The sequence below is a fragment of the Phocoena sinus genome, chromosome 3 (assembly GCF_008692025.1).
Source record: "Phocoena sinus isolate mPhoSin1 chromosome 3, mPhoSin1.pri, whole genome shotgun sequence".
Lineage (NCBI taxonomy): Eukaryota > Metazoa > Chordata > Mammalia > Artiodactyla > Phocoenidae > Phocoena > Phocoena sinus.
Genome location: NC_045765.1, coordinates 19,232,232 through 19,359,362, shown reverse-complemented (window position 1 = coordinate 19,359,362; position 127,131 = coordinate 19,232,232). Strand labels below are relative to the sequence as shown.

Here is a 127,131-nt window from a genome sequence, read left to right as displayed (position 1 = left end):
CTCCTACAGCACTGCCCCGACTAGGCTCTCGAGGGCCACTAAATCCACTCTGTTCTCATGTTTCCTGACACCTCAGCAGCATTTGATCTTGCTGACCAGCGTATCTCTTTCAAAACGTGGGCAACCCTGGCTTCTGGGGCATCTGCTTTTCTGCTCTTCCTCCCTATCCCTGCTGTGCCTCTTCCTGTGTCCTCCCTCAAATGTGGGTGCTCCTCTGGGCTTGGCTGGGTCTCTCCTCACTGTGCACACTCTCCCTGGGGGCACCTTCACCTGAGGCCACTCAGGCAGGAAGCCAAGTCACGCTGCGCCCTGAGGCTGTGACAGGATGCTGGTCTTTGGGCTAGCAGGGGTAGGATTTAAAAGGAAGAGGGGTGACATGGTGAGGTTTGCATTTTGGAAGGCTGGCTGGCTGCTTTTTTGGAGACTAGATTGAGGGGAGCCATCAGAGAGAAAGGCTACTACAATAACCCAGCTGAGAGATGGTGGCCAGACCAGGGAGGGGGCAAAAGGATTAGGGAGCTCCCAGAAAAGGAAAATTGGGAGAATTGGGGGATGAATTTGAGACCAAGAGGTAGAGAAGAAGCGCGTGTCGAAGATGCCTCCTCCATGTCTGGCTCCGTGTCTGGACCACACGCTGCTCGCTGAGGTTGGAACATGCAAGAGGCCCCATTTGGGGAAAGGAGAACATCGCGTGCTTCAGACCCGCAGCTCCAACTGCTCGCGCCAGAGACACCTCAGACACAGTGGTACAGTTCAGTACAGACGGATCTTTGCATCTTCCCTCCAAAACTGCTCCTCCTCCTGGGTGCCTTTCTCAGTGTGAGACACCACCAGCCACCCAGGCTCCGGGCCCAGAGGCCGTGGCCAGAGTGCAGGTGAGCAGACAGGGCAGGACTCACCATTCAGGGGAATACAGCGTCTGTCACAGACAGAGAGGAGGCAGGCCATGAGCAGGAGTGGGCTGAGATGAGCAGAGGGGCTGAAATGCTTGGGGTCTGGGGTGTGGCCACCTTCTCCACTGCTCTCAAGAGTCCCAAAGGCAGCTCTGGTCAGCTCCCAAGTCTCCATGCTTTTGCTAGGGCTGTGGCAGCCCCACTCCCCACAAAATATTTTTGCAAGTGGTGGAGATCCATAGCATTATGTAATTGTTTCTCTTGCGATGCATTTGATTAATAACTGCCTCTCCCGCTAAACCCTGAGCTCCACGAGGGCAGGGAAGGTAGGCTTCAAAGCTGTCAAAGATCCAACCCTTATTAAAAAGGAGACACACCCCCAGCTCATAAGGAGTGCCTTGGATACCTCTGCTCCTGCCCGGGGTCTGACTGGAGCAGGCAGGGGAGAGGACCATGCCTGTGGGCAGGGGTGCACGTACCCAGACAATCTCTGAGCCCATCAGCTCAAGGATGAATCCAACACAAGAACTCAGTAATAATTGCATTTCCCTGGATCAGCAACGCCCCTCCCACCCGTGCATGAATGCCAGTATTACCAAAATCACTCCCTCCAGGTAGGAGAGGTTCTAGGACACCCAAGGGTTCACCATGTAAATTAGGGTTCATGACAGAATGTGATGCAACCATTAAAAAAGTGTAAAGACACAGGAAAAGGCTTATGTTATAATGTTAGATGAAAAAAAGCAAGATGCAGTCTTCCACAGACAACAAAGTCCAAAGTAGATAGAAAAGGCACAGGGAAAAGGACAAAAGGCGGTGTTTTAAACAACACGGTGATGTTTTTTTTTTTTTTTTTTTTTTTTTTTTGCGGTACGCGGGCCTCTCACTGTCGCGGCCCCTCCCGCTGCGGAGCACAGGCTCCGGACGCGCAGGCCCAGCGGCCATGGCTCACGGGCCCAGCCGCTCCGCGGCATGTGGGATCCTCCAGGACCGGGACACGAACCCGCGTCCCCCGCATCGGCAGGCGGACTCTCAACCACTGCGCCACCAGGGAAGCCCGACGGTGATGTTTTTGAGAAGCAGGATTGTCTTTATTTTCCTTTTTGATATGAATGGAGACCTTTCTAGCAAGCACTGGGTAGCTGATTCCCTGCCTTATTTCCCCAGAATCTTCCAGAACAAGCCATAAGACTATAATGGCTTATTGTCCAAACCAGGGCACTTTGCAGAGTGAAAGGGGACTCTGGGCCAACAGTCATAAACCTGGACTTGGCCAGGCAAACCAGGACTTACAGTCACTCTCCTCAAAACCAATCCCAGCTGCACCTCCGCCTCCGCAACCCCTCTCTCCCCTGTGGGTTCTGTGGCCTAAACTACCACGGCCACAATGTGCTGGCGCTGGGATCCAAACCCAGGCTGGCCTGTTCTCTGCTCTTAGCCACTTCGACAGAGTCTGTTGTCTGTGTCGCCCTAAGATGTGTAAGATGTTGAGGAGTAAGATTTGTAGCTCAGGGGACCCTGAGCAAACAGAGTAGCTGGTGAGCCAAGAGTTGTTGACCTGAAACAGGGCTGAGAATCTAGAGGAGATGGGGCCATTTCTTTGGCGGGGACACTTCAGCCATCCTGGAGACAGTGAAAAGGGCATGAGGGCATGAAGAGAACAAACATGCTGAGGGACTTTGTTCTAGGCACTGAGATGGGTCATTTATCTCATTGAATCCTACAACTCACTGAAAAATTCATGCTCATTGCCATTTTATAAGGGAAGGGACTAGGGCTCAGGGAGGTGAGTACTTAGAATCCCAGGCCGACTCAGGGACTGGACCATTTCTTGGATCAGGAGAGAAGCTGGCCTTGCAATCTTGGCTCAGCATGGAATAGGAACTCAACTACTGTGCTTAGAAATGGATGGATAGACACAAGGCTGGCTGGCTGGCTGGCTGGCTAGGTGGATGGATGGAAGGATGGATGGATGGATGGATGAATGGATGGATGGATGGATGGATGGATGGATGGATGGGCCGATGGATGTTAGGTCACTCAGACAGTTGCCCAAGCTAGATCTTGAATGGAACTCACCACTCCTGGATCTGAGAAAATCTTAGTCCCTTAGAAGGGAAGCTCCCTTCTCATCTCTCTGTGAATATGGGCCCCAACTCAGGCTCCGAGGTCCTGTAAATAGAAATGAGCTTCTCAAAGACTCCCTAAGACCCCTGTCTGGGTTTCAGGCACTCTACAACAGACCTCATGTTATCATCAACTTCCTGATCCAGAAGCCCAACTGTGATATATTTCCTCTCCCTCCCACCCTCCCAACACCAATTGTCCTGCCCAAGTATCCCTGGGATGCATCTTCTCCTCTCCATCCCTCTTCTTCCCACTTAGATTCAGACCTCATCCTCTCTCACCTGGACCATCTCATCACCCTTTTAACCGGTCTCTCTGCTTCCAGACTCACTCCCTTTGACACATCCGAACCCCACACACCTGGGACCATTCTAAAATGCAGACCAGGCCCTGCCCCATCTGGCCAGGGGCAGATTCTCTCAGGCTCACATCCTGGATCTGTGGTCTTGGACCCTCCACAATTCAGCGCTACATAGCTTCTCTGGGTTTGTCTTCTGTTGCTTCCTCCATCACACACTCCCTCTCCTCTAAATGCCCCTCAAGACACACAGAGAGACCCACAGACACTCAGATGCAAGGCAAGGCTGAAGAGTTTTTGTGTTACTCCTTGCAGAGTACTGTCAGGCCAAGAAGGAGGGAAAGGGGCCAGAGCCATGGAATCTCTGGGGACCCTGGGAACGAGGTGCCTGAGTGGCATCAGGGTCTCTGCCTGGGGGCATGGGATGCATCTGTGCCCTCCTTGCTGGGTCTGGGTCATGGTTCTAGCTGAGTATCTGTGTGGGGGAGGGGAGAGCCTGTCCACAGACTCCCCCTGCAGAGCTGACGATTAGCAATTAACCGGGAGGAATCTAGGGGGGTGAGGTTAGTTGGGGAACAGAGGGAGGGCAGCTAGGGTTCCAGGGACTTTGCCCTTTACCCGAGGGTATAAAGAAGAGGATCCCAGGTTCTCCTCAGGCCCCTAGGGCTTCCCTGAGCATCTGAGCAGGAGCTGAAACACAGAACACCAAGGTGAGTCCAGGGTCCCCACATCCCAACCCCATCCCCAACTCTTAGTAGGAAACAGGCTCCTCACCTCTGTCCCTACTGTGCCTCTTGTTTCCTGTCCCCTATAACATCTCAGTCCCAGCCCAGCCTGGCTCACTGCCCCAGAGTAAAACGGACTCATGCTCTTCCAGGGCTTGGAATTCAGCTCTGCATGCCCCACAACCCCACAGCCAGGGTCCTTGGAATAAGGTTGGGGGTGAAGTGTGGGGTGCTGAAGCAGACTGGGGCACTCCCACCCCAACAGCCGGGAACTCCTGTGGCAATTCAGGGGCAGCTAAAGCAAGTCAAGGGCTTCCCAGACTTGGGGACAGGATGGGGGCCCTCCTTAACTAAACGAGTCCTGGTCTGAGCCTCATTCATGGCAGAAAGGCCCATCAGTGCTTGTTTATTGCTGGGGGGTAAGGGTGGATGGGGAAAGAAGTTCATTTGTGAGGATGAACCCCTGTGCCCCAGGGGCACTCTGGTGACACCTGTATCTGTCATTAGAACACTTGCTCCCATTGCCATGTTCCATCTATTTGAGGGATCATTTCATTGACATCTGATTCTCCACTAGACTTTGAGCTTCCTGGGGGAAGGAGCTGCATCTGTACTTAGCCAGCTGTACCCCAGCATCAAGCTCAGTGCCTTAGATAGAGTAGATGCTCAATAAATACTTGCTGAATGAATGAATGAATGAATCCCTAAATCTGTGTTGAGACCTGAGTGTGCAGCTCTGGGTGTGTGTGTGTGGGGTTGGAGGGTGTGCTTCGCTGGAGGTATGTTTGTGATCACACACCATGGGTGTGAGTGAGCACGTGAGTGTATGGGTGTGGGTGTGGAGGGATGGGTGTGTGAGTGTGTATGAGTTTCCAGGACACAGCAGTTCTCACTCAGTGTTGCTGTGCCCCTGATGTGCAGGGCCCACAGTGTGTACCCAGGATGATGTCCTATGGAGAGAGGCTGGAGGGCCGGGCTGTCTCCCCACTCTCAGTCTGTGGGGGGCACATGACGTGTGGGGCGGCGTTTACCTATGTGCCCAGCCCACAGGGTGAGTGCTGCTCCCACCCCTGGACCCTGCTTGCCCTCAGTTGCCCACGTCCTGCCCCGGTGGGGAGGCCTCCACCCCTCTGCCCACCCCTCCCAACCTCCCCAGGACCTGGGGCCTCAGGGAACTCCTGACCAGCCTCGCTCCCCAGTCCTGCACAGGATTCCAGGGACCTCAGCCTATGCCTTCCCCAGCCTGGGCCCCGTGGCCCTCGCCGAGCAAGGCTGCCCCTACGGGGAGGTTCTGGAGCACCATGACCCGCTGCCTGCCAAGCTGGCCCAGGAGGATGAGCAGAAGCCAGGTGGGCCTGGGTCGGGGTGGCAGGGGTGTCGGCAGTCACTGGCAGAGCCCTCCAGCCACTGTGCTCATGACTGGCCTCTCTCCAGAGCCTGGGTTGGCCCAGAAGCTGTGCCGGGCTGGCTTGACGCTCCTCAAGGTACCACTGATCCTCGTCTTCCTCTACCTCTTCGTCTGCTCCCTGGACGTGCTCAGCTCAGCCTTCCAGCTGGCCGGAGGTAGGGGAACAGAACCAGAGGAATTATAGAAACAGAACCTGCAGGAGATATATAGAGATCTATGATTTATTGCAAGGAATTGGCTTACGTGATTGTGAAGCACGCTGGGCCTCTTGGGCAGAAGCCAATACTGCAGTGCACAGGTGGAATTTCTCCTTCCCCAGGGAAGCCTCAGGGGAGAGGTAGGGCGGAGGGGAGGGGACCAGGGAAGGGTTTTGAAGGGTCTCGGACAACGCTGGCTCATGCTCCCCAGGGAAGGTGGCTGGCGACATCTTTAAGGACAATGCCATCCTGTCCAACCCGGTGGCGGCGCTGGTGGTGGGGATCCTCGTGACCGTGCTGGTGCAGAGCTCCAGCACCTCCACATCCATCGTAGTCAGCATGGTCTCCTCCGGCTGTGAGTAAGCCCACCAGGGCCAGGGAAGGAGTTGGGGGCTGGGATGCTGGACGCGCGGCTGGGGTGGGAAGAGCAGGAGTCGGGGCAGGGACCGCGGGCAATGGGCAGCTCTGGTGTCTCCCACTCTGTTCTCCAAAGCACGGCCTGGAGTCTCAGCCAGGAGGGGCGCCCCAGGAGCTGGGAAGGGTGGCAACTAGGGAGTACAGCCTCAGGAAGGCTCACCTTCATGTCGCCACACAGTCGCTCATTCCATCCATCAAGGGAACAGAACCAGAGGAATTAGAGAAACAGAACCTGCTTGAGATATATAGAGATCTATAATTTATTGCAAAGAATTGGCTTACGTGATTGTGAGGCAGGCTGGGCCTCTTGGGCAGAAGCCAATACTGCAGTGCATAGGTGGAATTTCTTCTTCCCCAGGGAAGCCTCAGTTTTGCTCTTAGGGCCTTTAATCTCATGAGATGAGGCCCACCCAGATTATTGAGGTTAATCTTTTCTCAAGGTCAATTGATGGTTGAGGCAAATCCATCCGCAAAACATCTTCACAGCAACATCTAGGTTAGTGTTGGACTGAATAACTGGGTACTAGCCAAGCTGATGCATGAAAGTGACATCACACTTGTGTACACATGTACACACACAAGCACAGAGACACATTTGAATTTAGGACCCATGCCCTCGTGGACATGCACCCACACACTCGTTCACATATACACAGGTGCAGTACACATATGTGAACATCAGTTCACATGTACGCACACATGTAAACACACAGCATGTGCCCCCATGTACCTGTGGTGCTGAGGCTGAGCGGAGTCAGCAGCATGGCAGGAATGCCTGCTGGGGGCTGGGATGAGGGCAGTGGGTCTGACAGGAGAGGTTGTGGGGCAGGACCTGGGTGGCCCTTATCCAGTTAGTTAAGAGGCGCCCTCTTCTACCAGTGCTGGAGGTAAGCTCTGCCATCCCCATCATCATGGGCTCCAACATCGGCACCTCCGTCACCAACACCATCGTGGCCCTGATGCAGGCGGGGGACAGGACTGACTTCCGGCGGTGAGGGGGTGGAGCAGTGAGGGGCCTGTCCTTGTCGGGGGAGGGTGGTCCCAGACGCCAGGAGCCCCCAGTCTGAGTGCCTCCTGGCTCCAGCCTGCACTGCAACGTGGCCTCCCTGCCCAGGGCCTTCGCGGGGGCCACAGTGCACGACTGCTTTAACTGGCTGTCAGTTCTGGTCCTGCTACCCCTGGAGGCTGCCACCGGGTACCTGCACCACATCACTCGACTTGTGGTGGCCTCCTTCAACATCCGCGGCGGCCGCGATGCCCCTGACCTGCTCAAGATCATCACAGAGCCCTTCACTAAGCTCATCATTCAGGTGGAGGCAGGGCTGTCATGGGGTGGGGGCTGGGGGACTGTAGGACCCCACCCTCACTCCCCCCTCCCACACCTTACCCACAGCTGGACAAGTCCGTGATTACCAGCATTGCCACGGGGGATGAGTCCCTGAGAAATCACAGTCTCATCCGGATCTGGTGCCACCCAAACCCCATGGAGGTGAGTCCCAGGTCTGGCTTCAGTGAGAAGACTCCTTCTTCAGACAGCTGACTGCCAGTGTCGTCTGTTCAAAAGCTCTATGTAGACCTAGGGGATCATTTACCCTGGGAGGACAAATATGGGGCACTTTTGCGGTGATACTGTGCCTATGGCAGATGTTGCTACACCCTGCCAGCCTCACACCAGCTTCAGGCAGCCATTGCCAATCAATTAGAGTTAGCATGTCATCGATCTAGCCCAGAGATTGGTTCTCAAAGTGTGGACCAGTGGCACACATACCACCTGGGAACCCATTAGAGATGCAAACTATCTGGCCCTCTCCTAGACCCACTAAATCAGAAAAAAACAGGTGGAGCCCAGCAGCCTACATTTCAACAAGCCCTCTAGGGCTGTTCCACGCTCAAGTTGAAGAACCACTGATATGGCTCAACCCTGTGGTTTCATGGGTAGAGAAATTGGCTCCAAGGGGCTAAGAAACTCTCCAGAGCTTGTCCTACCGCTTCAGGGCCCCAAGCGCAGGTCTTGCAATCTAGGGCTCTCTCTTCCCCTGGGGGCCAGGGGGGTTAATGTCTCACTTCTGCCGTGTTTGGGGGCCCAGGTAATGTGCGGAGGTGGGCGGGGAGAGAGTGCTATAAGGGTGCCTGGGAAAAATAGGACCAACAGGAAACTGGTCCAGGAGCAGGGCAAGTGGGCCATGGACACCTCACTGGAGACACAACAGCCACTTGTACTGATATTGGGCTCCTTCCCCTGGAGACTCCCACAGGCCGGTGTCCCCTTGTCCTGCTGTACTCTTCCTGCTGCTTTCTGGCTTCTAATGCCTGGAATGAGGCTCCGTTTGGATCAGCTGGACACTTGTGGACCAGCCATTACACCAGGCTAACATGGAAGCTAACTATTAGCACACTTTCTCATTCAGCCATAAAAAGGAAAATGCTTCATCAAAACCATAATCCACAGTATTTGCTCCCTCTTGATTATGACATACAAGAAGTAACACCATTTAGAATGAAAGACAAGGAAACCGGAAGCCCAGCACACCCTCTTCACTTGCTACTTGATGTTCCCATACTTTATCCCAGTGTGAACAGAGAACATTCTTTCAACTGGCCCTGCGAGGTTCCTTTGCATCTGAGTGGCACACAGCTCCAGCTCAGTCCTTCTGAGTGTTCAAGGCAGTTTGACATCAAAAAGCCCATGCAGACAGCTTTCACGCTGGCTTTGTGACCCCTCTAACACATCTCCCCTTCTCATGAGCAGTCTGGGCCCTCCCCAAGCTCTCTGAATGGCCAAGATCCCATCTGCTTCACAGCAAAACCTGAAAGAGACCAAAGTCACACACTTTGAACTTCACAGAAAGCAAGCTGTGGAAGGGAGCTCCTCAGCCGTGGCGATCCTCGTGTCCTCTGAAATCCCTGCTGCCTGCCTGCAGCTGCACTCACCTGGTCTCCCCTTGAAGGATGCACCGGCAAATGTAGCTCTCACCCAATGGAATCCTCAGTGATGCTGGTCCTGAGGCCAAGGGACTGGAAGCAACCCACCCAAGTTCACTGGGCCGGGGCTGTCCTCACTGGTTCCTCCGCTGCGCCTGCTACCACTCGCCTGAGCACTGTTTTCTCGTCCCAGCTCTCCCGGGAAACCTTCCCTTGAGAGCAGGGTCCAGACTGGATTTCCTTGGCTTGGAGAGTAGCTGGGGCTGGGATGTGAGCTCCCTGTTCTGGCCCTCTCTCTGGGACAGTCCCCTTTGGAAAGTGGCTCACTCAGCCACGCGCACTGGCAGCTCCTGCACTGAAGACTCACGTTTTTCCTCTGGCCACCGAGTCTCCTGTGGCCCCTTCCAACCTGTTCTCATTGCTTCCAGCTTTCACCAAGCTAGGCCCAACCTCGCCTAAGCCAGCCTCCAGGGCACCTATGTGACTGACAGTCTGGGGTTTTCCAGATGGTGAAAGAAAAACCAGAGGCAGTGTTTGTTAGCATCCTAACAATTCTTGATGTTCCAGGGTCCTGACACTGTCCTGGGAATTACCTTCTTGTGTGGTCACAGTGTGGATTGTCAACCCTACATACCTGGTTTAAACCAGCTTCTTCTGAGGACCTGCATCCTGGGAGGCAGGGATTGTCACAACCCCATTTTAAACAGGTTCAGACAGGCTTGTCCAAGTCTATGTGATTGAGGTAGGACAAAAATCCTGGTGGAATCTGGAGCCCACACTCTTGACTCTCCATTTCGCTGTCCCTTCCAGATGTATATCCCACCATATGTGTCCATTTCCCACTCTGCCTATCAGGCGTGAATGCCTCCAGGTGACCACAGCCACTTGAGAACCTCCAGGGATGGTAGGTGTGGCCGTAAATATCAATTCTCCTCTTTGCCACCAGATGGCGCTGCTAGCAGAGCACTCACGCTCTGCTTCCAGAAAAGCAAGGACCCTAAAACACCTCTTCTCCTGGAGGGGAGACTACTGCGCACACCCACCCACATCCTGCACGGTTTTCCCCAGGGGAAGGATTCTTGGAGCCCACATTCCTCTGTGAGCTTAATCATATGCTTCAGTTCCCAGAGGTGTCTCCTGAATTTGCGTTGTCTCTGCAAGCACATAAATCCCAAACTCTTTCTTCCCAGATTCCTCACGACTAGCCCCTGGGGAGAAGTGGGCAGCATTATGGACCTCATGCTTCAGACAAAGAAACTGAGGCTTAGAGAGGTTACCTGTTTTGTCCAGTGTCACACAGCAGGGAGTGCTCAGCTGGGGTTGAGCGCAGGGCTAAGGCACCCCCTCCACATGCCCCTCCCTCTCCTCCACCTCCACCTACCCCAGGCCCAGGAGGAATGGGCATATCCTGGGGCTATGCCCCAGACCCTGGGCCTGGCAGCTCTTTATCTAGGCTGGAGCTCCCACCTTCCCCTCTGCTGGCCAGGGAAACCCCAGGGCCTGCTCCTTCCCCTCCCGTCTCTGCCCACCCAACCTGGCAATGCAGTTGACCCCCTCTCTGCCACTCTTGCTGCCTCCACACTCCTCTCTTGCGCTTTAGGGTCTCTGGACTGGCCCTTTGAGCTCAGCCAGGGCCACATAACCCCAGGCAGGAAGGTCAAGTTTCCAAACCTCAGAAGTCCTAGCCTCCAGCCTTGCCCTGCCCCGACATTGTCAGCACTGAGTGGGACCCCAGTGGAGCTCCTCTCCTCCTCTTCCAGCCTCCCCAGGTCCCAGAGAACCCTCCCCCAAGAGACCCCTAGACCCAGTGCAGTGCAGGATGGTCCACCAAGTTCCTTCCCAGCAGGGCCAGGATCTTCAGGCATGTCTGCAGGAGCCATTGACCCTGACCTAGGAAGTCAACCTGTACCCACACACCATGTGATACTAGATAGGCCCAGGGAAGGAGGGGGTCTAATCCTTATTTGGAGGCACAATTTATCGAAGGCTTGTCATGATCTAAGCCCTGTCGTGAGTGCTTCACACATATTTCCTCCTGTAACCTTTGCAACAGCTCTTTACTTTTCCTGCTTTAGAGAAAACAGGCTCAGTGAGGCGGCATGACTTGCACAAGGTAGCTGAGATAAAAGCAGGATTTGAACTCAGATCTGCCAGACAGCAAACACCCGGCTGTCTCCCAGTTACCACCACTTTCCCAGCCGGCTTTTCCAATCAAGCCCATCAGAGACTATTTTCTCCTGGTTTCTCGGCCTGCAATTTTGGCCCAGGCTTGAGGATGCCCCAGGGCCCTGGTATGGCCAACTGGGTACACAGAGGAGCACGCTGCCCCCCCTCAAGGGAGTACATGCCATTAAAATAAACCCCGATTTAAAGTCAGGTGCCATAAATGGTTCTTATCTCTAACACACATTTTTTTTTAAATGACACAGATTAGAATAAAACATAAAGGAGCTGTAAATCCAAGTGCCAGCACCACACCTGAGCCCTTACCCTCAGCACCCAGGAAGGTCAGAGGGATGTGAGATGGAGACCCCACAGGGGGAACGGGACCAGGGTCCATATCAGCTCCCAGAGGAGGCAGATGGTGGTGACGGGGAGAAGATGTGACTCTTTCATTTTGCCTGGGGCCCAAGGAGTAAGGGCCCCTTTCTGCGGCTCAAGTCCTCCTTTGTGACATGGCTTCTTCCTAGCCAAGGCTGGCCCGCTCTCTACTTTCACTGATGGGACCCTGGGGGAAAGGTAAGGAGCCCAGGTTGCATTTTTAAAAAGAACTCCTTAGGGAATTCCCTGGCAGTCCAGTGGTTAGGACTCCGCGCTTTCACTGCTAGGGGCCTGGGTTCGATCCCTGGTCGAGGAACTGAGATCCCACAAGCTGTGCCAAGGAAAAGGAAAAAACTCCTTAACCCAAGAAGGCTACGAATGAGTGGTTCCAGACTGGCCAGACTGGCCTTCACAGAATTGTAAAGTATGTCTTAAAGCGGTTGCCAACATTTACAGATTGGGAGATTTTATCTAAACCTTCAGAGTTGTGGTTTCTCTTGTAGAATCAGGCCCTTTGGCTAAGCTGGGCTAAATCCCTGGACAGTGACAGTGGCCTGGAGCTGAGTAGCTGCTGCCCCTTTAGGCCCAGGACACTCCCCGCCACCCCCACGCAAGGCTGAGCCCCTCACTTAGGCTACCTGCTTGGTCCTGGGCCTTCTGATTTAAGGGCCCTCTCCAGGAACCCCCTCTTCACCGATAGTAGGTGGGGGAGGGAAGAGATGTTGGTCCTGGGCCCTCTGCCCCACCCCCTCCAGATAAGGAAGTGAGCAAGAGGAAAACAGAACGTGGGCTACGTGCCTGAGGGGAGAGGACAGGGCAAGGATGCTGGTGAAGAGGAGGCCCTGAGACAGGGATTGATAATAAAAGATGGGGAAGGGAGAGTTTTCAGAAGAAGTGGGCCATGGTCAGCAGCCTCCAATGCCAAGGAGAGGTAGAAGAAAACATGGACAAGACACCATCAGATCAGGAGGCCCCTGCGGGCCCCCGTGAGAGCCAGATCAGTGGGTTGATGGGGCTGAATATTCTGAGGGCCGACTACAGCCAGATTCTCCTGTGGCAGATATTTTCAACTCCATTTCATCATTGGAGGAAACAGACTCAGAGAGGGCAAGCAAAGCATTCAAGGGCATGTAGTCAAGAGGACCATCTGAGGCTTCCCTGGTGGCGCAGTGGTTGAGAGTCTGCCTGCCGATGCAGGGGACACAGGTTCGTGCCCCGGTCCGGGAAGATCCCACATGCCATGGAGCAGCTGGGCCCGTGAGCCATGGCCGCTGAGCCTGCGCGTCCGGAGCCTGTGCTCCACAACGGGAGAGGCCACAGCAGTGAGAGGCCTGCGTACCGCAAAAAAAAAAAAAAAAAAAAAAAAAAAAAAAAAAGAGGACCATCTGTATCCCCTCCATCCCCCATCTCTCCCTAACCCCTACCTTAGCCCCCATCCCAGGCTGCACTTTCCTGAATTCTCTAAGTCACTCTCCTCTTAATCTAGGTTCCCTCCCGCAGGCCCAGGGCAGAGGCCAGCACCAGCCGGATGCTCGGAAATGCCACCATGGAGAAATGTGAGTACCTGCAGTGTGGGAGATGTCTGGCATGGCAGGGCAGAGTCTGGCAGAGGCAGGGCCATCTCCCACCTGGCCACTGCTGCTTCCAGCCCCAGAAGGACAGCTGTCAGCCAGCCCAGCTCTTGGGCTTTGGTCTGGAGGTTCAACCTGCTCTAGAGGTTGAAGAGACATGAGGCAAGGCCTTTGGCTCTGAGCCCAAGAGGGTGGCAAAGGTTGGGGGCTAGGAGCTGGATTGAGGGAGTTAGCTCTCAGAAGCTTGATACCACTACCACCACCCTCCCGCAGGCAGCCACATTTTCGTGGACACAGGGCTGCCTGACCTGGCTGTGGGGCTCATCCTGCTGGCTGGCTCCCTGGTGCTCCTGTGCACCTGCCTCATCCTCCTCGTCAAGATGCTCAACTCTCTGCTCAAGGGCCAGGTGGCCAAGGTCATTCAGACGGTTATCAACACCGGTGAGCCTCGAGCAGTGGGTGGGCAGGCCCCAGGATGGGCCCTTCTGGATCTTGCTGAGTCCTGCCACTGCCTTGGTGTGTGATCTGGGTAAAGCCCTACCATCTCTGAGCCTCAGTTTCCCCATGTGAACACAGAAGAGATTGGACGAGGTGATTTTTGAGGCCCCTGAGGTGCTGACAGCTGGGGATCTGTGGCTGCTTCCGGCTGTGGTTCCATTCTAGCAGGTGGCTCCAAAGAGATTCTCAGAGGCCATTGTTGGATTCAATTAATAGTCATTAAGCCCCTACTGTATGCCAAGCATGGCGTGGTGCCAGGGATACAGAGGTGAGCCACACAGAGATGGCTCCTGCCCTCAGGGGACTCACAGCCCAGAGGGAGAGACAAGCAATAAATAAGTGATTGAGGGGGGATAAATTCAGACAGAGCAGTAACTGCCAAGGAGAAAGCAAAACACAGCAAATAGAATATGGAAGAGGCTGCTTTTGATGGGTGGTCAGTGGCTTCTGTGCAGAGGTGACATTTGAGCAGGGACCTAAATGTGGAGCAGTCAGATGTGGCTGAAGAGCTTTTCGGGTGGAGGGAACCTACCCGAAAGTGCAAAGGCTCCAAGGCAGGACTCAGCTGGGCAGGACTGTGGCACAAAAAGGTGGCCAGCAGTGTGGTGGGAGCTCAGTGAGGTGGAGAGAGGTAGGGAGAGGTCAGCGAGGTAACAGGGACAGAGCAGGTCCCAGGCTGCACTCAGAGCCTAGACTTTATCCAGGGTAATAGGGGCACTTGGGGGTTTGGGCAGGGCAGTGATACCATCTGACTTCCATTTAAGCCTCATTTTGAGCTTTTGGGACACTGCCTGGCACTGGCAAAGGCAGCATGACAAACGCTGGAATAAGGGGCATCCATGGATCTATGGGAGCTCAGAGGAGGGAGAAGCAACGTCTGCCCAGGGGCTGGGGTCAGGGAGAGCTTTCCAGTGGCAGTGATATCCACGCTGAGTCCCGAGGATGAATATTTAGGAGTGAGGAGGATGTCCCAGGTAGAGGGAACAAGGGAGCAAAAGCATGATAGAAGCAGGCTGAGAAGGGCCTTTAATCCAAGATCCAAGAGGACCAGGAAAAGCCACCGCAGTCGAGCAGGGGACTGACAAGGTCCCACTTGGAAGCTGACATGGATTCCTCCTCCCAAAGGAAAGTCCCCGCCCCCTCCCAATGCCCTCCCACTGACCCTGCTGGGACCGTTTGCTCGCAGACTTTCCCACCCCCTTCACCTGGGCCACAGGCTACTTTGCCATGGTGGTGGGCGCTGGCATGACCTTCGTTGTCCAAAGCAGTTCTGTATTCACCTCGGCCATCACCCCACTCATCGGTAAGTCCCCACGCCGAGGCAGGGTCAGGTGGGGCAGGGCTGACAGGAAAAGGGCTGAAGGAAGGAGCTGGGGAGACCATGTCCTCTCCTCTACCCCCAGGCCTGGGTGTGATCAGCCTTGAGCGTGCCTACCCACTCACACTGGGCGCCAACATCGGCACCACCACCACGGCCATCCTGGCTGCACTGGCCAGCCCCCGGGAGAAGCTGTCCAGTGCTTTCCAGGTGCGCTTGGGAGAGTAACCCTGCCAGAGGCGGGACAGGGCTAGGACTGGTGCCTGGAGCCTGACCCAACGTAGGACAACACGTACAAATTAGTTTTTGACTGCCTACTACGGGCCACCTGCTATGCCAGACTCTATGGGAACCATACGGACAAAGTATACCTGGTGCTGCCCTCAAGACCTTAGTGTTTAACAGGGGAGAGACATTACTGAGAGCCACACCAATCAAACAAGAGGGAGAGGGATTTGTACTCTGAGGAAGGGGTGCTGGCTCAGTTTGGGGGATCAAGGACTGGGGGGCAGACAGCAAAGGGGTTGCTGTTCTAGGAGCAAAGGAGTAACTGATAAGCCAGGATGTTGCCCACTCAGAAGGCCAGAGCTCCTGAGCCAGAAACTGATGTGAATCTTTTAGCTACTGGATCTGGACAGGATCTGCTGGGGAATTCCTGAGAGGGAGATCAGTGGGGGAAATGTGGGGAGTTCAGGGCGGCAGTTACTTACCTACTGGTCCAGAAGTGTTTCAGTGTTTTACTGGGGGAATGTCAGCCCTAAGTGCTGACTTTCCTGCTGCCCAGACCCTGTAGGGCCACTGCTATCTATCCTGACTCAGGAGCTGGCGCCCCTGCCCACCTCCACCCCTCCACCCTCTCCCCTGCAGATTGCCCTCTGCCACTTCTTCTTCAACATCTCAGGCATCCTGCTGTGGTACCCAGTGCCCTGCACGCGCCTGCCCATCCGCATGGCCAAGGCGCTGGGCAAACGCACTGCCAAGTACCGCTGGTTCGCCGTCCTCTACCTCCTCCTGTGCTTCCTGCTGCTGCCGTCGCTGGTGTTTGGCATCTCCATGGCAGGCTGGCAGGCCATGATAGGTGTGGGCACACCCTCTGGGGCCCTGCTGGCCTTCGTGGTACTTGTCAGCATGCTGCAGAGTCGCAGCCCCGGGCACCTGCCCAAGTGGCTGCAGACATGGGACTTCCTGCCCCGCTGGATGCACTCCCTGCAGCCCCTGGACCACCTCATCACCCGCGCTACCTTGTGCTGTGCCAGGCCCGAGCCCCGCTCACCCCCGCTGCCTGCCAGGGTCTTCCTGGAGGAGCTGCCCCCTGCCACACCCTCCCCCCGCCTCGCGATGCCCAATCACCACAACGCCACCCGTCTCTAGGCTCCAGCCCAGACTGCTGCCTGGAGTCAGGAAATGCCTGTGCCTGGTGCCCGGGGTAGAAGGGCAGAGGGGTGTGTCTGTGTGCTCTGGGCATGCACCTGTCCTTGCACAGGTCCTCAGAGGTCTGGGCTTTTGTAACTGAGACACAGTGTTATGTGCTCATGTGGGCATGTTGGGGTGAGCCTGTGTGACAGCCTGCATATGCGTACTGATGCACCTGGGGGGTGGGGTGAGGGGGTGCATGCCAACTGCATGTTATTTGGGTATGATTTTGAGTCCTTTGCACATGTGTTTGGAGACCTGCACTGTGTCCTTGTGCACACACAACTCTGACTGGGCTGGGTGGGAGTAAGGGTGAGTCTGAGTTCATGACCTACAGCTGTTTGCTCGCACACAGATGTGGGAGCCTGAGTCACTGGCTGAATTCTCGCCCCCTCCCTGCCACCTTCCTTCCTCCATCATATCATCCTCCTCATCCTCACCCAGGTTTTCTGTATCATTGTTACAACCCTCTTCCCCAACACTGTTTGATTTAAAAAAAAAAAAGAAAAAAGAAAAGAAATGAAACTCTCATTGTGCACTTGGAGGTCTGCTTGCTCTCCATCTAGGGGGGAGGAGAGACCATGGTTTGGGGTTCAGCAGTACTATCTCCCCTCCCAAAGAGAGCCTGTTGTGCCCTGCAGGAGCCAGCCTACAAGCCCTCCCCAGCAATCCTCCTGGCCCTGCCTAATGAGTCCAATCCACAGTTCAAACTTCCTGGAGCCCCAGCTAGGGCCACCTTAAGGCAAGTGTAAGGAAGGCTCTTTGCTAACCCCACTAGGCTGACCTCCTCTGGTCTATATCTGCCTCTTGCTCATCCACCTCATTGCCTCCCTCCCTCCTTCTCTCTGGGATAAAAATCAGTTCTCCAGAAAACAAGTGATAGGTGGGGGCCTGTCAGGGCCACTCGGGGAAGGAGAGGCAGGGTGGAGATGGGCAAGAGAGGTCATGCCTTGGACCCCAGTGCACAGGGCGTAGAAACTAGCCACTCTCCCTCTCACCTTTATCCTCTACTTTTGGGCAATAAACCAGCCTTCATTTAAACCCACCCAAGCTTTTCAATTCCTCCTCCTCCATAGGGTCCCCTGAGCTGAGGCCTGCAGAGGGAGGGTCAAGGGGTGGGGGGGGGGTGCCAAAGTTCCTCCCTCTAGTCCAGGGACATATCCAGGGCCTTTGGACCCCCAAGGAGGCAGGAACGCTGTAGGGCCCCAGACCTAGTTGTGATGGTCTGCAACATGTGTCTCCCCACCCCCACCTCTGTCCCCTATGAAGTATGTGCAGGGAGATGCAAGGGCCTGCAAGCCCTAGAGCTGCTCTCCAGGCTACCAGCCCCACCATCACCCACTCACAACCCTTACTAGTGCTTCCTCTTGCCATGTGGAGGGGGTGAGAAGTACCCTGGCCTCCAACTTAGTGAGTGTTGTGGGAGGGTGGGGACGGGACTTCCTTTGCAGTATGTCCCACACAGATCTGTGGAAAGTTTTGTGGGAAAGGATGCTCAGGCCTGAGTTAGAGGGTTTGAGAACTCCCTCCTTGGGTTGGCCGTCCTTAGGACCCTGAGAAGGCACCAAGGCCCTTGGACTCTGGCCTAGGGAGTTAGGCCACAGGCAGGGCACCCATGGGAGGGCCTGATGTAGGGCTCAGGAGGCTGGGAAGCCTCTGGACTCATAATACCAACCTCACCAGATACCCATTCTGCAAGGATCTTCTAGTAAAGTACTTTCCGCATCTGCAACCCTCCCCGACCCCCTCACGACCGGAGGGTGAGTCTGCCATGCCCAGGTCAGGCTTTATTTTGGCGCTGTCTGGCTGTCCTGCTAGGTGCCCTGCGAGCGCAGCCCATGGATCAGCTCGTGCATCGTCTTGTTGAGAATGCCTCCATGCACGCCCCGCCGGCCCATGAGCACGAGGAGTGCACGCGGCGTGTGGCCCACGCAGATGGCGCGCCCGTCCTTCCCCTTAGTGCGCGCGTCCAGCACTCCATCGCCCTCGGCCAGCAGGTGGTCTCGGATGACGCAGCAGCGGCGGCCCGCCACACTCAGGCCCGCCTGCAGGAAGGTGCGCCGGTCTGGCCCCGTGAGTACACCCACCTCCTGCGGTGAGATGGCCGCCAGCAGGCCACCGGGCCGCGATGCCCACACGCAGCGATTGTCCGAGTGGCCCACGATGGCCACGTCGTCGATGCGCTGGTCCCGCAGCACCGCACTGATGTAGCCTTTCCAGTCGCCCATTCCGGCTCAGAGTGCGTCCCTCGCCTCTCACTTTCGAGGGTTGTCCTGCTGCGCCGCGCACCTGGAACGCCCGGGTCACTATGACGTATTCGGGGGGGGGGGGCGGGGTTGTGACGTAGAGATGGCTGCAAGGTCACAGAACGGATACCTACGCTGGAGAATGGGGTGAGGGTGGGGCGGCGTTCATATCTTACACCTGATGAAGTTCTAACGTTAGTAGATAATGGCAATTATTTCTAGATGGTAAGATACAGGTGATTTTCATTTCTTCGTACTTTTATCCTATATTTTTCAAATTTTCTACAATAAAAGTGTGATAAGCAGAAAAAAAATAAAGTTAGCCTGAAGGAGGGAATCGCACGAGTCAAAATAACTCTCAAAACAAACAAGCGAACACTTAAATGGCCCATCAAGCACAGCACACGAGTTTAAGAATAAAAAGAAAGGTGCCATGTCTAAACTGACTGACCTCTCAGCCTGATAACCATTCAACTCCCAGAATGTGGTTCTCAAACATTAGGAGTATCAGAATCTCCTGGAAAGCTGATAAACAGATTGCTGGGCCCCAAGTCAGAGTTTCTCATTCTGCAGTATGGGATGCAGCCAGAGAATACGCATTTCTAACAAGTTCCCTGGCGATGCTGCTGCTGGTCCAGGAACCACACTTTGAGACTCGCTGCCCTAGTGACAGTTGGGGCAGGGGTGAGGGTCTTCCACGCCATCAGCCTTAAGGGTCCACACCACTGATTTAATGTTGAGTACTTCTAACCATGGTTCTCAACCTCCGCTGCAGATAGAATCACCTGGGGAGGTTTTAAAACAAATGGCTAGGCCATTTTAGAAATGGCGGCTCCACTGGGAGGCATGTTCTCCGGGCAGCCACCCCCGCCGGGGTTCTTGGGCTAGGCTTCGCTTCTTCAGGCCATACCAGGCATTCTGAGAACTTCTAACAGTACCTTGGTGGACGAGTAGGAGTCATAGTTCAAGGCCTGCTTTGCTTCTCTGGTGAGTCAGGATTATGTCAATGGTACAGATCAGGAAGAAATTTGAACTGGTGTTGATCAGTGTATCCAGAAATTTCTAGATATTGTGAGACAGACAGAATGTTTTTTCCTCCAAAAAAGATTGCAGTTATCTGTCCAGAAGCCATAGCAAGTTATCAAAGAGGATGTCTCGGAACTGAGGAACGAATTACAGCGGAAGGGTGCTCTGGTCCAGAAGCACTTAACAAAACTGAGACATTGGCAGCAGGTGCTGGAGGACATCAACAGGCAGCACCAAAAGCCAGCCAACATCCCTCAGGGTTCCCTGGCCTACCTCAAGCAGGCATCTGCAAATACCCCTTCACCGATGAAGCAAACCTGAGGAAAAGCCACCTGAACATGAGCTGGTGGCTGAGTTAGCCAACACAGTTTTGTCAAACATCACTTCTTGTAGACATGCCATTTTGGGAGAACTCTTTGCCAGAGAATATGATTTTAGTTTTGTGCTCTCATCTAAAATTTTCCCCCTATTTTTATAAGTGTTATTTCTGGAGTACTTTATAAAATGCTTATTGCTTTGGTAAACCAAGTGTATTGTCTTTAGCAAAGTTTAAGGCTGTTAGTGTGATGCCATTTACAGATTCCTTTTTATGTTTTTGGTTTTTGCTGCTTGTTATTATTTTTATTTTTGAATGAGTGTTAATCTCTCTGTTTCCAGTTTTACATTACTTTGTATGATCTGAGGGGAAAAGCTTGTATGATCTGATCTGCATATCAAAGGATGAGGATTTCGGTTGTAGGCCTTTTATGATAATTTACCCATCAGTGGCAGTATATAAAAATATGTAAATTTGCTGTTTTTCAAGACTTTGAACTACCTCAAGAAGAGGAGTCTAATGCAACAATGTAACCCTTCCAGAACCTCAGAATGAGGCTATTTTGTAAATAGGTTGGAAGAGGATTATAATATTGTAGGTTAGCGTAGTAACTGTTATTGTACTGCAGTAACCTAGTGCTATAGGAATCCAGTAGTATCCTTAAGTTAATGTTGACTTTTATTTGGGGTAAGTTTATATTTTGTGTAGTGTTTATTTACTTTTGGGGGTGGTCGGAGCAGTGATATGCTAGTGATATTCATTTCCACAATAATCAGTTTAAGTAACAGAGCGGACCCTGCTCTCAATAGGGGCATAGGTGAAGTATGAGGGTTAAAGTTTGCTGTGATCATCTCTGAGTTTTGAGTTTTGTTTGTTTGTTCTGCTATTTGGAGCAGATTTTTCCATTAATGAATTTCTTGCTAATGGGTGGTGTTGATTCCAAGGGACTGGGGCCTCGAGGTGGGAGGTTGGCTGCAGGGTGCATGGGAGACTCGGTGTTTGGGAAGATATTTTACCCTCTGCCAGCCGCACAGGCCACCTCAGATTCTCTGTTGAACCGCTGTTGAGAAATACAAACCAGCATTGTGCCTGGTCTGCTGTTGAGAAATACAAACCGGCATTGTGCCTGGTCTCCTTGGATGAGGCTTTCCTCTCTCTGTTGTTCACATTCCCTCATTAGATTACACCCCTTCTCTCTCACCAAGTGCTGCACTGTCTCTTGAACAGGCAGTAATTCTGTGACTCGGTGTCTTGGCTCGCTTTTTCTCCAGCCTTGAAGGCCCTGCCCCACCCACCTTGACATCCACTCAAGTTCCCCTCTGGCCTGGACGCCACCTGGTCTCTGCAGCCTCCAAAGGCCCTCTCCGTCGTATCCACAGGACACAGGACTTCTTGTCTCTTCTGCCAGCCTTGCTTGGTTCTCCCTCTGGAGTTAGTAATCTGTCTCCTTGTTCCTCATGAGAAGTAGGCATTATTCCCCTCTGAATATGCAGGGACCATTTATTATCTTTTATATATAATAACTTAGTACTTATTTTTGTTTGTGTATGTGTGTGTATGGTACACAGCCGGAGGCAACGAATTCCCTCATTTGGAGTATATAGTTAAACAAAGCTTTTTTTTTTTTTTTTTTTTTTTCGGTACGCGGGCCTCTAGCTGTTGTGGCCTCTCCCGGTGTGGAGCACAGGCTCCAGACGTGCAGGCTCAGCAGCCATGGCTCACGGGCCCAGCTGCTCCGCGGCATGTGGGATCTTCCCAGACCGGGGCATGAACCCGTGTCCCCTGCATCGGCAGGCAGACTCTCAACCACTGCGCCACCAGGGAAGCCCTAAACAAAGCTTTTAAAAGTTGTTTTTAACCACATTATCTGATTTCAAGGTTGTTAACCTGGTCATCTCATGCCAATTAGAAGCTCTGATTGGCAGCTTTAGATTTCTTGATTAAAAACCTAACTAAATTGATTACATTTTAGGCATTCTTTCAATAATGAAAGAGGTTCTTAGTGAAAAGTTCAGGAACTATTCTATTTGGTGCTTAGTAAAAATATTTTGAATTAATGTGTGTACCAGTTATTGTCATTTCTTTATTAACTTCAAAAGTTTTCTGCCAAATAAACATTTCACTTTTTTCTGTTTGTAAAAAAACAAAACAAAACAAATGGCTACCCACCCACCCCCCTTCCCTAGAAATATTGATTTAATTGGCCTGAGGTGGATGTTGGGCATAGGTTCAAAAAGCTCCCCATGGTGATTCTGATGTACAGTCGAGGTTGAGAACTCCTGCTATAAACTTAAAATATGAGTTTCATACATGTGGAGTCACCTTGCACAGGGTTGGTACACAGTGTGGCTTAGTAAATGTCAGCTGGACATGAATCTCAACCTTGCATCAGATCTCAATAGATTCTGTTCTCTGAAGGGGTGTGGAGAAGTTGAGCACCGGTATACTATCTTGGCATTTCCCGACGGGACACCTGAAGAGCTGTGCCTTTCAAGCATCTTCAAAAGCACTTTACTGATTTCTATGCCATGCCTGGCGCCGGGCTGGCAGCGCTGGGGGGAATGGAACACATTCCTTGCTATCTATGATCACGCCTCAGCCACACTTCCATTCCAGAATTGCCCAGGAGGGAAAGACGAGTCCCGGGGCGGTCAGGAAGCGGTGTGCTCCCGGATCCAGGCTAGGTAGTTGGCCACGTCGGTGTATACACCTGGCATGTGGTGGTCGCCGCAACCTGAACCCCAGCTGACGATGCCTCGCAGGATGAGCTGGCGCTCTGCGGTCTCATCCTCACACACCAGAGGGCCCCTGGAGTTACCCTGGGTCGGGGGACACGCGGCTCAGCGCCCTTGGCTTGGGGTCTGCACTTGACCGGGTTGGAGGAGGGCACCAAGTGGGTCCAAGGGCTCACCTGGCACGCGTCAGTGCCACCCTCGAGGAAGCCAGCGCAGAGCATGCCGGGGGATGAAGGCGGCTCCGTGCACGTCGGGGGTGGAGCAGCGCTCCGGGCGGATGAGTGGCACCTGAGTCTACTGCAGGAAGCTGGAATATTACCCTGACCCTGCGAACCGAGAGCGCCTTCCTCACACCCCTCCCAACTCCTCTCCGCCCAGGGCATGGACCTGGCTGCGCCAGGCTCTTCCAAACCCGCTAATCTCCTGCCTCCCTCGCAACAAGCCCGAGAGAGAGTGAGTTGCCTTTAACACTATTTCATAGACGAGAAAACTGAGGCCAGAGAGGAGCGGTTATGTGAATGAACCAGGAGGAAGCAGGACTGCTTCGGAACCCCACCCCCACTTCCCATCCAGTGTCTCAAAACCTTGGTCCACATCCAGCCCACCTACTGCTCCAGGGCGGGCCAGCGTCCTAGTAGCCCTTGCAGCTCTGTGCCCAGAGGGAATCAAGAGAAAGTGCGATTCTCCCGATACGCCTCAGATTTGGGGACGCCCCCCAACAGTGAATACCAAGCTCTTGGAGAAGAAGACTGCAGAGACAAGGGCCCTGCACGTCCTCACAACCCACCAGGTCGGCCCCACCTGTCCCTGGCGGTACCAAACCTGCGGCCTTCTCTTGCCTACCCCGGTGGCCAGAGGTTTCCCTCCCGCCCCTAGCGGTTCTGCCTACCTTCTAACTGGTGACCCCAGCCGGCCACTTCGCAGGGCGCGGCTTCGGATTCGGCCGGGAGGGCGGCGCTACTCGGCAGGCACACTGGCTGAACGAAAGGCGACGGGTGCGCGCAGCAGCCTTCAGCGCTCTCCTGCAGGCGCACCAGAGCTAACCCAAGCGGGGAGGAGCATGAGACCGGGACGCTAGGACTTCGAGCCCCGCCCACCCTTTCCCCTGATCCCCGCTGGGGCGCCCCCACGCACCCAGGTCGTGCTGGTAGGTGATAACGCGAGAAGGCTTTCGTGCAGGGGGTAGGCGCGCACGGCCAGCGTCTGGCACTGCTCATAGCTCTGGTTATGGCGGTCCTGGCCGAGTACCACTGTCAGCTCCTCTGGCGCAGGTCTGGGGGCAGGGTCGGGAAAAGGAAGCGTGCTCAGAGCCGGCCACAGGCATCCTGCGGGACCCCCCTCTTTCCGAGCCCCTTCTTGGGTTTCAGCTTCCTCCTGGGGAGCTCTGAAAGGGAGAAGGGGGAAAGGTGGGCGGGGACGCGTAGAGGTAGGGGACGCGTAGAGGTAGGGCACGTGTTCAGGTGTCGCGCGGAAGCTGGGCACAGGAGAGAGGAGCTAGGGATCCAGGGCCGGGAGCTAAGCGCTCAGGCACTTGCCGGTTCTGCAGACAGTGAGCCGCGGTCAGCACCCAACAGGGGGCGATGAGGCTGCCGGTGCAGAAATTTTGGCCCTGCTACAGCGCGGCGATGTAGGGGTGCGCCCCGGGGAGCGCCACCAGTCCCCCGAGGACGCGGCTCAGCGAGGACAACCGTTTGTGGAGCCACCGTCCACAGCCCGCCGGGCCCGCGCTGGGCAGGGGAGTCCGCTGCTCGGGCGGCGAGCACCAGCCTGTGGGAGAAGCCCAGGCTGAGGGCCGGGAGACCCACGATCTTGGAATGTAGCTCGTCCCGTGCTTTCTCTGCTCGGATTCTTAACTTTTCCCAACAACCTGAGGTCAGGGGTCGAAGCGGGGTCTGGGTCGTGGACTGAGGTTTCTGCAAAGCCGAAAGCGAGGGCAAAGGGAAGTGCTGGTGCCCAGATGAGATCCGTATCGGAGGAGGGATTTGGGGCGCCGCCGGGGCTGGGGCCTGGCACCGTGCCAGGCGGCAATAATTCCAGCTTAGTCGGTCGCCCCTCCAAACAAAGTACCACGGGCGGGTGTCGTTGTCCTGGTTCCTGCAACCACGGGGTGGGGGTGATTGAGAAGCCCTAGAGGGCCCTGGGGCGGAAAGAGACGCCCAGCCCTGCCCCACCCGCGCACCGGCAGACGGCGTGGTCGCCCAGTCTCCCATTCAGGGCTTGCTCTGCGGTCACATTCCAGTAGGTGGCCTCGGAGGCCCACGGCTGACAGCGTGCACCCCAGAGCTTAGTCCGGGCCACGCCGTAGCAGTTCGCCTTGTGGTCTGGGGAGAGAGAAGGCTCCCTACAGCTAGGGTATGGAACGGTGTCCTGCCGCTCTCTCACCCACTTCTCCACTCTCCCTCCTCCCTCTCTGCAAGCCCTTCCCACGTGGGGGCGGGGCTTCTGCTTCCCAGACACCCTAACTCACCCACTTCGCACAAGCGTCCAGCGTAGCCCGTGGGGCAACTGCACAGGCGGTGGCCCTCCGCCTGTAGGCAGCTGCCCCCATTGAGACATGGGTTGGTACGGCAGACTGGGAGAAGGAGCATGTTGAGCCACCCCTAGGCTCAAAGACCCCTGCCCCCCCCCCACCCAGAGAGCTCCCTCTTACGCTGGCACACCACCTGACCTCCTGCCAGCCTTTCTTTCCCACCTTCTGCCCTCCTCCCTGGCCAGCTCCCCACCGATCTACTCACCCTGGCTGGCCAGTGGCTTGCACTGGGCATTCGGACCATTGCACTGGCACTTGGCTACACCTGCCAGCTCAAGCCTGTGCCATATTTCATTCTCCTGGAAGAACCAAAGAAGCTGGGGCTCAAAGCACTTCTCTGGGGACAAAGGGGTAGGGTAGTCTCAGGAGAGTGTGGGACCATGCCAAATCTCTGGGAATCCACAGGACCTCTTCAGTAGGCCCGTGGCTGCCCCTGTTCCCCAGCAGCCCCTCCCCTGGCCTCAGCATCTCCTTACCTCTCTGGCAGTGCTTCCCAGTGAAGTGATCTGGACAGATGCAGTGTGGGCCATTTGGCATGTTCACACAGGTCCCTCCTTTCTGGCAGGGTTTGTATTTGCTGCAGTGATCTGAGAGATGAACACAGGGGGAGAAAGAGTGGGGAGCCTGAATCAAACAGATGGGGCCAAGTCCCTACCCAAACCTGCTTGTCTTTTGACCTTGGCCCTCCAAATTTCCAAGCCTTAGTTTACCCACCTGAAAAATGGGGCTACCCCCTCTTAGAACTTCTCCCTCTGGGAGGGAAGGAGGTAGGTGGGCCCAGAGTCCCATATGTTTTAGATCTGATGATACCCAGGAGAGTAGCTAGGGTCGGGGAAAGGGCCCTGTGCCACGCCAAAGGTTGTGTGGCACCTTTCACTTTCTTTGGCTCCAGGCAGTATGCCCACATCGCTGATCCTTCTTGAAGTTGGGGGTGGTAGCACACCTGTAGACAGAGATAAGGCTTAAGACATGGAAGTGACCCAAGTGCCCATCAATGGATGATTGGTTTAAGAAGATGTGGTATATACACAATGGAATATTATTCAGCCATTAAAAAAGAATGAAATATTGCCATTTTCAGTAACATGGGTGGACCTAGGGGATACCATACTAAGTGAAGTAAGTCAGATGGAGAAAGACAAATATTATGTGATAGCATTTATATGTGGAATCTAAACAATAACACAAATGAATCTATATACAAAATAGAAACAGACTTACAGACATAGAAAACAAACTTATAATTACCAAAGGGCAAAACGGGGGTGGGGGTGATAAATTAGGAATATGAGATTAACAGATACACACTACTATACATAAAATAGATAAGCAACAAGGATTTACTGTATAATACAGGGAACTATATTCAATATCTTATAATAACTTATAATGGAAAATAATCTGAAAAAAATATATATATATAACTGAATCATTTTGCTGTACACCTGAAACCAACACAATATTGTAAATCAACTATACTTCAATAAATAAAAAAAGAAAGAAAGAAAGAGATGAAGCTTCCTAGCTCTGCCCAAGAGGCTGGGCTGCCGTTCCCTATCACAGCCCCTTCTCTCCAAGCAGGGTTCCTTGGACAGAAGGATGGGCAGAGTCCACCTCCCCCAGACCCCTGCTCCAACCTTTCCAGGGTAGTCTTACCAGGGTCAGGGCCAGGCCAGCCTCTGTGGATAAATCTGTGATACAGCTGCCAGTGGTACTGGAAGGGGAAGTGGCAGGGCTCCCCGGTGACAGTGAGAACTGCAGGGGTAACACACTCCTTGATGACTTTCCCCGTGCCCCATTGCCCAGGTACCATCCCTCAGAGTCTGGTTGGAAAAAGGATAGACCTTTGAAAAGATCATTGTGCCTTCAAGACCACATCCTGCTTAAGAGTTGGGTTTCTGGAGTCAGTTGGTGGACTCCTGACTCCACCAACTACTAACTGCGTGACTTTAGACAAGTCTGCAGCCTCCAGGCCTAGAAGAGTGCTTGCTACAAAGTAGGCACTTAATAAATACTTGTTGAATGTTGAAGTCACTTGACCACTCTGAGCCTTAGTTTTCTCATCTGTTAAAAATGGCAAAAATCATACATAGTACAGATGAAGGGTTTCAGTTTTGCAAGATGCAAAGAATTCTGGAGATGGATGGTGGTAATGATTGCACAACAATACAAGTGTACTTAATATCACTGAACTGTACACTTAAAAATGGTTGAGACAGGGATTCCCTGGTGGCGCAGTGGATAGGAGTCCACCTGCCAATGCCCGGGACACGGGTTCAAGCCCTGGTCCGGGAAGATCCCACATGCCGCAGAGAAGCTAAGCCTGTGCGCCACAACTACTGAGCCTGCGCTCTACAGCCCGTGAGCCACAACTACTGAAGCACGCATGCCTAGAGCCCGTGCTCCGCAACAAGAGAAGCCACCGCAATGAGAAGCCTGCGCACCGCAATGAAGAGTAGCCCCCACTCGCGGCAACTAGTGATAAACCCCGCGCACAGCAACAAAGACCCAACTCCGACAAAAATAAATAAATAAATGATTTTTTTTTTTTTTAAAAAACCCAGCATGTCAGTATGGTCCTATTTTTGTAAAAATATATTTACATATGCATAAAAAATAAATCTAGAAAGAAATCTCCAAAATTTGTAACAGTGGTTTTTGGAAGATAGTGGATTTATGGGTGACTTTTCCTTCTTTTCTATTTCCGTAATTTATAAAGTTTTTACAATAAAAATATTGCTATTGTAATTTTTAAAAATAGTACAATTGAGCCTCATTCAGATTCTATATTTGCTTATCTGCACTTCTTGCTAAAATTTAGCTGTAACCCCAAACCAATACTCAAGGGGCTTTCACTGTCATTTGTGGACATGCACAGAGCGGTGAAAAATTTGAGTCACCTGAAGTGCACATTCCCAGCTGAGGTCAAACAAGGTGATGCTCTGCATCTTGTTTCAACTCCTACTGTAAACAAGTGTCTTTTATTTTAATTTTTATTTATTTTTTTATACGGCAGGTTCTCATAACTCATCCATTTTATACATATTAGTGTATATATGTCAGTCCCAATCTCCCAATGCATCACACCACACCACCCCTGCCACTTTCCCCCCTTGTTGTCCATACATTTGTTCTCTACAACTGTGTCTCAATTTCTGCCCTGCAAACTGGTTCATCTGTACCATTTTTCTAGGTTCCATATATGCGTTAATATATGATATTTGTTTTTCTCTTTCTGACTTACTTCACTCTGTATGACAGACTCTAGATCCATCCACGTCTCAACAAATGACCCAATTTCGTTCCTTTTTTATGGCTGAGTAATATTCCATTGTTTATATGTACCACATCATTATCCATTCGTCTGTCGATGGGCATTTACATTGCTTCCATGTCCTGGCTATTGTAAATAGTGCTGCAATGAACATTGGGGTGCATATATCTTTTTGAATTGTGGTTTCCTCTGGGTATATGCCCAGTAGTGGGATTGCTGGGTCATATGGTAATTCTATTTTTAGTTTGTTAAGGAAACTCCATACTGTTCTCCATAGTGGCTGTATCAATTTACATTCCCATCAACAGTGCAAGAGGGTTCCCTTTTCTCCACACCCTCTCCAGCATTTGTTGTTTGTAGATTTTCTGATGATGCCCATTCTAACTGGTGTGAGGTGATACCTCACTGTCGTTTTGATTTGCATTTCTCTAATAATTAGTGATGTTGAGCAGCTTTTCATGTGCTTCTTGGCCATCTGTATGTCTTCTTTGGAGAGATGTCTATTTAGGTCTTCTGCCCATTTTTGGATTGGGTTGTTTGTTTTTTTAATATTGAGCTCCATGAGCTGTCTATATATTTTGGAGATTAATCCTTTGTCCGTTGATTCATTTGCAAATATTTTCTCCCATTCTGAGGGTTGTCTTTTCATCTTGTTTGTAGTTTCCTTTGCTGTGCAAAAGCTTTTAAGTTTCATTACGTCCCATTTGTTTATTTTTGTTTTTATTTCCATTACTCTAGGAGGTGGATCAAAAAGGATCTTGCTGTGATTTATGTCAAAGAGTGTTCTTCCTATGTTTTCCTCTAAGAGTTTTATAGTGTCCAGTCTTACATTTAGGTCTCTAATCCATTTTGAGTTTATTTTTGTGATGGTGTTAGGTAATGTTTTAATTTCATTCTTTTACATGTAGCTGTCCAGTTTTCCCAGCACCACTTACTGAAGAGACTGTCTTTTCTCCATTGTATATCCTTGCCTCCATTGTCAAATATACGGTGACCATATGTGCGTGGGTTTATCTCTGGGCTTTCTATCCTGTTCCATTGATCTATATTTCTGTTTTTGTGCCAGTACCATATTGTCTTGATTACTGTAGCTTTGTAGTATTAGTCTGAAGTCAGGGAGGCTGATTCCTCCAGCTCCGTTTTTTTTCCCTCAAGACTGCTTTGGCTATTCGGGGTCTTTTTTGTCTCCAAACAAATTTTAAGATTTTTTTGTTCTAGTTCTGTAAAAAATGCCATTGGTAATTTGATAGGGATTGCATCAAAACTGTAGATTGCTTTGGGTAGTATAGTCATTTTCACAATATTGATTCTTCCAATGCAAGAGCATTGTATATCTCTCCATCTGTTTGTATCATCTTTAATTTCTTTCATCAGTTTCTTATAGTTTTCTGCATACAGGTCTTTTGTCTCCCTAGGTAGGTTTATTCCTAGGTATTTTATTCTTTTTGTTGCAATGGTAAATGGAAGTGTTTCCTTAATTTCTCTTTCAGATTTTTCATCATTAGTGTATAGGAATGCAAGAGATTTCTGTGCCTTAATATTATATCCTGCAAATTTATCAAATTCATTGATTAGCTCTAGTCATTTTCTGGTGGCATCTTTAGGATTCTCTATGTATAGTATCATGTCATCTGCAAATAGTGACAGTTTTACTTCTTCTTTTCCAATTTGTATTCCTTTTATTTCTTTTTCTTCTCTGACTGACGTGGCTAGGACTTCCAAAACTATGTTGTAATAGTGGTGAGAGTAGACATCCTTGCCCTTGCTTGTTCCTGATCTTTCAGTTTTTCGCCATTGAGAATGATGTTTGCTGTGGGTTTGTCATATATGGCCTTATTATGTTGAGGTAGGTTCCCTCTATGTGCACTTTCTGGAGAGTTTTTATCATAAATGGGTGTTGAATTTTGTCAAAAGCTTTTTCTGCATCTATTGAGATGATCATATGGTTTTTCTTCTTCAGTTTGTTAATATGGTGTATCACATTGATTGACTTGTGTATATTGAAGAATCCTTGCATCCCTGGGATAAATCCCACTTGATCATGGTGTATGATCCTTTTAATGTGTTGCTGGGTTCTGTTTGCTAGTATTTTGTTGAGGATTTTTGCATCTATATTCATGAGTGATATTGGTCTATAATTTTCTTTTTTTTGTAGTGTCTTTGTCTGGTTTTGGTATGAGGGTGATGGTGGCCTCATAGAATGAGTTTGTGAGTGTTCTTTTCTCTGCAATTGTTTGGAAGAGTTTGAGAAGGATGGGTGTTAGCTCTTCTCTAAATGTTTGATAGAATTCACCTGTGAAGCCATCTGGTCCTGGACTTTTGTTTGCTGGAAGATTTTTAATCACAGTTTCAATTTCATTATTTGTGATTAGTCTGTTCATATTTTCTATTTCTTCCTGGTTCAGTCTTGAAAGGCTATACCTTTCTAAGAATTTGTCCATTTCTTCCAGGTTGTCCATTTTATTGGCATAGAGTGGCATAGAGTTGCTTTCATTGGCGTAGTAGTCTCTTAGGATGCTTTGTATTTCCGCGGTGTCTGTTGTAACTTCTTTTCATTTCTAATTTTATTGATTTCAGTCCTCTGCTTCTTTTTCTTGATTACTCTGGCTAATGGTTTATCAATTTTGTGTATCTTCTCAAAAAACCAGCTTTTCGTTTTATTGATCTTTGCTATTGTTTTCTTTGTTTCTATTTCATTTATTTCTGCTCTGATCTTTATGATTTCTTTCCTTCTACTAACTTTGGGTTTTGTTTGTTCTTCTTTCTCTAGTTCCTTTAGGTGTAAGGTTAGATTGTTTATTTGAGATGTCTGTTGTTTCTTGAGGTAGGATTGTATTGCTATAAACTTCCCTCTTAGAACTGCTTTTGCTGCATCCCGTAGGTTTTGGATCATCGTGTTTTCATTGTCATTTGTCTCTAGGTATTTTTTGATTTCCTCTTAGATTTCCTCAGTGATCTCTTGGTTATTTAGTAACGTACTGTTTAGACTCCATGTGTTTGTGTTTTTTAACATTTTTTTCCCTGTAATTGATTTCTAATTTCATAACGTTGTGGTCAGAAAAGATGCTTGATATGATTTCAATTTTCTGAAATTTACTGAGGCTTGATTTGTGACCCAAGATGTGATCTATCCTGGAGAATGTTCTGTGCGCACTTGAGAAGAAAGTGTAATCTGCTGTTTTTGGATGGAATGTCCTATAAATATCAGTTAAATCTCTCTGGTCTGTTGTGTCATTTAAAGCTTGTGTTTCCTTATTAATTTGCCGTTTGGATGATCTGTCCACTGGTATAAGTGAGGTGTTAAAAGTCTCCCACTATTGTTGTGTTACTGTCGATTTCCTCTTTTATAGCTGTTAGCAGTTGCCTTATGTATTGAGGTGCTCCTATGTTGGGTGCATATATAGTTATAATTGTTATATCTTCTTCTTGGATTGATCCCTTGATCATTATGTAGTGTCCTTCCTTGTCTCTTGTAACATTCTTCATTTTAAAGTCTATTTTATCTGATATGAGTATTGCGACTCCAGCTTTCTTTTGATTTCCATTTGCATGGAATATCTTTTTCCATCCCCTCACTTTCAGTCTGTATGTGTCCCTAGGTCTGACGTGGGTCTCCTGTAGACAGCATATGTATGGGTCTTGTTTTTGTATCCGTTCAGCAATCCTGTGTCTTTTGGTTGGAGCATTTAATCCATTCGCGTTTAAGGTGATTATTGATATGTATGTTCCTATTACCACTTTCTTAATTGTTTGGGGTTTGTTTTTGTAGGTCCTTTTCTTCTCTTGTGTTTCCCACCTACAGAAGTTCCTTTAGCATTTATTGTAGAGCTGGTTTGGTGGTGCTGAATTCTCTTAGCTTTTGCTTGTCTGTAAAGCTTTTGATTTCTCCAACAAATCTGAATGAGATCCTTGCCAGGTAGAGTAATCATGGTTGTAGGTTCTTCCCTTTCATCACTTTAAATATGTCATGCCACTCCCTTCTGGCTTGTAGAGTTTCTGCTGAGAAATCAGCTGTTAACTTTATGGGAGTTCTCTTGTATGTTATTTGTCATTTTTCCCTTGCTGCTTTCAATAATTTTTCTTTGCCTTTAATTTTTGCCAAGTTGATTACTATGTGTCTCAGTGTGTTTCTCCTTGGGTTTATCCTGTATGGGACTCTCTGCCCTCCCTGGACTTGGGTGGCTATTTCCTTTCCCATGTTAGGTAATTTTTTGACTATAATCTCTTCAAATATTTTCTTGGGTCCTTTCTCTCTCTCTTCTCCTTCTGGGACCCCTATAAAGTGAATGTTGTTGCGTTTAATGTTGTCCCAGAGGTCTCTTAGGCTGTCTTCATTTCTTGTCATTCTTTTTCTTTATTCTGTTCTGCAGCAGTGAATTCCACCATTCTGTGTTCCAGGTAACTTATTTGTTCTTTTGCCTCACTTATTCTGGTATTGATTCCTTCTAGTGTATTTTTCATTTCAGTTATTGTTTTGTTCATCTCTGTTTGTTCTTTAATTCTTCTAGATCTTTATTAAACATTTCTTGCATCTTCTCAATCTTTGCCTCTATTCTTTTTCCGAGGTCCTTGATCATCTTCACTATCATTATCCTGAATTCTTTTTCTGGAAGGTTGCCTATCTCCACTTCACTTAGTTGTTTTTCTGGGGGTTTATCTTGTTCCTTCATCTGGTATATAGCCCTCTGCCTTTTCATCTTATCTATCTTTCTCTGAATGTGGTTTTTGTTCCACAGGCTGCAGGACTGTAGTTCTTCTTACTTCTCAACAAGTGTACTTTTCATGCTCTATTTAGTGCCATGCTTTTCAAATTTTGTGCTTTTTTTTTTTTTTTTTTTTTTTTTTGCGGTACGCGGGCCTCTCACTGTTGTGGCTTCTCCCATTGTGGAGCACAGGCCGCAGACGCGCAGGCTCAGCAGCCATGGCTCACGGACCCAGCCGCTCCACGGCATGTGGGGTCTTCCTGGACCGGGGCACGAACCCGTGTCCCCTGCATCGGCAGGCGGGCTCCCAACCACTGCGCCACCAGGGAAGCCCTCAAATTTTGTGCTTTTGATACATGATTTTGCTGTTGAAAATGGCCCCCAAATAGAGTGCTGAAGTGCTGTCCAGTGTTCCGAAGTGCAAAAGGGCTGTGATGTACATTATGTAGAACACTTGTGGGTTAGATAAGCTTCATCCAGGCATGAGCTATAGTGCTGCTGGCCATGAATTCAATATCAATGAATCAACAATATATATTAAGTAAGGTGTCTTTAAACAGAATCACACATAAAACAAGGTTATATGTTGATGAAAATGTTGTGACCAGAGCTAACAGAAACCTAACCCTATATTTCCTCTAGGAGCAATGGTTCAGTTTTTGCTAATTCAGTGTTCATGGTGACTTTATAGAACATGGCTACCACGAATAATGAGAATTGACTCTATTTCAGAGGAGTGTTGTGAAACTTAAATGAGATTGTGTCTATAAAACACTTACACAGAGTCTGGCACATAGTACATTAGCTGCTATTTTGTTATTAGAGGCCCAATGACGCTTGTGCTGAGGGCCAAATCAGGGACAGGACATTAAAGGAAGAGAGAGAGGTCTGAGACGGACCTTTAAGATGCAAATGGGATGGACATGGAAGAGTAGGACCCTAAGTAGGTGATTAGGCAAGGGCAGAGCAGCTAGGTTGAGTCAGGCTAGAGGGAGGAGAGCAGTTTGGCTAGGTGTGGAGTGCTGAGGAGAGGAGGTGAGGTACTCAGGATTGCCTCAGTGTCATGCTAAGGGGCTGGGCCTGATCCCATCAGGGCAGGCTTGCCAGGGCAGGCTCAATCTAGTTTACAATTCTAGGTAAATATTTAGTGCCTGGAAAAATACAGGCAATGGGGAGCTATGGCAGGGGGAAGATGGCAGATATCTACCATCTAAAAGGGAGCTTGATAATAAAAGCCAATATATTTTAAGCATTTACCATGTACCAAACTGTGGGCTGAGCGCCTCACTGGGATTAATGACTCATTTCTCCTTCTCCACAACCCTAAGAGTTTTACCATTACCAGCCTCATTTTACAGGTGGGGATTTAAGCTTGGAGAAGTCAAGTCATTGGTGCAGAGCCATCCAGCACATAAGTGATGAAGCTGGGATTCAGAGGCATTTGGGCTCCAGAGCCCTGCTCTTGATCCTTCCTTGTCCGTCAAGGGCCCTGGCCTCTGTGTGGCATGACTGATGCCTGCGAGATGTATTGAGGAGAGGAAAGGAAGGGGGAGGCTGGGGAAACCGAGGAAGACTGGCAGGTACTGGACCAGACACTCAGATACAGCTCCAGCCTTGCCCTCAAGGAGCACATAGTTCACTATCACTCTGGATCCCCGGCACCCATGCGCACAAGACCTGGCATATAGTAGGCTCTCAGGTCTGAATGCCAGCCAGACAACTCTGGGGATGAGAGTGAAGAGTGCCCAGGATACTTCCCCTCACCCCAAGGGCCAGAGACTAACAATCTGCACACTCTCTGCCATACTCATCCCTGTTCAAGGGTCTCTCAGGAGGTGGACCCAGGCTACTTACCCACTGTGTGCTCACTCTCTATGAACTTATGCTGCTTGGGGGCTTTCCAAGGTGGAGTCTATGGGAGAGAGAAGAAAGCCGGGAATTTCCCCAGAAAGTCGTTGCCTGCCCCGATCCCATGCTAGTCCACAGCTTCCTTTCACAGTCCAGAAACGCAGAGATTTCCTCAGAAGGCCTGGACCCCTCCTTCCTCCTCTCATTGTCTCCTCAAGGTCCCCCTTCCCCAGTAATGCTCATATCCACCAGCACTGTCTGTCTTTCTCTCCTCTACTTTGGCCTTATAGGCTTGCCTAGTCTTTCCAAACAGGCCTTCCAATCACCTAGACTAAAAGGTCATGGGCAGAAGCCAAGGCTGTGATAGGGACCCCCCAGGGCCATCCCAGTACAACCCTCCTGGTTCCCACAGCCTTCACCAAAACCGCTGACTCCAGGCTCACCAGCAGGACCCCCAGGAGCAGCAGAGCCCTCATGGGGTCTTTCTGTTGGTCCAACCACTTGTCCAGGAGTCCAGATCAATAGAACTGGTCGGGCTTCCCAGGTGGCGCAGTGGTTGAGAATCTGCCTGCCAATGCAGAGGACACGGGTTCGAGCCCTGATCCAGGAAGATCCCACATGCTGCGGAGCAACTAAGCCTGTGCGCCACAACTACTGAGCCTGAGCTCTAGAGCCTGCGAGCCACAACTACTGGAGCCCACATGCCACAACTACTGAAGTCTGCATGCCTAGAGCCCATGCTCCACAACAAGAGAAGCCATCACAATGAGAAGCCCACGCACCACAACGAAGAGTAGCCCCCGCTCGCCACAACTAGAGAAAGCCTGTGCGCAGCAACGAAGACCCAACACAGCCAAAAATAAATAAATAAATAATAATTTTTTAAAAAAATAGAACTGGTCAAAGGTCCCTGAGGCCTGGGAAGCAGAGATTGGTTGAGCTGCCCTCCTGGGCTGTTTATGGAAAGCCAAGCAGAGAGTTTCCTTGGTGGGCCCACAAGGATGGGAAAGTTGGGAGCTGGTGGGTGGGAGTAGCATAATAAGGAGTGGGGCTCCTCCTCTCTTTCCCAGATAGTGGAACTGGAAGCAGGAAGAGGGGACCATCTTTGTTTTGGGTCCTATTGGGGATGAGGAGTTTAAGGAGATCCAAGAGAAGCTCCCTACTTTAGGAATCTTAGAGTCCATGGAGAAGTATATTCATTTTCTATTGCTGCCTAAAATTAACCACAAACTTTGCAGCTTAAAATAATACCCATTAATTAATTCATAAATCTGTGGGTCAGAAGTCCAGCACTGCGTGACTCAGTTTTCTGCTCAGGTTCTCACAAAACTGAGATCAAGGCTGTTTTCTGGAGGCTCTGGGGGAAATTCCCTTCCAAGGTCATTCAGGTCATTGGCAGAATTCAGTTCCTTGTGTTTGTAGGACTGAGGTCCCTTTTTCTTTGCAAGCCAGGGGTTGCTCTCAGCTGCTAGAAGCTACCTGCATTTCTTGCCATAGAGACCCTTCGATCTTCCAAGCCAACAACAGAGAATCTCCCCCACGTTGACTCTCTTACCCTTTGAATTTCTTTTGCCAGGAAGAACCCTGTCACTTTTAAGGGCACATCTGATTAGGTCAGGCCCACTAAGGAGCATCTCCCTGTCTTAAGGTCAACTGATTTGGGACCTTACTTACATTTGCAGCATTCTTCTACAGAAGCCTCTAGATTAGTGTTTGATTAAATGACTGGGAGAAGGTATGTTTACACCAGGGAACTTGGGGGTCATCTTAGAGTTCTACCTACAAAGAAAGTAAATTATCCCATGATAAAAATACTAAAAATACTAAACCAAGGGGTGCTAAAATATGCAACTGGAGCACAAAGGAGGGAGATAGGTTGGGCATGTATTATTTTTCCTGCCCAACAACCATCCACCTTGGTTCAGTAAGGACACCCTGATTTTTCCTTTGGGAACCACTCCTCCTTCATCCGCTCCATGAGTCTCTAGTGCTGCCCACTCTACCCTCAGTTCTAGTGCTGGGGGTGTGGCCTAGGTCTGGCCAATCAGAGCATGGTATCTCTAGACCACAGTGATTGGTTCAGGGATAAGCTATACGCAAGTTTGGCCAATCAGAGTCAGCCTTGGGACTTTCACCAGAACTTTTATGATAAAGGTACTTTCTTCCCACTGGGGTCCCTAAGAATGCAAGCCTGGAGATGTTGATGGCCATCTCTGTCACTGCCTGGGGAAGGCCTACCTGAGAATGAAGCACACATATAGGAATAGCAGAGCAAACAGGGAAGGAAGGATGGAGGAATGCTGTAGGAGGCAACCTCCTAGATGGTCCCCATTGATCCTCACCTCCTGGGATTCATGACCTTGAATAGTCTCTTCTAAAACTGATTCAGAGCTGTTCTGTGTGTCCAATAGAATACAGCAGAAATGACTGTGTTTGACTTCCAAGCCCAGATCATAAAAGGCATTGCAATTTTTGCCTTGGTCTCATGGATCACTCACTCCGGGGGAGGCCAGCTGCCATGCTGTGAGGACACTTAAGCAGCCCTGCAGAGAGGCCCATGAGGGAAGAAAGTAAAGCCTCCTGCCAACAGCCAGCACCAACTGGACAGCCATGTGAATGAACCACTTTTGATATGGATACTGCAGCCCCGACCATCTGGCCTGCAACCTCATTAGAGACCTCAAGCCAGATCATCCCACTAAGCTGCTCCTGAATTCTTGAACCTCTGAATTTGAGAAAATCCTAATTGATTTTTGTTGTATTAGGCCATAAATTTTAGGATGATTTGTTACCCAGCATTTGATAACTAATACAGATAAATTGATTACTGATTCTTTTATTTGCAAACCTGGATCCTAAAACTAGAGATACCCTCAAGAATTCTCCGTTACATTCACCAATTAAAACCAATTTGAATGGACTTCCATTGCTTTCAAAGAAGTCCTGACTGATACAAAGTAATTTGTGGGAAATGAAGTGAAGACAGAATGCAGCGATTCCTTAATTCTGCTGGAAGAGAGGTAGGCCATGGAAAACTTCCTGGAACAGAAACACAGCAACAGGTCGGCAGGAGTAGAGGCACCACTTCAACAATTGTTTTCAAAAGTTGATGTGACAGCTATTGGGACTTCCCTGGTGGTCCAGTGGTAAAGAATCCGCCTTGCAATGCAGGGGGCACTGGTTCGACCCCTGGTCAGGGAACTAAGATCCCACATGCCGTGGGGCAACTAAGCCCGTGCGCCACAACTACTGAAGCTCGCACGCCTCAACTAGAGAGCCTGCGTGCTGCAAACTACAGAGCCCCCACACCCTGGAGCCTGCATGCCACAACTAGAGAGTGAAAACGCACATGCCACCACTAGAGAGAAGCCTTCACACTGCAACGAAGAGCCTGCTCACTGCGAGGAAATATCCCGCATGCCGTCACTAAGACCTGACACAGCTAAAAAAGAAAATTTTTTTAATTTAAAAACTGATTTGGGCTTCCCTGGTGGCGCAGTGGTTGAGAGTCCACCTGCCAATGCAGGGGACACGGGTTCGTGCCCCGGTCCGGGAAGATCCCACATGCCATGGAGCGGCTAGGCCCGTGAGCCATGGCCGCTGAGCCTGCACATCCAGAGCCTGTGCTCTGCAATGGGAGAGGCCACAACAGTGAGAGGCCCATGTACCAAAAAAAAAAAAAAAAAAAAAAATTAAAAAACTGATTAAACAAAAAAAGTTGATGGGACAGCTATTAAGACTATGATGAGGGCCATGGTAAGGGACCTCCCTGGTGGTCCAGTGGTTAAGACTCCACACTCCCAGTGCAGGGGGCCCAGGTTCGATCCCTGGTCAGGGAACTAGATCCCACATGCCACAACTAAAAGATCCTGCATGCTGCAACTTAAAAAAAAAAAAAAAGATCCCACACGCCACAATGAAGATCCTGTGTGCCACAACTAAGACCCAGTGCAGCCAAATAAATAAATAAATATTAAAAAAAAGACTGTATGAAAGTGAAACTGTGAGCTGTATAGATGAGATCATTAAAATGAAAGCATCTTCATCAGTTCTTTTTTTTTATATAGTATTTTTAAATTTATTCATTTATCTTTGGCTGCGTTAGGTCTTTGTTGCTGTGCATGGGCTTTTTCTAGTTGCGGTGAGTGGGGGTTACTCTTCGTTATGGTGCATGGGCTTCTTGTGGTGGTGGCTTCTCTTGTTGTGGAGCAGGGGCTCTAGGTGCACGGGCTTCAGTAGTTGTGACTTGCGGGCTCAGTAGTTGTGGCTCGCGGGCTCCAGAGCACAGGCTCAGTAGCTGTGGTGCATGGGCCTAGTTGCTCCGCGACATGTGGGATCTTCCCAGACCAGGGCTTGAACCTGCATCCCCTGCATTGGCAGGCGGATTCTCAACCACTGCTCCACCAGGGAAGCCCCCTTTGTCAGTTCTTGATTGCAGTTCTTGAATACAGTCCATGGCCCAGAGCTGGTCCCACATTGGCTCCTTTCTCCTGATAAGAAGCCAGCTCTCCCTCCAAATGGAAGGGGCCTTTTAATTTATTTTATTTATATTTATTTTGGGCCGCATTGGGTCTTCGTTGCTGCACGTGGGCTTTCTCTAGTTGTGGTTAGTGGGGCTACTCTTCGTTGCGGTGCGCAGGCTTCTCATTGTGGTGGCTTCACTTGTTGTGGAGCATGGGCTCTAGGCGCATGGGCTTCAGTAGTTGTGGCTCGTGGGCTCTAGAGCACAGGCTCAGTAGTTGTGGCGCATGGGCTTATTTGCTCCACGGCATGTGGGATCTTCCCGGACCAGGGCTTGAATCCGTGTCCCCTCCACTGGCAGGCATATTCTTAACCACTGCGCCACCAGGGAAGCCTGGAAGGGGCCTTTTAAACAGGTCTTCACAATGAATAGGGCTTTGTAGGTGGGAAAGGGAGAGAACAGCTTCCAGGCAGAGTGAGTACTACAACTTCACAGAAACCTGAATGTAGCATGTCAAATGAAGAATGTGATGAGCACAGGGTGCTTTGTAGGGAATGTGAGATGAGGCATCCAGTCTGTTGGGACTGGAGATGGACATTAATGGGTATTTGGATGTTCAACATCTATTCCCCCTTCCTCTTCCTCTAGTCTCCCAGTTTCTATTTGGGGTCACCCCTCCCCCATTGTGTGGGGGAAGGGAAATTTCTAGTGATCACCTCCCACTCTGGAAGCCTAATGGACCAGATCACCCTCTCCCTATATTAACATAGTCAGAGGGGCCTAAACGTGGTCAATGGGCACTCTCTCCCAGGACTCTGAATCCTGAACAGGCCACCCAAGGATGGTGAAAAGAGCTGGGGTTGGAAGTCTGCCATTGCACCAACTGTGCCCCGACCAGATTGTCCCTGCTACATGGCATAAGTCAGGATGCCTTCCAAAAGCCAAGCTTAAGTAGCAAGGAAATTCAAATGCATCATTTCGTATCATAAGAGATCTAGAGTGGAGGGGCTCCAGGAACAGTGCTTTCAGTGGTTTAACAATGTCATCATGAACCCATATTCCTTCTTCTTTTTGTTTACTATGGTCCTCAGTGTGTATACTTTCAGGCTGATTCCCTCATGGTCACAAGATGGCTGCCACAGCTCCAAGAATCACGTCTAAACTCCAGTGAAGAGGAACCTTCCCTTCCAGTAGATCTTTCTTAGAAATGAGGAAACCTTCCTCCCCCCAAAATCCCAAGAAGACCTCCCCTCATGGCTCAATGGCCACAACTGGGTTACCAGACACTCCTAAACCAATCTCTGGCAAGGGTAAGGGGATCTCTTGTCTTAGTCCAATCAACCCTGGAGCCAAGTCAGGCTGTGAGGTAAAGTAGCCACAGAAACAGAATTGGGACTCTGCAAAAGAGGAAGGGGAGTGGTATTGGATATTAGGTAAACAACCAAAGTGTCTGCTGTAATTCCTGCTTCCTTATCCTCTAGTGGCCCTTAATTCCTTCTTATTTCCAAGCCTGTTCCTTCTAGTTGATGCTATGAACCGCTGAGGGCATTCCCATAAAGTAAATTCCCTTTTGTTTAAGTAGCTAGAGCCATGTTCTGTTGCTTGCAGCCAAGGCCTTTCACTCTCCCTTATCCCTCAAGTCTAACCAGCCTCCAAGTTCTGTTCATTACACTGCCCACATATTTCTCAAATCCCTCCACTTCTCTCCATTCCCACTGCCTCTTTCTTTGACTTCCGTAAAATTAAAGGTATATACAGGGGCGGAACATAATTTGAGAACCTCTGGTGGATATCTGTCATTTCCCTTCTTTAGCATTCATTCTCCCTTTATCTAGTAAGAGCTCTCAATGTTCCTTTGGGGAGGGGCCCATTCCCCCTTCCATCAAGTGGATATAAGAAAGATTACCCCATCTCTCAGCTGAGGGTGGAGTGGGCATGTGATCCAGACCTGGTCAATTAGAACACTGCCTCTTAAGGAAAACTCAGGGTGCTAGATCCCTTATTCAAAGAGGAACATTTCTCATATTTGTTATTCTAGTTTATTTTCATTTAAAATCTTTTAGGTTAAGTTTAAGCTTTTTAAGAGTTAGTTTTGGAAATTGAAACACATTACTAATACTGTAGGAATTGGTGAGGACTTGACTTAAAACTTTCTTTGTATTGTGATTTCCTTTTGGGTGTATTTTGCTAAATGAAACTTGTTAAATTTTTTGTTAACTAAATTTTTTTCTTAAAATAAAGAGACTTTTTCACAATGAAAAAAAAAAAAACCTGCCTCTTTCTGTCCTCAGTGACTGGTTCAAAATGAACACCTGACCCAAATCAAACCAATGAGAGGCAACCCCGGGATTTTTGCTGGAATCAAGATAGAGGCTTTCTCTTTCTAAAAAAGTTGCCATGTTGGTAGGAAGTGACCTTGAAGCTGCTGGCAGCCATGTTTAGCATCTCAGAAACTGCCTGAGAATAAACACAACACTTTAAAAGCCAAGTCAGAATATGTGAAAGACAAATTTTGAGTGACACCATTTGAGACCTGGGATGCAATGACACTTGAAATCAGAACCACCACCTATACTTTTCAGTTACTTAAACCAATAAATTCCGGTTTTTTACTTAAGCCGGTTTTAGTTGCAACCAAAAGTCCTAACTGATGCAAGCAAGAATTCATGCATCGTTACCAGGAAGTTCCTAAAACAAAACAAAACCGCTAGTGATCAGCTCTGTAAGTCAGTAGCTTAAAGAATAGGAAAACAATGACCTTAGAAGCAGGGACTGGAGGGAAAAAAACAGCAACGAACTTCAATCAGGAAACCTTCAAATCCCGTCTTGAACCTCAAATCACTACCAAAACCTCAAATCACTACCAACCCCTGGTGTGACCATGGGTCAGGGGCTAAGTTTTTCTGAACCTAAAGAGGCCACGCCTCTTTAGGGAGGGGATGGCAGTCACACCATCTGGCAGGCTTGTAGAGATGCTTGAATGGGAATGCATGTGAAAGGGCAGAGCCTGGCATATGGTTGGGGCTCAGTCTATAGGAGTTTACAAAGAAACTTTCCCATGTGGACACCACCCCACCCCACCCCCCGCCTCAGCAATTTCTACATGCGTGCCCAGTTCCCCCTGAACATCTGGGTCCCTTCCATCAACTGCTTTGGATCAGAGCAGAAAGGCACCATCTCCTCACCCTGGTTTCTGTCTTTCCATACCTGGGGTGTCAGTCTGTGGGATGAGAAGGGAGAAACCATCAAGTTCCTGCTCACAGGTTCCTGGATCCACAGACACACACAGACTCCGCTCCTCAGTAGCAGAGACTTGGGGGCGTACATTTCAAGAGGTGGCAGAACTGCCTATTCAAAGACAAGTTTATGGGGTCAGAAGGTACCCAGCCCATCATCCTTCATTCCTCTCACTCGGTGGCACCATTTTTATCCCAGTCATTCAGGCCACCACCATGGAACATTTGTACAAATGGAAGCCACTCCTTCCTCCAGACCAGTGCTGCCTGTCAGAACTTCGGCAATGATGGAAATATTCTCTACCTGTGTTTTCCAATACAGTAGCCATTAGTCACATGTGGCTATTAAGCACTTGAAAAGTGGCCAGTATGACTGAGGAACTGAATTTTCATTTTATTTAATTTTAATTTTAATTTAAATAGCCACACATGGCCAGTGGCTACTGTACTGGACAGTGCAGCTCCACAGTGTGACAAGAGGGAGAGGTGTATGAAATACTGTTGGGGAGCTACACAGGCCCAGATCGAGTTGGGCCCTGGTAGGCCAAGGGGAAGAGTTTGGGTTTTATTTTTAAGTGTAATGGGAAGTTAATTATCTACTACAGCTAATAAGAGATGACAAATTGCTCCCAAATTTAGCGGCTTAAACTACAAACATTTACAGGCATACCTCATTTTATTGCACTTCAAAGATAGTGCGACTGGGGTAAGGTCCACTTCCAAGTTCATTCGCAAGGCTGTTGGCCTCAGGTCCTTCTTGACTGTTGGCCAGAGACCTCAGTTCTGACCATGTAGGCCTCTGCATAGAGCAACTTCCTTGAGGGTGAGCCAGCAAGGGGGTGAGAATGCACCTAAAACAGAAACCACAGCCTTTTAGTAACCTGATCTATGAAGTGACATTTCAACACTTTGGCTGCATTCTTTTCACTAGAAGTAAGTCATTAGGTCCAATCCATGCTTAAGGAAAGGGGATCACATCAGGGGGTGAATATCAGGAGGGGGGATCATTGGGGTCATCTTAGAGGCTGCCCACCCCAGGAAGCCACCGGGGGGTTCTGAGCAGGAGAGTGACAGGACCCGGTTGATTGTTTCTAAAATAAGCAATAGAGTCACATGATACAAGATTAAAGTCCAAAAGCCTATAAGGGGACTTCCCTGGTGGTCCAATGGTAAAGAATCTGCCTGCCAATGCAGGGGACGCGGGTTCGATCCCTGGTCAGGGAACTAAGATCCCACATGCTGCGGGGCTACTGAGCCCTTGCACCTCAACTAGAGAGCACGCGCGCCACAACTACAGAGCCCACCTGCCCTGGAGCCCGCATGCCACAACTAGAGAGAAGCCCACGCACCACAACAGAAAAAAGATCCCGCATGCTACAACAAAGACCTGACACAGCCAAAAATAAAAATAAATAAATAAATACAAATCATTTAAAAAACAAAACAAAACAAAAAACCGAAACAAAGGGTATAAGATGAAAAGCCCCCCTCCAGCCCTGTCCCCAGCCGCTTAACTCCCCCTTCCTATAGGCAACCAATGTTCCCATACCTCATGTGGCCTTCCAGAGGGGGGTCCATGCGTACAGAAGCAGATTCATCTGTGGGAGTTAGTGTTGTTCACTAAATATTTCCAATTCTATTCTCCTTCCAGGCGTATAGTCATTATTCCAGAATCTATTTCTCTGTAGCAAACCACTCACAACTTAGTGGCATAAAACACCAACTTATTAGGCTGATGGATTTTGCAGGTTGGGAATTCAGACAGGACACAGCAGGGATGGCTGTCTGCACCACAATGCCAGGGGCCTCAGCTGGGGCTGATGGGAATGCCCGGGAGCTGGAATCACCCAGGGGCTTCTTTGCTCAACTGTCTTGTGCTCTAGGTGGGACAACTGGAAGGCTGGGCTCAGCTGGAACTGTCAACCATAGCAGAGCAATGACCAATCTACACGTGAACAATCTATTCAGTGTGGGCTTATCACATCACAGCACAGCTGATGAGCCTGAAGGAACATCCTGAGAGAACAAGCATTGCAAGAAACCCAGGCTCCATGGCTTTTTGTGACCTGGCCTCAGATCTCATGTGTATCACTTCCACCATATTCTTTTTTTTTTTTTTTTTTTTTCACCATATTCTACTGATGACGAGAGTCACTAAAGCCAGGCCAGAAGTAAGGACAGGGAAATGAGAGCCCACCTCTTGCTGTGTGGGTGGCAAGGTCACACTGCAGAAATGCCTGTGGGATGGGAGTGTATTGCTACATTCATCTTTGGAAAATACAATCTCCCACAGTAGTGTCGGACCTCCACACCCTTCTCAACTTAGTTGTGGCCATGTGGTTGCCTTAACCAATGAAATGTGAGCAGAAGTGACTTGTGTCACTTTCAGATGCAAGCTTTAAGGGCCATCATATGATTCCCCACATTTCCTTTTACTGCCTGACATTGCAGAAGCTCAGATTGACAGGGAGTCTCTAGTGTCCTGGGTCCCTGAGTGACTACTCCTAGTGGAGCCTCCCAACTTCCCAACAACCTGCACTGGACACAGGGTGTACCTGAGAAGTTAACTTTTGTTGCTTTAAGTCACTGAAATGTGGGGATTGTTTGTTACTGCAGCATAACCTAGCCTATCCTGACCTTTTGTATACAACTACTAGCAAATCCTACCCACTGTTCTGTACTTTCCTTTTTTCAATTTTTTAAAGATTTTTAAAATATTTATTTAATTTATTTATTTGGCTGTGCCAGGTCTTAGTTGCGGCATGCAGGATCTTTTAGTTGAGGCATGCGGGATCTAGTTCCCTGACCAGGGATTGAACCCAGGCCCCCTGCATTGGGAGCATGGAGTCTTAGCCACTGGACCACCAGAGAAGTCCCACTTTTTTTATTTAACAATATATCTTGGAGATTGTTTATATCAGTACATGAAGAGCACCCCCAACAGTTTTTTTTTTAAAGCTACATAGTATTCCTGTACAGGAAAGGACCAAATTTTACTTAACTAGTCCCTATTAAGGACAATTAGTACATTTGGTGTTTTTGGACAATGCTGCAGTGAACAACCTTGAACATTCATTTCTTATTTTGCTTGAGTCCAATTATATTTGTAAGATAAACCCTAGAAGTGCATATGTCAGACGAATGGTGGCAGACTTCCCTTTTAAAAAGGATCACTTTGGTCATAGCTAGAGAACGGGTTGAAGAGTCAGAACCCAAGAGTTGTGTGTGATACCATCCCCTCCTCACCCCATATCAATCACCAAGTCTTATTCATTCGAGCTCTGTGATAGCTCTCAACCTGGCCATTTGTCTGCACCCACTGGCCACTGCCCCAGCACAGTGCATCATTCCTCTCTCCAGTGATTCCTATTAAAAGGGCCTCCCACCTGTCTTACTCAGGATACTTGGCTCTAAACAATGAAGCTGATTCTGGGTAACTTAGGCAGACAAGGAACTGATTGGATGCTCTTGGGTGCTTGCTGAATTTCCCTACCCCAGGAAGGGCCTGGCTCGACCACCTCCCCCTCTTCTTCCACTGCCACCATAATGAACCCTAAATGGTCCTCTGATGTCTTATGTTAATCATTTGCTTTGGATTTCAAAGACCTGCTTGCAAACATTGGAAACGCTCCAGGTACCAGGGACCTTAGAGAGGAAATTCTGCCTCCTCTCTGATTTCCCTAGTGGAAAGCAGGGCCTGCCTCTGCATTTTATAGGCTTCCTCCCAAAGGGGAGGGGTGTTCAGATGCTGGGCATCAAAACAATCGGTGTTTACAAGTCAGCCTAGGCCCCTCTCTCTCCACCCTTCACCTCACCCCTAGCACGGTGTGGCTGAGTCAGCAAATATGATCAAACTACTCCCTGGTTTAGCACACCCTGGACAGCTCCCCACTACTCTCAAAATGAAGTCCAGACTCCTTACCTAGCTTCCAAGGACCTCCCTGATCCAGGCCTCTTCAAGGCCTCCCCATGCACACCCCAATGTGTACCTGAAAATCTAGTTCAATGCTCTGCCCTCAGGTGCCAAATGCATGAGCCCTTAACCACCTTCTTCTACAGAACTCTGAACATGTGCTAGCCCTCTAGCCAGAGGCTCTTTCCCTCCCACTCCAGTTACCTCTGAAACCTGCACATTCTCACTTAACTCTCAGGTCTCACTTAGACACAACACCCTTCACTGGATGAGGTACCTGCCCTTTGTCCTACTGACCACTGGGTTTCCTTCCTTCAAAGTACTTTTCTTTATTCCCCAAAGTATCCTAGATCCATGCACTTTTCTCCATGTCCACTGCCACCTTCTTAGTCCAAGTAACCATCCTCTCTCTCCTTAAATTCAGTAGGCTCCCAACTGCTCACTCTGCTTCCACTCTTGGCCCCCTGAAAGTCTACTAGCTAGAGTGATCTTTTAAAAGTATAAGTCAGGAACTTCCCTGGCGGTCCAGTGGTTAAGACTCCGTGCTCCCAATGCAGGGGGTGCGGGTTCAATCCCTGGATGGGAACTAAGATCCCACATGCCACATGGCCTAAAAATAAAGTATAAATCATCCTTTCAAAGGCTCCACATTTCATTTAAGAAAAACAAACAAACTCCTCTCCGTGGTTTACAAAGCCTTTCAGGATCTACCTAGAATCCCTGCTCCTTCAACTCATCTCAGACTTTGGGCCCTGAAGCTACACAGGCCTTCTTCCTGTTCCTTGAACATGCCAAACTTACTCAAACTTAGCTCAAAGCTTTGCACTTGCTGTTGCCTCTGCTTGACACTGTTCCCCTAGATCTTTGTGTGGTTGGATCTGCTCAAATGTCACACCCTGAGACCATTTCCCCTATTTTGTCTTAATGTCTTAATAGCACTTGTCACTCCCTCAGACCATACCATTTATTTGTTTACACATAGGATTACCATATTTATCCCCCTTCTAGCAGGTAGGCAGAGAGATTGACTATCTTGCTGGCACCACTGTTTTCCCTAGCACCTGGCCCAGTGCCTGGCACAAAGTATTTTTGGATGAATGAATGGATAGGAATCAGAGAAGCCTAGTTGAATAGGACTCTGCCTTACCCGCAAGTTTGGGCAAGCCTCTGTTTCCTGGTGTGTGAAGTGAGGGTGGAGGGAGTAGGATGTTTAGCTAGAAGGTTGATTAGCTGTAAAATTTCGGCGTTGTTTTCTCCCTAGTCCTAGGCCCGCAGCCCTCCACTGGACCTCAGCTCCCCACCTATATAATGGGTGTGAGCTCATTCCCTACGTCTTGGGGTGGTAGCGCTGCCTTATAAGGCAGCAGACGCCGAGGGCGGACAAGGCCGTGTGGGTGGAGAGAAATCACAACATCCGGCTGTGGGGGCGGGGTGGGGCGGGGCTGGGGCGCCCGCGGTGGCCGGCCTGGATGCCTGGGAGCAGCTCGGGAAGCCGGACCCTCCTGTGGGCCTCTCCCTGCTAACGATGTGCGCCCTCCAGAATAGGCCGGCCCAAAGGAATACGGCTGGATACACGGCCCGAACTTGCTTGAGGCTGGCCTGCAAGAGGCCCAAGATACCAAGCGCATCCCCTACAAACCCTGGACAAGCCAAGGCGAGCCAAAAGGACCTGGCCCACACCCACATCTAATGGCCCAATCAGGGTGCAAAGCTGAGAATGACTGACGCTTCCTTCATCCAATCAAGTACCAGAGATCCGGGGCGTGACCCAGAGGACCCACCTCTTTTGTCCCAGCGGAGGGCTCGGCCCTAATTGGCAGTTTGGTATCCTACGAAGGCCCAGAAATTCGAACGTAGAGGCTGAACCCCACCGCAGACCAACCAGGAAGAGGTGACGTTTTAAGTCCCGCCCCCCTGTTCCTTTGAACGAATTCCTGGCTGTGGGGGCGGGGGATGATGAAGAGGCTGTCTAATGGGAAGACGGCGCGGCGAGCGCTCTTCCGGTTATTGGCTGAGTAAAGTAAACAGAGGGCGGGCCGGGGCGGGGCGTGCCGGCGCAGGGGTGGCCCCCGGGAGGAGGCGCAGAGTGCTCGGCGGGCTGCGGCGGCCGGGGAGGCCCGGGAGGCCGCGGCGCGGTCACTGCGAGCCGAGCCGAGCCGAGCCGCGCCGATCGCCATCCGGCCCCGGCTCCCTCGCGCAATCCCGGCCGGTGGCGCGGCCCGGCGGGCCCGGGGGCGCCGCAGCCCATGGAGCTCGAGAACATCGTAGCGAACACGGTGCTACTCAAGGCCCGGGAAGGTGAGGCTGTTGGGTGAGGAGAACGCGGGCGCGCGGCCTCAGAGCTCGACCGGGTGCCTCAGCCTCCCGATCCCCTAGGGCAGCTCGCTCCGTGCCCCGCACCTCGCGCAGACACGAGCCCTTCCGGCCTGTGGTCCTCTTTCTCCGCACCTGCCCCCCGGGAGCTAGAGCCCAGCAAGGGGTGGGTCAGGCCGCCGCCCGCGCGGCGAGGAGGTGGGGTCGTGGTGAGGGAGTGAGAGGAGGAGAGAGGAAGGAAGAGGGAAGGGTGGGACCCCAGCCCCGGGAGGGCCTCTCCGAGCCCTCTCCCAGGTGAGAGGTAAGAAGATGCCCCAGGAAGGGAAAGGGGCAGCCCACACCCCACGTGCCCGGGCCCAGACTCCGGCGCCCAGCCTGGGCCGGCACAAAGTTGGTGCAGGGTAAAAGGTTTGGAAAATAAATTAACCGAGGCTCTGCCGTAGCACAGCCTTTGCGAGGTGGGGAAACTGCTGGTCATATATGCTACCAGCATGACTGCCACTTGCTCGGTGCCTCAGGACACTGGGGACAGAGGTGAATGGGTCACAGTTTTTGCCCTCGGGAGTAGCGGGGCAGATGGGCACAGAAAAAACTGGAAGCTGAGTTTTGAAGGAAGGGAGGCATGCCAGGCTGGTAGGACTGTTAAGTGCAAGGCCTGGCAGAGGGAGCCTGTCTTGTGAACCTAGTATTGCTGAGCTCCTCAGGCATTACCAGGCACCTGCTCTATGAGGATCCTGGGGATGCATAGGGACCAGACTTGGTCCTCATTGCCTTGCGGTCAGTCTGCCCCTCACCTGCCACTGTTCACCTCAGTAGCATAATCACCGAACACCTACTCTGTGCCCTGTCCTGTCCAGGGCGCCAGGGACCAGCAGAGAAGACACTTCTTTTTGGAACTCTAGGGCAGGGAGGTCAGGACTCTTTGCTGGGGTTTCAGGCTGAAAAAGACATCTGCTTCGCCTTTCTGACCTATTTTACAGGTGGGAAACTGAGGCTTAGATCAGTGCCTAGCCCCAAGGACACACAGTGAGACTGGTTGACTCACGCCTAGGACACAGGATGTCCCCAATGCAGTCTGTAGGAAACCCAGAGGAACCCCCAGCTGGCACAGCATCTGGTGCCCCCTGCCTGCCCAGTGCATGTTGACCCTGGGGAAGTGCTGCCTGGAAATGGGCATGGCAGTCTGGGTCCTCAGTGCCCAGAGCCTTCCTTATCTCCTGTCCGTTATGGAGTCCTGGGGCTGGGCCTTCCTCCCAGCCTCTGGGGGCATCTGCCGATTCTGTTCTGCCTCGTCATCCAGCCATCCAGGGAGGAGGGGTGGGGAGAGCCTGGCCAGGCCTCCCTCCCTAGAGCTGTAGCCAGTTCAGGCCTCAGGCCTGCTGAGAACACTGCCTTGCCTGACCAGAGAGTGTGGGCACCTTCTGATAGGCTTCCTCAGGAGGCATAGGGGGTTATGGCCAGACTGAGACCAATGCCTTCACTGGAGAATCCTTACTGCAACCTGGCTCTGTCCCTCTCACCTGGGTGGCTCTAGACAAGTCTCTTCTCTCTGAACTTCAGTAACTCTTTTTGTGGGATGGTTGAGGGTGGGACCTGAAACCTAAAGGAAATCCCAGTTGTCACTGAGTTTTGAACCCTGGTCTGTAGATTGAGTGCATTGGAATCCCTTCATGAGCTGGCTGACAGCTTGGACCCCAGGCCTTTGCCAGCTTCCCAAGTGATCTGAGGCCCTGAGTGATTTGGGATTGCATGTATTCAGTTGACACCTGATGCCAGGCATGTTTGCGGTGGGAGAAGAGCTTGGGTTGTGGTCCTAGGGAGCTGGGTTCAAGTCCTGACTCTGGGACCTCCAGCCTTCATAATCTTGGACCAATTGACTCCTCATTTCAGGGCCTCAGTTTTCTCATAAAATTGGGCCAGGTCTGGAAGAATTGCTATGAGGATGAAGTGGGACAGCACTGGAGGTGTGAACCCTCACTTAGTCCTCCTTCCTTTCCCAGGCCCCCAGAGGCACGGGGAGGGGACCAGGCTGGGGTGGGGAGGAGCCCCACTGGCTCTGGTGGCAGTTCCAGGACAGGATATTTGCATGTGACTCTGCTGCTGCCTTGATGTGGCTGGGAGGAGGGAGAGGAGGAAGTAAGTGATGGGGGTAGCAGGCGGATGGAGGGGTGGGGGAGGAGTTCCCCTTCTGGGGAGGCCTTGCCCTGGGTTGGGGGGTGGGGGTCTGTTGCTCACTCACAGTGGAGCAATGACTGTGGGGTATGCTGGGTGCAGGCTGCAGGAGGGCTGCTAGCAGGTTTCCCAATGGGTACCCTACAACACTTCCTCTTCCAGGCAGCTTAGGTCAGGGAGCCTATTGGAGGACCCAGCCTTGCCCTCTCCCTAGACGGTGGCTCCTCCTGCACCACCTGCCTTCAGCCAGGTCAGATGGAAACAAGGCTGGGTAAACCATAGGGGAAACTGAGGCCAGGCAAGGGATAGTGGTGGCCTGAGGTTGCCACTGAGTTGTTGGAGCTGGGACCCACCTCTTGCCACAGCTCTACTGGGTACTGGACACAGACTTTCCTGGTCACCATCACAATACCTCTGGAGATGGCTCTGGACCTGAAGTACACATGGAGAAATTGAGGTTCCTAGAGAGCAAGTGATGGGCCTGAAGTGTAAAGTGGAGATTCAAACCCAGGTCTGTAAGATTCCAAGACTCAGGCTCCTTCCACCATATTCAACCTCATGGCCCACAGGCCACATCTAGCTAGATCTCTAACATATTTTATTTATTGGGCTGCAGTGGTTTTTTTAAAATATAGGAACCAATATTTCATGTAACGGTCCAGAGTCTCAGCTGATTTTGAAAAGTCAAAAGAGCTGGCCACGCTGGGCCAGCATTCCTGCCCAGTAACAATCAAGCAGTCAGCCGTGGTTGTGCTGCAGCTGCCCCTGTTTGAAGCGGCCTGCCGGGTCCAGTTCCCACACTCCTCACCACTCCCTGTTGTCTACCATCTGGCCCACATTTACTGTACCTGTCTGGCTCTGTAGGCATTTGAGCTGCTACCCTGGTCTCAGCAGCTACAGATTAGGGGTCAGCTAGGTAAAATGAGGCAGGTAGCAGGACCAGGAAAGCAGGGGTAGGGATCCTGAGTGTCAACCCTCCTGCCACCACTTTGTTTGTGTCTCTGATAGCTCTGATGCAGGGCCTCGTAATAGGGGCCTGGAGCCTACCTGGTGACCCAGGCTGCCCTCTGCCTCTGGTATCTCTCAGGCATGTCCCACATGTCCTGGAACATCTCCCTTCTGGGCCTTGACTTACACAGTTCCCACCACTATCGTGTCCTTCTCTTTCTTCACCTGGGAAACTCCTACCTGGTAGGAAGAAGCTGAGGCCTGCCAAAGCTACCTGGAAACCCCACTCTCCCCCAGTGGCTGGCCTCATGCCCCTTTTGGCTCTTCCAGCCCAGAAGCCCCTAGCAGGTGGGCCTAGGGGCCCATGTGTGTCCTGGAACCCAGCGAGGGCATGTTGCAGCATGCGGAAGGAAGGCCCGAGGTGCCTCCCAGAGTGGACTGGGCCTAGGCTGGGCCCTGAAGGCCTCTGGATTGCACTGAGGGTGGAGGGGAGGCACGGCAGTGGCGGGACTCGAGACTCAGCACCTGTTTGCTTCCACAGGTGGTGGCGGGAATCGCAAAGGCAAAAGCAAGAAATGGCGTCAGATGCTGCAGTTCCCTCATATCAGCCAGTGCGAAGAGCTGCGGCTCAGCCTTGGTGAGACCTGGGTAGAGACGGGGGCTGGGGTGAAGAGGTGAGAGGGTCCTGCTGGTGCCAGGGGGCCTCCCCCAAGACCTTGCCTCAGGGTGGAGGGGCAGGGTTGGGGGTTTTGGGGAGCAGAGAAATTGAGGCCGCACCACCAACCCAGTTTCAGTTCCTGGGCTTGGGCTGGGTGGAGGGCAGAGAGCACATAGGACAGCAGCGGGTGGTTGGGGTAGGCGTGGGGAGGAGGACGGGGTCAGATTGGGGGCGATCTGAGGGAAGCAGCGGAAGGGAGGGCCAGGCCTTGGGCGAGCAGGGCTTGCAGGATGGAGCGGAGGGTGCTTCAGGGGCTGGAGTCAGCCCTCACCGACTGCCCGGGGAGCCCCAGGCCTGTGCTCAGCCCCACCCAGCCTGGCCCTGCGGGTGCCCCGCAAAACCTTAACGAGAAGGGCCAGGCCCCCTCTGAAGGCCTGCACGTGGGCTAGGAGTACACCATGGCTGCTTCCACCGTCGGGAAGGAGGCCTAGCCTCGAGCTCGCCGGAAGCCACAGCTTCCTCCCACACTTTCGCCAGGCAGTCAGCAGGTGTGGGCTGGGCCCAAGCCGGGCCGGAACCTCACAGACCACACCCAACCCCAACTGTGACATATGCAAGTGGTGTGAACCCGGAGACAGCGGCTGGAAGTGAGGACCCCGGCTCTGGAGCCACACTCCTGGCTGTGTGACCTTGGGCTAATTACTTATCCTCTCTGGGCCTCGGAGTCCCAAGCTATGATGGCAGTAACAGTAGTGCCACCTCAGTGCTGTGGTGAGGGTTCTAAAGGAGACAATGGCTGCCATACTGCAGGGCTGGAAGCTGTTGTTAGGGCCCTGGGCCTGGTGGTGTGGACAGGAGTGCCCTGCCGGTGGGCTCCAGGTCCAGAAATCCAACAGCTCCCACCCCTGCCTGCAGAGCGTGACTACCACAGCCTGTGCGAGCGGCAGCCCATCGGGCGCCTGCTGTTCCGAGAGTTCTGCGCCACGAGGCCCGAGCTGACCCGCTGCATTGCCTTCCTGGATGGGGTGGTGAGTGCAGCCTAGCCCAACACCAAGGGTGGGCAGAGGTCCCGGGCCACATATGCCCCATCTCCCCACACCTGTTGCTGTACCCAAACCCCAAGCTTCTCTGCCTCCCACCCCGCAGGCTGACTATGAAGTGACCCCTGATGAGAAGCGGAAGGAGTGTGGGTGGCGGCTAATGCAGAATTTTCTGAGCCACACGGTGAGTGAGCACTGATGGAGGGATGATGGCAGCGGGTAGAGCTCAGTGATGGGGACAGGATTGACCACAGCTCAGGCAGAGAGTGCCCTGGAGCTGCTCCAGGCTCACCAGGCAGCACTGCAGGCATGGAGCCCAGGAGGGTGGGCTGGGGCTCTGGACCCTGCAGCCTGCCAGCAGCTCTGCTTCACCCTGCCTCAAGGGGAACAGCAGAGACCAAGTTCAGCAACTGGGCAGGCTGGCGCACCTCCAGCCCATAGCCACCCCAGCACAGGCCCGAGGTCTCTGCCATCTCTGCCCTGGGAGTGGGTGGCTGGCCAAGGGAACCCTTGCACTGACCTGTCTGTTGCTTGTCCCTAGGGTCCCGACCTCATCCCTGAGGTCCCCCGGCAACTGGTGACTAACTGTGCCCAGCGGCTGGAGCAGGGGCCCTACAAAGACCTCTTCCAGGAGCTCACCCGGTAAGCCTCTCCCTGCCCATAGGCTGAGAATCGTGTCCTGACGGGTGGGCTTCTGTGGACCCAGAAGGCTGTGAACAGTTCAGCAGGTGGTGAGGGAGCTCAGCCCCTCACCCCAGCCTTGCGCCAGCTCTGTGACCTTGGGCAGGTTGCCTCCCCTCTCTGTAGCATCTTGGGCTTCAGCCAGGATGCATGTCTCCCACCTAGGTGGGTTAGCAAGAGGGTTGGCTGAGGATGCTGCGTTTCAGGCTGAGCATACACATAACAGGGGGCCTGGCCCATCAAGCCAAGAACTTGGGGTGTCAGGGGCTGACCAGTGGGCTGGGTCTTCTCGGTAGGCTGACCCACGAGTACCTGAGTGTGGCCCCTTTTGCCGACTACCTCGACAGCATCTACTTCAACCGTTTCCTGCAGTGGAAGTGGCTGGAAAGGTGAGCTCCTTGAAGGCTGGGCTGGGCTGGGCCAGGTTGTGGGGACTCTCATGGGCGTCAGGCCCCTGATCAGCTAGTGTTTGATCCCCAACCCCTTGTCCACAGGCAGCCAGTGACCAAAAACACCTTCAGGCAGTACCGAGTCCTGGGCAAAGGTGGCTTTGGGGAGGTGAGTGGCCAGGCCAGAGCCCAGCAGAGTGCAGAGGTGGGGTAGGGTGGACCCTGACAAGCCCCTTCCCCCTTTGAGCCCCTGTACCCCCAGGAAGGGCACAGCTGGTCCCCATTTGCCCCATCTACCCTGGCTACAGGTATGTGCCTGCCAGGTGCGGGCAACAGGCAAGATGTACGCCTGCAAGAAGCTGGAGAAGAAGCGGATCAAGAAGCGGAAAGGGGAGGCCATGGCCCTCAATGAGAAGCAGATCCTGGAGAAAGTGAACAGTAGGTTTGTAGTAAGTACAGACAGGAGACCCTTCCCTTTCCCCTGGCCACGCCTGCTCTCCCCACTTGCTGGACTAAGATCTCTTGCCTGCCACAGGCCCCCTCTAGGCACGACTGCCTCCCTTGTCCTCAGAGATGCCTGGGAAGGGTGGGTTTGGGGAATTGACACCTGGCCTAGGGAGCAGGCTGGGCCCCTAGGGAGTGGTACTAAGAAGGATTTTTCGGGCGGCTGGCACCAGCCCCCCCACCAGGTGGCCCACGGCCCCTGCTTCAGGGCTCGGACCCTCTTGGTCACAGGTGAGCTTAGCCTACGCCTATGAGACCAAGGACGCACTGTGCCTGGTGCTGACGCTGATGAACGGAGGCGACCTCAAGTTCCACATCTACCACATGGGCCAGGCTGGCTTCCCCGAGGCTCGGGCCGTCTTCTACGCGGCAGAGATCTGCTGCGGCCTGGAGGACCTGCACCGGGAACGCATCGTGTACAGGTGCAGGGGTGTAGCCCTCCCGGCCAGGGGCCACAACTGGGCTTGGTTGGAGGCTGCAGAGAGATGTTGGTGTGCTGGGGCTGTCACTGCAGGCACAAGTCTGTCTGGGCTCTGGCTGGGGGCTCCACACTCACCCACACTAGGCAGACTTGAGAGGCTCAGAACCCAGGCTCTGGGGTCTGGTTGACCATTTGTGAATCCCGGCATTGTCGCCCCTCTCTCACTCTGTGACCTTGGCCACTCAGCTCCCTGCTCACAACACCATTTTCTTTCCTGGGAAGCAAAGACTATATATAACTCCTGCCTCTCAGGTTGTTGTAGGGAATGAATGAGATAATGCTGTAAAGTACATAGAACTCGGTAGTGGAGAGCTCCTCTTACTACTATTACTGGTGATGATTTCATTTTAGCCTCACAACAGCTCCATGAGGAGATGGATGAGTAGCCTCATTTGACAGGTGGAAAAGGTAGAGTTAGCCACCAGAGTGGAGGGAGAGCACTAGAGGTGAACAAAGCTGCTGGTGATGTCTGGGAAGCTTCCCTCTGAGTGGGAACTGCCTTCCACTTGCCTAGCGAGTCCCAGGAGTCCTGGCTGCATAGATCCTTCATCTGCTCCCTCAGGTTGGGGCTGCTGCCAGGGAAGGCAGGGCTGTCTGTCTTCTGGCAACAAAAGGCTCCCACACCTTGCTGCACATCCCATCCTAGGGGGTGAGCGAGCTAGGAGGGGGTGGCCCTGTCTGGCTGCTGGGCAAACTGAGCAGCATCTGATCCTGCCCTTCTCTCCCCACAGGGACCTAAAGCCAGAGAACATCCTACTAGATGACCACGGTGGGTGAGGGGCCACAAAGGGTGGGAGAGGCATGGGGGAGGTCTGGCCCACCTGCCTAACGGGCCTCCCTGCTTCTCCATCCACATTCAGGTCACATCCGCATCTCCGACCTGGGGCTGGCAGTGCACGTACCTGAGGGCCAGACGATCAAAGGCCGTGTGGGCACTGTGGGCTACATGGGTGAGTCTCCCTTCCCCCTGGCCCGCCAGCCTCCTGGGTCCTCTCCCTGTCTTGGGCCCAGTCCCACCACCCCTGTTGGGAAGTCTCCTGTACCTCAGGGAATAGAAAGAGCTGATGTTCTTCTTTTATAGATGAGGGGACCAAGACTCAGCCAGGGCCCCACACACTGTGAATCCACAGCATTCACTCACTACATATTCATTGAGCTACTCCTACTGGCCGGGCCTACAGGTGCCTACCAGTGAAAGACAAGGGCCTCATACCTGTTTCCATGGCCCCGGCTCTCCACTCCCGAGACCTGCCCATGCTAGAAGTGGGAGTGCCCATCTGTGGCGGAGGCCAAGATATGGCCCCAAATTCCCCTTGGGACCACGTGACACAGTCGACAGAGCTCCAGCTATGGGCTCCACCTCTTCCTTGTTACGTGTCCTCGGGCCGGACATTCTGCTTCTCCCAGCCTCACTTTCCCTGACTGTAAAGTGATCATCACCTACTCCCAGGGTTGCCTTGAAGATGAAAAGAGGTAGTAGAGGCAAAAATCCCTACCTGCCTGTCCTGGCAGGCAGTAGCTATCCAGCAAATCAGTTGCTGTCTTCTTTCCTCTCTTTGATATTAAATCTAGAGGTTGCAAACTGGCAGCCACACTAGGCCTAATTTGGCCTCCATCTGTGTTTAAATCAAATTGTTTTTCAAACAATTTGAATTGATCGCCAACATTTGATAACCCAGACAGCTTCACGTTAAAAATACAGATTTCTGACTTCTCTTGAAAAGTCAGAAGACGTGGCCCCCTGCAGGGCCATACCAGCGCACTTTGATGGGATGTGTGCTCTCCAACTCACCTCAGTCCCCACCGGGCTGCTGATGGTGCCTGCCTGGGTGGTGCCAGTGGGTGTCTGAGCTGGTTACCCCACCTTAACATGCATGCTGGGCATTCCTGGGGCCCCGGGGCTCAATTCTGCCTCCTGCCCCGTCTTAACTCCTGTGCTGTCCCTCCCAGCCCCAGAGGTGGTGAAGAACGAACGGTACACATTCAGCCCGGACTGGTGGGCGCTAGGCTGCCTCCTGTACGAGATGATCGCAGGCCAGTCACCCTTCCAGCAGAGAAAAAAGAAGATCAAGCGGGAGGAGGTGGAGCGGCTGGTAAAGGAGGTGCCCGAGGAGTACTCGGAGCACTTTTCTCCGCAGGCCCGCTCGCTCTGTTCCCAGGTACAGCAGCCAGCAGGAGGCCCAACTGGCCAGGGCTGGGGCTGGGGGCACCTCTCCCGGGGCTACCCTGACCACCCTGCCTTGCTGTAGCTCCTCTGCAAGGACCCTGCTGAGCGCCTGGGGTGTGGGGGGGGCGGTGCCCGCGAGGTGAAGGAGCACCCCCTCTTCAAGAAGCTGAACTTCAAGCGGCTGGGAGCCGGCATGCTAGAACCACCCTTCAAGCCTGATGTGAGTGCTGCCCACTCCTGCCGAGGGCAGGGCCAAGCCCTGGCTGGGGGGCAGGGGTAGGTGGGAAAGGTTGGGGGCTCTTGGAGGATTGGTTGGGACACCCTCATTGCAAGTGTTAGAAAACTCAAGTGTGTTAACCAACAAAACAGAATTCACCGGGCTCAGAAAAATGAAAAGCTGTGGGAGAGGCCTTGCTTTTGGCCCACCCGATCCAGGGCTCCAACAATGTTGCAGGAATTCTGTCTTCCTCTCTCTGACCACTACTGGTCAGTGTGCAGGCTTCTCTTTCAGGCAGCTGTCCCCAGGGTGTGGCAGGCCTACATCTTAACAGCTCAGCCACCCTAGAAGACAGAGAGTGCCTCTTGCCCAATAATTTCAAAAGAAGTCCGAAAAGGAAAAACAAGGCCTGAGGCTGATGCTCATTGCCTGATTGCCCAGAGGCCCCTCAGCAGACACATCTGTATCCTATACCCACCTGAGCCACTGCCAGTGGTGGGAGATCGGTTTCCCAAAGGAAAACTAAGATGCCTTGCCAGCAGGGGAAAGGGCCATTGGGCTGGCAAAATATCTGCTGCCCACTACACCTGGCAACACTGACCTCCTGTCTGGGAGTAGGACACTCCCCTCTGCAGAGTCTCACTCATTTACTGAGCATCTCAGTGGGTCAGGCATCCTCCTGGCAGAAACATCCTCGAGTCATCAAATTCTAAGTGGCAGAAGCCCAACTCAAACTTACACCCAACATGGAGCTTATTGGTTCATTTGGCCAGAAAGTCCCAGAGTAGGGCCAATGTCAGGGTTTCATACCATGTTGTCAGGACTCCATCTTTTGGCTCTGCTGCAGCCTGTTGACTGTTCTCCCACTGAATTCAGGCTTCTCTGTATAAAGTCATAGGGAAGGTTCTGATTGGCCAAGGTTAGATCACGTGCTTGCCCCCCTCTCATGTGTAAGAGGACTGGGACCTGTGATTGACAGTATACCAGGAACACGGGGGAGGAAGGTAGGTGATGGGCAGGCCAGGTTGGTGGCTGTCCACCATGCACGTGATTGTTTACACATTCAACAAATATTCTGAGTGCCCATATGTACCAGACCTCAGAATTAATAGAGTCAACAGGACCCAGTCCTCCCTTCATGTTCTAGTGGGAAGACACAGCAGAATAAACCAGTAAGTGAAGAAAGAGTGGTGGGGGGGTGGGAGTATTTCTAGACAGGATGGTCTCTGAGGAGCTGTTGGTTAAGTAGAAGCCTACAATACGTGAAGCACAGAGCTGTACCAGGATTGGAGCATGAGTACTCCAGGGAGAAGGAGCAGCCAGGCATTAAGATCCTAGTGCAGGGACCAGCCTTGAGGTGGAGCAGCAGGGACCAGCCTTGAGGTGGAGCAGCAGTGAAGGCCAGTATAGCTGGCGTGAGCATGTGCAGGGAACGTGGAGCAAGGATGTGAGGTGGGGGTGTGGGCCACAGAGCAGGGGAGCAGGAGCGGGAGTGGGAGGCCACCTAGTGGGCTGCTGCCTCTGCAGAACTGCATCTTGCAGGTGGGTCTCACCAGCAACCCACGGTTTTAGCCTTGGTGTGGGCAGTTGAACTGAGAGCCTGACTTCCGGCAGCCTGCCTCAGGGCTGGCCCTGCCACTCGAGTTTACTCCTCCTTCCCTGCATACCAACCTTGAAAATCAGTGCCCTGGAGTTTAACTTTTTTTAGAAGCAGCAGATGAAAAATGTGCTTGATGATGATATAGTTTTTAACAGCTTTATTGAGTTCATATACCATACAACTCACTCCTTGAAAGGATATAATTAAATGGCTTTTAGCATAGTCAGGTTGTGCAACCATCACCGCAATCAATTTTAGAACGTTTTCATCACCCCTCCCCCCAAAGTACCCCATACTCATTAGCAGTCATTCCCCATTCTCCCCTCCCCTGGCCCTTGGCATCCACTCATCAACCTTTTGTGTGTGTGTGTGTGTGTGTGTGTGTGTGTGTGTGTGTGTGTGTCTGCGTTGCTGTGCGCGGGCTTCCTCTAGTTGCGACGAGCAGAGGCTACTCTTTGATGTGGTGCACGGGCTTCTCATTGCGGTGGCTTCTCTTGTTGCGGAGCACAGGCTCTAGGCATGCAGGCTTCAGTAGTTGTGGCTCACGGACTCTAGAGTGTAGTCTCAGTAGTTGTGGTGCATGGGCTTAGTTATTTCACGGCATGTGGGATCTTCCCAGAACAGGGCTCGAGCCCGTGTCCCCTGCATTGGCAGGCAGATTCTTAACTGCGGCGCCACCAGGGACATCCCTACTAATCTACTTTATGTCTCTCTATATTTGCCTATTCTGGACATTTCATATTAATGGGATTATATAATATATGGTCCTTTGTGACTGGCTTTTTGCACTTTGCATACCGTTTTCAGGGTTCACCAATGTTGTAGCATTTATTGGTCCTGCATTCCTTTTTATGACTGAATAATATTCCATTGTATGAATATGACACACTTTGTTCATCAGTTGATTGACATTAGGGTTGTTTCCACTTTGGGGCTATGATGAATAATGCTGTTTTGAGCATTCACATACAAGTTTTTGTGGGGACATATGTTTTCATTTCTCTGGGACATACACCTAGAAGTTGAATGCTGGCTCATATGGTAACGCTATGTTTAACCTTTTGGGGAACTGCCAGACTTTTCCAAAAAGTGGCTGTATGATTTTACATGATAATATTTTGACATCCTTAACAGTAGGACTTAGAAAAAAATGTAACGATGAAAAAAGAAGTGGCCTTCTGGAGTGAGGTGGGCTCCTGGCAGAGGGCTGGGGGCACAGAGAGGTGGGAGGAATGTTCTAATCCTTTGGTTGGCTGTGAAGCAGAAGGGGATGGAATATGCCATTGGACATCCCAGGACAGAGGACCTATCAGCTCCAGGCCCTGCATGGAGTACCCAGCTGAGAGTCAGTCTACGCTGCCCTCACCAGTTGCACCTAGACAGCTGTATACAGGTGGAGGGGGGTGCCTGTTACTGATTCCGTATGGCACTGTGGGGGCTGTTTGGCCACCGTGGGTCAGCTCTGCAGCCTTGTCAGGCAGTGAGCAGTGAGGGATAATGAGCCCCAGTTTAGAGGGGAACTTGGGCGTCAGAGAGAAGGGACTGCCATGCTCAGGAAGTGCATGGGGCACTTGTGTTTTGTTTCGTTTTGTTTTGGAAGTGTAGTAGATTTACAATGTTGTGTATTAGTTTCTGGTGTACAGCAAAGTGATTCAGATATATATATGTACGGATGTATATATGTGTATATGTGTGTGTATACATATTCTTTTTCAGATTCTTTTCCATTGTAGTTTATTACAAGGGATTGAATATGGTTCCCCACGCTATATAGTAAGACCGTGATGTTTATCTGTTTTATATATTGTAAAATATATCTGCTAATCCCAAACTCCTTATTTATCCTCCCCCCTTCCTCTTTGATAACCATGAGTTTGTTTTCTATGTCTGTGAGTCTGTTTCTGATTGTAAATAAGTTCATTTGTATCATTTTTTTAGATTCCACATATAAGTGATGTCATGTTAAATATATTTGTCTTTTTTTTTTTTTTTTTTTTTTTTTTTTTTTTTTTTTTTTGGCGGTACGCGGGCCTCTCACTGCTGTGGCCTCTCCCGTTGCGGAGCACAGGCTCCGGACGTGCAGGCTCAGCAGCCATGGCCCACGGGCCCAGCCGCTCCGCGGCACGTGGGATCCTCCCGGACCGGGGCACAGACCCGTGTCCCCTGCATCGGCAGGCAGACTGTCAACCACTGAGCCACCAGGGAAGCCCAATATATTTGTCTTTGTACGACTTATTTCACTTGGTATGATAATCTCTGTGTCCATCCATGTTGCTGCAAATGGCATTATTTCATTCTTTTTTTACGTCTGAGTAATATTCCACTATACATTATTTATATACATATGCCACATCTTCCTCACCCACTCATCTGTGGATGGACACTTAGATTGCTTCCATGTCATGGCCATTGTTAATAGTGCTGCTGTAAACGCTGGGGGCACCTGCAAACCAGGAAGCTGCAAGGGTCAGGGCAAACCCAGCCCCAGCTCAGGGTTGAACTGCCCTCCTGTCGAGGAGGGGTGTGTGTGGTGTTCCTGTCTAACCACTGTCTCTGTCCCCCCAGCCCCAGGCCATTTACTGCAAGGATGTTCTGGATATCGAACAGTTCTCCACAGTTAAGGGTGTGGAGCTGGAAGCCACTGACCAGGACTTCTACCAGAAATTTGCCACGGGCAGTGTGTCCATCCCCTGGCAGAATGAGGTGGGGACCTGCCCAGCTGATGGGGTGGGCTCCAGAGGGGCACCCTTGGGGTCAGTACTCATAGCTACCTGTTCTGTGGCAGATGGTGGAGACCGAGTGCTTCCAGGAGCTGAATGTCTTCGGGCTGGATGGCTCGGTTCCCCCAGACCTGGACTGGAAGGGCCAGCCGCCTGCACCCCCAAAGAAGGGACTGCTGCAGAGGCTCTTCAGTCGCCAGGTAACCCCCAGCAGTGTCCTACCTGGGTCCCCCACCTGGCTCCAGGGGACGGTGGGTGGGAGGCAGAGCCGGTGCCTGCATGCGCGGGGAGTAGGCATCCTCCAGCCGTGTCAGCGGTGCCCAGGGTCTCTGGCCTCATTCCCGCCTGTCCCCCACCCCCGGCTGGGCTCACGGCCTCTTTTCTCTTTCCAGAGGTGAGCAGTATGGGCTCCCCATGGGTTGGCCTTGCTGCCCGGCCTTGGGGAGCCACAGACAGCCCATCCATGGCAGAGGCGAGATGTGGGCGAAAGAAGTCTGGTGCCCGCTCCCTACCTCCCCCTGCCCACTGCTTCTGTGCCCAGCACCTGCAAGCTGCTAGCCTTGCTTAGCCATCTGTTTCCCCATGCCCTGCCTCCACCGGCCCCAGGGAGAGGACCCTGGCAGAGCCTGGGATCCACCTGGTCCTCCTCACTTCAGCCTGTTGCCAGCAGCCTCTGCACTGATGTCCACACATGTCTGGCCTGAGCTGCTGCTCTGGGCCCCTCGTGGGGAGCCCCCTCCTTGGAGCACGGAGCTCCTGGTCTGCCCTGGCAGGGCCGGCCCAGGTGACAGCCCTGGTAGCTAACTGCGCCTGCTCTGCCTCTCTCCCTCCGTGTCTTCCCCGCCCTCCAGGACTGCTGTGGGAACTGCAGCGACAGTGAGGAAGAGCTTCCCGCCCGCCTCGAGCTCCCCACCCGCCTCTAGCCCCCAACCTGAGGCCCCGCCGGGCGGTTGGCGGTAGCAGCTACTCCAAGCGCTGTTTACAGTTTTGCACAGTGGTCTTCCCCATTGTCCACTCAAGTTGTGGCCTGGGGAACACAGCCGGAGCTGTCCCCAGTGCCCTCTGCCCCTCAGCCCCTGGTCTGGCTGAGTTTGGCAAGGCCTGGACTGTCCCTGGGACAAAGGTGCGTCCCTTCAGCTCTTGTCTGTGGAGCTCGGGGCTTTCTGTATTTATGTCTTTGTACGAATGTATATAGCAACCAGAGCGTTCTTAAGACCCCCCCCCTGGAGCCGGCAGAGGGGCTGCTGCCACACTCCAGGCACCTCAGGCCCAGCTCAGACGGGCGAGGTTGGGCCAGGCCAGGCCCCTGGGCCCCCAGCACTGTGCTTGCCACCGCCGACCTCCGAGTGAGACTCGTGCCTGCCCCTGCCGCCCTGGGCTTAGGCCGCCACCTCTGGGGCCCAATACTGTCCCTTCTCAGCACCTGTCAGAGCTGGATCTGGGACCTCTCTGTCCCCTAGGCCTGTGCCAAAGTGTGACCAGAGATTGGGCTGACCCTGGGACCCCTCAGTCCACTGCCCAAGCTGTCCCAGATGGGTCTGCCTCTGCCTTCCAGCTCCCAGGTCACCTTGTCCCTTGTGCTGGGCCCTGTCCTGAAGACACCTCGTGCAGAAACACCCCAGCCCAGGCCAGGGGAAGGGTAGGGGTGGGCGTGTCCCTGACCAACCCTCAAACATTCCAGACTCCCCTCATAACAGACACATGTGCCCAGCAATAATCCACCCCTCCCAGTGTGTGCCTGTGGGGTGTGTGTGTGTGTGTGTGTGTGTGTGTGAGAGAGAGAGAGAGAGAGAGAGAAGGGGGCAGGCGAGGCTGTGGGCCTGCCCTGGCCCAGGCCCCAGCCCTGGCCCCTCCCGGACTGTGATGGCCATCCTGGTCCCAGTGTTAGGGTAGTGTGGGATTACAGGGTCCCAGTTTTTCCATATTTAAAGCCAATTTTTATTACCCATTTTGTCCAATATAAGCTGCCACATGTCTCTGTGTGAATACAGTCCGAGCACAAACCTGGCCAGCTGCCCCTGCCTGCCTCTTTCTTGCCCCCTGGTGGTCCAGGGGTCTTCCTGCCTCCCTGGCCCTGCTGGAAGTAGAAAGAGATTGGAAGTGGGGATAGTGGCGGCTGCCCTTCCAGCAAGGCCCAAGGGCCCCCAGGGCCGATCTTGGTGTAGCCTCTCCAGGCAGCCAGGCTTTGGTGGCCTCTGGGCCCAGCAGCTTCCTCAGCAGGTTGAGGCCTGAGAAAAGAAGCCTTGGGTCCCCGCTAGGTATGGGTCTGGCTCTGGAACCACTAGGGTGTGGGCCTGTGCTGGAGAGGTGGGCTCAGCTGGCAGTATCCCCTCCGAGGCCAAGGTGGCCTGGCTGCCGCTCGTGGGTTTGGAGCGGCCTGGGGAGTAAGGTGGGAGCTGCTGTTAGGAACACCTGCCCAGTCTGTCTTACCTGGACACCTGCCAGTTAGAAGCACCTGCCCAGTCTGTCTTACCTGGACACCTGCTGTGTGATTTGCCCAGGGCCAGTACACATGTGTTAGAGCCATTCCTCTGCTTTGCCTTTGAAGCAGGAAATGTGGCTGGGCAGAGACAGACATTGGTGATGCTGGAAGTTAGGCTGTGGCAGAGGTGGGTGGAGACCAGCCATGTGGCCATCAGGGAAGATTCTCTGAAGGTAGCAGTTGAGCCAGGTCTTGAAGGAGACATTCACCTGGGGGACAGAGGAAGCTGGGGAGCATTCCACCTGTGCAGAGACTTGGGAGTGGCAGCCTGTTGACCACAAGTCTGTCCCAGACTTCACAAGTCTTTTCCTGGTCTGTAGCATCCCAGTGGCCCCAGCCCCCCAGGGATGCTCCGTAACCACCATAAGTGTTTGTTCCTTGCCTCTGGGCTGGGTACCCAGTGCCACAGAGGCCACATGAGCTTTGCAGTTGGATAGCTCTGGGTTCAAGTACCAGCCTGGCCACTTGTCTGGAAAGCTGGGTGTGATACCCATCGCCTCACTGGGCATCTATGAGAATCCAACTAAGTAGCCAGTCACCCCCTTGAGCCCCTGGGTCACTGGCAGGACTCTTGCCTGTTGGGGGTATGTGGGTGCTGGGGGTCAGGCTGATGGCTATCTTAAGGACAAGTCAAGGTTCCAAGTACCAACTTCGAAGGGGCCTCTGGTGGCGGCCTAGCTCTTGGTATGTGGAGTGCGCACCGCTGCTTCTATTGACTTGAGGGAAATGGGGTAGGGAGAGGGCCTTACCTAGGTCTTCCAGCTGGTGAGTGGCCATTGCAGTTTGGAGAGGAAGCCAGCTGAAGATGAAGAAGCTGGAGGTGAGAGGTTGGGGCCTGAGGTGCTCCGGGCTTTCTTGTGGGTGGTGGGGGGGAGATAGGTATTAGTGTGCAGAAGCCACAGCCCAGCTCTGGGCAGGTGTGCGAGGGTAAATGAGTGCCAGGTAGCCGGGTGGGTCCAGACCTCCCACCAGACTCCCCTTAGGCTAGGTAGGAACTTCTTGGCTAGGGTTCAACCCACCCTAAAGTTCTTACCACAGTGGATGCTTGGCAGAGAAAACTCCCAGAATTCACTTCTTAACAAGCCTTGCCCAAGTTCACCTCCTCCATCCAGCCCTATGGTAAGAGCTGGGGGACCCAGATGGAAATGAGGCCCCTGCCAGCTTCGAGCTCTGTCTGGTAGGCAAGCAGACGTGGGGACAGTGGGACCCAGTGTGATCAGCACTGTAGCAGAGATGATGCTGGGACTGGGGGCCAACACCAAACAGGGGAGGCCCCTTGCCACAAAGGTGTCAAGTGGTACCCTCCAGGATACAGAATCAGATGTTCCCAGGGGAGGAGACGGATGGTCTAGAGCCTCTAGTGGTTTAGGATGGCTGAACGTGGGGTAGTGGCTGGAGCGGAGGTCAGTGAGACTCTGCCATCCTGGGCTTTGAAAGCTGTGTTAAGATGCGGCGTCTCATCTGGAGGGTGGGGCAGTCCTGAAGGGTTGTAGGTGGTTGTGTCAGGGTGTCTCCCTAGCATGTACAAAAGCACCCCATGTTTCCTTTGGGTAGACTCCCCTCAGTCCTTTTGGTTTATATGAGACTGGGCTTGCACCCCCTGCATACACATACACCCAGAGCATGTGACCCAGGTTGGGCTGTTAGGAATCTTTGGTTGCAAGTGACAGAGCTGTCCTATAGCTAACTTAGAAAGTGTTAAAGGGATATGGAGGGGCTTCCCTGGTGGTGCAGTGGTTAAGAATCTGCCTACCAATGCAGGAAACATGGATTCGAGCCCTGGTCTGGGAAGACCCCACATGCCGCAGAGCAACTGAGCCTGTGCTCTAGAGCCCGCAAGCTACAACTACTGAGCCCGCGTGCCACAATTACTGAAGCCCGTGAGCCTAGAGCTCATGCTCCGCAGCAAGAGAAGCCACCACAATGAGAAGTTCATGCACCACAATGAAGAGTAGCCCACGCTCGCCTCAACTAGAGAAAAGCCCACGCGCAGCAACGATGACCCAGTGCAGCCAAAAGTTAATTAATTAATTAAAAAAAAAAGATATGGAGGAGCTGAGTGGGGAAGAATCAGAACTGAGGCAGCTCATCAAGGCACAACCTCCAGAAGCAATATGCTACAGCCATGTTTATGTCTCTGCACCACTGAGCTCCAGATCCAAGGAATCCAAATGACCAGGCTGGGAACCTGCCCACTGTACATCGGGGGCCACTAATGGGGTGAAATTAGTCCCCCAATGAAATCAGGGTGCTCAAAGAAAAGGTAACATACTGGGTGGCTGAACACATATCCCTTCCCCCATACCTCGATTGGATCACCTACAGGCACTTGGCCAAAATGAATCCAAAAAGAACCTAGGGGGTTGCTAGAACTGTTGGGGAAGAATTGGGGTTCTCAGTTCCCCCGGGGATGGGTGGCTTGTGCCTAGAGCTGTGGGGTCATCCTCGCCACCATTTGGCGGCAAATTTGCCTGAAAATAATGCAAACAGAAGAGAACTGAGTGGAGAGAACAGATAAATGCCTCATTCCATTGCTGGAACACAATTGTGATCACTGCTAAAATCTACCCCTGGGCTTCGCAGTTACATGTGCCAAATGCCTTTGAGCTCAGGCCTATTTGTTCTGAGGTTCTGTCACTTGGAACTCAAAATGCCCCAGCCAACATGATGGTGGAGGATGTTTTTGGAAGACCACCCTAAGCATGGTGGAGAATTTGGACTGGAAACAAAGAACCCAATTAAGAGGCTGATGGACAGTCAGGTTCAGACTCAGCCTAGGTAGCGGGGCCCTCACTAGAGCTCACCTCTGTTCCCTGGGGATGAGCAGGGTCCATGAAAGCCAGGACTATGGATCCAGCACTAGGTTTTCCCTGTGCTACTTCTTACTAGACATGTGATAGTGTGTGCTGGGAACACAGTGGGAAGGGCCGTGAGTTGGGAGTGGGCTATGTATTTGTGAGTTGGAGCCACGTTGGGGTGCCTGCCTGCTCCAGCCCCTGCCCACTGCGTGTGTGCGGTGCCTGTCAGGATGTGGCCAGGGCCTGGACATGTGTGCGTTCTCCGGGTTGAGGTAGGTAGGTAGGTAGGTTCGTTCTCCATCTCAGCTCCTTGGCTGAGCATCCTGTGTGCTCAGCCGACGACGGTGTGCACCGGGTCTGCTAGCGTCTGCCGGGTCCGGACAACCTGTTGCCAGGAGCTGTGCGGCGTGGCGTGGGCATTCCCTGTGCAGGGTGAACCCGGCGCCCTGCCTGCCGAGTCTCGGTGCGGCAGGTGGGTGCCGGGTCCTCAGCCTTTCGCTCCCGGGACAGCATCCTCGGCGGCGACTGACTGGGGGTGGGGGCCCTCTGCCGGCGGCCGCGCGCGCGCGCACGCCGGGCTCGGTACGCGCCGTGTACGCGCCCGTGCGCGCGCCCCGCGGCTCCAGCCCAGCTCTCGGAGCCGCCTTCGCTGCCACAGTCCGTTCCCTGGGGCCGCCGCCGCCTCCCCCGGGTCGCGGGCTCTGTCCGCGGGGCCCGTGCCGCTCGCCCCGAGCCAGGAGGACGAGCTCGAGGAGGATGCCTGGGCCCGTGAGTACCGCGGTGGCGGGCCGGTCGGGTCCGGAGCGCGGGCGGAAGATGGTCCCGGGGCTAAGCCCCTCCCCGCGGGCGGCTCCGCGCCCTGGCCCCAGGTCGCCGCCCCGGACCCTCGCCCCGGCCAGCCCCTCCCCCAGCCCACACCGGAGGAAGGGAGGGAGGCAGGGAGAGAGAGGGAAGGCGCCAGTGAGCCAAGAAGCGGGAGCAGGGCGCAAGCCGCCGCCGGTTCGCTTGGAAACGGTTGCCACAGCAACCGGGTTGCGCTCCCCGGCAACGCGGCTGCAGGGCGGCGACCCCCTATCCCCGCCCCCACGAGGGGCCGAAGCCCCGGGGGACTCTCCCTCTCGCGGTGGGGGGAACTTCGACCCTCTGGCCCGTCTGGGTGTTCCTGCCTCCACAGCCGTCGAGGGTGGGGGTGGGGGGCGAGCGGCCCCGTGGGCAGGAGCTGGCTCCCACGTGGCTGCAGTCGTCGCAGCAGGGCTCCTGGGGTGGCAGCAAACGTGGGGGCGGGCCAGCCCCTGGGCCAGCCACGGGAGGAGGAGGCATGGGTCCGGGGTCTGTGCCCGTCACCCCAAACCCAAACCCCACCACCGCCACCCCCGCCAGCGAAATGGCCTGACCCGAGTTGGGCGCCCCAAAGGTGATGGTCCCTACCAGGGGAGATGAAAGACGCTCGCATCCCTCCTCCTCACGGCCAGAGCATGTGCCACACCGTGGCTTGGGCCCGCGGTGGGTCTCTGCTCCTCTTCTCAAGCCACCATTCTCCGGGAAGGGGTGGAAGGAGCGTGGGCAGTAGCAGAGGAAAGGACACTGCTGACCCAGGGAAGCTGAATCCCAGGCCAAAGAGAAGCACCCGACCCCCTGTCTGGATCACAAGTGTCCCTTTCTTGTCTGAGCACAAAGCCCAGACTGTGCTGGGTGGCATGCAGGTTGGCCGACAGGCAGGCCAGCGCCACATGGAGATGTCCTATCTTCCAGGGGAGCTCCTCTGAGAGGAGAATGGCCGCTGAGTCAGAGGAAATGACCTCTGGCTCCCCTCCCAACCTCCCCTCAGTGGATAGCGTGCTGAGGGAGAGAAATGGCCCTCCTGCCATCTCTCCCGGGCCTGACTCAGCAGATGCCAGCCCCAACCGCAGGCCTTGGACCCAGCATCCCAGTGACCACAACCACCCTTGGGTTTCCTTTCCCATCCAGGGAGGTCTCCTGGGTACCAGAGGTGACCATTACCTGGGCATGTGAGGCCTTGACATAGATGCCCTTAGATGGGTGGTATCCTAAGTCAGGCCTGAGTCTCCCACAGGCAGGAGTGCCTTTGGAATTACTCACAGGCTCCTTTCATTCTGTTCCTGCTGTGTGAGACCTGTGCTGAGCATTCTGCATCCATGATCTCCTAGTGCTTACAACATTGTGCAAGGTAAGTTTATTATCCCCATTTTAGAGATGATGACTCCAAGGCTCAGGGAGGTAAAATGACTTGCTCAAGGTTGTACAGCTAATAAGTGGTGGAGCTAGGTTTCCAGTGCAGGTTTCTCTGCCGGCATGGCCCCTCTTTGCTATGGTATTGCTACATGCTATCTCTTGTGAGCCAGGCGGAAAAGAACTGTAGAGCCTTCTAGAGGAGCATTCTTAACCTTCTTCTGCATTCCTCCAGTGAGGCAATTCCCTATGTCTTTTAGGCCTTGGCACACCTTTCCTTCTTCCAGCAAAAGCAGCCAGATTCTTGCCCCCAGATGCTCTGTAGGACCGTGCTATGGCTGGGTTGCCTCCTTTCCTCCCTCCTTCCATTTTCTCTCTCTGAGGGAAGCTGAGCAGTGAGGGCTACCTCAGTCCCCCGGGAAACCCCCAAGGCCCTATTCCTTGGTTTGTGGGCTCTGTGGCCTGGTCAGCTTGCAGCCCTGGCTGTAGCAGAAGGAATTTAGCAATGATGGGCCCATGCACTGCTGGCCCCTATGGGTGCTCAGTCTAGCTCAGGGGCTAGAAACCCAAATGCCTTCAAGGCCCAGGTGGACTAGGGCACTAATCAGCTGCAGTCTGTGTCACCATCTGAGAATGTGGACTTGGTATGACAAGGTTGTCCAGTTTTCAAGTTGACCCAGAAATTTATGTTAAATCTCCTGGTTTTTAAATCTTGGCAACTAATCATATTTTTCAAAAATGATTATGGGCCAACAAAACATGTCCATGAACTGTGTCCAGCCTGAGAGTCACAAGGCTGAGATCTCTAGTCCAAGGGAAAGTGATGGCAGTTTTTGCTAGACCATCTCCAGGCTTGTGTAGATGTAGTTCCATGGGCCAGTTTCCACATTTGAGCCTCTTGAGGCTGCAAGGTGCTGGCATTTGGTTTGTCAAGTGCAGCTGTATATGCTGGTGTATTTTCACATCCCCCATCGGTTCTGCTCCTACCTTGGCACTGCCAGGCAGGTCTCATTGTCTCTGTCATACAGGTGAAGAAACTTCAGCTCAGGCATGGGAATAGCTGGGATGGGATTACACAGCCTGGGCAGGGTATAAGTAGGATTTGAACCCAGGGCTCCCTGCTCAGTGCTCTGCGTGTTCACCAGGCTGCCCCTCAAAAGAGGGTACAATCACCTCCGCTTCCCCCCCCGCCACAACCCCCGAGGTGTGGCCAACTCCCTTGGAGGGGCAGATCTGAGTACAGTAGACACCAGCCCACTAGGGCCCCAATCTCTGTTGTACTGTTTGCAGTTTCGCAAGCCCTGGGTTCCTGGCATTGTGCTGAGGTTGGATCACAGAGATGCTGCCTGCAGGTGAGGGTGTCAAGCCAGTACCTTGGCCTCGCTGGAAATGAGGTTCTGGCCAGCTCCGCGCCTGGCCGACTGTGGCAGGTGGGACAGTTGCCATCATCTCTCTCTGGTTTCAGTTCATTTGTCTTGGTGTGGGAGGAGTGTAAAAATGTCACCAGTGCCTCCCTAAAATGGCCTTCCTGCCAGGACAGTGGGCTTTACAGTGCCCTGGATTTCATAAGCCCACAGGCTATGTGGGCCTGTACAGGCCCCAGCTCCCTGCCTGTAGAGTGGGGATGGCAGCAGCTCCCTCCTCGCTGAGGTAATGAATCTAGAGAGGTTAGCAGGGGGCTTGGCACGTGCAGGGCACGCAGGACAGGTGAGCGGTCACCTTTCCTACCCCACCCTCATTCCACACACCATACTCTCCTCCTCTCCTCTGTCCCCCAGCCTGAATGCCTATTCCTTCACTTGACCAGCAACTCTGGTGTCACATCCACAGCTTCCCCTTGTGACCCAGAGCCCCTGTTGCCTGGGATTCCTTCTTTCCACTCCAGAGCCCCTGGTACACATCTCCACGTAGACTTTTCCTTTTATTCACATAGACGTATGCATCCTCAGCTTGCTTACAAACCTCCCTGTGAGGGCTGAGAGCTGCTTTCTCAGTGACATTTTGGTGAATGGCCAACATTTCCCAGGAATGAACTAGATGCAGACCTAGCTCTTGAGGTATTCCTTGTCAGACAGCTAAAAGACCAAACAGGTAACTGGACACCTCCAGTTACTCCTTCAACAAGTGGTTTTTGAGCTACCGTATGCCAGATGATCAAGGCAGATGCAGCCCTCGTGTTGGACACAGGCCACTACAGAACACTGTGATTGATATCGTTGGACCTCTCATCCAGCCCTGCAGGGTGAGGTAGCTGGAGGCTGACACGTCCAGGGAGGTAACAGGTGAGGCTGAGGAGCACACGCTGGGGCGAGAGCAGCGAGGCTGTGTAGCAGCTGGGTTCAGGAGCAGGCCAGGGGGAAATGGACAGTGTGGAGAGTGGCAGGCCAGGCAGAAGCACAGTGTGGAAGTAGAGAGAGTGGTGGCAAGCACGGTAATGGGGGCCCAGGTGAGAGATGACAGTGACCTGACCCAGCCAGCTGCGGTGGGGGGACAAAAGGAAGTGGACAGATGAAGACACACTATACTGAGGGTTAAAAACAACAGGATTTGGCAGATGGTGTAAACGGTGGGCCCTTTGCTGAGATAAAAGAGCCAGCAGCAGATCTTTGGGGTCTAAGGTTAGGGGGCCGGGGTTCTCCATACAGAGGAGTAATGTGGGAGGTGCCCACAGCAGTGCACCAGGCCCTAGAGTAAGAGATCTGTGTGACCTTGGGGGTCATTTAATCTCTCTGAGCCGAGTGTTCTCATCTGTCAAATGGGCAGAATGCTCACGTAGTTTATAGGGTGACTGAGAACTCTCTGTGGCATCCAGCCCGGGGGCACACACCTCTGCACCCCCAGCTCTGAAACTGTGGACAGCAGTGCTCATGTTTGTTGGGCATCTCCAAGCCCTTTGTATGGATTAGCTCACTCTTCTCCACGGCCACTGACGAGGAAACTGAGACAACATGTCACCCTCCAGCTCTCACTCCCATCCCCTGCTGTGCTCCCAGTGAGTGTGTGGCCTAAGAAAACCCTACAAAGTGATATACTCACAAACTCCACAAATAAACCAAGATGGAATCCTGAAAAACGTCCAAATAACCCGCAAAAAGGTAAGAAAAGAGAATAAGGAAACAAACAGAAAACAAATCATAAAACGGCAGACTTAAGGATGAGTCTGGCCAAAGGCTCTGCTCCCAGCACACAGTTGGAGTTGGTATTTACTAGGGACCAGGCATGCATCTGAAGGGGATGGGGAAGGTGAGTGGCTGTGAGCAAGAGGCAGGGTCTGAGTCTGAAGGGCGCCCCAGACCCGGACAGGAGCATGCACAGGCGTGAGGGGATAAAGGAACAGCCCTTTGGAAAGGCTTTGAGAAGCTTGGCTTGGTCAGGAAGAGCACTTGGAAAAGCCTGAATTAATTCCTTGACATTTATATATTGGGCAACTACTGTGGATTAGATGAGATATTACTGAGCAACTCCTATGGAGCAGCCCTGTGTGGGGGGCGGTCAGAGGGCCAGCTCAGCTGTGAGACCTTAAGCAGACTTCCTCTCTCAGACCCACAGAGGCCAAGTCTGTAAAATTCAGCAATAGTTCCTGCCTCTCAGCTGGAGTTCAGCTAAATTAGAAATAAAAATACCCACCAAGGCTTGTCTACTGTGTGTCAGGCCTTGTTCTGGGCCCCTTCCACACAGAATCTTATGTGATCTTCAACACTGCCTTCTCACTGGGGGTCATGCCTATTTGATAGATGAGACCGGCTGAGAGGCGACAGTGGCACCCAGTGGGTCTTGGGTGTGGCCTGTCCCAGTCCTCCTAATGCCCAGCGAGCTGAGCTGGACCCCTCAGGGCACAGTCCCTGTCCTTTGTTCCTTGTTAACCCTAGAGCTGCCATTCCATCTCTCCTTCATCCTGTAGCCTTTCCCACTGTTGAGCTGAGGACTGGTTGCCAGAAGCACCAAGTTTTGGTAGGAAGGAGTAGGAAGGCGCGTTTTGGCCACAGGCTGGCCAGCCTGGCCAGTGTCCCCACGACTGCCAAATCTCCTGTACTGAGTGCTCACGTGCATTTATTTACATCTCACTCATCACTTAGGGGAAAGTGTTTCAACACAGACTTTGGATTCACACTCAGGCTAAATCCTAGCTCTTCCCCTTATTAGCTGTGTGACCCAGGGCAAGTCACTTCCTTCTCTAAGACTGTCTCATCCATCAAATGGGCATGACCCCCAGTGAGAAGGTGGTGTTGAAGATTGCATTAGATTACTCTGCATGGAAGGGGCCTAGAATGAGGCTTCACACAGTAGACAACCCTTGGCAGGTATTTTTATTTCTAATTCAGCTAAACTCCATCACCTCCAGCCCCAGAAGTGCTCTCCTGACCCAGAGCTGTTCCTACTTTGCAGGCCAAGGAGCCCCCTAGTTAGGGCCAGCTTCCTCAGAGCCCTCCTGAAAATTCCTGTGGGCTCAGGAAAAGGAGAATAACAGATTTAATTAACTCCCAGTGACTGGCAGCATCGTGTTTTTATCTGGGCTGCGTCACCATGGCAGCCTCATGGTGGGGTTGTCGAGGGGGCGGGTGGAGCTATTGTTCCTGCCATTGTGTGTTCTGGAACACAGGCCCAGGAGAAAGGGACTGGCACGGGCACCAATGGCACATGGCACAAAGCAGTCACGGAGTCAGAAAGGAGCCATCTGGGGGAGAAGTGTGGGGTGGCCTGTGTGGCCTGGCTTCCCCCCAGCTTGCTCTCAGACCAGTCTAAGTCAACTTAATGTGGGGTCCCCAGCTTGGGGCTCAGGCTCACTGTGGCCCCCAGAGCTGAATGCATGTGTGCCTTGGTTGGGCATGCTGAGGATGGGGGGTCCACGGGGCTCCTGGAAGAGACCCACAAAGTAGCTCAAGCAGCAGCACTCTCCCACCCCAGGCTAGGGTTTTGTGGCCAGGCTTGGGTTCAAATTATGGAACCGTCAACTGCCATCCACACAGCTAATTGTGTAAAATCTGTAAAACAGGAATAATTTGTTACCCCAAAGGGTTGTATGTGAAAGCCCCTGGGTATAAGGCAGTCAGGAAGGGGTCATTCCTGTTCTGAGGGGATGGTGAACAGTCGCCTGTCCCTCCTCAGTTAGGGCTCCCTCCTACATACCTCTTAGGATGCAAGGTTCCCCTCTCAACCCTGGCTGTGGAGAGGAAATGGAACTAGAGGTGCCCATCTGGAGTGATGTGGAACCAGGTGGTACCGATTACTTGAGCTAATTTTCCTACCCTCTGCAGAGAGGGAAAGGAATTGGGGGAAGAGACATGGCGGCCTGGAGCTAGAAGGGCAGGGCCAAGTGGGGCTGCGCATGGGTAGGAGGCTGAGGAAGCGGAGACGGAGCTGGGATTCAGCGAGCGGAGGCGCCTAGAGTAAAGGAAAAGAGGGAACGGCCCACGCTCGGCGGCGGCGCGTTGGGCTCAGACAAAGGCGGGTAGCACGCAGTAGCCGCGGGAACCACCCGCCCGATCCCCCCCTACAAGAGCTGAGACAAGCAGGAAGCCGCGGTGCGGTCCAGAATGTTACACGCTTTGGACATCCAGGGTTGGGAGCGGATACAAGGCCTAGGGCGCCAGGAGCTGCCAGGTGTGTATGCATAGGGCTGAAGCTGGGCACCGGCGGGCTGCTTTGGGGGCCTAGGAGGTGGACCACCTTTTCTCCGCCGCAATACAACTGCGCCATGGCTCCCCTTCGGCGCCCTGGGAGTCTGCCTATGGGCCTCTCAAGCCCTTTCGGAGCTGGGGTACCCTGCACCCCGGGGATGCGGATGGCGAATCTCCGTTCGCACTGAGGACGAACCTGGCATTCGCGCGCCCCCTGCTGGCCTGCCTGGAGTCACCTCGGCTGGGAGGTGGCGGCGGCCGGGTCTCAGATACGGGAAAGCCCTACGGGGGAAACCTCTGAGCGTGACGTCATCCAGGTGACGTCACCGGGCCCCCGCGGAGTGCGGAGGTTCCGTAGAGGAGGCTTCCCCGGGATTGCGCAGGGCACCGGCGCGGGCAGGGAAGTCGTCCGGGGCTACAGCACGCCTTCACCGCGCCCTGTGTCTGTCCCACAGGTCCCGCGCGGCCCCGGGTGAGGCCCGCCAGCGTGCCTGTCGGCGCCATGGGAAGAAGCGGGCGCCGCTGCTGCTGCCCCCTGCTTGCGCGCGCACGACTTGAACCCAGCTGCGGGCAGCCCCCGGCCGCGGGTCCCCGAGTGACGCTGGAGGCATCTGGGAGCTTGGCGCGGGCCCGGGGCCACGTCGAGGAGCCCATTGTCCAGTGAAACAGCCGAGGACCCGCCGCCCGCGCCGCCGCCATGGTTATGTCCCAGGGCACCTACACGTTCCTCACGTGCTTTGCCGGTTTCTGGCTCATCTGGGGTCTCATCGTCCTACTCTGCTGCTTCTGCAGCTTCCTGCGCCGCCGCCTCAAACGGCGCCAGGAGGAGCGGCTGCGTGAGCAGAATCTGCGCGCGCTTGAGCTGGAGCCCCTTGAGCTCGAGGGCAGCCAGGCCGGGAGCCCCCCTGGCCTGGCGCCCCCGCCACCACCTCACCGCGGCCGTCTCGAGGCGCCGGCGCACGCCCACCAGCATGTGCACGTGCATCCGATGCTGCACCACGGGCCCGCGCAGCCGCACGCGCACCCGCACGCACACCACCACGCGCTTCCGCACCCACCGCCGCAGCACCTATCAGTACCGCCGCGGCCGTGGAGCTACCCGCGCCAAGGTATGTACCGACCTCCGCCAGAGGGCAGCCTGGGTCACTAGGGTGGGCGAGGCCTCGAAAGGGGGCGGGCTCGCTGCTTACCCGCGGGGCTTCCATAGACAGCCTCCTTGAGAAGCTAGGAGGAGGGAGCGGGCTGGGTCTGGGGTTGGCGGCTGGCCAAGGCCTCTGCGGGAGGCTGAGGACGGAGAGCCTCACGTCCTCGGACCGCTTCCCACTTTGCAGCGGAATCGGACACGTCCAAGCCACCGTGCTACGAAGAGGCGGTGCTGATGGCCGAGCCGCCGCCGCCCTACAGCGAGGTGCTCACGGACACGCGCGGCCTCTATCGCAAGATTGTCACGCCCTTTCTGAGCCGCCGCGACAGCGCGGAGAAACAGGAGCAGCCGCCGCCCAGCTACAAGCCGCTCTTCCTGGACCGGGGCTACACGTCGGCGCTGCACCTGCCCAGTGCCCCGCGGCCCGCGCCGCCCTGCCCTGCGCTCTGCCTGCAGGCGGACCGCAGCCGTCGGGTCTTCCCCAGCTGGACCGACTCAGAGCTCAGCAGCCGAGAGCCACTGGAGCACGGAGCTTGGCGCCTGCCGGTCTCCATCCCCTTGTTCGGGAGGACTACAGCCGTATAGAGGGCGCCCGGCGTCCCGGGCCCCACCCGCGGACTCCTGGCCTGATTGCGGGGCTTTTTAAACGCTTCCCTTGGACTGCGGGGGTGGGGGGTGGGGGTGGGGCGGGGCGGGAGGGAGGGATTTCTTACCCTGTTTGTTACATTTTGAGGATAATAAAGGTGTGTGATCTGGTTTGGTACAAGCGGAGGGGGCACCCACTGCTTGCACCCAAGGTTCTGGCGGCCAGGTGTGCCCGGCCTTATCGGGACCGAACCTTGTTGCGCCTTTCAGCTACAAACCGGCCTGAGGGTGTAGAACTAAACCTGAGGTCTGCCTGCTTCAAACCACTGGCCGGTTCCCCAGGGAGCCTCATACCCCACCTTCCTTGCCCTTGAGGTCTTGGCGAGGGCGCCCCCGGCAGCCTTGGAAGTGGGAAGAGTTGGGACTGGGGTCGTGGCAGGCGGTCCACCCCAGATCAGCCCCTGGAGGCCCGGAGCAGCAGGCCCGAAGGGATCTGGATTTCTTTATTAACAGACATGAGCACGACCTGTTACAGAAGTTTGTGCTTTCCAAAAAACAGTTACTGAACGTGAAAAAGGAACCCAAGCAAAGAGGGAGGAGGTGGAAAGGGGCCACCCATAGCCCTGACCTGAATCACGCCTAGGGCCTCCAGCCTGGGACCTGCCCAGCAGGAGGGGGCAGGAAAGGGCCAGGAAGCTGAGAGGCCCCAGCTGGGCCTGCTACTTCCTTCGGACCAGGTTGGGAGGGGGTCAAGAGAAGGGGGGAGGGGGCGGGTCCCAGGGAACCAGAGCCCACGAGCCATTTATTGCCATGTTTTAAAATTCGTGCAAAATATCTGAAGCCCTGGACAGAGAATACAAAGTGATATTTTTCCAAGAAACAGAAAACTAGGAAAAGAGGTGGGGGGAACATTTTCCCACCAGAACTTCCCCCCACGCCAGGCCCCAAGCAGGGTGAGGCCTCCACCCCGGCCAGCTGAGTGAGCAGGGAGGACTAAGAGCTACAATCTGGACCGGGTGGGAAGGGGGTGGAATTTGCAACAGCATCTCAACTACCAACGGGAGGAAAACCAGTCAACTGTACAAGTCTCCTATCAACTTTAAAAAAGAGAGAAAAGCTGTAAAAGTAGGGCCCTGTGGGTAGGGAAGCGGCCAAGTCCCCGGCCAGGGCCGGAATCCAGAGTGGGTGCCAGGCGGAGCTGCTGCAAGTGCAGGCACTACGGGCCGTCTGGCCAGAGGCCAGCGCAGGTGGGCGGCCTTGGCGAGGGCAGCCTGAGGGCAAGCATCACCGCTAGTCGCCACCCTCGAAGCCCTCCTCCTCTTCTGGTACCGGGTCTGCATCCCAGCAGGTGATGTCGATTTCTATGGTGTAGGGAAGGGAGGGGAGTTAAGGAGATGGCCCAGCAGATCCATGCCTGTGTCCCTCCCAACCCTGGGGAGCTGTGCCAGCTGTGTGTGTGGTGGGGAGGGGGGCGCTGCCTGTCCACACTTGAACACAGCACCGCCACCCAAATTCTTCTCCATCACCCATCCCAGTACTACCTGGAGGCTTGTTGTAGAACATCGGAGGTGGAGGCTTTGCACACAGCTCTTCCGATTGGGCAAACTCCTCCTCCTGTGATTGGCTGAAATACCCCTCACTGGCCTGTAGGAGAAAAGCTCCATGTCACTGGGTCCCACCCAGCAGGACTAGGGCTGACCTACCAGGCCTGAGCACGTTTCCCCTGCAACCAGCGATTCTATCAGTGGTTGCCAGGCAAACACAGATGCCTGCCTTGGGAATAAAAGCAGAGCTGGCCCAGGGAGGGGGAATGAAATACAGCTTCCCCCCCACCCTCGAACAATGTGGGTCACAGAGAAAGGGGGCAGGGTACTGCTGCAAGCCTAAGGAAGGCAGGGTCAGCCCCCTGCTCCAGCCCTGACCACTTCCCCTCCCATTAGGCAGCCCCAGCCCCACCTGGGTCCCCTCCTTCTGGGTGGTCTCGCCATTGGTCAGCAGCTGGGGCTCTGGCTCCAGCTCCGGCTCCGGCTCCTGATCCAGCTCCTCTAGAGCTGAGGGCAGAGTTGGAGCCTGGGGGGCAGCCAGGGGCTCCCCTTCTACTTCCTCCCCTGGGTCACAGAAGGTGGCTGGTGGCTCAGGCAGCTCATCAAAATTGAGAAGGTTGGCACTGCCTTCACCAGCCGGCGGCAGTGGCTCCTGAGCCACCTCGTCCAGCAGGGGCACTTCTGCCAGAGTGACTTCGGCACCTGAGGGTGGTGTGGGGGCCCTAGGCTCAGCCTGGGGTACGGAGGCCCCTTCCCCATTGCCAGGCCATAGGTCAATGAGGCTGGCAGTGGCAGGAGTGACGGTGTTGGCAACACTGGTGTCAGCAGCGGCAGTGTCGGTTTCAATGGCATCAGCTGCTGGGGTGTCAGCTGCAGAGGCTCCAGCCATGGCAGGCTCTAGAGAGGCAGCCAGGACTGCCTGCTCTGTAGACGCCATGAACATCAAGTCCTCTGTGGGGCTGCCTTGGCCCTGGGGAGGCTCTGGTGCCTGAGGGGACTCCTCCAGCGGGCTGGCCCAGGCCTGAGGGTCTGCTGCTCTGGCTTCCTTGCTGGTTTCTTCACTATCCAGGCCGGGGCTGGGTTCCTGGGTCTCTGTCAAAGCACAGATGGAGGAGACATGTGATCAGCTCCCAGGAAAGGATGCAGGCCCTGGGCAGGCACCCTACAGTACCCTGCCCACCCACTGAGGAGTCCGGGAAAGAAGGCCTCCACTAAGACTTCCATGCAGAGTGCCTTCTAGCACCCACTGGGCCCCACCGCCCCTTTACCTAGTGTCTTTCAACCTCTCAGCAGCCCTGGGAGGAAGGTGCAATCCCCACTCCAGGGAGACACTGAGGTTCAGAGAGGGCAGGTCTGACCAGGGCTCCTCGCTGCCCCAGCCACTTCCAGGGCAGTACAGTCTGGCCCAGATCCCTGGGGGGTTGTTACCATGGCCATTTGGCGTTCCCAGCCCAGGGGCTAGGGCCGTTCACACACCTTGGGCTGCTGGGGGTGGTGGTGGCAGTGGTGGAGGCTGCGAGGACGTGACCTCATCCAGGGCCCGCTCGATCTGCTCAGTGACAGGGGTAGAGGCCATGCTGGAGTCAGATGGGCTCCGGGCAGGGATGGGGGTGGGCACCATCCTCCGGTGGCTGTCCAGGTGGCTGCCTGTGGAACATAAACCCCTAGGCTGGTCAGTAAGGGCCAGGGAGCCAGGTGGAACCAGGATTGTCCACCTTGGGGCCTGACCAGCCCCTCCTCTCTAGAGTCTGGGTCGGGGCTGGGAGCTCCCCAGGCCCCCCAGGGGCCAGACCACAGCTCCAGACCCTATAAGCCAGGCCCCAAAGGGCCAGTGTCCCTTCAGGGCCAGGGGAAAGAGGCAGGCGGTACCTGCTCTGGGGACAAACACCAGAGGTCAGCAGTCAGGCTGGGGGAGTGAGGGCAGGGGGGCTGCTGGGAAGCAGGGGGCCCTCCTTACCCCCCCCCCCCCACGGAGGCCTGGGGTCTGCTACCTACATGGGAGGGAGGAAGAGAGGTTTGGGGTGCGGTGACAGGTGATATAGGGAAAGGGAGTCCGTGGAGGGGAGGAGGAGGAAGAGGAGGAGGAGGAAGGCCCACTGTCCGATGCCTTTATGAAAGGGCAGTACGGACGACCTGCCAAGAGAGACAGACAGAGAGAGAGACAGAGGACGAGAGGGTCAGTCTCCCCCACCCCCACCCCGAGGCCTCATCCACCCCCAAGCTGGCCCTGGATGTCCAAGCTGCCTTCAGCCAGGGCGCACATTCAGCCAAGCTGGGCCAGAGCCTCAAGCCAACAGATGACTCCACCACACCAGCCACACACAGCAAAGAGCCTGATACGCCACAATGCAACCAGCCTCAGGGCAGCCCACGCCTCGGAACAGCCTGCCCCACCCCTGGAACCCTAGCCCAGAGCCAAGCACACAGAAGGGGCAAACAGACCAGCAGACAGGGAGCAGAAGGGGGCTTCAAGGAGAGGTGGAAGCTGCACAGGGAGAATCCAACAGGGAACCCTGGGTACAGGCTCCAGGCTGCTCAAACTCAGGACCAGGGAAAGAGCCCACTCCCCATGCACCCACAGCCCTTCAGATAAGACCTAGTTCAACCCCAGCAGGGTTACTCCTTGCAGCCAGGGGGATGCCTTAGCCCTGGTGTGAAATGCCCAGATGGCTCGAGCACAGCCCATTGCTCAGCCCAGGCCCAACACTGACCCTGCCCGAGCCCTTCTCAGCCCTGCCACCTGGAGGTGGCGGGTGGAAGCACACTCGATGACTGGCCTTGCCTTCTCCAAGGGGTCCTTGGGCAAGGTTTCCCTTCCAAGAAAGGTCCCAAAGAGGCTGAAGGCCAAAACCTGAGGAGTGGGGATTGGGTGGGGGTGGGAGCTGGGACTACCTGGTCGGTGGTTGAAGGGTGAGGGCACATCACAGCTGCCTGCGGAGGCCGATGCAACTCTTTCCTGCTGCTTAAAGAACTCCCGTGGGTTATCAGGACGCTGGGCAATAATGGCTGCTGCCTCCTGGGGGCACATGGAAAGGGTCAGGCCAGGCGGGGCCCGACTGAGGCAGCCCTACCAAACTCAGATGTCTGGTCCCCCTGGCTCTCACCTCTACCTCCGATTCTGACTTCTTCATCTGGGTCTCTTCCTCCTCATCCCGCTGGTCACCCTGGAAACCAAAAGGGAAGGTGTTCTGAGCACCCCACTCCCACAGGAGCTCTTGGCTTTCTTACAGCCCCCATGTTTCCTCCACTATCTGGAACCACTTTCACGACCCAGTCACACAGCACCTTCTATCTGCAAGGTCCTCAGCCACCTCATCTCCAGTCCAGATAGGCCCCTGGGCACCCAGGGCCACCCAGGAGCACTCCCTGATTTGCAGCTAACTTTTCTCGAACCTCCTACCCCAGCACCTAGCCAACCACACCTCCATCACTGCTGCGTGGATCTTGGTATCACGACTAAGGTTTCTTCATTAGTCCCCTGCCTCCTTGTTCTCTTTCCCCCCATTTCTTCTCTACAGACCTGAAAGGATCTTTTCAAAATGTTAATTAGTCGCCATCACTTAAAAATCAGGTTTTCTTACTGAGATCAGGGTCTCCAGTTTCTCTCGAAATGCCAGAAGCCCTGGCAACACAGGCCAGCGTGTCCCAAAGCAGCCATCGACTAGAGCTGCACTGTAGCAGCCCACAGGGCGTGTGTTGTCCAGTTCACCACAGTCCCCACCACTCCCTACTGCCCTTCACATGTCCACTTCACTCGCTGTTTTGAGATTGCAACCACAGGAGTAGAGGTAGGTGGGGCCCCTTTGCTTGGCCCATGTTCCCTTCTCCCTGCCTGATCTAGTCCATCACCTCTCACAACGCTCCCCTCCCACCCTGACTCGCCCACACCCTGTGAGATGCAGGCATAAAGTCCTCAGCATGATGTAGTTGCAGTTCCTGGAACATGCATACAACTTCCCACCTCCGTGCCTTGGCATGGGAGACGAATCTCTCTCCCCAAGTACCCGACCCCCACCCCAGGTCCAGCTCTTCCTGCTTCCGGCCTCAGCTTGGGCACTGCCTCCTTGGGAAGGGGTCCCTGGCCCATTCAGGTCATTTCCTTCCCTGGGTCCCCATGAGGTGTTCCAGGCATACACCGCAGATTACACTGCGTCATAATTTCCTGTTTCTGGATCATCTCCCCACCCTCTGTGGGTAATACAGGATAAGAACTCACTTATGTGTGTGAGTGGCCAACCCAAGGTTCAGTTCATACCTGTTTCCTCAGTTGAACTCATCACACCAAAAGCCTCAAGAGGGTTGTCACCCCAACTGCCACTTTGTGTCTTCCAGAATGAAGTCTAAACTCCTCCTCTGACCTTGCTCTCTCCTCCCAAATTTCCCAGCGGGCTCCAGTCATTGGGGAAGGCTCCTTGCCTTCCCCCCAAAATGTACATCCCACCAGCTTTTGCTGTTACGCTGCCCCTGCCTAGTATAACCTTGCTAGGTTCCTCTGCCTTGTTCAAAAAAAAGGACCAGAGGCAGCTTACCACAAAAACCTTAACTACATAACACTGTGAAAAAAACACTGAAACAAATTAGAGCTTGGGGTTGGAGAGAGACATCAATGCACTAACCATAAAGGTCAATAGCACTGCTATGCCTGAGCATCTTCAGATAAATGGAAGCTCCCCGGCATCCCGGGCAAAAAGGGAACTCACATAAGGAATGCAATTCTTATCAGAAGAGAGAAAGCAGAACAGCTCCTTAAGCCAATGTAAAGCACTTCTAAATGCCAAAGTTTCTCATGTGGGAATTCCCTCAGAGGACCTGAAGTTGCAGGGTAACCACAGTGACCTGCTAAAACACCTACTGCCACTGTCACATGAGCCACACTTGAAGGGCCAGATGAGACTATAAAATAATGATGTGACACTGTAGGCCTTTGCCTGAAACACTGGTAATTGGTGAAGATGAGCAATCAGTTCAGTGGGTTCACTATACTATTCTTTCTACTTTTGTGTACGTATGTGAAATTTTCCATAAAAACAAGCTTTTTTGAAAAGAAATTGCTCTGAATGGATGAACAAAATCTGGTATACACATACAATGGAACATTAACAGCTTTCAAAAGAAAAGACATTCTGACACATGGATAAACCTTGAAGATGTTATGCTAAATGAAATAAGCCAGTCACAAAAGGTAAAATAACGGCGTGATTCCACTCATACAAGGTACTTTGAGTAGTCACATTCTTAAACACAGAAAGCAGAAAGCAGTTGCCAGGGGCTGGGGGAGGGGGCAGTGGGGAGTTAGTGTTTAATGGGTACAGAGATTCAGTATGGGAAGATGAAGAAAATTCCGGAGATAAACAGTGGTGACGGCTGTACAATATAAATACACTTAACACCACGGAACTGTACACTGAAAAATGGTAAAGATGGTACGTTTTATGTTATGTACACTTTGTCACAATTAAAAATAAACTAATTAATCAATTAATTGTAAAAGAGCCTTGTTCATCTTGTTCTCCACCATGTTTCTCACACCGGCACATGGCAGGTGGCAAGGGTTTGCTGAATGAATGAGGCTGCAGCTTACTAACCACACGTCCTCTCCACCCCCAGGGGCTAACGTGAGTGGAATGACCTATGACAGCCATTAATGCCAGTGCCGGCAGGGCTGTCCTGCCAGCTCCCTCCCAGCCTCCTGTGGGTGTGACCTTGGAGTCTGTCTGAGTCCCCGTGGCCCAACGGCTACCCAACACAGTCCCAGTCCAGACGACTATTGCCCACCTCCTGTCCTAAACTCTAACCATGCTCAGCTTTGAATGATCTTAACTATTTCTCAAGTATAAGATTCAATTCAAAGCATGAAGATTTGACTCCACTGTGATTCTGAAGGGGTCAATCATGATGACCCTATGGGCCATCCCAGTGTTTGGAGGTTCAGCCAGTACCCCTGGAACAAGTACCTGTTCTCAAAGAGACACTACACACACTTGTATGTAGATGCTCAGAACTCCAGCCCAGATCCATTCAATGGCTCTGCAGTATTCTTGCCGTGGGGACCAGGCCTCGAGCCCCATATAAGTGCAGGAAGCATGTCTAATCCACCTCGAGCCCCTCAGGCCCTGCTGGGCGGGGGCAGGAGGAGCCTGGTCAGTGAGGGTCTGGGTCAAGGTAGATTTTCTCTTTCGGTCTAGAGTGTTAGCTTCTCCAAGGAGGTCTCTTTCCACAGCCAGGGAACAGAGCCTCACATGATCGGGTACCAGGCCTGACACTGCATGCTACCCCATGCCCATGCAGCGGTACCCAGAATGCCTAGCACTGTCCCCAAGACACTTACTCCCCCCGCAAGAGGCCCAGGAACACGAGGACCATCCTCGCTTCCCTGGGCAGGAGACAGGAACCCCGACTAAGAACTTACAAAGATAGACTGCTCCTTCAACCGCCTCTTGGCCTCCTCTGCTTCTAAAGTCTGTTGTTTCCTCCTGGAATGAGAGGTGCAGGCAAGCCTTCAGGATGGGCCCACGTGGGGCCCACGGCCCGGCACCCCGGGGGTGGGGCGGGGCACACCTGTGCTCCTCGATCTGCTGCTCCCGCTCCCGGTAGCGCCGCTCCCGCTCCTCCTGCTCCTGCCGCTCCTGCTCCATCCGCTCTTGCTCAAACCGGAGTCTCTCATCCAGAGCCTTCTTCCGCTCCTCCTCCTTCCTCAGCTCTTCCTCCTTCTGCAGCACCCCGTGCCAAGGCAGTGCAGGCCCTGAGCCTGGGGCCCGCCCCAGCCCTCCAGCCCATCCCCAACCCAGGGTTCTGAGAACTCAGGGGCTCGCTCTTTCAGTAGGGGAAGCACGTAAGATGGGCCATGCTGTGCAAGCGAGGCCCTTAGGGAGAGAAGGCAGAGCTACCCCATGGGGTCAGGACAGGGAGCGGCAGCTCAGCCTGCAGGCCGGGGTCGGGGTCCACACCTTGGCCTGCTCCCAGAACTGCTCGCGGTTAATCCGCTTCATCTCCACAGCTGCGTCGGTCTTCTGATAGGTGGTGCCCTGCAGAGTCAAGCGGCCTGGCGTGAGCGCAGCCCACAGGCCGAGCGCTCAGGAGCCCCCACACGCAAAGGGTGAGGACTGAGAGGAACCGGACGGCGGAGCCCTGGGCAGGGCCAGCCTGCCCGGGGCGCACACTGACCACCGGCTCGGCGTTCTCATCCTCACGCAGCCGCAGTCGGTGCAGCACGGGGCTGGAAAGCCGTGCCAGCCCGTTGGAGAGCCGCTGCCCGATGGCGCCCGCATCTATGTCTTCCACACTGCTGGCGTTCACGACCACATCGACGCCCTGCAGCAGGAAGAAGGCGTGTTCAGGCGGCAGGGCTCCCTCCCATCACCGCCCGCATAAGCCCTGACCCTGCTCGCACCTGGAAGAACTCGGCCACCTTAGCCACGTGGCTGGCACAAGCACATTTGCGGGCATCAGGCACATCTTCGCCAACCTGCAAAGTACCCAGCGAAAGGGGGTGTCGGGAAAGGACAAGAGTTGGCGGCAGGCTGAGGCCCAGGGCTCTCTTCCCGGGACTAGTGGGGTTCTCTCCAGCAGTGTCAGTGAGTGGAGTGGGACGGAGGATAACCGTTCTTGGGCCTTCGGCTCCCTTCCCCAGCCCATAGCTGCATACCCAGTTGATGAGCACGTATTTCGGCAGGGCAGCCTGGGAGTCCTTGACGCTGCAGAAGCCATACATCACCTTCTGGTTCTCAAAGTGGCCAGAGAGCTCCTGCAAGCCCCCATCTGGGGGAATCAGGAGGGTGTCAGGCACCATCTCCTGAATCCCTCCCCCACAAAGGGCCTGGAACCCAAAGCAAAGACTCTTCCTGTGGGCTCTGCAGGCACCGCCAGAGATCTGGAAGTCCCAGAGTTCTGTGTTGGTGTGAAAGAGGCAGCAGGCAGGTGTGAGCTTTGCCTCTGAATCCCCCAGGACCTTGGGGAAGAAGTGAGGAAGTGTTCTTCACACATCAAGTCTCACGCGGGGCTGGCACCCACTGAGGTAAAATAAAACCTTTTAGGGCTCTCAAGAAAGTGGGGTGATCTGGGCCATCCCTGCCAGGCCCGTTCCCGCCTAGCTGTGTGACTTCGGGCAAGTCACTCTCCCTCTCTGAGGCTCAGTCTTCTCATAATCAAACAGGAAACAAGTCTCCCTCCCTCCCCACCCTGGGGATCTTAGGGATAACCACAGGAAGGACACTTGGCCAGACAAGTGTGGGTCTGCTGGATGAAGGCAGCGAGGTGGCCTGGAGCCAGGCGGGTGGGGAAGAAAACAACCAGAGGAGCAAGCGGAGAGGAAGGCAAAGGAATGGCTGGAATTCTTACCTCCTGACGCTGCAAGCTTGAGGTCATCTGAGCCATCCTCATATGTGTACAGAGCCCTGGGGAGAGGGAGGGGTGGCTGGGAGAACTGGCAGGGCCCAGGCAGCCAATTTTGGGTGGAGACGGCTCTCGGGGGGGTAGGAGGGATACAGAGGGGGCAGGACAGGAGGGGGGTTCCAGCCCAGCACTTAAGCCTTGTCACCATGACAACAATGGCTAAGCACCATTTCAGGCTGGAACCCAGTGAGGGACAGTCTGGGATCTGATGGAGGGGGACTGGGTCAGGTGGGGAGCAAGCAGTGGGGAAGAAATCGCTGCCCAGTCGCTTGCTTCCAGTGAGCCAGTGTGCTGCGTCCTCGGAGCCCTGGCCCTAGCAGCCTGCAACCCAGCCAGCGGTGTGAGATGGAGATTCCAAGGCGACGGTTCCTTGGTTACCGTTCCCTGGCTACCGCTCCTCATCCCCATTGGCCGTTGCCAGGAACCTACCTGGCGCGTGCCTCGGTACCCACTGCCCCTCCCCCCACACCGAGGGGGATGGGGAGAGAGAACCTGGTGCTGTTCAGCTCTGGGCATCCCCTGGTAACTATGGCAACCCAGCAATTGGCACGCGACCGGCCCACCCCAGCTGCATTCTCCTGAACACAAAGGACCCCAAGGGGACACGCCCTCAGTCTCAATCTCAGTCTCTCTGAAATGGGGATGAGGTCACCATGGTCACTCCTGCCTGGACTCTGGCCCCTGGGTGAATGTGCTCTCCTAGCCTTCCAGCCCTAGGTCTCCTCCGCCCTAGCTGAGGCTCTGGCCTCTTGGGACTGCTGGCCTTGCCTTCCCTCTCAGCTTTGGCAGAAAGCTGACCTAGCCGCCTTCCTCCTTCCTCCTCCTCCCTAGCTTTTTCTACACAGGTAGCAGTGGCACAGCATCCATTTCACAGAAGGGAAGACAGAGACAGCTCCTCCCCAGGACCCACTTGGAGGACAGGCTTGGGGCCAGGAATAAAGGTCATGTACCGGAGGTGCAGGAGGCTCAGCCCCTCCCCCAAGCTCCCCTTTCCTTACTGCCAAGGTAGGGGGCTAGGAGGAGAGGAAGCAGGAGCACCAGGGAGATGCAGAAGAGAAAGCGAGCAGGGAGAGGAGGCAGACAGAGAAGACAAGAGAAGGGAGGGAAGTGAAGGGATGAAGAGAAAATGAAGGAGCAAGGGAAATGGGAGGGAAGGAAAGAGGGAGGAAGGGAGAGAGGGAGGAGGGTGGAGGGCGGAGCAAGGAGGGAGCAGGGAGGGCCTGGTCCAGGCCCAGCCCCATGAGGTCAGCACAAGTCACTGCCAGAGCCAAATGGGCCCCCAGCCCCCTGCTTCTCGGGATCCCTCCCTCCTGAAAGGGACACAGGTGGGCTGTGGGGCCGGGAGCTCCTGGTCCAACTGTTGCCCAGGCTACAGTCCTGGCAGCTGCTTCTCAACACAGCTGTCCCACCACCTGTCTGGCTGCCCTAACCCACCACTGGGAACAAAAGGCCCTTAGAGAAGCAGGGTCTTACCTTCTCCATTCCACAGATGAGAAACTGAGGCAGAACTCCAAGACCCTGGTTCCCAGACACTGCTCTGGCCATCACACCTCCCTGGGGTGACTTGTCAGCCTCTCCTAGGCTCTCTGAGGGACCCTGGCTCCTCCCAGGAACCTGCCCCTTCCATTCTTTACTCCTTGCCTACCCACCTGCAGCCACCTTTCCTGCTGCAGCCCTGGCCCTTACCTGGTGGAAACCATAGTTAAGTTCAAAGGTTTCAGCAGGCCTTCAACCCTGAGCTCCGCCCACCTGCCTTTCCAACCAGACCTCCGTATCCATACCATACACTCGGGTCACATTGGATGACTCCCTGATTCCCAGCACAGTTCTGGATATTTCCCAACCTGGAGCCTCTGCATGTGTGGTTCCCTTCACAGGGAGGCCAGACCTGTTTCTCCACCCCATGCCCATCCCGGACTGAAATCTCTCAGGGACCCAATGCCAGCTCCCATGAAGCCCTGCCCTGCGCTGCACCTCCCCAAAGCGCTTACCACACTCCAGCAGGGACAGGAAGAGGCACCTGAGCCTGCCCCAGTGCTCACTAGACCACCAGTGCTTCTCAAACACATTCGAGGTGGCCTGAGCCTTGGGTGGGTGGGAGCTGGTGAAACTGCAAGGAATCAGGATGGAGCGGGGCAGGAATCTACACCACCTCCAACCCCTGGAGACAGACACTGTCCTGAACTATAAGCTTCGTGAAGGTGGGACCATCTTGGCCAGAGAAAGTGGACTGGGGTGAGGTGGGAGCTGGAATGTAGCAGCTCCAGGGAGATCCTGGGGTCAGCTGAGGATGGGGGGCTCAGGGCAGGTGGATTCTTCAGGACAATCACACTCTCAGGATATCAGAACTGGAAGGGCCTCGGGTATCCCAGGTATGGTTGAGCCCAATCCCCTTTTCCTCTTTTCAAGAGGACCAGAGAGGAGCAGAGACTTGGTGTGACTATGTATAGCAAGTCGGATCACATCCAGGACAACACTAGTTCTTTTCACTACACAGTCTGACTTCCTGGGTCCCCTGCTGCCAGCATCAGGGCAGCGGTCCATTTCAGAGCGAGCCACCTAGGAGTGAACTCCCCCACCCCTACTCCCCACTCAGAGGCAAGGTAAGGGAGGGAAGTGCCAAGCCCCGTTTGCCCAGACAGCAATTTTACCCAAGACGCCCTCCTCCAGCCTCTGAGTACAGGGTCTGCCCCTGAGTCTTGAGACTCCACTGTACCCCTGTGGAGTTCTGTGCTAGGTGCTGGGGGCCCTCATGTCCCCTTCTGCAGGGTGATCCTCACATCCTTTCTACCAAATGTTTATCTGGGCCATTGGGAGTGAGCAAATGTATGTATGTATGACGGTGCATGTGTACATCTGTGTGTGTCCCACACACAACGCAGATTGGGGTGGGGGAGGGGTGAGGCACGCCAGTGATGAATAACTCACTTTGGCCACATGGATGCTGCTGGGTGGTGGGAGCCCAGGCCTCTGCTGAGCAGGATGTGGGCCAGGAGTGGCTGTGGGAGCTCTGCCTTTGGGAAGGTAGGGGTAAATGGGGTGGTGGCAGGCAGCACCCCCAGACTGGAGGGCAAGGGTTCTGAGGTGGGCTGTGCCTCTCTCCAGGCATGGCCCATATCCCAAGGCCAGCTCCTCCACCAGGCCAAGCCGGCCACTTGCCCTGAACTCCTCCCATGATCTCAGTCCCCATGGGGCAGGGCTGGGACAACGGATGGGCCGCTTGCCCGCTTAGCCTGTGCTGGCCTCTCCTGCGACTGACCCGCAGGACACGAGAGCTTGCTTGTCTCCCGCGTCCATCCCTCCAGGCCTGGCCGCCCGCCAGTGCTGCAGTACTGTGGCATGGATGCCTGGCCATCTTGTCCCCTCCTCCAGCCCCCAGGTCAGTGTCCTCCCAGCATGAGGGTGAGGCCAGCCCAAGTGAGGTCCCTCAGACCTGCCTTCACTTTGTGTTTCCTGCCTGCCAAGGAGAGAAGAGCCCTAGGGAACAGAATGGGCATCTGCCCCAGGAGAAGAGTATCTTGGGAGAATGATGATTCCTGAATGGGGCAGTGTGAAACCCCCTGGCTTTCCTGCCACCCTGGGGACTCCAGTCCCAGAGCAGGTGGTCCAACCCCTCCCACAGCCTAGGGGGAGACAACAGCTGGGGAGGGGAGGAGAGGGCAGCCCAGCTCCTCCCCCACAGAGGAGCTGAGAGCCCCTTGCCCCTGGGCCACCGGGCTAGGGGCTCAGTGGATCCACTCACCCCCTCATCCTTCTCTGGGAACTCCCTGCAGAGTGGTGCGCCTGGGGGCTTCCTCCCAGGGACCCCACCTGGCTCCCTAGGCAGGCAGTTCAGTTCCTTTGGCATGTCCCAGCCCAGCTGCCTACTCCCTGCAATCCCCTTGGCATCGAGGAGAGCACTTATCCTTGCCTCCGCCTCGACCCCTCAGGGGAACAGGAGTCACTTGGCGGTGGCCCTGTGGCAATGAACGTCTTTCCATCACACCCCAACTCCGAGAGGCCCCCCGGTGGGCGGGGCGCCCCGGCCCCCAGCCCGCTCTGCTCCTCCCCCGCCCTAGCTTTCCTTTGTGCTGTGGCCGGGGCCGGGTTGGGCCGGGTAGGCTGCGCTGGCTCTGCTAGCTCGGTCCCTGCCCCGTCCTCGCCCGCTCAAAGGTGGCAAAGGTGCCCTTGGCCGCCCATGCACACCTGTCCGCCCGGCCCGAGGCAAAGGGGAGGGGGCGGGCGATGGGCTTCCACAAGGCCGGGAGGCCCCGGGCCACACATCTGCACCCTGCGTCTCTCCAGCCCGCGTCCGGCCACCGTTCCCACCGCGCGGCTGGGGCCGCCTCCGGGCGCTTGGGGTCCGCCGGTGCCCCGCCTGGCCCGGCCCGGCCCCTCCCCCGGCGCGCACAAAAGCAGCCCCTCCCTGGCCCTCCCGGGCCGCTGCACCATTTCGGGGTCTCCCCCTCCCTCCCGGCTGCGGGGCGACTGGGCCGGGTGGAAACAAAGGCGCGGCGGCGCGGGGACAAAGGGGCTGGGGGGCGGGGGCGGGGGCTCACCAGTCGGCCGCGCTCTCCTCCCGAATCACCTCCTCGTACGCCGCCAGCAGCTCCAGGCGGTGGCCGCTGAAGCTGACGCCGGCCATGCTGCGGGCCGGACCGAGGCCGAACGGACAGACGCACGGACGGACGGAGAAGGAGGGAGGGAAAGAGGGACTCGCCGCGCCGCCGCCGCCTCGGAGCCTCTGCAGCGTTGCGAGCCGAGCGAGCCAGCGGCCGGGGGAGGGGAGCCGGCCGGCGGGGGGCGGGGGGCGCTGGCTCCGCCCGGCTCGCTCACTCCGCGCGCTCGGTCCTAGCGCCGCCCCGACCCGGCCGGGGGGAGGCCCGCCCCCCCTTCCCGGCCTGCCCCGGGGCGCCCCCACGCCCCTCGCCGTCAGTCCCTGCACCCCGCGCCCGGGCGGGTATACCCATCTGCACGGGGCCATTCTTCCCGTGTCCCAAATTCTCACCTGTGGTGTCCCCAGCCACAAACCTAGCCCCGTCCCCACCTTTCCAATCCCTATCCAGGCCCAGCTTCATCCCTCTCCTTCCCAGCTCCCGGTCCCAATCCCAAATCCACTCCATTCCAACCCGGCCCAGCCCCACTCCGTCCTTAATTTATCTCCACCCAGCCTCACCCCTATCCCTGGTCCATCCCAACCTCCAGCCCCAACCCAGTTCCTGTGCCAGCCACCCCTGGCCCATCTGCAGCCCATCCCCACCTCTGAAAGGCCCATTCCTAGTCCATCCCCATCACTGTCCACTGCTGTCTTCATCCCCAAATCCAGCCCATTTCTTTCCCCTCCCAGCTCCAGCCCCACTCCCAACCCCATGCTTAGCACACACCCACTACCCATTCATCAGACCCCATCCCTAGCTGCACCCTCCTCTTTCCAACCTACCCTATTCCCATTCTGATCCCTGTTCCCAACCACACCCCTCCATCCCTGCCTCCTAGACCATTCTCAGCTCCTTAACCCAACATTGCCAACCTCTACCCCATCCCTGCCCTACCCTATGCTGAGCACCCCTCCCTTACCAGCTGCCCCCTGAGTCCTCTCAGGTGGGGCCAGACTAGGAGATCCTTTGCCTTCTCTCCCAAGCCTCAGGCCTCCCAGAGGAATCTAACCCCAGACTCTCAGGGCAGGGCTCCTCCAAGGACACTCCAGGGCCAGCTTCCTGGCACCTTAATTTCCCAAAGCTCTGAACACAGAAAACACTGGGGCCTAAGAGGAGTCCCTCGAGGGGAAGTGGACACCACTGCCAGGGCCTCCTGGAGCATCTCTGCTCCTGTCTGAGCTGGAATCCTGAAACCCTCTGCAGCTCTCAGAAGCCTTTACCACCACCTACAAAGCCTCCCACCCCTGTCCTCCCAGAGGAGGTGACAGAACCTGAGCAAACTTTACCTGGTCCAATCTGGGAGGTGGTGGGGCTGGGCCTCTGAGTTCTGAGTTGGGTAACCAGCTGGGCCAAGAGGAGGAGAGCAGTGTGTGCACTGATCTCCAGCAGTGGGCCCCAGCACTTTGGGGTGGGAAGAACCTCTTAAAACTCAATACATTTCATGGGAACTCTCTGCGTCCACTATGCCCATGGACCCCTGGGCCTGGCAGTTTCTCCACGGCCCCCACTTGGAGCAAGTCCCAGGCAGAGTCAGTAGGATTTCCGGGGAGGGAGGAAGACCCCACAGCAGGGCTGAGGGGTGCCTGGGAGCGGTAGGTAGAGGGATCTCCAGCCTCAGTCCCTTCCTGCTTCCTTTGACCTTTCCCAGCCCAGAATGCCTTTCATCTCCCCATCCCAAAGCCCCCTCCCCAGCATCCTGCTCACTCAATTTCACATCCAAAAAACAGAAGCCCTACCTGCATGCTTTCCCTTCCTCAAATTCCTACTTCCCCTCAGCCACCTACAAACTCCAGCCACACCCACTCTTACCTCTTTGCCATCTATATTTTTAAACAAACTTAATTTTAGAACAGTTTGAAATTCACAGAAAAATTACAAAGATAGTACAGAGTCCCCATATGCCCCATGCCCAGTTTTCTCTATTTTCAGGGGAGCAAGAAGTTTCCCTGCTCACCCTCCCTGGAGCCTACCCTTCACCCCTCCACATCATTATCATCCTATAATTTGTACATCTGTAGTCTGTCTCCTTCCCGCATTTCCCTGGCACTGCTCTGGCCAAGGTCACCAGAGACCACTAAATTGCCAAGTTCAGTGGCCCTGTTGTAGTCCTCAGTTTCCTCAACCGGTGGGAGCAGGGTGACCAATGATCACTACCTCTTCTGCAAATCTGCCTCCCATCAGCTACCTGCTGCCCCTGAAACCCACACACTCAGCCTTGGTGGGTGGGTGCTGGGTGCCTCCTTGGAGGCCCTCCCACCAGCCTTTCATGTCTACCACTCCCAGCACTGATCACCCTTCAAGTCTCTCCCACTCCTAGATCTCCAGCTCCTCCCTGCCCCTCCCCCGCTCAGCACTGGGAGCCTAGTCCAATGGCTTCTGGGTCCCCAGAGTGGAAAAGCCAAGAAAGAGATCCAGAAGCTGGTCACTTGCTGTGTGACCTTGAGGAAAATGCTTTCCCTCTCTGAGTTTCCTCTTTGACAACATGTTGTGAGGATAAGATATGACTGGATGAAGGCTTAGGAAGCAAGAACCCCTTCCCCTTCCTCCTTGCAGCCCCGCCCTCCCACGCCCACCTTCCTGCTCTGCACTCCCCCACACCTCTCAGAGAAGGCTTCAAGGCTGACATGTAGGTTTCAGGACTTTTTCAGCACCAGCTGGTGGAGCCTTCTCTGACCTCACCCTCCCTCTGCAAGTTCCTACCAAGCACACCTTCAGAATTTGCCCCCTCATCATTACAATGCTCCCAGCACTTTCCAGGTCTTGCCCCTGGCATGGGGCCAGCCACTTTCACCACTTAGCTCTGCTCTTGAGCTGCACAGACTACCGTGTGACTTTAGACTCTGCTTGGCCTTTCTTGTCTCACTATAAAATGGGGATGATAATGATGGTACCCACCTCATAGGGTCTGTTTGAGGAGGGCTTTTTTAAAATTTGTTTGTTTTATTTATTTATTTTTGGATGTGCTGGGTCTTTGTTGCTGCGCATGGGCTTTCTCTAGTTGCGGTGGGGGGGGGGGCTACTCTTTGTTGCAGTGCGCGGGCTTCTCATTGCGGTGGCTTCTCTCATGGTGGAGCACGGGCTCTAGGCGTGCGAGCTTCAGTAGTTGTGGCACACAGGCTCAGTAGTTGTGGCTCACGGGCTCTAGAGCACAGATTCAGTAGTTGTGGAGCATGGGCTTAGTTGCTCCGTGGCATGTGGGATCGTCCCAGACCGGGGCTCGAACCCATGTCCCCTGCATTGGCAGGTGGATTCTCAACCACTGCGCCACCAGGGAAGACCCTGTTTGAGGATTTTTAAAAAGTATCTAGAAAATGCTTAAAATGGCAACTGCACATAGTAGGTGCTATTCATACGTTGGCCATTATTACTATTTCACAGCTGGGAAAACCGAGGTTCAGAAAGGGGCAGTTACTTGCCCTGTAATACACAGCTGGTGAGTGGCAAAATCTGTATGGGAACCCCAGTCTGTCCTGCATCATTTCAGCATAGCACACACCCTCCCTGCTTCCCCTTCTAGCACCCCCATTTTTGCATCCAGGGGCTGGCCTGGAATTTGGTAGTAGCTCCTGAGGCTACAGCTGTGGGGTCTAGGGAAGGAGTCAGGGGGCAGGGATCCTAGGCGTGGAGAGCAGGATGTCTGCCCAGTGCAGTGGATGTCCATGGTCAGGCATCCCTGCCCGTCTTCCAGTTGATTTTCCACTGCAGGCTCCAGAGGGGAGCATGTGATTCAGGCCAGTGGGTCAGAACCAGTGACTGCTTCAGGAATGGACACATGACCCAAGTCAGTCCAATGGAAGCCAGCCCTGAGCTGGCCCCACTGGATGTGGGCCTGGAGCTGGCTGAGGGGCGTCTTTGCTAATAATGGGGAGAGTTGCCTGAGAATAAAGCCAGCAGTGAGAAAAGCAGAACTGAGAAATGGAGGTGGGGGGGAGATCTGGGGGTGGGGGGTGCGGACAGCGACCCGGGGGCTCAGAGACTCCTGATATACATCCATGGGTACTGGATCCTGCTATGTCTGAAGCCATTAACCTTTTAAGTTAAATGAGACAGATTATCCCTGTTTTTTTTTTTTTTTCTTTGACAGGCGAACATAGAAGTACAGAAAAGAGAGAAAGAAGGTAAAGAATTCCAGCATTGAGTCCTCTTAATAACGTGTCTCTTTATAATCATTGGGCTATCCCTGTTTTTGCTTAAACTAGTTTGAAATGCAGCTGAGGGTCCTTCCTAGTTGACCTAGTCTCCAAGTAGTAGTCATTTTTGTCAGTGGCAAGGGACATGGGTGAAAGCTGAGTTGACCTTCTACTGCTCCCGGGCCCTGAGTGGGAGAACCTAGGCTGGTCTTGGGACTCTCCCTGGCCACTCTGTAGTGACCCCACTGCACAGTCTCCCAGGGCTGACCCCAGCCTCGAGTTCTCCGCAGGCTCCCAGCAAGCTTCTTCTTGCCCCACCATAGCTCCTGGAACCCTAGGGTCGCCCCCACATGCCCTACCCTGCCCCACTTTAGGTCCCAGTTGGGGAGGAGCCCTTCCTCCACTCTCAGGTTTGGCTTTGGACTCAGGCCAACTCAGGTTCGAATCCCAGCCCTGGCTGCTGCCCCCTGTGTGCCATGGGGTAGGGGCCTTTAGCCCGTAGCCTCAGCTCCCTTCCTATAGCAGGACCCTGTGTACCCTGTGAGTGTTCCAAGGCCCAGGTGGGGCCCAGCACCAAGAAGGCAGCACCAGAATCATCAGTTCCTGCCTGTGTACCCTGTACTCCACCGCCTGTCTCCCTGCTGACTTCCGATGAGCTCAAGCTGCTCAGAGCTGGAAAATGCCCCTCCCTGGCCTGCTGTCTCTCCAGTTGCCCACTCAGCCCCCCGCCAAGGGCTCTGCCCCCTCGGCTGGGGGGACTGCACTCTCCAAGGGTGCTAATGGCCTCCCATGCCCCGTACAAAGACATTTCCCAGTACCCTTGGCCTCCACCGGCATAGCCTCACACCCAAGCTTGAGAACACCGTGATCCCTGCAGTTCTGTGTTGGGGAGGGCGGGTGCCTGGAGGTGCCATGGGGGAGCACCTTGGCCTTTGATCCATGGAGCAGCAGACCCGGGCCATTCAGGCTGGGTGGCTCTGGACAGGTCACTTTCCCTCTCTGAGGGAAAAGTCCCTCAGATGTTCAGGTCCCTCATCTGAACATCTTTAATGATATCTCTCTTAAGCATGTTTTGATGATTAAATGACATCTAAGAGATTGCTCTGTGGTTCCGGCAGAGAGAGACGTGGCTGTTCGGAGCAGGTGCCCATGCTTGTTTTTACTTCCATCCAGACCAGCTCTGCTTTCCTGAGGTTCAGTCCCCAGCTCTCTGCTCTTTGCTCTACTCTCCCTTTACATCTGCCCTCCAATTTCTTCAACCACCCTCCCTTGGCAGGAGCCTCCAAGCTGCCTTCTCCACCCCTCTTGGCTACTCAGCTGACCACGACTGCTAGTGGTCCTCTGGGCCCACCACAGCCAAGCCTCTTAAGACAGCAGTCTACACTCTCATCTACACACTCTCTACACCCTCCCCTTGATCTTCCAATCCTGGCATCGGCCCCAGCTCTCTGCTAAACTGATCTGGCAAACTTCACCCTGTTGCAAAAGGCCATGGGGACTCCTCGGCCTTACCTGCCTGGTTGACACTCTTGGCGACTTCTGGAAACACTCCTGGCCTACCTGGGCTTCCCTGCCTCAAGCTCCCTCCCTCCAGAGGCTGTGGTCCTCCACTTCTGGCAGCTGCTTCTGCTTTCTCTGCCCTGTGCTCTGATGTTGCTACTCCCCCATCTCTCATGTCTTCTCTATGCTGCGGCCCTGGCCATCCTCACACTGGATTTGGTCCACGTTTATTTTTTTTTTTATAGGATTTTTAAAAAATCTAACTTAGTTGCCAACATTGAAAAACCAAATTTCACATAGAAGTCTGAATCTCTGGACGCTGTTGGTAAACTGGCAGATCTGGCTACAGCTCAGCATTCCCACACGGCTGCCCCCAGAAGTACCCCCACAGACGGCTTCCAGCAGCACTCACCATCCACCCCTCTCCATGGAAACCAAGGATGGACTGAGAGAGCTTCATGGTTCAAGAGAAGTGGGAGGGAGTATATTTCTTTGTGGAAGTGAAAGATACTCTGCATTTAATATGCCAAGGATGTCTAGGGACTTCCCTGGTGGTCCAGGGGTAAAGAATCCGCCTTCTAATGCAGGGGACATGGGTTTGATCCCCGGTCAGGGAACTAAAATCCCCCATGCCACGGGGCAACTAAGTCTGAGTGCCACAACTACTGAGCTCATGTGCCTCAACGAGAGAGCCCGTGTGCCGCAAACTACAGAGCCCACGCGCCCTGGAGCCCGCATGCCACAACTAGAGAGAGAAAACCTGCACGCCACAACTGGAGAGAAGCCCGTGCGCCACAACGAAGAGCCCATGCCGCAATGAAAGATCCCGCGTGCCTCAATGAAGACCCCGCATGCCTCAACTAAAGACCCGACACAGCCAAAAAAAATAAATTAAATAAATATTTTTAAAAAGGCAACAAGAAATTCTTTAAAAAAATAAGCCAGGGATAACTATGTTGAAAGAAAATGACATCCTACCTGCCTTACTCCTGTTGTGACCCGCCTGGGCCCCTCTCTGGGCATCAAAGACAAGTATCTGTGATAACTACCCCAAACTCACTCCCAAATTGAATCCAAGGTGAATCTAGACTTGAATATTCTGCTGCTCCCTGAATTGGTCTCCTAAATGTCCCATAGGCACCTCATTCAGTCATTCAACAAACATTCACTGGGCATCCACCGTGTGCTAGGCACTGTTCTAGGCTCTGGCAAGACATCATGAAATGGGAAAAACCCGAATGAACTTTTTGGCCAACCCAATAACAGGAAGCCCTGCACTCATGCTCCAGGGGTCCTCGAGAGAACACAACAGAGAGGCCCTTCTCTTCTCTTAAAGAGGACAGGCCCAAGCATCTGTTGAGAATGCCAACAACTTTAGATGTGCTGAGGTTCCTCATGCCAAGGGAGCCCTGGAGGACAGGTGGCCACGGGCGCACTGAATTGTCTTGGCCTAGTTTGGGGCCTCTCCTCAGTCCTTCTCCAGTCCAAACTTGGAACAGGAGAAATGACAGTCCCCCTGGGGTAGTGGAGGGCACCAGTGGGAAGCAAGAGACCCCAGGGAAAGATGGGGCCACCACCATAGCCTCCAGGTTTGGAGGTAGCAGACAGAAGTAAGCTTCCGAAGCGTCCTCCCTGGAGCGTGGCACTCAGTGCCGGCCAGTCCCAGGGCAGTGCAGCCAGCTTCGTGCCTGCCTTCTAGTCTGGCTCATGGCTCAGCATCTGTGCGACTTTGGTCAGGTCTCCTAAGCTTTCATCTATAAAATGAGAATAACTGCAGGTACCTCACAGTGTTGCTGGGAGGATCATGTAAGATGATGTGAGGAATGACTGGTATACTCCAGATGTCTAGCAAACCTGCCTTCCTTCCTCTCCTCACCTCTCATCCCAGGTCTCCACTCTGGGCTCCCTGGGACCTGTCACTGGATCCCATCTCTGCCTTTTGGCTTGTTGCTCTTCTCTTCCCCTGAGTCCTGCCCCTCCTCCCAGTCTCTCTCCTTCTGTCCACCCCACTCACGGCTCTCGGGGCTTTTTCTACAACACAGATCTGAACACTTCTGTGCCCTGATCTCCCCACCACCACCTTGCCCTCAGGAAGCAGTCCTGGCTCCTTGTCCTGGCACTTGTGGCTTCCCAGGACCGGAGGGCTGCCCTCTCCAGCCCCACCTTCTTTGCCTGCAGCATACAGATGGCAGCGGTCCCTCTAGGCCCTCACTCTGGTGTACTGTTCTCCACGTCCCATCCCTGAGGATGCCCCTCAACTCCTCTTCTCTGACCTCCATGCCAGGCCAGCCCAGGTGCCCCCCACTTCTGCGGGTGCTGGGCCCAGCACATGCGATTCCCCTTTGCCTCCTCCTGCTGACTGAGCGTCCTCCATGTCCCCATCACAGGACCACCAGGACAGTAAGCCCTGGAAAACTTAATCTCCACCCTGCTACGTGCCTCAGATCCCACCTTTCTTGATGCGTAGGGGAAAGTGCACGCTGGACACAGCTGGATATAGGTTTATTGTGGCACTGGACGTGAAGAGGGGCCGGTGAGGCCAGCACCAGTGTGCGGAGGTGGTGGAGGGAGTCGGGGGAGGTGAAGCGGGTGGGCAGGGGCTCGGGGAACTGCAGGCTCGGGCCAAGAGTCGGGGTTGGGCAACTTTTGCTGGCCCTACCCAGAAATCTGGGGCGATGACTCCAGAACCAGCAAGCCCTCCAGCTGGACAGGGCAGGGTGGCAGCAGTGGGTGGGAGGGGCTCACACGTGGGAGAAGGCGTGGCTCTTGCAAAGGGGCTTGTCCTTCTTGGAGTAGAAAGTCTTTCCTTCCAGGTTGATCTGACATATCTGGGAACAGCCAAAGTCCAGTTACATGGGGTTGGAGGTGGCAAGAGAGGCCCCTTCCCAACCTCTTAGGAACCCCAGAGGCAGGGGTGGGAGGGAGGCTGGTGAAGAACACAGGGCTCTGGGGGCGGGGACTGAGTCGGAGGAGGGGCACTCACCGCGCACACGAAGCATGTATCGTGCCAGCTGAAGCCCAGCGCCTCCAGGAAGCGGTCCCCGGCATCGATCTTGAAGTCACAGCCTCGACATTTTGTGCCAAACATCTTCTCATAGTCTGGAGACACACAGAGAGGAAGGGGCCCCTGGGTTCTCCCCTGCCCGCGCCCCGCCCCCTCACCCAGCCCCGCCTCCTTGCCTGTTCCACCCGATACCTTGCTCGCAGTAGGGGGCCCCCTCCTCCATATAGAAGGCCCTATTCCGAATGGGTGTCTTGCAGGCCGCACAGGTGAAGCAATGCACGTGCCAGGTCATCTTCAGGGCGTGCATGATCTCCTGGGAGGAAGCGACAGTCACTTGGCAGCTCAGCACCCTCCTCTCCAGAGCCGGGGACACAGGAAAGCAGGCTTGGGTCCTCTTTCTTTCAGGGTAAATGTTACGTCTGCACACGCATTGCTGCTACTTTCTTTCTCCAACCCTGAGGTCTCCCCGTGGCTGTCCACCACGCCACGTCTAAAGCTCAGCTCCCAATCTCTGCACCCCACACCTCTCGCATTCCCACAGCTGTCTCCATCTCAGTTGATGGCAACTCCATCCGCGTGGACCAAATTCCCTGCTTTCTCCCACACCTCACTTCAGGTCCACCAGGAAATCCTGATGGGTCCACCTTCAAGATGCGTCCAGATTCTGAGCACTTCTCACAGCCTCCCTGATGTGAGATGTGAGCCTTGGGCACCTCTGACCTGGATGACTGCATGAAACTGGCTTCTGTGCTCCTCCCTCTGCCCTTACAGCCTGATATCAACCTGTGCCAGGCCACATCCTTCTCGGCCCCAATTCCTGCCTAGTCCACATTTCTCTGAGCAAAAGCCAAAGCCCTGGGAAGGGCCCAAATGCCAGCAAGTCTGGCCTCTGTCCCTCTGCTCTCCTCATATGGCCTCTCATCCCCGGTTGACACACCAGGCACACCGTCTTGGGGCTTCACGCCAGCTGTCCCCTCTACCTGGACTGCTCTGCACCAGATACCTGCAAGGCCCACCCCTCACCTCCTTCAAGTTTCTGCTCAAAGGTCACCCTCTCCATGAGGCCCACTCTGACACCACCAGTTCATAGGCCAACCCGCCTTCCCAAAGCCACACTCCCAATAGCGCTTTCCTTTTTTCCGTAACGTACTACCAGGTAATTTACCTATTTTGTCGTTGCTTATTGTCTGCTCCCCACCCCCCTCTTCTTCCTGATCCAGTGTAAGGTCCAGGAGGGCATGAAATACCAACTGTCCTGTTAGTAGGTATATCCCAACAGTGCCTGGTCCATGGGTATGCATCACAAGTGCTCGTGAGTTGAGTTAACCTGCTCCAATGGAGGCCTGCCAAAGCAGAGGCTGCTGGTGGGCTGAGCTCTCCCTGGGGCTGGGACCCCTGGGCCAACCAGGGCAGCAGCATTCCTATCCGGAGCAGGCAGAAGGCAATGTGGAGCCCGGAGGGGGGATCAGATCTTTGAGTTCAGCCAGACCTTAGCTGTGTGGCTTGCCCAACAGCTTTACCTTCTCTTTACATTTGGCTCCTTCCCTTTTGAACTGAGAGCCTAATCCCAGCTTTGCAGGGGTGTTGTAAAGATGGTCCCACATCTAAAGCCAGGGGTCCCAGACCCAGTGCCTGCCAAGGCCAGGTGGGGACTGTGCTGTGGGAGAGCACCTGTTCTCCCTGCGGGGGTGGTGCTGACCACTTCATTCAGGAACGCCTGGAAGGCTCAGGTGGAAATCTAGGTGTTAAAGTCAAATCCAGTTTTTCAATGTTGGCCTTTAATTTAAAAATGAAGTGTGGACCAAGTAAGACAAGACATAAGTGTGGGAAGCACCTAACTCTCAGCTGGCCCGTGTGACCTCTATAAAATCTGTCACAGGAATTCCCTGGCAGTCCAGTGGTTAGGACTCCATGCTCTCACTGCTGAGGGCCCAGGTTCGATCCCTGGTCGGGGAACTAAAATCCCACAAGCTGTGTGGAGTGGCCAAAAAAAAAAAAAAAAAAAAAAAAAAAATTTGTCACATCTCACATATACCTCTCAACCACCCTGGCCAGGAAGTTACTGCCACCCCCATTTTAGTGAGGCCCAGAGAAAGTGACTTGCCCCAGGTCATACAGCCAATAGATGGTGGAAATGTGTTTTGAGCCCAAGTCTGGCTCGCTACAAAGCTGGCCCTTCCCACTGCCTGGTGTTGCCTCTTTGCAAGGAAAAGACAAAGGGCTGGGGGAAGGAACTTGGCTGTGAGCCCACAGAACAGGGTCTTGGCAGGAGCATGGGGAGCCCAGAGCTGGGCCCAGTGGGAGCATGGGCAGGGAGGCAGGTCTCTGCCAGTATCCAGAAGAACCCGTGAGCCAGTGTTCCCTATCTCATGCCCAAAGCTTCCTAAATCTATCTGCCTCTCCCATCCCACCATGCTGACCCAGGGCCAGCAGCTCAGTTCTCCTCCTCTAGCTGTCTCCCCCTGCCCCAGGGAAGCTTGCCAGGCACACCTGACCTCAGAAGTCCCCAGCTCTGAACTTCTAACACGGCCCCTGCCCCCCTCTTCCGCCTCATCTCACACCCTCCCTGGGTGTTGCCTTGTGACACAGCTCTTCCCTCCTCTTGGAGCACTTTCCCCTGATCCTTCTCCAAGCTAATTCCTACTCATGTTTTAAGTTCAGCTTAGAGGCCACTTCCATCCACTCCTTCAAGTGTTAATTGACCACTTCCTATATATTGGGCACAGCATAATGTGTGAGCAAAACAGCCCTGGTCCCAACCCATGAAGTGCACCCTGGGGAAGAGATGGGACAACAGGACTGGAAGGTAGTGAGCAAACAGTGGGGAGCCTGGGCTGGTGGGGAGGGTGGGTATCAGGGAAAGTACCCCAGAGGAAGTGCTTTTTGAGTCCCGGATGAGAAGAAATGAGGTAAAGAGAGTGCTAAAGAGTATTCCTAGCAGAGGACAGCCTGTGCAAAGGTCCTGTGGTGAAGGGAACAGCACACTGGCAAAATGGAGAAGCCCATGTGGCTGGAGCACAGAGTGAGGGGGGCTGGTGGTGAGTGGTGAGCCTTGAGAGCATAGTGTTCCAGAGGGTCCCCAGACCAGGGGACAGGTCCCCTCTAATGTGTCCCCTCCAACTCTGCTGAAACAACGTGATTGCCCTGTGTTTCTCTCCCCATGCTCCACTCGGAGCTCCGAGAGCAGGCATAGTCCCAAGCACCAGGCACAGGCAGAGCCCAAAGCGCGTGGTAAATGGGAAGGTTAGCTTCCTGCCCCATGGGAGGGTGAGGTAGGAGCTTCCTGGGGTCTGTCAGGCCCTGGAGTCCCTGCAAGAGGGGAAGCTGAGGGCCCTTGGAACCACTGGCCTGGGCTGGGGCAGGAGCAGGGCTTGCCACCTTACTCTAGGACCCAGGAGCCAGTCAGGCTCTGTGAGCCTTGCCTCCTCATCTGTGGCCTGGGTGATAACCCTGCCCACCCAAAATTGGGGCAGGGAGGAACAAGGGTGCCATGCAACACAGGCAGGGCCATCAGCGAACAGAAGGGCCTTGATCTGTGGGAAACAAACCCAGATGCCAGCTTAAGAAAGGTCCTGGGATCCAACCCGTTCTGCTAGAACAGTCCAACAGGGTATGGCCTAGGCTGGCGGAGAAATTACTGTGATCTTGGGCAAAATTTCCTCACCTGTAAGATGAGAATCATCAAACTGACTTCGTAGTACGATTAGCTGGATGCCTACACATAGTAAATGACCCACAACACAAGACTGTGATAATATCCTTTCTTCCCTTCCAGTCTACTGATGGAACCCCCATTTTTTGCTGGGCACATATCTATACCAGACTATATTTCTCAGCCTCCCTTGCAGCTCAGTGTGGTCATGCAATTGAGTTCTGGGCAATGGGATGGAAGCGGAAGGGTTGGGTGGCAGCCTCTTCTAAAGATGGCTCCCAAGAGCCTTCTTCTCATTCCAACATCCTGCTGGTTGGAACGTGGAAATTTTGCCTGAAGCTCAAGCGGCATCTTGGACTACGAGTGGTAAGTAAGCCAATGTTGAGAATGCCCGAGAAACAAGATCCAGGAGCCTGGATCTGCCTACAAGTCCCAGATTGCCCACCTCTGGACTTTCTTAGGTGAGTAATAGCCGCCATTATTTTTTCTATCACTTGCGGTCAAGGTAATCGTCACTAACATGACCATCACTACAGAGCTCTCTAGCCACATCTGGAAGCTCTGCCTATGAATCCAGAAATGGGGAGAAGCATGAGCGGCAAGAAGAGCCCAAGCTGAAAGTCAGCAGTGCCTGGGGCTGCTCTGGCTCGGCCCTCATGCTCTGCAGCCTTGGGCAATTTCTGCCTCTCTCTGGACTTCAGTTTCCATACAGGTACAACTGAAAACCCCCTCAACTTGTTACTCTGCCTGTTATGCTCCCCTTTCCTCAGGCTGCTGAGCCCCTGACACCCTCGGAGTCCCCTTCCTCTGTGTGAGCTCCTGGGGGCAGGGCCACGCCTGTCTCTTCACGAGGTGTCCCTAGCGTGGGGCATACTGCCCACACTCAGTAAAGAGAACGAATGGGAGAAGGTAGACAGTGCATCACTCTTAACCCATGACATGTGCTGACTCAAGTCCCAAGCCCAGCTCTGGGTGGTAGCTAGGCTGCCCTGCAGGAGACCAGGCCAGGCTATGCTGCATAATTAGCCTCAGCGAGAAGAACAGGATTTTGAATCACAAGATTTTGAGCCTAAATTTCTGGCTTTGCAAATCAATAGTCCTGTGTCCTTCAAGCCCATCAAGTCATCTTTCAGAGTTTCCGGTTTTCATATGTACTAGGGGCGGCAGACACAGTGCATTAGCCTCCCAAACGCCTGTCACAACCCCCTTCTCTTTTGCCTTTCTCCCTTACAGAGGACAGAAGCTAAAATACTGGATTTGCCAGCTTCCCCCATGGTCCAGGTGCTCACAGGATAACAATTCCAACAACTGAGATAAAGATTCAAGTTCCTGGTTTTTCTTCCAGAGTCAAAAGGCAAAACCTCATTAAAAGAAAGCATCTGCCCCCAACCATGATACAATACACTTGAGGACAAAGATCTACATGCTAAGGGTTTTGGAACTTAAAAAGAGGAACAAGCCTAAAGGCATCCTTGAGCTGCTATTCCACCCCTGGAATTCTTGTGATTGAAGTAAATATTACTCCTTCTGTTTCAACCTCTGTAGTGGGGTTTTCTATTACCGAAGCTGAATGCAATCCCCACACAGCAGCCATCTCTTGTTTTGGCCTGACTAGCACTTACCTCCCTTCTTTGGGTAATGTTATCCTGGTTTTATTTTCAAGGAACCAGTCCTGTGGTTCAGGCAAGGCTACCAGACCCCACTCCAGGAGGGGGTGTCACCCAGGCCTGGCCAATTAGAGTCATGGGGCTTGGTTCAGAGATGGGCATCAGCACTGGGACTCTTTATACATCAACTGGCACAGAGATGCTCTCTTTCACTTTGCGGTGCTAACCTGGGGAGATGTAACCCTGGAGCCACTGTGACACCATCTTTGCCGCTTTCTAGGGAAAAGCATGCTGGGAACTAAGCCAACAAAGATGAAACCAGAGGCAAGTAGTAGAAAGGCTCCTGATGACCCCAGGATACGCATTCAGCTGGGCCTGAAGTTAGCACCCCTCAGCCTTTCTGATTATTTGTGCCAACACTCTCTTGCTTGAGCCCTTTTGAGTAGGATTTAGGTCATTTGTTAAGAGGATCCTGATTAATGAAAAGTAAGGTCAATATAGCAGCCCGACTGTTAGGCTGGTAAGGTTCCACGAGGCTCCTGCAGGGAGAGCTCCCAGGCTCAGGAGTTGCTCAGCAACACTCCTCAACACTCAAGGGTCAGACTTGCCTTCCCAGCCACCCGCCAGCCCCACTCACGCCAGTGATCTTCTTCTTGCATTTGGCACAGCTGGGTGCATAGCGCACGTCATAGCAGGGCGGGCAGAAGATGGTGCCCTTTTCCTCGAAGAAGCCACCCTCTTCCAGGACCTTCCCACACTGACTGCACACAAACTCCTCGGGGTGGTACGCGTGGCCCAGCGCCACCAGGTAGCGGCCCCTGGCGGGAGGCAAGGGCAATGAGCAGGAATGGATGCAAACGAAGTCGGGGTTCCTGGCCAGAACCCCACGGGGTTTACCCAACACCTACTATGAAGTCTTGAAGGGAAAGTTCATTCTCTCCATCTCCAAATAGGGGAGAAACAGGCTTGGGAGGTGACTTGCCCAAGGTCACACAGCAAGAGAGACAAAGCTGCACTGTTTTGATGACAGGAGATGAGGGAGAGGGGCAGTGTTGGAAAAGGAGGAAGGTTACACTGGGTGAGAGCTGCTGATTTGGGCCTAATAAGTTGAACCCAGGGAATTGGTGCCCTTTGGGGGTGGGGGGCAGGGCAGGAGGCCTGGAGTGCCCGTGAGCCCTGAAGACCAGTGGGCACTTGAGCTGAGCCTGGTGCCCACCCTGTCCTGCTTGCCTGTTCCATCTGGCCTGGGGAGGGCCCTGCAGGTCCCAGAGAAATGGAGATGTCTGAAGGAGGGGGTGCTTCACAGAGCCTAAGAGCTGACAGGAATCTAGAGCAGTGCAGGGCCTGGGATGAGAACTACGAAGGCACACTGTCACACTGATTCTGGGGGGCTGTGTGACTCTGCTGGGCCCCGGGGAGCAGTGCAGAGAGGGAGGGACTTCAGAGGCTTAGCGGAGAGAGACCAAGTGAGCAGGAAGGAGAGAGGCAGAGGGACTGGGAAGGGGAGGCCCTTCCTTGCCCAGAGAGCAGCGAGTCTAGGGCTGCAGCTTGGCTGTGTCATTGGCACTTCCTCCATTTCACCAGGGCAAATGCTGAACAGAGGGTAGTGACGGGTGGGCTGCAGGTAAGGAGTGCGGGATTCAGAACCTGAGGAACCAGCCCAGGTCCCTACCCTCACTCCAATAGGGAACCGAATCCTCATCCTCCCGCAGGGGCGGCTGAGATGAGTGGGGAGATAGATGGGGGAGCAGAGATCAGAAAGACACCAGGGCTGGACTTGAGGTCAGGAAAGACCACGGTAGGAAAGGAACAGGGCCACCCACCGGATGACCTTGTGGCACTGGTGGCACACGGGAGTCTTGCCATTGCTGCCACCGCCGCCTCCAGGGCCCCCTCCAGCGGCAGCCTGCACAATGGAGGTGCGGTTCTGCATGGGCGTGGGTGTGGCTGGCTGGGTGTGCCGGGTCAGCACCGTGCTGGTCTTGTCCGGGGCGTAGCGCTCGGCGAACGCAGGGTCCACAGCCCAGGGCGGGCGGCTGGTGGGGCTGGGGGTGGTAGGGCCTGCCAAGGCCAGGAAAGTGACTCCAGGGGGGTGCCCAGGGACGCCACAGGACCGTGGGGAGACCCCGGGGCAGCTTGGAGGGGCCCACCCCCATGCCTCTGGAGGCTACCCACCCTTCCCCAGGCCCGAGCCCACTCCCTCTCACCAGGCCAGGGTTCCTGGGGTGTAGCTGAAGCTGGGGCTGGGGCTTCTGTCCTGGGCACCTGGCTGTAAGATCTGCCATTCAAGGCCCTGCACGGCTAAGGCTCCTGGCATGGCTCCACCCCCCAACCTTGGTCCTGCTGGCCCCATGGGAGATGCGTGGGTGCATGAGAGCTGCTGGGTTGGACTCCAGGTCCCACTGGGGTAGGGATGGGTAGGGCAGCTTCTTCTAGCCAGGTTCCAGCTGGCTGGTCTGTGGCACAGGGCTGGGAGGTGGAGCAAGGCTCTCACTTCTGGGGCAACTCTTGGGTCTCCTTCTGATGGCAGGGCCCCCTTTTCTGGGTACCCCCACCCACTGAGACCCAAACTGGCAGGGCCCATACTGGATCTTATCCATCTAACACCCCCTTACCCCAAATGCAAACCAAGCCTACAAAGATAGAAGACAGAGGCAGAAAAAGCAGGGCCGAGCATGTTTATTTTCATGCCTAAGCCAGCACAGACCTGGCAGACAGCAGTACCATAGGGCAAAGAGTGAAGACAGTGTCAGACGGAGCCGGGCCCTGTGCCAGGAGGGCAGCCGAGGCCAGGGCAGTAGGAGGCTCAGTCCAGGGGCAGGAAAGGGAGGGGTGAGGTAGGCAGAAGCTGGAGGCACCAAGGGTGGGGGGTGCCTGGGAGGAGGAACAGAAAGAGAGAGGCAGAGAGGGCAGCCGGCCGGCGAGGGCCAGGCTACGACTGCACGTTGAGCACGTGGGCAGAGCGCTGGTGGTGCCAGTCCCGGAGGCGGGTGTAGCGTGGGCTCTGCAGCTCCAGGACATACTTTTCCCTGAGGGGCAGAGAGAGAAGGAGGAGAAAGTGGAAGGAAGGAGAGATGGAAGGGAGGAAGGGAGGAAGGGAGGAAGGGAGGGAGGACTGAAGAAAGGAAGGAGAATGGAGAAGCCTGGCTAGGGATGGCCAGGAGCAGACACAGGATGGTGGGTGGAATGGGAGAGGCAGGAAGTGAGAAAGAGGGGCTGGAGCTCGTCCTGTTACCTTGATTTCTTCAGATGCTCCTCATCCGGGTCTTGCACTGAGAGGGCAGAGGCAGGCATTGACCAAGAGCAGACAGAAGGCCACCCCAGCCCTGAGCCCTGGCAGAGGGTCACAGGGTGCCAGAGCAGGCTCCAGCTAAGCCCAGGCCCCGGTTGGGGGCCAGGAAGAGAGTCTGCCCTGCCCTGGGATGGCACTTACTGAACTCGGTGCCCGTGAGGTGGGCGAGAATGCGGAAGGAACGGGACTGGCCTGTCCCAGGCCTCGGCCGCCAGTCCTCCGTGTCCTCCATCAGCCGCTGCTTGCTGGCGTCTGGGACCAGCGGTCGGAGCGGCTGTCTGTGGGGAGGGTGTGGCTCAGAACCTCATGCTGGGGTGGGCAGTGGGGGCAGCCCCTCCCCAGATTTGGTACATGTGGGCTATGGTGATGGCAGAGTGGGGAAGGGCAAGGCCAGGGCCCTGCTGGTGCCCTGGGAGGTGGGAGGTTGGGTAGGTAAGTGAGAGGGGAGGAGGGCAATCAAGGTGAGAGTAGGGCAGCCAGGGTGGGGAGGGGCCACCACCCAGAGTGCCAAAAGGAAGAAAGAGAGGGACAGGCAGAGGGGGCTCACTGACTTGTCAGGGGTCTGCACCTGTGAAGGAAATAGACACATGGACAGATAAAGGGACAAAGAAATAGACAAGGGGAGGAAGAAAGACGGCAAAGGGTCAGAATAGCTTGAGGCAAGGCTGCACTGAGCGTCTAGGGCTCAGACAGCCCGACACTAAACCCCAACCCCAGGCCACCAGCGAGGGGGCGCTGCCTCGTTCAGAGCCTCCAGGAGGACAGTGCCCAGGCAGGAGCCACACCCTCGGTGGGGCCCTGTGCCTGCAGTCCCCGCCCTGGCCGCCAGGGGTCGCTGCCGCACGGTTCCGGCCGGGCTGGGGCACAGCGCAGACTGAGCAGCAGCGGGCAGCGGGCGGGCGTGGGGTTGTGGACAGATGGCGTGGGCGGTGGGCGGGCAGGAGGGATGTGGGCGGGCAGGGTGGACGTACCCATTCTGCTGCGGGGCGCTGTCAGCGGGCTGGGGGGCCCCGAAGGGCCGGGCCGTCTTGTTGAGGGAGGCGCTGGGTGCAAAGGTGTACCGCGGGGCGTCCGCGGCTGGGGCCAGGGCCTGGGCGGAGACAGAGCGGGCAGGGCGGGCAGGGGCGGGGACCTGGCTAGAGTGGGGTGCCCCTCTGGTGCGGAGAGGACTGCGGCGCTCCAGCCCCACCCCCACACATCTGGCCTGAGGCTACGGGGAAGGGGCGACTCGGGTTTCAAGGGGCCCATTTGGGAGCGATGATCTCAGCCCACGCGGCCCGAGGGCGAGGGCGTACTAGTGCAGCTTGCAGCACAGGCCGGCGGGAGGCAGACAGGCAGACGGACAGACAGGCAGATACGCGTGGTACCCTGACCGTGCGGCAGCCCCCGGCCCAACTCCCAGTCCCCAGACTCCCCAGCTCTGGCCTCCACCCTCTACTCCCGGCCAGGGATGGGAGTACCAAGGCTGCACCAGGGAGGGCAGGTCAGCCCGGACGTCCAATCCCACCCCGCCTGCCACCCAGATGTCCCAAGCCCCTCATGTACCTTCTGCGGTTTGCTCTGAGGCGGCTGGGCCCTAAAAGAGAAGGGAAAGGGGTGTTGATGGGCAGCCCCAATGGCATGCCCACCTGCCAGGCCTGCTCAGCGCCCGCATACCTGCTGAGACCCAGGCTGAGGCGCTCCCCGCAGGCACGGATCTTGTTCTGGGCTTCGATGTGTGTGAGGCCCCCCGCATTCTCGCCATCGATACTCAGCACCCAGTCGCCCACGGCCACGCCGGCCTGCGCAGCTTTACCTCCAGGAGTGAGCTATGGAGAGACAGAGGATCATGGAGGCCCAAGGCTCTGCAGGCCAAACTCAGGCCAACAGCAGCCACCCCTGCCTTTCCTTAGCTGCCCCACTTGCAGAACCCAGAGGCCTCTTCATTCAACATATTTCTGGGCAGCTGCTGCATACTAAAGCCATCTGGAAGGGGGTGGGGCTCACCTGAGCTTCACCATCGCCCCAATCACCCTGCTTATTTATTCGTTCACCTCCAGGGACCCTCCCCACAGTCCAGAAACTGCTGACATCAACAAGCAGCCACCTTCAGGCTAAAAGCCAAGCTTCTCAGCTCCAGCCGCAGCCTTTTGAGGCCCCTGCTGGCCTCTCGCCCAGGCCATTCCACCCACCAGACATGCCCTCTGGCTTGTGCGTGTGGCATGTACCTCCCTGAGCACTGTTGGGTGCTCTCATTGACCCCTTACATTCCTAGCACCCTGTCCTGGGGCCATCATCAGGGATCTATCGGAACACTTCGAGCACCAGGAAGAGGCCCCACCACCTCTAGGTTCCTGGTGATCAGTGTGACTGAATGGGGTCCAAAATGTCAGCTGGGGCTTCATAGGTTGTAAATAAATATGGATGTCACCCCCAAGCCCTCAACTGCCACATCACCCTCTGCTCCCAATCCTTCAGGCTCTGAGTTGTGAATCCCTGGTTCCCATGGCAAATGAGAAGCAATACTAGGCTGGAAAGAATGGTCACCACCAGCATGAGCTGAAACCATCAGGATGACTTCTGGGAAGTGGTGGGCTTTGGCGAAAGGAGAGTGGGATGGGCTGCCTATGGTGTGAGAGAGTCCAGCTATTTAGGAAGCCCTCAAATGCTGGAAGGAACCAGGATTTGGCCTTGAGATTGGGAGTAACCAACAGCAGTTTTAAGGCCCAGGGTGGGGTATTTGCCAGGGTCCAGATAGAGGTGACCCTGAAGAACCCCACTGGGCCCTCCCAGCCCTCTAGCCTAGTGGCAGCAACACAGGCGGGAGTGGCACTGCTGTTCATAAGTCTAAGCCCACAGGGCTGCCTGGCCATCTGGCAAGGGGCCTGGCATTGAGCAGGCTTGTGGGGAAGTGCTGGGAGGCAAATTCACAGTGAGATTTGAGGGGTACAGGCTGCCTGTGGCCCCATGAGGCTCATCAGGTAGGCTGATGCTCAGACTCAGTTGAGGCAGAGAGAGGAGGTAAGGGGTTCCAGAGAGATGGCAGAGGGACCAGATGCAGAGACTAATGGCACTAGGGCAAGAAGGGAGAACTGGGTTTGATGGCTCTATTTCATGCTTGGGAAGTTAGAAGGGTAAGACAGCTGGGTGGCCCTTTCTTCACCTGCTAAATGGTAATAGCAGCTTACGCTTATTGAGTACCTAGTACTGCCACACACTGAATCCTTCAACAACCCTGTGGAGTAGAGTCTGGGAATATACCTATTTTACACATGGAAAAACAGAGAGGTTAAGTAACTTGCTTCAAGTTACCCAGCTAGCAACTCAAGAGGCAAGGCCAGGACCCTGACCCTAAGGCCCCACCCTACCAGGCCATCTCTGCTGAGAGCTGGGGCCCAACTCAGAGGTCAGCCCTCTGGCTGGAAAGACCCCCTGACCTCCTAGCTGGGTTTAGGGCTTGGATCCCCTACTTACCTCTAGTCCAATCCAACCCCTTATAATGGGCATGGGGAAGTGACGCCCTTGCAAGGAAGTGACTTACTCAAGGTCGTGGTGAGTCAGTAGACGGGAAACCTGGTCTGGCCACTCCCTACCCACACTGGCTGGCTCCTGGGAGGTGTGGGCTAAGCCTGAGGTGGGGGTCTCAGGTTGAGCAGGAGCAGTTGGCTCCCAGAGAGGAGCTGGGGAGCTGGGGACTACTTCCTTCTCTCGAGTGAGGAGGATAGGAAGCACAGGAGGGATAGGGGAGTGATCAGAGAGGTGGAGACAGAAGCAGAAGGGGGGGGCGGGGGGGGCGGGGTATGTCTGGAGAGAGAAGCAAGAGGGCCCAAGGGACCAAGGAGGGAAAAAGCCAGGGGGCTGGACACTGCATGGAGTAGGGGGTGAGTCAGCCTGAGGGCTCCACTGAGCAGCCCAACCCCCAAGTCCCAGACATTACCTCATCTCCCAGGCCCGGGCCTACAGCCAGCCCTAGCCCCTCCCTGCCCCCCTCCATGTTGGGGTCAGGGGAGAGAAAGGGTGCCAGCCCAGCGCAGAAAAGACCACCCCACACACCCACCCACCAGGGCCTAGGTCCAAATCCAGGGATGGGCTCGGCTAGTGGCCCCACCCACATGCTGGGGCTGCCGACAAGGGAGCCTGGGCTCAGAGTGCCCCCAACAGGCCACATCTGAAAGTCCACCCCTTAGGCTACTTTGTTGCCCATCCCCACCAATGAAGAAACTGAGGCTCAGAGGTCAGCCAAGGCCCCAGCCACACTGGCCAGCACTTTCCCAGGGAGGGGAGTATAGGGTAGGTTTCCAGGGCTGGCAAGGCTTGAGAACTGGGTGTGGGATAGGTGTATGTGGTAGGGACACCACTGCCCTTGGCTACCATGCTGGTAGGGCAGCTTCCAGGGAATCCTGTGGAAGGGTCCCTAGGAACAGTGACTGCCTGCCTGCCCTGGCCACCAAGCCCAACTCTGACAGACTCTGCCTTGGGGCCCCCTCTAGCTGGGCCCTCTGGCCCCCTCCAGGCTGTGCTTGCCCTGGGCTTCCTGCCAATAGCTGCCTGCCCACCAGGAGCATGGGTGGGCCTCTCTGGACAAGCGGATATGGTGACAGGAAGTCCCCACCCCCTCCTGACCCCCAGGCCACAGTCAGAGACACCAACCCAAGGGCTGGCCTCGTGCTCTCAGTGCAGGCAGTTTGTTCTATGTCCCACAACTGACCCCACAGCTGGAGCCACAGCCTGGTGGTGATCAGCTGAGGGGCCCACTCATGGGGTTCAGGGGTCCAGGCCTAGGCCAGCTTTTTTCCAGCTCTGCAGACTCCAGCCACCAGTTGGCCATCCCAGCATGGGACTGCATTCTTGGGCTTATAAGGCAATCCCCCTGCCATAGGGAGGAGCCAGCCCTCAGCTCCACCCCCACCAGAACAGGCTCTTGGGAACTGAAGTCACAGCCCTAGAGCCCGGTCCCAACCCCTGCTTGGGGTCAAAGGCCACTGCATCCTGAATGGGACCAGTGGCTGGGATAAAGGTCCTCACATAGGCTGGGGAGAGGCAACCCACCCACCCACAAAAACTGCAGGCCATCCCTGTGCCTGAATTCCAATCCCTGCTTTGCCATGGAATCGCTGAAGGAGCCCCTTCACCTCTCCAAGTTATCTCAACTGGATAAACAGGATGACAGTTGCTATTCCTTGGGTGGCAATGAGGATGAAGTGAGATCCTGCAGTCAGAGTGCCCTGCCTGGGGTCCAGCTCCAAGCATTGCTCCCTGAAGCAGCTTAGACCCTTCCTGGAGACCTGAGGCTCCCCTCCTCCAGAAATGGCATCTCCCTGAGCCTCGAAGGTGGCCCCAGGAGCTGAGCCTCGAAGGTGGCCCCAGGAGCTTCGTGGACTGGCATCAGGTACAGTGCAGTGCTGTGGAAGTGTGGGAGCTCCTTTCCTAGTATCTGCCTAGTTGGGAGTCCTTGTGGCAGGAGCCCACATCTCTGGACCTGGACACCTCCTGGCCTACTGGCCTCAGCTCACTCCTGCTCAGACTCCTCCCATCACTCACTGGAGATCTGAGCACCCAAAGATTCCTGAAGGAGCCCCTGTCTCAACCTAGGCTCACCCGGGAGATGGAGAGGGGCACATTGAAGTCCTTGCCCCCCTGCAGCCGGAAGCCCCAAGGTGCTGGCCCCTCTAGCACCACCTTGAAGGAATCCATGGTGCCGCTCCTGAGAGGAGAGAAAAGGTGAGTGATGCATAGTGGGTGCACAGGCAGGCCCATCACAGGACACCAGCCTCGGACTAGTGCCAGGCAGGCACGGGCAGACGCTGAGCACACCCAGGGGGAGGGTAGGCGGGCACCTTGTTAGGTTTGGCTGGGCTACTAGCTGGCAGACCTCACTTTAGAAAGACAGGGGCAACCCCCCTTCCCTAAGGAACTGGGAGGGTGAGGGGAGCCCGCATCCAGTCTTGAGGTTCCTCTCATCCAGGAGTGGATCGCAGGGCTAATTTGGCACGGCCTCCTCCCAAGCCAACCTTGAGCCTCGGACTGGACGGCAAGGCCAGTCCGGGGCCGGCGCTCCTCTCCCCCGCCCCCAGGTCCCGGCAGGCAGGCCTCGACTGGAGCCTGCTCGGACTATATAAGGCATGTAAGCTGACACTGTGCGGAGAGCCAGCGGAGGGAGCACACAGGGGCTTCGGACGCGAGGGGGAGGGGTGGGGAGGGAGGCGGCTGGAGCGGGTCCTAGCCATTCCAGGCCCAGTCGAAGCTGCTGGGAGCCAGGGCGGGACCCCTGGGCGCTAGGGGGGGACTGCGCGGGGGCGCGGCCCCTGCGGAGGCTGGTGGGGGCTGGGACTCCAAAGCGTGGCCAAGGAAGGGGATTCATCGTGGAGCTCAGTGGGGGTGGTGCCTCCCACACAGGCCTGCTACCATCCAGACGTGACTCAGTTTCTCCCGCCCGGGCCCCATGCACTGGCCGAGTCCGGGGAGTAGGCAGCGGCACAGGCGCCAATCAGCCCCGCCGCAGCCGGCTTTGCCGCAGGAAGGCGGGGGCGGGGGTAGGGGCTCCGGCCCACCGGAGGAAGCGCAGAGCTGGCTAAGACCCCCAGTACCCCCTGTGGTCCCCAGTAGGCCTCTGCTCCCCGCCTGGTCCTGCCCGAGACGCCCCGCGCTGTCGCATGTACCTGCCCGGCCCCGCCGGGGCGCTGCTCGCCGGCGATCTCCAAAGAGCAGCGTTGGGATCCGCCGCCCGAGTTCTGACCCCGCCCCCGTGGCCGTCGTCCGCTTTGAGCCCGCGTAAGGGGGCGGAGCCAGATACCACGCCCCTGTCAGAGTCACGGCCTCTCGGGCGGTGGGAAGCCCCACCCAATCCTTCCGCTCCGCCCAATCACGAAGTCCCATCTCACTTTCAGCTGTAAGACACGGCCCTCGGGGCTTGGACGGGGCCTGGGCGGGGACTGGGCTGCTGGACACCTTCCTTGCCCCGGAGCCCGACCCGCCGTTCTCCTGGCCCCTTGCGCCTCCCGTTGGAGGAATGAAAGGAAAGCCGCCTTGGAAACCAGACAGATCTGGACCTCAGTCATCTCTGAACCTTAGTTTCCAACTCGGAAAAATGGGACAATAATACTCGCCTCTCAGGGCCGCCGTGAAGATAGGCACAGTTTGGCGTAAGGCACAGCCATTGGCGGCTCCAGAATTTCTAAATCGGACGGATTTGGTAGAGAGTTGTGTGTGTGGGGGGGTGCCTCGAGGTGGGGTTAGTGGAGGAGGACACAGGGGAGCTTGAAGTTAAGTTTGCAGAACACTCCACCGAAGGCAGAAAATAATGGCAGCGGACGGAGGTGGAAGGGCCCTTGGCTCGGCCCCGATCCTGACCTGTGGGCCCTGCCCTTACTCCTACCCCCGACCCCCCCCCCGGCAGTCAGCAGCCTGTGGCCCTGCAACCACGGCTCAGCGCTGACTGTCGCGATGGGCTGTGTCCTGGTATCCCGCTCCAGAGCGTGCAGCGCCTCCAATGGTGGTGTCAGCGTCCCCACTTTGCCCCAGTGCTCAGCCCCGGCAGCTAAGCGCAGGCGGCAGGGGAAATTGAGCAGGGACCGAAGTGTGTGGGTGGACGAATAGGCGTTCACCTCTCAACTCCTTTTAGGGCATGGCCCATGCTATTCTCCCCCCTCCACCATCATCTTCTGCATCACCCCCTCACTACAGAAACCGATGTAAGCGTTCTCATCTTTAAAGAAATTCTCTCTTGATCCCACATCCCTCTCCAGCTCTCTCTCTTTTATTCTACTCCCCTTGAGAGTAAAATTCCTCTGAGTTGTCTGTCGCCCTGCCACCCTTGCTTTCCTCCCGTTCTCTCTTGAACCCACTCCAGTCAGGCTCTTGTCCCCACCAGTCCTCTGAATTAATTCCCTCTTCAAAAGGTCTATAATGATTTCCAGGTTATCAAATCAATGGTGGTTTCTCAGCTTTCCTCTTACCCTGTCTAGGAGCAGCTCTGGTCCAGGTGCACTCCCTCTTCCCCATGGCTTCATGCCTTCCTCCTGCCCCACTGACTGCTCCTTCTCCACCTCCTTTGGCAGCGTCTCATTTACTTCCCAAAGTGGCCGTCAGATGTTTCCTCTCTACATTCACTCTCTGGGACCCCATCCTGTTCTGTGGCTATCAATAACACCTACATGCCAAAGACTCCCAACTTACCTGTCCAGTTCTGGCCTTCCCCCAAGAGCCCCAGACTCTAGTATCCAACAGCTTGTCAAACCTTGGATATCTACTAGGTATCTCAAATCATCATGTCCCAATTTAAACTTGCAATTTCCCCAGCTCCCTAACTCCTTCCTCACCTCGGTTAAACAAAACAAAAAACCAAACAAAAAACCCCCGCAATACTATTCATCTGCCTGGTCCAGTAAAAATTATGGTTTTCCTTCCTTTATCTTCTGTGTCATACATCAGATTCTGCAAATTCCACCTTCAGAATCTGTTCCACACCTGGCTTCCATGGTTGTCCCTGACACTTGTCTCATGCCTGGACGTCTTAACAGTCTCCTGATAGAGGTCCCTGCTTCTACCCTTACCCAGTCCAGAGTCTTCTCCATGCAGCAGCCAAAGTGGTATTTTTATTTTTATTTATTTTCTTAAAAGATGTGTTTATTATTTTATTCATTTATTTTATTTATTTTTGGCTGCATCGGGTCTTAGTTGCGGCACGCAGGATCTTCATTGAGGCATGCAGGGTCTTTATTTGCAGTGCGCGGGCTTCTCTCTAGTTGTGGTGCAGAGGCTCCAGGGCGTGTGGGCTCTGTAATTTGTGGCACACAGGCTCTCTAGCTGAGGCGCACGAGCTCAGTAGTTGTGGCACACGGGCCTAGTTGCTCCGCGGTATGTGGGATCCCAGTTCCCTGACCAGGGATCAAACCCGCGTCCCCTGCATTGTAAGGTGGATTCTTTACCACTGGACCACCAGGGAAGTCCCCAAAGTGGTATTTTTAAAGCAGAAATCACACCACATCACCCACAGCTTTTAGCATTCCAGGGGGCTGGCGTTGTGCTTAAAACTAAAGTCTTGGGGCTTCCCTGGTGGCGCAGTGGTTGAGAGTCCGCCTGCCGATGCAGGGGACACGGGTTCGTGCCCCGGTCTGGGAAGATCCCACATGCCGCGGAGCGGCTGGGCCCGTGAGCCATGGCCGCTGAGCCTGCGCGTCCGGAGCCTGTCCTCCGCAACGGGAGAGGCCGCAACAGTGAGAGGCCCGCGTAACGCATAAAAAAAAAAAAAAAAAAAAACTAAAGTCTTTCAGACATACATGACACTGATAAACTGGGTCCACCCCCCATCACTCTCCTCCTCGCTCACTCCACTCTAGCCACTCTGGCCTCCTCACTAATCCTCCAACACAGCAGATGTATTCTTGCCTCAGGGCCTTTGCACTTGTGACTCCTGCTTGAAATGCCTTCTCCCAGATATCTAAACAACAGGTTGTCTCATTGTGTTCAGGTCTCTGCTCAGATGTTGCCTCCTCCTTCCTTGATTGTCCTATCTAAAACAGCAGCCCCCTGACACCTCACCTGCATAATGCACTAGTCTCTTATCCTGCTTTATTTTTCCCTAGAGCACTTACCACCATTTGACATTATATTAAGTGTTTGTTTCTTCATTGCCCTTTGTCCCCATTAGAAAGTCATTCCTATGAGAGCAGGGGCTTGTCTGTCTTGTTCAGCATCTCCCCAGTGCCTGCACACAGTGGATATGAATGAACAGATGAAGGAAGGACTGAGAAAGTGAAACAGCAAATGAGCAAAGGAAGAAGTGGCAGCCTGGGGCCCCGGGCAGTCCTCCAACAGAGAGGGCCCTGGGCTCCCATTCCTTGGGTCCCTGGCAGGGCTCAGACCTAGATGGTGCCACTAAGAGCTCCCTGCACAGACAGCCCCTGGGTAGAAACAGGCCTTGGGCTAGGACACAGTGCCCCCTGGTGGTCAGGACACCTGCAGCTCCAGGGCCAGTTCCCTAGATGTTTCCAAAGACTTTCTCTTCCACAGTCTGGTTGGAACCTCACAAAAATAGCCATGAAACAAAAAGGTTTAGATTTGTAATAAAAAAAGTATGCCAAAACAAAAAGAATCTACTGTATAAAACAGGAAACTATATTCAATATCTTGTAATAACCTATAATAGAAAATAATTTGAAAAAGAATGTATATATGTAACTGAATCACTTTGCTGTACATTTGAAACATTGTAAGTCAACTATACTTCAATTTAAAAATGAATATAGGGCTTCCCTGGTGGCGCAGTGGTTGAGAGTCCGCCTGCCGATGCAGGGGACACGGGTTCGTGCCCCAGTCTGGGAGGATCCCACATGCCGCGGAGTGGTTGGACCTGTGAGCCATGGCCGCTGGGCCTGCACATCTGGAGCCTGTGCTCCGCAACGGGAGAGGTGACAACAGTGAGAGGCCCGCGTACCGCAAAAAAATAAATAAATAAAAGTGAATATAAATGGGCTTCCCTGGTGGCAGAGTGGTTAAGAATCTGCCTGCCAATGCAGGGGACACAGGTTTGAGCCCTGGTCTGGGAAGATCCCACATGCTGCGGAGCAACTAAGCCCGTGTACCACAACTACTGAGCCTGTGCTCTAGAGCCCTAGAGCTACAACTACTGAGCCATGTGCCACAACTACTGGAGCCTACGCGCCTAGAGCTCATGCTCCACTACAAGAGAAGTCACCACAATGAGTAGTCCCCGCTCACTGCAACTAGAGAAAGCCTGCGTGTGCAGCAATGAAGACCCAACGCAGCCAAAAATAAAATAAATAAATAAATGTATTTAAAAAAAAAAAAGACTGTATCATTGTGAAGTGACAGTGGAGTGTCACTGTCATAAAGATGAGGCTTGGGATGTACCAAGGGTGTGAGCAGCTGAGGTGGAGTTGAGGTCAAGGGGCCAGGAGGCCGGATCTTTGGGGGCACGATCCTTGAGTGCATGGTGGCCCAGCGTTGGTGACAGGAACAGCAACAAGGGGAGGACAGTAAGGCAGGCACTAAAGTCTTCAAGAGACTCCTTATTTCCCTCTGGAGGGAGGACTCCTTGAGAACAGGACTGTGGCGGTAATGAACATGGCCGTGACCTCAGTGCCTGGCACAGAGTAGGCACCTGATCAAACTCGAATGAATGTATGCTTGGTATGCAATTTGATCTTTATCCTTGACAGGTGAGGAAGACTGAGGCCAGGGGTTCCACAGAAGTGTCTGTGCATTTTTGAGTCTCAGTGGGGAGTGATTTGGGTGTGCGCACATTTGAACTCCCTTCCACCTGCCCGTCTCCCCCCGGCCCCCAACTCCTCCCCAGCCCAGGCTTTCTGGCCCCTCAAAATCAGCCTCCACACTGCTTCCCTGGCTGACTATGTCCCTCTACTGAGGATAAGACCAAGCTCATTGTAGGATGGTGAGGTCTCTCATGTGCGGCCAACTCTCCCTCAGCCCCTTGGAGCCCTCCGGGTCCATGGTCTTCCCTTGCTCTCTGCACCCACCATGCCCACCTTCACCCTGGAAAGCTCCAGGGCTCACTGCCAGCCTGGTGAAGCCCTGCCTGCCCTTCACACTCAATTCAGGGGGCACCTCTCCCATCAGCAAGCCTTATTTCTCCCTCTGCCCTACTGTCGGAGTTATTTCTGCTGAACAGGACCACGTGGAGCCGTAATTACCTGCATCTCACCCTCCTGCTCCAGGAGACTTGAGCCTACTGGTGGCAGAGGTCAGGTCCAGGTCACGTGTGTCCCTGGAACCCAGCACAGGGCACTGGTGTTTGCTGCAATGCCTGTGTTTGAGGGTCTGTGTGGACCCGGGCAAGCCACTGCAAGGAGCCGTAGGGAGGAGGTATGGACTGTGGGCCACAAGGTGGGATGGAGAGGAGAACTAAAAGGCTTTATTACCAGCAAATCTGTACACTATACACTGGGGGCCGGCAGGGCACCCGAGGGGTCCTCCCCAGGCGCTCTGCCTTGTCCCTCCAGGCTAGAGTGAGTGTGGGGGTGTGTCTGCAGACGTCCATTGTTCCCCCGCCCTCTTGTCCCAGGGAGAGAGCCTTCCTCTCCTCCAGCCGCCACGATACTCGGTCAGGGCCTGTCGCAGGGAGCCGGTCCCTTCCTGCGCTCGCGGCTCAGCAGCGTCACCAGCTTGGCCTTGAAGCCCAAGTGGGCGCCGGCGGGGGCGGAGCCCCCGGCCTCGTCGCCGTTGTCGGCCAGCTCCAGCTCCAGCAGCCGCCGGTACTGGGCCTCCAGGCTGCTGTCATGGGCCGCGCCGGGCCAGCCCAGGTCCTGGCTATTGTGGTAGATGCGGCTGGCCAGGGGGCTGCGGCCGCCCGGGCCCTCCTGCTCCGGACAGCCGACGTCGGGCGCTGGGCCGGCGTCCAGCACGCACAGGTTCTCGTACAGGTGCTCGGCGGCGTCCGGAAGCCGGCTGGCCCGCTTGCACACCGACGCGTAGAGCGCGGGCGCCGGCTCGTCCGGGGCTGCGGGGCCCAGCAGAGGGGGCAGGCTCTGGGGCCCGGGCTCGGCCGCGCGCGCCCTCCGGGAGCCGGGCGCCTCGGGCCCCGGGGGCACCTCCCGCAGCTCCCCCGGAGGCTCCAGCGAGGGCAGGGAGGTGGCCCGCGGCAGGGGGCAGGGCTGGGGCCCCGCCGTCTCCGGGAGCCGCTCCCGCTGGCGGGCGATGGCGGCGGCTACGGCCCCGCATAGGTCGCGGGAGCGGGGGCTGATGAAGGCGAAGAGGCCCTCGCCCGAGTCGCAGCGGCGGCCGGCTTCAAAGGAGAACACGCCCTGGGCACGGGCGGCACGGGGAGTCAGCGGCTGAGGGGCCGCCCGCCAACCGCTACCCTTCCCTGCGGGACCAGTGGGGCGGCCGCCCAGCACCTCACCTTGTCGGAGCCGAACTTGCGCAGGAATCGGTAGGGCCAGGTGTAGAGCGCCTGGGGGCTAGCGGGCTCGTTCAGCTGGATGGAGTCCTGGCCCAGCAGCAGGAGGTAGGGCCCCTTCAGCTGGCAGCGGGCGGCTGCCTCCGTCCTCTGTACCACCACTGGAAACTCGCCCACTGCAGGCACGGCACCGTGAGGGCCACAAGCACAGCCCCCGGGCGTCCCGGAAAGATCCCAGCCCTGTTTGTGCTAGGGCTGAGGCTGCCCCTGTACCTCCTCGACTCACCTTCCTGCCAGGAGGAGTAGATGGAGTTCTCCTCCATCTGGACCAGGCCCTTCTTGGGAGCCTCTGCTTCCCCTGATCCTTGGGAGCTCTCCCCTGTGCCCTGGGGAATGGGACAAGGTCAGAGGTTAGTGTCCCATCCACTCCTCTTCCCACATCCTTTCTCTGGGGTTCATGACAAGCAAGGGCACCCAGAGACTTGAGTGCCAGTCCCAGTTCTGCCCCTGACACACTGCAAGACCCTGGACACCCTTCTGAGCCTATTTCCCCACCTGCAATCCCCACCGGCTCCCCCTTGAGGGTGCTGAGTGCTATAAAGCAGAGGGCACAAACGAGGCTGTCCATTGCCCTTGAGGTTGGCCAGCGACTGGGCCGGCCTGTGTGTGTCCCTGACAGCTTGGAGCAGTAAAGGGGTGGGAGCTTCAAGGGTGGGACCCACGAGTGAATGGCCACTTGTTCCTCCCATCTCTGGCCTCTTTCCCCATCTCCCACCATGTCCTTTGGGCTCTGACCCTGAGCTCTCCATCATGACCACCTTGGCCCATGGTACCATGGCCAGGGTCAAATGCAATGGCTTTCCACTGGTCTCCTTGCTCCTGTTTATTTCTTTTTTTTTTTAATTATAAGAATCATGGTAAAATATACAACATAAAATTTACCATTTTAACCATTTTAAAGTGTATGATTCAGAATTTTATCATCATTCCAAATGGAAGCCCCGTACCCATTAACTGTCACTTCCCATTCCCCCCTCTCCCCATTCCCTGGCAACCCTTAAGCTGCTTTCTGTCACTATGGATTTGTCTCTTCTGTATTTCACATTAATGGAATCATATAATGTGTGGCCCTTAGTGTCTAGCTTCTCTGACTTAGCGTGTTTTCAAGGTCCATCCATGTTGTAGCATGTATCAGTGCTTCATTCCTTTTTATGGCCAAGTAATGTTCTGTTGTATGGATAGACTGCATTTGGTTTATCCATTCATCAGTTGATGGACATTTGCGTTGTTTGCATCTTTGGGCTACTGTGAACAATGCTGCTCTAAAGATTCTCGTACAAGTTTTGTTTTAACACCTGTTTCAGTTCTCTTGGGTATACACCTAGGAGAATTGCTGGGTCATATGTTAACTCTATGTTTAGTTTTTGAGGAACTGCCACTCATTTCCTTTTGGTCCATCACGGATCCTGTAAAGCTTTAAAACTCTCAGCTTCTGTGTCCAACTCCCCAAAGGCTTCTCCTCACACTCAGAATAAAATCCCAAACTCCACATGTGGCCCAAGGCAGTTTCAGCTGGCTCCCACCGGACTCTCCACTGTTGCCGCTTCCTGGGCCCCCTCTCACTCCTTACCTTCCAGCCACACTGGCCTTTCTGCTGCTTGAACATCAAGCTTTTCCCTGGGCCCTTGCCCATGCTGCTCCCTTAGTTCAGGGGACTCCTCAGACCTGTGTTTAGGACACTCTTTCCTCAGATCTTTGCCTGGTGGGTTATTTTTCCTCAAGGATTCAGGCGCACTCTCCTCTCCTGAGAAGCCTTCCTGGACCATCCTAACATCCCCCTACTCACTCCTGCTCCCACCCAGCCTCTCATTTTCTCCATAGCATGCATGGCCATCTGAGATTTGTTCTGTGGGCTTCTGGGCTGTTTCCCAGGCTTCTAGGTGCTTGGCAGGTGCTTGCTGAGTGATGAGATGTGAATGAGCATGGAGATGAACAAGGTGTGAGTGAACTGGTCTCCCCGGCTGGCCCCTGGATGCCTTATCCGCCCACTCTGTGCTCACCGGGAAGGCCAGCTGGCAAATGGGGGCCATCCAAGACTGGCGGTGCTGTGCGGCCAGCAGGTGGCTTCGCTCCGTGGTGGTGAGCAGGAAGGCACCAGTGTCCCGTGGGCAGCTCTCACCGTCAGCCGGCAGCACGGATACGCAGTCAGCCAGGCGGATGACCCGCCGCTCTCCTCGCCGGCCAGGCCCCACAGACCTGTCACCTGTTGGCCCCAGGCCACCATCCCGGACCTCCCAGCTCTCTAGCCGTGCCACGCCTGATGGGCCTCCTGCATACAGTAGACCCCATACCTTCCTCCAGGACTTCTGCAGGAGATGAAGATGGGGGAGATGACCCTCGGGTGGCAGTTCTCCCTGCAGCTCAGCCTAGCACAAGCCACTTAGCAAACACTCCTGGCCACCTAGGCTGGCCTCTGCCTCGCAGCTCTTCAGGCCACAGAGGATGCCTTGCCAGAGCCAGCCCGGCAGCAGGAAGCGTCTGTGCTTGGAGTCGGTCAGCCCTAGCTTCAAATCCACCCCACACTTTCCTAACTGTGACCCCCCCATAAGCACTAGGATCCTCGTCTCTCAAAAGATTATGAGAACACGGGGCTGGGGCTTCTACTGGGCAATGTCTGTAAAGTATCTAGTGGCCAGAGCAGACCACCTGACACTACTCCTTTGTTGGTGCACCCACCCCCTGTAAAGAAAAGGTCAATTGGGCCACGGAACAAGGGCTGGGGCGGGAGGGAGGCCTCAGTCTCATGATGGCAAGGAAGGAAACATGCAAATAGCGTCGAGCAAAGGAAACAGACGGTTTATCTGCCTGGGCAGCAGCTGCAGCTGAGCTGTGGGTGTGCAGGGCCTGCTACCCCAGGACAGGGCTGGGAGGAGCTGAGCCCTCTTCTGCAGGATGGAGCTCCACTTTTGGGGGCTCCTCCAGCTCAGCCTCCAGCCCTCTTGAGGGGCCACAGTGCCACTAGTAGATGGGATGGAAGGCAGTTGGATTAACCAGCCTCACAGCTCTGCCCTGCCCCAAGGGTTCCATTCTTGGCTCCCCGCTCTTGGCTTCCCATCTGTAAATGAGGCAGGGTCTCGAAAAGGCCCACTCAGCCCAGCCTGCTCAGGCTGAGAATGGGGCTCTGTTCCACTTCCCCACACCTGGGTTGGATTCCCCACCTGGACTCCTACCCCCATTCTCCCAGGTTCTGGTGGGCTGTCCAAGGCTGGGGCAGAGGCCCACCATCTGTCCTAGGCAGCTGCCTGGCAGCCAGGGTCCCCACCTTGCCAAACTTGATGTGCTGCTGGTAGAGGATGCCGTCCTTGATGGGTGTCTCCAGAGGCTCCATGGCCATGGCCGCCGCTCCGAGGGCCTGAGGAGACTGGTGACAGGCCGGAGGGGAACTCCTCACACTTCCCCTTCTGGCCACTTCCCCCTCCCTCTGTCCAGAGAGGCAGCTGCAGGGTTGGGGGAGGGGAGCTCTGTCTTCGGAAAAGGAGCTAGGATGGGGGTGAAGGGCATCACATATTCCTTCCTTGGGGTTCCAGCTGGCCCAAGGTACCCACTAGTGCCAGGCAGGGCCTTGGACCACCTGAGGGCAGATGACCCGTGCCTGCCTGGGTCAGCTGGGTGTGAGCCTCTGACCGCAGGCTGGCTCCTGAATCAGGAGCTCCTACCCCTCCCCCATCCTGGGGCTGTTGTGTACCCTGGGGCCTGCCATTCCCACAGCCTGGTCCCTACCCCAGGACCTTTCTCTAGCCAGACTGGCAAATTCCTTGTTTTCCCCCTTGGAGTCCTGGTTGGTCTGCTTGTCTTTACTCTGGAAATAGTTCTAATGTTCACTTGCTCCTCTCCATCTTCACAGCCCCTATCCATTGCCAGCTTTGGCATCTCCCCTTTGAACCACGTCCCCGCCTGGGCCCACCGGGCCCTCTCTAACCCCAAACCAACCTGTCTCTCCCCTCCCTAAATGCTTCCTGGCTCCCAGTGCCCTTAGGTTTAGCTTGGACTCCTTGGCCCAGCATTCAGGGTGCTGGGTATTCTGGCCTCCACCTCCCCCAGCCTGGCCCCTTCAGGGCACCTCTCACCGTGCTGCTCAGGGCTCTGGGACTTCTTCCTCTGGGAGGCCTCCCCAGACCACCCCACGCTGTCTGAAAGCACAAAGGCCCCACCCTCATGGCACGGCCCCAGCCACGTGAGCGTGGGTGGCACGCCCCCAGCGGGTTCCCTGGAGAACTCACAGGCTTTTTAAGCTCTGCTTCTTGCTAGAGTCCTGTTTCAGTCTTGTCTTCCTGGAGGCCAGTATGGGAGCTCTGCATATGAATCTGAATCCTGAGGACAGCCTCATTTCATTTATTCAGTGCCACCTCTGGGAAGGAATGTGTAAACAGGCTGAATACTGCTTGGGGGTCACATGTGGGGTGTGTAGCTTCTCGGGCAGGAAATCTTTTCCAAGGGCCTCATTCACCTGGCTTTGTGCCCACTGTGGCCCAAGCAGCCCTGAGCTCTGGCAGCCTCAGACACCATGTCCTTTGCATGCTCATTGCCATTTCAGCGATGAGGAAATCAAGGCTCAGAAACGTTAAGTAACTTGCCCTAGGCCACACACCAAGTGACAAACATGGCTTGAGCAACTGCTGTCCTGCTGGGATAAGCATGTGGCTTTGCACATGAAGTGCCTGGACAGAGGAGCTATCACCAGTGCTCTTTCTGTCTACCCCTTGCAAGATGCTGAAATCCTGGCCCGTTTGCCAGCAGTCCCGTGACCACTGCCCACATTTATTCATGGCTGATCTGTCTGTCCCACTCACCTGTGAACTCCTCAGAGGGCATCTGCCTGGCTCATTTGTGTCCTGAGCCCAGCAGATACCTGGGCACAGAGCTGGGTCAGTGGGTGCTTGTGGCCTGAGTGGCAGTCCTGTGGCATCTGCTGCCCCCTTGGCAGACAGATCACAGGGTTCCCTACTGGGAGCCTGTGTGGGCAAGGGGCCTGAGGCAGGAAGTCTCCTCCTAAAGGGCCTTAGGAGAAGCCCCAGGACCTTTACACAGTGACAGGAAGAGGGAGGCTGGGGCAGGGCTGGAGATTATAACAGCCAACCAGAAAGACCAGTAGACCCAACCAACCATTTCCCCTTGGTCCATCTATGTGGTTCTT

The 127,131-nt window shown here is 54.7% G+C and overlaps 8 protein-coding genes, 1 non-coding gene and 1 pseudogene across 24 annotated transcripts; 4 read left to right on the top strand and 6 right to left on the bottom strand.

Annotated features, from left to right (window-relative positions):
* Positions 1 to 3,977: 3,977 nt before the first annotated feature.
* SLC34A1 (solute carrier family 34 member 1) lies at positions 3,978 to 16,870 on the top strand. The gene is made up of 13 exons (XM_032627870.1): positions 3,978 to 4,028; positions 4,965 to 5,094; positions 5,243 to 5,392; positions 5,478 to 5,606; positions 5,860 to 6,003; positions 6,945 to 7,056; positions 7,180 to 7,375; positions 7,459 to 7,554; positions 13,015 to 13,084; positions 13,373 to 13,540; positions 14,784 to 14,900; positions 15,001 to 15,125; positions 15,783 to 16,870. The coding sequence occupies exons 2-13, from the start codon at positions 4,986 to 4,988 to the stop codon at positions 16,284 to 16,286; spliced, it is 1,920 nt and encodes a 639-aa protein (XP_032483761.1). The 5' UTR covers positions 3,978 to 4,028; positions 4,965 to 4,985; the 3' UTR covers positions 16,287 to 16,870.
* A 1,219-nt stretch (positions 16,871 to 18,089) lies between these two features.
* On the bottom strand, positions 18,090 to 18,632 carry PFN3 (profilin 3). Its single transcript, XM_032627871.1, has one exon. The coding sequence runs from the start codon at positions 18,554 to 18,556 to the stop codon at positions 18,143 to 18,145; it is 414 nt and encodes a 137-aa protein (XP_032483762.1). The 5' UTR covers positions 18,557 to 18,632; the 3' UTR covers positions 18,090 to 18,142.
* A 767-nt stretch (positions 18,633 to 19,399) lies between these two features.
* On the top strand, positions 19,400 to 19,921 carry LOC116751671 (annotated as a pseudogene).
* A 2,583-nt stretch (positions 19,922 to 22,504) lies between these two features.
* On the bottom strand, positions 22,505 to 35,482 carry F12 (coagulation factor XII). Its single transcript, XM_032626488.1, is given in 17 exon segments — positions 22,505 to 22,735; positions 22,828 to 22,878; positions 22,880 to 22,977; positions 23,541 to 23,690; positions 23,786 to 23,801; positions 23,804 to 23,924; positions 24,187 to 24,418; positions 24,516 to 24,745; positions 24,831 to 24,972; positions 25,119 to 25,223; positions 25,387 to 25,518; positions 25,658 to 25,768; positions 26,052 to 26,085; positions 26,088 to 26,124; positions 26,819 to 26,936; positions 35,013 to 35,070; positions 35,426 to 35,482. Coding segments are annotated over 17 exon segments (1,860 nt in total). The 3' UTR covers positions 22,505 to 22,567.
* A 12,905-nt stretch (positions 35,483 to 48,387) lies between these two features.
* GRK6 (G protein-coupled receptor kinase 6) lies at positions 48,388 to 66,727 on the top strand. 6 transcript variants are annotated; one of them, XR_004349055.1, is made up of 17 exons: positions 48,684 to 48,915; positions 52,592 to 52,687; positions 53,624 to 53,736; positions 53,855 to 53,932; positions 54,290 to 54,390; positions 54,726 to 54,818; positions 54,924 to 54,987; positions 55,127 to 55,267; positions 55,554 to 55,744; positions 56,535 to 56,572; positions 56,664 to 56,753; positions 57,754 to 57,962; positions 58,053 to 58,190; positions 62,353 to 62,490; positions 62,573 to 62,707; positions 63,357 to 63,630; positions 65,725 to 66,727. XR_004349055.1 is itself a non-coding variant. In XM_032625606.1 (16 exons), the coding sequence occupies exons 2-16, from the start codon at positions 52,636 to 52,638 to the stop codon at positions 63,465 to 63,467; spliced, it is 1,692 nt and encodes a 563-aa protein (XP_032481497.1). In that variant the 5' UTR covers positions 48,388 to 48,508; positions 52,592 to 52,635; the 3' UTR covers positions 63,468 to 64,514. The 6 variants fall into 6 exon arrangements, 4 of the variants coding, with proteins under 4 accessions (XP_032481497.1, XP_032481494.1, XP_032481493.1 ...); XR_004349056.1 differs by having other exon boundaries at positions 62,900 to 63,630; positions 65,725 to 65,809; XM_032625606.1 differs by lacking the exons at positions 48,684 to 48,915; positions 65,725 to 66,727 and adding an exon at positions 48,388 to 48,508 and having other exon boundaries at positions 63,357 to 64,514.
* Positions 66,728 to 66,919: 192 nt separating this feature from the next.
* PRR7 (proline rich 7, synaptic) lies at positions 66,920 to 77,505 on the top strand. Of its 6 annotated transcripts, XM_032625611.1 has the most exons (4): positions 68,567 to 69,975; positions 71,268 to 71,329; positions 76,051 to 76,704; positions 76,927 to 77,505. In XM_032625611.1, the coding sequence occupies exons 3-4, from the start codon at positions 76,293 to 76,295 to the stop codon at positions 77,322 to 77,324; spliced, it is 810 nt and encodes a 269-aa protein (XP_032481502.1). In that variant the 5' UTR covers positions 68,567 to 69,975; positions 71,268 to 71,329; positions 76,051 to 76,292; the 3' UTR covers positions 77,325 to 77,505. The 6 variants fall into 6 exon arrangements, with proteins under 6 accessions (XP_032481501.1, XP_032481502.1, XP_032481503.1 ...); XM_032625610.1 differs by lacking the exons at positions 68,567 to 69,975; positions 71,268 to 71,329 and adding an exon at positions 66,920 to 68,555 and having other exon boundaries at positions 76,927 to 77,502; XM_032625612.1 differs by lacking the exon at positions 71,268 to 71,329.
* Positions 77,506 to 77,807: 302 nt separating this feature from the next.
* On the bottom strand, positions 77,808 to 92,101 carry DBN1 (drebrin 1). 2 transcript variants are annotated; one of them, XM_032628200.1, is made up of 14 exons: positions 91,798 to 92,101; positions 87,206 to 87,261; positions 86,514 to 86,626; positions 86,259 to 86,333; positions 86,033 to 86,179; positions 85,816 to 85,893; positions 85,427 to 85,578; positions 85,278 to 85,341; positions 81,973 to 82,032; positions 81,761 to 81,884; positions 80,345 to 80,515; positions 79,281 to 79,960; positions 78,866 to 78,968; positions 77,808 to 78,685 (listed from the first exon to the last, which is right to left on the bottom strand). In XM_032628200.1, the coding sequence occupies exons 1-14, from the start codon at positions 91,881 to 91,883 to the stop codon at positions 78,615 to 78,617; spliced, it is 1,980 nt and encodes a 659-aa protein (XP_032484091.1). In that variant the 5' UTR covers positions 91,884 to 92,101; the 3' UTR covers positions 77,808 to 78,614. The 2 variants fall into 2 exon arrangements, with proteins under 2 accessions (XP_032484091.1, XP_032484092.1); XM_032628201.1 differs by having other exon boundaries at positions 86,583 to 86,626; positions 91,798 to 92,001.
* Positions 92,102 to 95,948: 3,847 nt separating this feature from the next.
* LOC116752442 lies at positions 95,949 to 96,073 on the bottom strand. The gene has a single exon (XR_004349510.1). It is a non-coding gene; the product is annotated as a small nucleolar RNA SNORD97 (small nucleolar RNA).
* Positions 96,074 to 100,010: 3,937 nt separating this feature from the next.
* Positions 100,011 to 115,804, bottom strand: PDLIM7 (PDZ and LIM domain 7). Of its 4 annotated transcripts, none has more exons than XM_032626442.1 (13): positions 115,720 to 115,804; positions 114,659 to 114,764; positions 110,738 to 110,889; positions 110,627 to 110,657; positions 110,053 to 110,171; positions 109,223 to 109,359; positions 109,025 to 109,061; positions 107,997 to 108,058; positions 107,613 to 107,850; positions 106,427 to 106,607; positions 100,723 to 100,843; positions 100,510 to 100,625; positions 100,011 to 100,354 (listed from the first exon to the last, which is right to left on the bottom strand). In XM_032626442.1, the coding sequence occupies exons 2-13, from the start codon at positions 114,752 to 114,754 to the stop codon at positions 100,268 to 100,270; spliced, it is 1,377 nt and encodes a 458-aa protein (XP_032482333.1). In that variant the 5' UTR covers positions 114,755 to 114,764; positions 115,720 to 115,804; the 3' UTR covers positions 100,011 to 100,267. The 4 variants fall into 4 exon arrangements, 3 of the variants coding, with proteins under 3 accessions (XP_032482333.1, XP_032482334.1, XP_032482335.1); XM_032626443.1 differs by lacking the exon at positions 110,053 to 110,171 and adding an exon at positions 109,633 to 109,649; XR_004349180.1 differs by having other exon boundaries at positions 100,012 to 100,354; positions 107,997 to 108,818.
* Positions 115,805 to 120,931: 5,127 nt separating this feature from the next.
* DOK3 (docking protein 3) lies at positions 120,932 to 126,116 on the bottom strand. Of its 2 annotated transcripts, none has more exons than XM_032628782.1 (6): positions 126,065 to 126,116; positions 125,260 to 125,358; positions 123,998 to 124,303; positions 122,224 to 122,323; positions 121,941 to 122,113; positions 120,932 to 121,842 (listed from the first exon to the last, which is right to left on the bottom strand). In XM_032628782.1, the coding sequence occupies exons 2-6, from the start codon at positions 125,329 to 125,331 to the stop codon at positions 121,144 to 121,146; spliced, it is 1,350 nt and encodes a 449-aa protein (XP_032484673.1). In that variant the 5' UTR covers positions 125,332 to 125,358; positions 126,065 to 126,116; the 3' UTR covers positions 120,932 to 121,143. The 2 variants fall into 2 exon arrangements, with proteins under 2 accessions (XP_032484673.1, XP_032484672.1); XM_032628781.1 differs by having other exon boundaries at positions 125,260 to 125,458; positions 126,065 to 126,097.
* Between the last annotated feature and the right edge of the window lie 1,015 nt (positions 126,117 to 127,131).

Excerpts from the sequence above, each read along its gene's own strand:
- SLC34A1 (XM_032627870.1), top strand. The coding sequence starts at position 4,986 with ATGATGTCCTATGGAGAGAGGCTGGAGGGCCGGGCTGTCTCCCCACTC. Across the intron at positions 7,555-13,014 it reads GCCACCCAAACCCCATGGAG|GTTCCCTCCCGCAGGCCCAG; the intron begins GTGAGTCCCAGG and ends CTCTTAATCTAG. Across the intron at positions 13,541-14,783 it reads TCAGACGGTTATCAACACCG|ACTTTCCCACCCCCTTCACC; the intron begins GTGAGCCTCGAG and ends GTTTGCTCGCAG.
- PFN3 (XM_032627871.1), bottom strand. The coding sequence starts at position 18,556 with ATGGGCGACTGGAAAGGCTACATCAGTGCGGTGCTGCGGGACCAGCGC.
- GRK6 (XM_032625602.1), top strand. The coding sequence starts at position 51,039 with ATGTGGCTGGGAGGAGGGAGAGGAGGAA. Across the intron at positions 53,737-53,854 it reads TTGCCTTCCTGGATGGGGTG|GCTGACTATGAAGTGACCCC; the intron begins GTGAGTGCAGCC and ends CCCACCCCGCAG. Across the intron at positions 54,391-54,725 it reads CTCTTCCAGGAGCTCACCCG|GCTGACCCACGAGTACCTGA; the intron begins GTAAGCCTCTCC and ends TCTTCTCGGTAG.
- PRR7 (XM_032625612.1), top strand. The coding sequence starts at position 76,293 with ATGGTTATGTCCCAGGGCACCTACACGTTCCTCACGTGCTTTGCCGGT. Across the intron at positions 76,705-76,926 it reads GTGGAGCTACCCGCGCCAAG|CGGAATCGGACACGTCCAAG; the intron begins GTATGTACCGAC and ends CCCACTTTGCAG.
- DBN1 (XM_032628200.1), bottom strand. The coding sequence starts at position 91,883 with ATGGCCGGCGTCAGCTTCAGCGGCCACCGCCTGGAGCTGCTGGCGGCG. Across the intron at positions 81,885-81,972 it reads AGTCAGAATCGGAGGTAGAG|GAGGCAGCAGCCATTATTGC; the intron begins GTGAGAGCCAGG and ends ATGTGCCCCCAG. Across the intron at positions 80,516-81,760 it reads ACCCTTCAACCACCGACCAG|GCAGCCACCTGGACAGCCAC; the intron begins GTAGTCCCAGCT and ends TATGTTCCACAG.
- PDLIM7 (XM_032626442.1), bottom strand. The coding sequence starts at position 114,754 with ATGGATTCCTTCAAGGTGGTGCTAGAGGGGCCAGCACCTTGGGGCTTC. Across the intron at positions 110,658-110,737 it reads CTCAGCCTGGGTCTCAGCAG|GGCCCAGCCGCCTCAGAGCA; the intron begins GTATGCGGGCGC and ends CTTCTCTTTTAG. Across the intron at positions 110,172-110,626 it reads CTCAGAGCAAACCGCAGAAG|GCCCTGGCCCCAGCCGCGGA; the intron begins GTACATGAGGGG and ends GTCTCCGCCCAG.
- DOK3 (XM_032628782.1), bottom strand. The coding sequence starts at position 125,331 with ATGGCCATGGAGCCTCTGGAGACACCCATCAAGGACGGCATCCTCTAC. Across the intron at positions 122,324-123,997 it reads TTTGCCAGCTGGCCTTCCCG|GGCACAGGGGAGAGCTCCCA; the intron begins GTGAGCACAGAG and ends CCCATTCCCCAG. Across the intron at positions 122,114-122,223 it reads CTACTCCTCCTGGCAGGAAG|TGGGCGAGTTTCCAGTGGTG; the intron begins GTGAGTCGAGGA and ends CCGTGCCTGCAG.